At 40.2% G+C, this 144,179-nt stretch overlaps 6 protein-coding genes and 2 long non-coding RNA genes across 13 annotated transcripts; 4 read left to right on the forward strand and 4 right to left on the reverse strand.

The window, feature by feature from the left end:
- Positions 1–644: 644 nt before the first annotated feature.
- Positions 645–7,038, reverse strand: atp6ap2 (ATPase H+ transporting accessory protein 2). Its single transcript, XM_047371574.1, has 9 exons — positions 6,884–7,038; positions 4,262–4,392; positions 4,044–4,172; positions 3,855–3,950; positions 3,622–3,759; positions 3,394–3,447; positions 3,154–3,303; positions 2,946–3,065; positions 645–1,472 (listed from the first exon to the last, which is right to left on the reverse strand). Exons 1-9 carry the CDS (start codon positions 7,014–7,016, stop codon positions 1,278–1,280), a joined length of 1,146 nt encoding a protein of 381 aa, XP_047227530.1. The 5' UTR covers positions 7,017–7,038; the 3' UTR covers positions 645–1,277.
- A 1,754-nt stretch (positions 7,039–8,792) lies between these two features.
- On the reverse strand, positions 8,793–10,675 carry LOC124871941. Its single transcript, XR_007039166.1, has 3 exons — positions 10,424–10,675; positions 10,238–10,321; positions 8,793–10,104 (listed from the first exon to the last, which is right to left on the reverse strand). It is a non-coding gene; the product is annotated as an uncharacterized LOC124871941 (long non-coding RNA).
- Positions 10,676–14,110: 3,435 nt separating this feature from the next.
- Positions 14,111–38,523, forward strand: LOC124870947 (discoidin, CUB and LCCL domain-containing protein 2-like). 2 transcript variants are annotated; one of them, XM_047369819.1, is made up of 13 exons: positions 14,117–14,515; positions 22,242–22,466; positions 27,108–27,245; positions 30,562–30,613; positions 30,700–30,772; positions 33,599–33,732; positions 33,837–33,877; positions 34,084–34,299; positions 34,922–35,046; positions 35,481–35,628; positions 38,017–38,166; positions 38,246–38,339; positions 38,412–38,523. In XM_047369819.1, exons 1-13 carry the CDS (start codon positions 14,428–14,430, stop codon positions 38,506–38,508), a joined length of 1,581 nt encoding a protein of 526 aa, XP_047225775.1. In that variant the 5' UTR covers positions 14,117–14,427; the 3' UTR covers positions 38,509–38,523. The 2 variants fall into 2 exon arrangements, with proteins under 2 accessions (XP_047225776.1, XP_047225775.1); XM_047369820.1 differs by lacking the exons at positions 38,017–38,166; positions 38,246–38,339; positions 38,412–38,523 and adding an exon at positions 35,757–35,785 and having other exon boundaries at positions 14,111–14,515.
- Positions 38,524–38,530: 7 nt separating this feature from the next.
- On the forward strand, positions 38,531–41,273 carry LOC124870948 (discoidin, CUB and LCCL domain-containing protein 2-like). The gene is made up of 2 exons (XM_047369821.1): positions 38,531–38,665; positions 40,501–41,273. Exons 1-2 carry the CDS (start codon positions 38,554–38,556, stop codon positions 40,887–40,889), a joined length of 501 nt encoding a protein of 166 aa, XP_047225777.1. The 5' UTR covers positions 38,531–38,553; the 3' UTR covers positions 40,890–41,273.
- Positions 41,274–43,664: 2,391 nt separating this feature from the next.
- tmem30c (transmembrane protein 30C) lies at positions 43,665–49,743 on the reverse strand. The gene is made up of 7 exons (XM_047370097.1): positions 49,286–49,743; positions 48,956–49,072; positions 48,691–48,798; positions 46,766–46,853; positions 46,539–46,685; positions 46,255–46,467; positions 43,665–44,987 (listed from the first exon to the last, which is right to left on the reverse strand). Exons 1-7 carry the CDS (start codon positions 49,481–49,483, stop codon positions 44,800–44,802), a joined length of 1,059 nt encoding a protein of 352 aa, XP_047226053.1. The 5' UTR covers positions 49,484–49,743; the 3' UTR covers positions 43,665–44,799.
- A 163-nt stretch (positions 49,744–49,906) lies between these two features.
- cmss1 (cms1 ribosomal small subunit homolog) lies at positions 49,907–87,532 on the reverse strand. Of its 4 annotated transcripts, none has more exons than XM_047370098.1 (11): positions 87,387–87,532; positions 87,172–87,305; positions 59,939–60,069; positions 58,049–58,120; positions 57,807–57,945; positions 57,655–57,714; positions 57,447–57,549; positions 54,113–54,173; positions 53,945–54,032; positions 53,778–53,866; positions 49,907–50,675 (listed from the first exon to the last, which is right to left on the reverse strand). In XM_047370098.1, exons 2-11 carry the CDS (start codon positions 87,209–87,211, stop codon positions 50,592–50,594), a joined length of 867 nt encoding a protein of 288 aa, XP_047226054.1. In that variant the 5' UTR covers positions 87,212–87,305; positions 87,387–87,532; the 3' UTR covers positions 49,907–50,591. The 4 variants fall into 4 exon arrangements, with proteins under 4 accessions (XP_047226054.1, XP_047226055.1, XP_047226057.1 ...); XM_047370099.1 differs by having other exon boundaries at positions 87,412–87,429; XM_047370101.1 differs by lacking the exon at positions 87,387–87,532 and adding an exon at positions 65,524–65,606 and having other exon boundaries at positions 87,172–87,189.
- Positions 79,178–86,547, forward strand: LOC124871095 (filamin A-interacting protein 1-like). 2 transcript variants are annotated; one of them, XM_047370095.1, is made up of 2 exons: positions 79,178–79,330; positions 81,801–86,547. In XM_047370095.1, exon 2 carries the CDS (start codon positions 82,060–82,062, stop codon positions 84,253–84,255), a length of 2,196 nt encoding a protein of 731 aa, XP_047226051.1. In that variant the 5' UTR covers positions 79,178–79,330; positions 81,801–82,059; the 3' UTR covers positions 84,256–86,547. The 2 variants fall into 2 exon arrangements, with proteins under 2 accessions (XP_047226051.1, XP_047226050.1); XM_047370094.1 differs by having other exon boundaries at positions 79,201–79,358.
- Positions 87,533–133,711: 46,179 nt separating the features above from the next.
- On the forward strand, positions 133,712–136,820 carry LOC124871579. Its single transcript, XR_007039045.1, has 2 exons — positions 133,712–133,825; positions 136,161–136,820. It is a non-coding gene; the product is annotated as an uncharacterized LOC124871579 (long non-coding RNA).
- The last annotated feature ends 7,359 nt before the right edge of the window (positions 136,821–144,179 follow it).

A 144,179-nucleotide genomic window follows, 5' to 3' on the forward strand; every position in this document is an offset into this window, starting at 1 on the left:
TGATTTGGGAAGGTTTTTTAGCGATGGAATCTACCAATAAATTTTAGAGCACTCCACACACATCAACGTGGTATTGTCGAGGGGAAAATAAGACTCCAGATCCAACATGCAGACGAGCTGAAAGCCACTATTAAAACATCCTGGGCTTCCATACCACCCCAGTAGGGCCACAGGCTGATTGTTTCCCAGTTGCATTAATGAAATAATAAATGTAAAAAGTACCCCAACCAAGTATATTGTACTGTAGATGGACAGAATGTAGACTGCCATTTCTGTATTAAAAAACGGTTATTCAGTCTTATGTGATATTCAAATTTTCTGAGAAACTTATTTGTGTGATGAATCTGAGTTGAATTGGAAACTTTTCAATTAAATTCTAATATACTGACTGACATTGACCTTTATTTCTCTCTAGATGTTGGGTAATCTAAAATATTTCATTTTTCTTAAACAAAATAGTAAGTTAGCACCTAACTTGGGGTAATTTACGATGTCACATCAACAGCAAATGTAAAAATGAAATTTTAGAGCCAATTTATTTTTACTTGTGCCAAAAGGATAGCCTGCTACAATAGAACAGAATATCCTTTTTTTGTCATGGTCACAAGTATGACGAAACTGAAAATAAGTTTACACCAGGGTGATACATGTAATAATTTATTGTTAAGCATTTATTGCAGTTTAGAGCTTTTTTCATACCATTTCCTTTTTAATGGCAAATATCAGGGTCAGGTTTTTATACAATTTAACAAATACCTGCTGTTTGGAGAAGCACACCAAAACCAGACGATAGATTCTCATACATTTCTATATTCAGTATATACACAGACTTTTCTTTAACTTAAACCTTTTACAGCAGCAACAAAGAAACCAGACAAATCTAACTTCATTCATAACACATTTTTTACAATAAAAAAAATACACTTGCAATCACCAAGGAGGAAAATGTTAGAAATTAAAGGAATGATTTGAGCCGTGAAGCTGAAAGGAGGAAGGAAAAATTTGTTCAGTGTACTCTCCAGGGGATATCATTGCTCCAGACCAGCTTAAGGGCCACTAATTTAATGCGGACAAAATGTATTCTGGTATCATTTCATGTCAACATTTTTTGATATCAGTGCTGTACACTCAAAGATTATTCATAGTTGTGCTCTTCCTCTGGTCAAACTGTCACAGACGGGTTTTTATTTTGTCTTTTTTTACTACACAGGACCTCACACAAACAAATATTCACTAGAGAAATCTAAGGAAGCAGCAGGGTGTGGTGACAGCAGAACCTAGTCCATCCTGATCTTCTGATTGGTCATCCTGTAGATGATGCTGTCATATCCTGGGTCCATGTTCCACAGGTTGTAAGAAATGACGATGACGGCCAGGGCCAGAGCGATCATCAACCAGAGCACGATGTTGAAGATCACAGCGTACTGAAAGTTGTACTTGTAGGCCAGGTTGTAAGGACTGCCCGGGTTACTCTGAAAATATTTAACATATATTAATACATTTATTCAAAGCAGTTGGTTATATGGCGGTTACTAGGTAGAGCTACTTAAAAATAATGCAGGCTGACAACACAGTCCTGCAACAAATACTCTATTCATAAAAAACATAATATCCAGTTTGTGTTCAAACTGGAACACTGACAGATAGCAGTCATTCCAACTAAACCAAAACACATACTTGTATATTTACAGTACTGTTCAGTAATCGCTGTTAGAAATGAAATAGTAGGTGGCTAAATGATTAGGGCTGTCACTGAAGGTTAATCCTGACTGGATGTACAAAATGACCACCAAGACCAACCTGGGACATACCCTGTTTGCTTTCTCAGCTAACCAAAACAAACACTCCCATCTGACCACTCTATAACGATAATGAGAAATCGTATTGACAATAAAAACTGCTTGCATATTAACCCATAAGCTCTACAGAAGAATAGAAAGTCACAAAATGCTACAGCAGATATGGTTCTATCATTTATTCCCAATAAATACATTAAAATTGTAGGAATAGGTTTATTTTCAGTTGGGAGCTGCTCACAATAAGCTCCCAAGGCATGACAATACACAGAAGGTTTTCAATATTTTAGAGAAAGTTAGCAATTCCTCTAGTTTTTTTTTTCTCAACAACTGGGTTTTGAATAATCTTAGAGTAGAAATATTAAGCCCAGGTGTGACCAGTATTTATACTGTAGTTCTCATGCTGGTCTCAATTTCACATAGTCCTCATACCAAAGAACTGAAATAATGTTTGTAGAGCTTCTCCAAGCTTCAGTGAATTCAGACCTTAAAAAGACCTATATAATTTCAATGGAAGACGTATTAAAGATTAAAGAGGGATTGTAGTGCTGTCAGAGAGTAACTAACTATCAATCACAGTCAGGATTACAACATACAAAAATAAGTATTATAGAAAATCTGGGCTTTTCAAAGATTTTTTTAAGGCCTAAATATGAGATTAATAAATGTAAGAGTTAGGACCCAGCATAAAGCTGGTTTTGTGTTTTCACAAATAGAAAACAGGTTTTTAAAAACTCATAAAGCAAACAAATGCTACTAATGCTTCCCAATATTTTGTTAAAACTTTTGGACAAACTCATTGAATACACTTTGTGTATTTTTTGTAAGCAAACGTTTTTTTTGTAATTTTAAGCATGACGATAGGTTCTTTTTTGGGGGCACTGGTTGCCTTTTTTTCTAATTGTTTGACAGTAAGCAGATAGGAAAGGGGTTGAGAAAGGGGTAAGACATGCAGCAAAGGTCGCCTTGGTCAGGAGCAGAACCCACAACAGCTGCGTTGAGGACTAAAGTCTCTGAATATGGGTCATGTGTTTTACCCCAGCACCACTTCCGCTCCTGCGTCAGGTTTCTTGGTATAAATGGTTTAACTACCTACTTGTCATTAAATAACTGAATGAGTGTTGGCACTAAGCATCCTTTTAGACTTACAATCTGTTTAGATTCCAGGATTGAACGAGACTTTCTGGTCAAAGGAGCTTCAAATGTTTTGACAGTAACAACCTCCACCATAGCCCTGTTGCCATAGAGTCGATACATGTCCTCTCCAAACTGCAATGAAAGCAAGGGCATGGTTAAAACTGAGGTAAATTAAAGATCATGTCTACATTCGTTTTATTCCTTCAGACCTCCTACTTACCTTCTGGAGCACAGAAGCAAGAATGGCTGTTGCATCGCGGTACTGAGGAGAGTCATTGCCGTAAAGACGACTTAGCTCCTCCAAGCCAGACAGCTCCAGAGAGTACAGGTCAGGGGAGAAGTCCTTGGCCAAATGTCTGTGCCTCTGGAGCTACAAGAGGGGAAGACCAGATTCAAACCTGACTGACTAATTTCATTACTAAGACAGAAGGAGGGATCTATGCTATAAGTGGGAACTTACCAGAGCGGTGATATCATGCAATACTTGAACCTCAGACAGGAAGAGTAAATCAGCCTAGGACACAAAACAAAAGAGTAGAAAATATATGGTGTGAAGTTTGTTTGGAGCAATATAATAGAGAGAAAATCTTTTTCAATTTCAAATCAGTCCTTTAATATTTTGGTTTCACATTTACAATACAATAGGGGCAGATGAAGTGAATATGCACTGTGAATATTAGACACTAACTTCAGAATTTCTGCTAAGAGAGTTGAGGGGAAGAGAAGTCAGCACAGAGCCATCCTGGGACAGGCGAGCACGGATCTGCTGTAAGGTCACTGGAAGGTCCTCAAACACAGCATTGGCCTTGCCAAGCATGTACAGGCGCTGCAAAAGTCAAAACAGCAGTAAATGATATGAAAAATAAGCATATTTCAACGGATTTGTCGTTTCTGTTCTGTGTAAGCTGATTTCTTTTTTACCTCCTCACTTGGAGCCAGTTGTAGCACCACAGGCGTGTACTCAGAAAACAAAGAGTGGACCGTCTCTGCAACACCATCCAGAGTGAAGGGTACTGGCTGAGAGAGGGTAAGCCAACAGCACACTGAGCAGACTTATTCTCATTACGTTGTAGGTTTTAACCCATTTTCTGCAAGACGTGTCTGACTTACATTTTCCAGGGGGTAAGAGGCCACAGCCTGAGGCAGAGACAGGCTGTCGATTCCTCTGACCACCACTAACACATTGGCCCGGGGACGCTGGAACAATGGACCAGCCTGGAGGCCAGGCCACATCAGATCCTGTGCAAACAAAAAGACACCGCATGTTTTAGCTCCATAAACACAAACCCCAACCGATATTTTTTTCTTTATTATAAACAACAAGACACCTCTTGGACAGAGAAGCCCATAGTCAGAGCCACCACATCAGGGACTTTCTCTCCAGAAACTGGCCAGTCGCCTTTCTGAAAAGACACAAACTCCGGAGCCTGAAGGACTGTGAAGCTGTCCCCACTAACACCTGGAGAACACATAGGCTTGTCAACCGAAGCAAAACAAGATGGCTTAATACAAGACTTTTTTTGAGATTTTATTTTGCAGAAATGACCAATGTTTAGTTTAGTACTAATAAGGCAAAACAGCTACAGCTATCCCAACCCAATATGCTACAAAGCTCCAAAAATAGAGTTTAATGCTCCATTTAAAATTATACCCTTGTGTTATAAACATTTTGTGACTGAATTGTCTGCACAGAATTGAGTAAAAATAAATATAAACAGAATGAATAGCATCATGGCAATTTGGAAGGGCTCTGAAATGTGAATTTGTCCTCATTTGTACCTACAGAATAAATACATGTTAGACTGTATCATGAGGCGAACCATGTAACAACTGCATGAATATGTGACTTCTGACAGAACTCATGTTTAAAATTCATTTTCCTGAACTTTAATAGCCGCATATTTCCTAAATATTAATCAGAAATTCAGTTTAAATCAAGGATTCCACTCTTTCTATACGATGGATTTTTGCAGAAGTATTTACATTCAATGAACTTTGACCCGCTGTGTCTCTTCTTTATGACGCAATTTGTTCACAGATGTTCTCGGCATCCAACAGCCGCAGTACTTATTAGGGTTGTCACAATACTAAAAAGAAACTTGATACCATTTTCAAAACAGTGACAAAATCTTCTTCTAGTTAAGATAAAATAAGATTTATTACAGCATGAAAATATTTTTATTGAATATGATGTTGATACAAATACATTTTAATAAAGGATCATTTTATACTAAAACAATCTGAGTTTCAACACAAACATGGATCGGACGCATACAAAACATATTTGTTCTGTGTAACCAAGGGGCACAGTGGTTTGTTTCGTTGCTTCTGTATTTAGTAGCTGACTGAACCAACAGCAACATTTTCCTGCATTAATTCAAACTGCAGTAGAACGGAGCAGAACAGCATCTTGATGGGGGACCTCAGGCCGACAGAAAACCGTCATCGGGCTGTCTGTAAAGCTAATATTTAAACAGAAAGCGTTAGTTTGTGTTGTTTAGGTTTACTACTTCACTGCTGCAGATACAGGAGCTTTACTGACCTTTTTAAGTTGCTCTCAAACATCAATGTCCTAACTTTACCATCACTAGCATGTGGCATCTTCAGCATTATTTTTTTTCTCCTGTCGATCGGCCTTATTGGTAAAGTACCTCCAAACAACGGTTTTGTGTTTGCCTTGTCAGATTGGTTGGATTAGTGTCTATTTGGAGCTATGAATGCAATGGGGGCTGAATACAAATGCAGGCCACAGTTTGAATAATTTTCCTTGCACTTCACAATCAAGCACTACTTTGTGTTAGTCTATCACATAAAGTCCCAATATAAAATATAGGGTTGCACCGATTGAGCAGCTGGCCCATATTTCCTTAATTTTAGGAGATCGGCGATTGGTCGATATTTACATGGGAAACCGATCTTATCCACCAATCATATTAACTTGTCTAACCTAATGTGTAAGTTTTGTTTCTTTTAAAAATGTAAAAAATGAAAGACTAAAGGAACTACAATGCTCTGAACATTTGAGAGCACTGCCTTGTGTACATTTAAAACAAGTTTGCATTGTTTTGCAGGTATTGTTCAATGTTTTTGAATAAAATAAGATCGGCACTTTGAAGGTATGTTGTAACCTTGTAACATCTGTCAGTTAGTTAAAAAAAAAAAAAAAATCGGCAGGCCAGGCTTTTTAAGAGATCCGTAATAGGTGATCGGCCAGAAAATTGAAATCAGTGCACCTCTAATAAAATACATTGAAGTTTGTGGTTGTAATGAAACAAAATGTGAAAAAGTGGAAAACCCTTCCAAGCCATTCAAATAAAAAAGAGAAAGTTTGCACTGAAGAGCACTTTATTAATAAGTAAACCTAAACACATTTTATTATAGTTTTCACAACTTTGCAGGCCAAAGTGAACGTGAAATCTTGGCAACAAAGTTATCATTGCAGCTCCGTGGATGGAGAAATACACTCGTGACATGGAGCAGCAGCAAAGGGAGGAGGAACTAGTAGCTCACAACGATGTGTCACATGACAGCACAGACTAATTATTAATAACCAGAAACTAGACACATTTTTGTAAATCACTTAAAAATGTCCATTAAATATCATTTTAACTTCAATAAACGACACATTCTCAACCTTATCGTTGGCATTGAAATAGTCAAAAGGCAAGAGTTCTGTTTAGCTGTTAGATAAACTAGATGATCCGAAGCTGAATAGTTTGACAAAAGCATTTAGATGGAGTACTTTACACAGCATCGTCCTCACTGACAGAGGAACCCCAACACGGGAATAACAGAAAAAGCTAAATGACGATGCTAACAATGTTTCTGAACGGACTGGCGACCTGTCGGCTGCATACTGAGCCCACACAGGAGGCCGCGACGTTAGAAATAAACTGAGGAAGGTTCGTAAAACTATGAAAAATGAGTATTTATCTTTGGACACTTCCTACCTGCTGAGAAAAGACAGCAGAGAGCAAACCCCAAGGTAAAACCGGCCTTCATCTTTTGGTAGGTCGTCACCGACATCTTCCTCCAGCGAACAGCAAGGGTCAGCTGACCTGACGTCACAACAGAACAAAGCATGATGGGAGAGTTTGTAGTTTGTGGCAGCAAAGACGACCCAGCGAGTGCCAACTGTCGAAAAAACAGTAAGACATAAACATAAGAAAGATATGTACAAAAAGTACATCAGACAGATAATTAATGAATCAACAATTTCCCACAAGACTGTCTAGAGTCTTTGTATTTTTTATACTTACTTATATGATGAGATGTTTATATTTGTTAATTTAGAGGACTGCATTTCCTACAGGCTTATATCTTAGCAGAGACTGCGTTACCCAATATCAAGGGTCAAAGTAAATAAATATTTAGTTGGATACATATTTAGATATGCGATGTTTCCACAAAAATTGTTACAAATACAATGAAGACATATATTCAAATATATTAATGTGTCAACAAATTATTTTGATGATGTCTTAACATTTATTAAAACCTGAATTATGAGTTAAAATTATTATGCAATTACTTCAGTTTACTCATTACCAACTGGAGGTCACTCTTGGTCAAAGAACATTGAACCAGGTAATGTGGTCAAAATGCACAGAATGTACTTTTTATGGTCGCTGAAAATAATTTTAAGTTTAGTTTATCTCCCTTGAGATAAATTACTTGGCTGCAAATGGAAGTTCTAGCTTACTTTTAAAATACTCAAGACTTGTCCAAACAATAAATTTACTTTCAAAGACAAAAAGCATGACACAGAACATTTGAATAAGAGTCTATTAGAATATATTCCTTTACTGTAACAAGTTCTCAGGAATAAAGAGACAGTAAACAGCCAATCTGTTTGAGAATGCAAGACAGCAAATACAGAGATCAGATGATAAAAATAGTAATTGACCCTTTGCAAACAAGTATCATATTCATTGAGTTATCTTTTAAAAGTGTGTAGCATAGTCACAATAAAATCAACTAGGTGGGTCCATTGGATGTGCTACGCTGAAATCCCATCATTCATTTAGCAAGTCAAGCCAAACAACAATCAAAGAACCAGCATAGACCTGCCTTATAGTTTTACATTTCTGTAAATAGGGAAAAAAAAATGGTGATTATGTCATGTACTGCTAAAAATAAATCATGCTACATTTATGGCTAACCTAAATATTAAGCTTTTAATTATATTCAACAAAGAACTTGTTAGTTTAATTTTTTAACAGGCTTTAAAAAATGTTAAGACTTACTCTGTCGTGTATTTTTAAAAATAAGTTACTTCAGTTTGATGACATTTGTCTTCTGAGAATCCAGCCTGCATCACAAATAAGTTATTTTGTCCCCAATGGCATAATAAAATCTTAGCTGCTTCATCAACCTATTTTTTAAAAGAAGTCTCTCCAATCCTTTATTTTACAGCTCCTGCAGTACATCCTGCAGATAAGAGATAAGTATCCAGGGACCATATTCACAAAGAATCGTAAAACCAGAAGTAGCTCTTAGTGACGTCATTCTAAGAAAAATCTTAGAATTTTTCGAATTCTAAGATTTTTCTTAGAATTTTCTCTCAGTAAGATGAAAGTGATTCATGAAGCATCTTAGGCCTTAAGAGATCTCCTTATGTGAGGAAATGTTAAGAGTAGTGAGGAGGACAGTTATTGAGCCTGAGAGTGTCTTAAGCAGGGAAGATAGCGGAAAGACAGAGAAAGAGATATTCTCCGAACAATGAATAACAGCCAATTAATAAAACACTAGAGGCTCAACTGCACAGGGATCTACCCCCTTAATAGTCAAGTAAATGAGCACAAACTTATATGTGACAATCATACAATTATTATTATAGAGAGAAGATAAACTTTACCATCTGGGGCAAAATTTTATTGTTTTAGCAGCAGGACAGATTAACGGTGCACCTCTAATAAGGTAATACTAGGAAGGACAAATAAATAGAATAACCATAAATAAGTGGAAGAATTTACAAACAAAATCATACAGAATTTAAATATTTACAGACAGTAAAATTAGAAAAATTCCAATATATACAAACTCTAGGCAAGATACAGTACACTAATATAAGCATTATATACATAGAAGGAAGATGTTAATGGGGTTAAGTATTTGCTGTCTTGTATATGATGTCAGTTGTCTAAACCTAAATTGTCATCTACAACACTCCCCATCGGTGGAGAAGTTCTCTGGTGTGCTGCAATTTCCTTTCTAGCTTCTGATTGCAGTACCAGCACTGCTCACATTCCAAGCTGTGGCTGAAAGCAGAGGGAACGCCGCATTGATCTGCTCGGGAATGTCTTTTTGTTCACACTGTGATTCCAGGACTAAGTCTACCTTTCAACACTTCTCTTCTCCACCAGCAGGCTCTGCTCCTCTGTCCAGTTTGGTTTTCTCCATCTTTTTCCCTACATTTTGTTTTGGTAATTTTACCAAACAAGAATCTATAACAGTGAAAATACTGAATTTTATTAAAGACATAAATGCAATATAAAAATGGCCAGCACAGCAAGTAAATAAGCAGATCAAAATAATGATTGTGTAAATAAGCTACATTCACTATAAGTTAACATTCTCATACTGTGTGACAATTCAACCTTGCTAAGTTTTATGATTTACAGATTTTTGAATCTAGTCTACATTCCATCATCAGTTAAGTTCTCTCCATTGATTAGTAGGAACACTTCGTTTCTTTAATCAGTCCTTAGAAGACAGTGTCACACCTAGCAACAGGGTCAACGACACCTCGCTAAGATAGGAATTTGTCATCTCCATAGCAGAGTTGCTCTCAACAGTGAACAAAATCACACTTAAGCTCAGAATCCTGGCCAAGAATTTTTAGGCTAAGATAAGAGCTCTTTGAGGGGACAGGGAGAATACGGGCCCAGATCTGTGAAATCAGGGTCCCCCCCCCCCACACAAAAAAAACAAAAAAAAAACGTATTCTGCTTGTGACCCGACTTGTTTTAATCTGTGTTGTGCTTGGAATCTGTTTTAGTACTTCTCCACCCAAGTCTGTAGGTATGAAATCATTGCAATCCAAGTTCTGACGTGTGGTCGGCGTCACTTGACGCGTGGTCGTGGGAGGCGTCGCTTGACACGTTGTGTCCATACCAGGCATACCAATCATGTTTCCCAGCCCCATCCACTTAATTTCTTTCCAGTTGTACTGTACACCACAAAATAGAAGCCCATATTAAGGTCTATGTTACCAAGGCTTGTTAAAGGCAGTCACTATGCAGATCACTTCTCAGCCAGAATGTTGTCCAGATAGAATAATTGACCCTACTCAAAATATTTACCCTTTTCAGCTCATTTCTTCAACATGGAAGTCGTTGACTGGAGATGCACTGTGGTCTTCAAAGAAACATAATTTTCATGTAGGACTATAGGAATCAGAAAGTTCAGTTAAGGATCAAGACAAGACAAGCTTGGGGGAGAAAGGGAAAATAAACAACACATGAAGTCCCATGCTACTCCTTTCCTACCCAATCCTTTACAGGCATGCATCTTCTGCTCTTCATTGTGCGATTGTCCATTTAGCTCCTCCACCAGAAAACACAACCTTGAAGACAGGACAATGTACACACAATGTATTGTTCAATATTGTGCGCTGAACCATAATGATCCCCCAGTAAAAACCTTTGTTGAGCCAGGCAGCCAACACACAAGTACCCAGGAGCCAAACACCTCCCATGACACCAAACACCACCTGACAGAAGAAGCACCTCTGAGGTTTGAATAACTCTATTCACAGGCAACACAGCTGCTCTTCATCAACCCTAATTGTGTCTCTCTTCAGTGTTCAATCAGACCATCACTATCATTTGACCAGCTTGTAGCTTTACTTTAATTTTGTTTTCTTATTTTTATTTTTCACAAGGATGCTTAAGAAAAAGCAAGTTTAAGTGAGTTTAATAGCGAAACACTTTTGGTCAAGAAATCAAATAAATAAAAAATTACTTTTTTAAACATTTAAAGAAATACCCAAGATTAAGACAAATGTATCCACAGCTAAAATAAATCAGCCTGATCCTGGGAAACTAAAGAACAGAGAGAATGTATTCTTTAAATTTAAATACACAATACATTCAGGGGGAGAATATTTCTTAACTATTTCTTAACTTTATTCAAAGAACATCACTGAGATTTGTGTTTTCTATTATTTATGTATTTCAGGATTTTTTTCATCCTAGTGTAAATCCCAGAGCAACATTGTCTTGATTTGATATATCCTATTTGCTATACATCAGAATGAAAATAAATTGATTTGCTTTGCTCTCTTCTTGTTGGATGTACAGGGGTTGGACAATGAAACTGAAACACCTGGTTTTAGACCACAATAATTTATTAGTATGGTGTAGGGCCTCCTTTTGTGGCCAATACAGCGTCAATTTGTCTTGGGAATGACATATACAAGTCCTGCACAGTGGTCGGAGGGATTTTAAGCCATTCTTCTTGCAGGATAGTGGCCAGGTCACTACGTGATACTGGTGGAGGAAAACGTTTCCTGACTCGCTCCTCCAAAATACCCCAAAGTGGCTCAATAATATTTAGATCTGGTGACTGTGCAGGCCATGGGAGATGTTCAACTTCACTTTCATGTTCATCAAACCAATCTTTCACCAGTCTTGCTGTGTGTATTGGTGCATTGTCATCCTGATACACGGCACCGCCTTCAGGATACAATGTTTGAACCATTGGATGCACATGGTCCTCAAGAATGGTTCGGTAGTCCTTGCCAGTGACGCGCCCATCTAGCACAAGTATTGGGCCAAGGGAATGTCATGATATGGCAGCCCAAACCATCACTGATCCACCTCCATGCTTCACTCTGGGCATGCAACAGTCTGGGTGGTACGCTTCTTTGGGGCTTCTCCACACAGTAACTCTCCCAGATGTGGGGAAAACAGTAAAGGTGGACTCATCAGAGAACAATACATGTTTCACATTGTCCACAGCCCAAGATTTGCGCTCCTTGCACCATTGAAACCGACGTTTGGCATTGGCATGAGTGACCAAAGGTTTGGCTATAGCAGCCCGGCCGTGTATATTGACCCTGTGGAGCTCCCGACGGACAGTTCTGGTGGAAACAGGAGAGTTGAGGTGCACATTTAATTCTGCCGTGATTTGGGCAGCCGTGGTTTTATGTTTTTTGGATACAATCCGGGTGAGCACCCGAACATCCCTTTCAGACAGCTTCCTCTTGCGTCCACAGTTAATCCTGTTGGATGTGGTTCGTCCTTCTTGGTGGTATGCTGACATTACCCTTGATACCGTGGCTCTTGATACATCACAAAGACTTGCTGTCTTGGTCACAGATGCGCCAGCAAGACGTGCACCAACAATTTGTCCTCTTTTGAACTCTGGTATGTCACCCATAATGTTGTGTGCATTTCAATATTTTGAGCAAAACTGTGCTCTTACCCTGCTAATTGAACCTTCACACTCTGCTCTTACTGGTGCAATGTGCAATCAATGAAGACTGGCTACCAGGCTGGTCCAATTTAGCCATGAAACCTCCCACACTAAAATGACAGGTGTTTCAGTTTCATTGTCCAACCCCTGTAGATTTTAGGTATGTCTGCATCTGATCCTTCTCTATGAGACTTTTATCTTCTTAAAAATATATTAAATCAATTAGATTGTCAGGTTTCAGATAGTCCTACTTTGCAGAGTGATGCATTGAAGTTTACCATTTGGATACGTAAGTTCAAAACTAGTAATTCTCAAAACAAAGGAACAGATGGACAAACAAACAAGTCAGGACCCTTCTGTGTAAATGTGACACATTTTCTCTTTTCATGTTGTGTCCTCTATATGATTTTTAGGTGCTCAGAGGTGAATGTTGCTCAAAGCTTGGGCTGCTTATGAACATAGCACAATATAATGCCAAATGTTTTGGAGACTGTTTTTACCTTAAAGATTTATCAAAACTCAAACCTTTCAGCTTCATACCCACATTACATTCTATAAAACATGAAGTAGTAATCTAGACCTGAAATATTCTTACAGGTATTTTGCAGTTTCTTACATTACAAGTAGTAAAAAAAAAAAACATTAAATGGATAAATGCATAATCATAATAGATGTAGCAAGGACAATGTGAGAATTTGCGAGATCTTGCAGCTTATCTCACTCTCCCAAACGCAAAAATACAATATAAATATTGTATTTTCACAGCTGTGTTTGTAATGTACATGACACTATGCTTGAACTCCTTTGGGACTCTCAATCAGAGGAGGAATCCACCCTTTTTTGGTTGAGAACGGTGGGCTTGGACTTTGAGGAACTGATTTCAGTTCTGACCACTTTAGACTCAGCTGTGAGTTGTTCCAGTGGACAATGAAGTACATTGCTTGAAAACGCAACAGAACCTCATTGTTGCTGAAAGTGAAGATTAGATCCTTCGACTCCCGCTTCTCTGAGACTACACCAATATTCTTAGATAATCCAGTTATTTAACAACAAACTTTTCTATCATTTGATTGTTTTGTTTTTTTGATTGTCCAACTGTTCAAATCCATCATGTCTAGTTTATTTCATATTTATTTTTTCAGATATAACTGCTATTTAAATAAAACTAAAAAAAAAAAAATTTTTTAGATAAAAAAGCTCGTTAAATGCATTATTTTTCCTTCATTTTAATTATTCCATTAGACAGTACAGCTATTTAAAAGCAAAATATTTTATTTTTTATATTGTTTAAATGCAATACATTTATTTTATTTTAAGTATTTGTAGCGATAATTCAGCTATTTAATGCAACATCTCCCATCATTTTCCAGTATTTTTTAGATAGTCTAGCTATTTAAATACAAAATTCTTTTAATTTTATTTTAATGTATTATTAGATAGTCCAGCCTTTTCTTTAATTTATGGAGTCTAGCTAATTAAATACACAATTTTTTCCAGAATTTCTGTTTTTTGTTTAGATAGTCTTATCTATTGAAATGCATTATTGACATCCATTATTTTTATCCTCAATGTCCCTTGTGGAATAGTCCAGCTATTTAAATGGCATAGTTTTCTTTAATTTCAGCTACATTTTCTTAGATAGTCCAGCTTATCCAGCTATTAAGCAGCAATATTTTATTTTAAATATTGTTTCCTGCAGATAAAATCAGCTGGATGTGGATCCACTTAGCATTGATGTGTGTGTGGGAGATCATTCAGACCACTTGGGGGGACTCTGGTATCCTATTCCCAGGTCCGGAGGAGGAGTCTCTGCGTGGAGGAAGTATCTCCACAGATTGGTTGTGTGTGTGGAGCGGCGACCTCCTCCATAGTGAGCTTGTTGCAAGCCATCGTTAAATTTAAACTAAACCAAAACACGTCCACGGGAGGAAAACGGGCTAATCCGCCTTCGACTAGACACAGTTTTGGTCTTCGTCTTGTGTCCCTTCGTCCAGGCTGAAGCGGTGCAGCAGCAGCCGGGGCCAGAAGCGAGCAGTATGCATTCGGACTGCAGGCTGCTACGGGCAGAGCGGTAATGGTGGGCCGGGGACCGACAGGGGCCAGGGTGCTCGTCCTGTCCGTGCTCATCGTTCTCACCGCGGAGGGCTGTCGAGGGCAGAAAGGTTGGTGCCACACATCTGCGACGATAACCGGTGGGAGGTCTGTGCGACCGCAAATACACGGACACGTCCCGGTTTAAGGCGTTTAAACACTGCTTAGGGGACTTTTAGGACGTCTTTTTGTCCCGCTTACTGAAACCTGCCTTACATGGCCGTGTGTCGGTGTACGTGGGCTCTGCTTCACGCCACGCACTGTGGAGGTTGGTGTTTTGGGTGGAAAACGGCCCAGGGAAAACCAGGCAAACCGGTTCCTGAAACTTGGCGTTTTCGGCTGTTATTTTGTAAATGTGTATTCCGAATGAACAGCAGGCTTGAAAGGATGTGTCTTACCAACAATGTAACCGTATGTTAACGATTTCAGTATCCCAGTAGTCTTATTTACCATTTAAATTTGCCATTTGTTTGGTCTTTTAATATGTTGTTTTACAAAACGACGTCATTAAATAATTTAGGGCAGTTTCTTTGCCATAAATATAACTAAATGATGCATCACATTGGGTTATATGTTGAGCATCTGGAATCAAATGAAACATTCAGTTATTTTTAAGGGTCCAATAATAATCTTGAGTTAGTTGAACTACATTTAGGTGGATTGGGTTATTCTAACCCTTTGGGGGTGGGGTAGCAGTTGAGTGTAAACACGTGGGCCTAGTGTATCATTTCTTTATTGCAGTATCAGTACTTTTATACACTTTTTATACACAAATAGGCACACAACTCTGCAGGTTTTCAGTAACATTTGTGAGTCATTGGCGTGTTTTTGTCCTACTCATCTGGATAATGTCCCCTAGGGGGGGGGGGGGGGGGGGCTCTTGCATAACTCAAGGTTAACAAAATATCCACTTGGCACTATGGATTGTCCCTGCAAAGTTTCATCACAGCTATGAGTCCACAATAGGGATAAAAAAAAGTAATATTGACAACATTTCTTACAGCACAGTTTAAAATGGAATATGACCTAGCCAAAGCGACACAAGTAATCCTCTGCCACTAGTGGCCTATCAGCAAACGTTAATAACATAAGTTTTAGCTGGATGTGAATGCTTTTTACAATGGTCTGGTTTGCTCGTTTTACTTGTTTGTATCTCCTCACATTTTAATATTTTTTGGTTCAATCAGCATTCTACCTGATCATTTGCTTTTACGCAGAAGGATTGGCTAAAAATAGGAGGTGTTTTGGGCTGAAGCAAGATAAGGTTTTAACTATGTCAACCCGTTACCACAACACAGAAACTGAGATGGCATTTCCTGCTAACCTTCACAATACAATGTTTGCTGACTTTTTTTTTTGTCTCTTTAGTGGTTATGATAAAAGTCAGGTAATTTGCTTGTTTGTTTTGAGTGTATAGATAGGTAAAAATATTAAATTACGGCTAAGGTTGGTTTAAAATCATTCTACTCGTCTTCAGATAAACCAAATAGTTTGGTTGGACTAAGAACTATGTTAATAGGGGTAAAGACATATAGAGGAGGTATATTCTGGGTATGTTTACCGTCCGTTAGCCTTGAACATGTTATTATCTAATAACTTAACTCATTAAAATAAAACAAACCCATCTGAACCCATCAGAAACATGTCTCTTTTAAAACAGATGTTGACATTTTAAAACAGTTTTTTGTTTTTGGTCTCTGTGAAAAGAGCTTCACTGCTTTGCGTTTTGTACTGACCCACATTGAGTAATTTCATATCCTGTTAGAAAACCGATGTGGTTATGTGACTCCACTGGAAAATATCTGCTAGCTGGAGGTCTCTCAGAGGTGTTTTGGTTTGATGAGGGGTCATAATCTATATAGTCATATTTAATTTGAGTCAACTAGCCCAAACGTGATCAGAACCACAATCCATGGAAATACAGTGTGATATGAAAGCTTTGGAAAATAATACACATTTAAATTATGAGTGAGATTAAAGAATTTCTATGATTTATTAATCTCGGTTATTTATCAAAATAAATAATTCAGTGACTAAGTAGATGACATTTTGAAAAAGAGGCTAATTGCCCTGGGGCCTTTTTAAAAGGAAAAGCAGTCTTATCATTGGCCACTGCATGATTGGTTGAAGATGCATTTTAATTCTCAGATTTTTGCTCAAGAGTTAACCTTTCTAAGTTTTGAGATGGGAAAATGAACAGGCTTCCTGAAGCTGGACTGCAGCTGGGAAAATCTAACATTTCTCACCAACCCTGATCTCTAAATTCAGTATGGCTGCTATACATGAATAAGTTAGTAACCAATGAATATAATTTACTCAGGTTTTGCAGTTTACTGTCAACCAGTTCTGTTTGCACAAAATCTCTGGACTAATACACACCCAATCTAGTAACAAAAATAATCAATCTAACACTTAGAGTGAAATACAGGTAATGAACTCCTCTCAGTCCTTAAAATGAAAAAATAAAATTATCAGACTGTTCCTCTGTTGTCTTTAGTAAAAAAAACAACAACAAACTAATAGAATAAGTGTTGGCCAGCAAAATGTTGTTTTCATATAGAGCTCTTTGTGTGTGTTCGTGTGTGTGATACATACGAAAGAAAATAAGATGAACGTGGTTTTCCTGACTGAGAATGACCACTAGGAACGATGATGGCGCCTGCACTCCTCCACAGATGCAGGACAACCCCAGCAATCTCCGTCTCGTGTGGTTCGTCAACAATTACAATCGCTAGCAGGAAAACATATTGGCGGACATCAAGAAGTCCGGTGACGTGCAGAATGTAGACAGAGACACACACCTCTTGGTTCCACAGTAGTTCAGAAAGGTTGTACATTTCCCTAGGAACTGCTATAAGCTTCGTTCTAACACAAGGTTAATAACCTCCATCACAGAAATATAATCACATATGAGTAGTTCAGTCAGCATAAGATTTATTTTATCCAAAACGACACATCTTGGACATTGAAAGAAATTAAAATGTGACTTGCAAGTGGTTATTTGAAGTCAAACAGCCCACGGCAAAATGTACATTTGGCCTCCAAAACTTTACCAAATTACGGTCAACCTGGTACATAAAATAATAAGACATACAGATGACATAACATCTTACTTACAGTGCTCACCTAGCATGAATACATATTATCAGGCGTCAGTCAGGTCACGTCCAGAATGTAGACAGGGACACGCGTCGCGGTTCTGCTGCAGTTCTGAAAGCCTGCGATTTCCCCTAGGAACTGCAGTCCTAAAATGACGTTGTGCTTAACACTTAAAGGGACACTACCTACAAAACTGAAACAACACTAGTATGACGGTAAACCCTCAAACAACAGAATAAACAAATACAGGTGCAGCTGGGTTACATTACCACAGTGGAACATTGTATATTTGCAGTATATGTTTGTGCGTTAATAACTTGTATTGCTAGTTGTCGTTAATGTGGTCTAAGTTCTTGGAGCTGAAGCATGATAAAGTTTGCTTTAATATCATTCTCAGACCAAAATTCAGAGTGGGGCTGTTATATTATTGTTGAATACTTGAGGATATCAGTTGTATTTAACCCACATTTTTTCACTCTTTCTTTTACAGATTTACAAAGTCCCTGCCACTCTCTATGAGTCTTAGGATCTAAGTCACTAAAATTCTTTATCAAAGTCCGCATCAAGAGTCTGCATCAAGAGCAGAAAGTCCATCCATCTGACTGGGCGATTTTTGGCACACATTAATGCATCTCATCGAAAATGCAATAGTCTACTAAATAATGCATCAAAGCAGTCCTTTGCAATTGGGGTGTAGGCCACATCGAATATTGCGACAATGGATTCTTGGATTCAATGCATTGTGAAGCTCCACTTCAGATGTAAATGGAGAACCACACAAGTCTGTAACAGAACTTGTTTCCGGTGCCACTACTATCCTCCACAGGCTGTGCATGGAGTTTTAAAAACACCCCCATTTGTTTAAAAAGCATAGATGCAGGCAATTCCTCAGCTGTGTGTGTTGGTGTTCTCAGGCGTTCAGTCATAATCCTGGTGTCTGTGTAGAATAGTGTTGACTCCACGGAGCCCATTCATTCGTCAGATAAAGATTCAGATTAGGTAACTAACAGTCATTATCTGTCTGATTATTTTTAGGTGATGATTTGAAATGGAAACCTTCCAAGTTTTAAAATTTGGAATCAGCTTTTTTTTTTGTATTAAAAGAAATGAATGTTGAAAACTACTACCTAGTTTTGAAGAGTGTAGTAAAAGAAAACAGTTTTTCTGTGCTTCAGCTCTAAGGTATAAATGCTTTTTTCCCATTTTTCCCATTCAGGCAAGGTCTTTTCTAGTAGAATAAACAAGTTTATAAACGAACAGAGAAGGTAGGTTATAAACTTGCATCTCTCCCATACAACTATGCAAACGAATAACAACACATTCCTTTAATCTGGTAATTTCAAACAGTAATTAAATAGGCTCACGTACATAACTGCTAAAACTGCACGAGAGCAGTATTTTCCTGCAACGTTGACTACGTCTCATATGCGCAAGAGCCATATTGAATAATAAACTCAGGTTTGCTAGGGGAGATTCTACTTTCTGTGTTTGAATTTTGACTTTTTTGGCATTTTTATTTGCGTTTTCCCAACTTAGAACTCTGAAGTCTTTTGGATACCAATGGAACTCACTGTGAATTCCTTAGCATATTGGCTGCAATGGGTGTCAAAAACATGCAACATTTATATTTTAGGAAGAAGAAAAGTAGTTTTCTTGTTATTCAAAAGGCAACAATTTTGTATTTGCGCAAATTGCTGTAAATACTTCTTGGAAATTGTTTTGGTTTTTTTTAAAGCTGTGATGGTACACACAGAAGAGTTATGTCCAAAGTACATTTTACAGATTGAAAAAGATAAACGTTTGAGCCCCAGTTTGCTTCATTGGATTCTTGGTAATCAGTGGAACTCTGGGGATGTGTAATTTGTCTAATTTAGCCTCATGAACAGTATTGTTTGTTTGCTCTGTGCAGAAATGTGTAACTCAGACCTTTTGTCTTAAAAGCAAAGTCAAATTGTTGAGCTAGTGCGAGGTGTTAACTCTCAGGGGCTCCAGGCTTCTCCAGGGAGCTGGCTGAGGTTGTTAAGATGTAAATGGATACACAAAACAGTGTTTTCGGAATGCTGCACACACTTAATTTATCAGAAATGTTTTAGAGATTAAAGGGTAAACGAGAAAGCCAAGACGAGTTTGTTTTTCTGGTCTACTTGGTCCTCTAAGAAGCTTGCGAGAAGATTCCTCCAGCTTGAAAGCATCGATGCCCTGAACTTTTTCTAGTCATATGGACCACTTAAAGGGCTTTAACACATTCACCCAGCTGCATGAACCGCTGCGCAGATTGGGAGGCAGCTTTGGGTTAAGTGGAGGAAGCTGGAATCGATCGTGCAACTTTCTGCGGGTTTCTGATTGCAAGATGACTATTTTTCCCACAGTTGCCTCAAATGAAGTTGTCGTTAGACAAATAAGTTACCTGCCATTTGGTTGCCAGTTTTCATTCTGTGCTTCCTGGAAAGCTTTGAGTACAAATTGTCTTTAAGAACTATAAGAAAATATAAAATAAGAATTTAAAGTATTTTCTTTACTGGCCTTCCTGTTGTGAGTCATTAGTTGTTGAAATTGGGAGCAGAGGAGATGTCACACTGTGTGATAGAGCAATCGGTATGAAATTGGGTTTTATTGAATGTAAAAGAAATATAATTTCATGTCATTTTAATCTGTCTAGATTATCTGACAATTAATGAGTGCTGTCAGTGCAACCTGTTGGTGCTAAATTATGTTGTGTTCACCAAACAGAAAGTTTCTGATCAAGTTGTAAATCCTCAGATTTTTGACACCAAACAATTTTTCTGTGCATGTCAAGGTGTACTTATTTTTTGTGGGGGTTGTGACTATTCAACACATATATGGAGCAGACTTATCCTCACAGTAGATTTTGATGGGTGGGAAAAGCGGTCACAAACGCCCCATGAGCAGAACAGTATCTGCTCTGTGCAAGGTTTGGGACTCTGACCTCTTGTTTTGTCGTAAAGAATTGTGAGTTGGTGCAAGTTTTAAAGTCTCCACCTAATTTTACCGCAGCAGAGATCGTGAATTATGGACTCTCCAGACTAATGAGGTTTCAAAATGCCACAAACTTCTAACTTACCAGGAAGGTTCCTGAGATAAATCAGCTAAAGAGGAAATGTGGAAGTTAAGACAAGATTTGGGAGGAGAGGGTAATGCTCCCTGTTTTCCTAACAAAGAAGAAGGTGCTGTGCCACAGAGATGCAACAACAGTTTCTAAATGAAGCAGTCATTACATGTGAATGTTAACCTGACATTTGGTCAAAAAGAGGATCTTGTATTAAGTCAAGGCCAAAACTGTTAAAACTGGCTCAAGTTTTCTCAAGTTTCACAACTTCTGCTGTGTTATATTTTTGTCTGTTTCTGTGTTACGTTGAAGTTTCAATAATAAACATTTCATTCATTCCAAAGGATATTATTAAGAAATACATAAAGTTTATGCCAAGCAATAATGTGTTCTCAATCGGGTTAAAACTGTGGAGTTTCCTGGCCACAAACCCATAATGTGACAATACAACCTTGGTTTTTGTAATTAAGTAAATTTTTATTCATTTTGGAAAAAAAGGCATATAATCTGATTAATCTGAAAAGTAACCTAGACATGATGCAAAGTATCACCATAAAAACTGAAGCAGTAAATTTTATTTAAAAAAAACATTTGGCCACGACTGTTCAGAGCAGAGAGTATATGGGAAAGCCAGAGTCGTATTCAAAGTTAAACTGTGGTTGAGTTAAGGTAAAACAAACCTATTTGGTTATTATTTCCTAAGGTAGCTGAAGACACAAAAAGGTGCAAAGTCTATAATCTGTACAAAAAGGAAATGGAATTTCTCACCTCATTCACTATCTTGTCCCTCTTTGCGCCCTTCCTTCCTTGTGTGCTTCCTTTTTTCCTTCCTAGCCAGACCATAATTTGTCAAATTTTCTTCTTTTTCTCCTTAGTTTGTTCTTCCTTGCTTCCTGGCCTACTTCCCTTCTTTCTATCCTTTCTTGCTTTCCTGATGCCTTTCTACCCTCTCTAACTTTTTCCATCCTTCCCTTTTTTGCCCGCCTTATTTTATTTCTTTTTTATGCATCCTTCCCTGCTTCTGTCCTCCCTTGTGCCCTTCTGTATTCCCTTCTTTTGTCATTATGCCTTCCTTACTTGTGTCTTTCCTTCTTTATGCCGTTGTGTCCAATGCCCATCTTTCCTATCTATTATTTATTCCTTGCTGCCTTTAGTCATTTCTTTCTTTCCTTTATTGTGCCATTCCTCCTCCATATCATAATTCATTTATTTCTTTGTGTCCTACCCCCTTACTTCCTCTCTTTTCTTTCTTTCTTTCTTTCTTTCTTGTTTGCTTGCTTGCTTCCTTCTATTTATTTTCCACTGTAGAAAAGGCTGAACACTGTAGATGTATCGGCCCAGAATAAAATGTGAACTTTAGGTTTTGATATTTCAAAATTAACTTAAATGAGTGAAAACTTTGGTGCTGAAACTATGGACTGACGAGGGGTATTAAGTCTTTGCAAATGTAGTTTAATTAGTTAATGGATTAAAACTAGTATTGTTGAACTCAAAAACAGGGAACTTTAAGACTGTCGGATCATGTATTGGCTGTATTAATGGTTACTCATGTAACATCCTAATAAAATACGTTCTTTTTGGTTTTGCTTTGTAAATATTTTTAAAGTCTGTGTGTTTATGTTGCCCTGCAGGTGATGGATGTGGCCCCAGTGTGCTCGGCCCCAGCAGCGGGACCCTGTCCTCTCTGGGGTATCCCAGGACATCCCCGAACAACGCTGTGTGTGAGTGGGAGATCACGGTACCGCGTGGAAAGAGGATCCAATTTCGATTTGCTCTGCTGGACATACAGGACAGTGACTGCCAGGTCAACTATATCCGCCTCTACGATGGCATCGGACCCGAAAGGAGTGAGATTGGTGAGAGTGAAAAAACAAAGAAAGTGACTGACTGGTTTTCTTTCTGTACCCAGCCCTGCCCAGTCAATACTTAGTAGACACAGTATTTTGTCACAATTACAGCTACATGTCTTTCGGGGTGTGTCTCTTCCAGCTTAGCGCACCTGACGACTGAAATATTTGCCCATTCCTCTTTTGCTCTAGATTTAGCTTTGTTCATTTTCCCATCATCTCAGACCAGCTTCATAATGCCACTACCACCTTGTCTCATTGTTCCGATGGTGTGTTCAGGGTGGTGTGCAGTGTTGGTTTTCTGCCACAGATAGCGTTTTGCAAGTAGGCTGAAGAGTTAAACTTCTGTCTCATCCAACCAGCCTACCTTCTTCCCATTAATATGTCAGCTACATAGATTGTGGCAAATGAGACCTCTTACAGCTTTTCAGCAGTCTTCTTCTTGACATGAAGGTCAGATTTATGCAGTGCAAGACTAACAGGTGTCCTAGACAATAGAGTCTACCACCCGAGCTGTGGATCTCTGTAGCTCCTCCAGAGTTACCATGGGCCTTTTTGGTGCTTTTTTGATGAATGCTGTCCTTGCTTACAGTTCAGGTGGATATTCTTTAATAACCAAACTAGAGCTGCACATTATTTTGCAAGTTTATCTGAAAGTCCATGCGTAGCTATATGTAATGCATTTAGTGAAGAACTGCCAGGTTTTAAGGGGAAAGGGGTGATCCGTCCTTTAGCAGTTTTAATTTAGCAGATATCAGCCAGAAGCAACTTTTTCCATAAACCCTTGTTAGATTGAGATTGAATTTTGTCTTCCAGTAGCTGGATAAGACCACTCAGTATCTGGGACCTCTGTTTACTATGAACCCAGAACAAAAAGACATTAACACTTAAACACAGGGTGTGTTATTATTGCTACGTTTTCAAATATCGCACGGTTTCCTAACCTTGTTTTCAACTTCAGCACAACGTCATCCCTGACTTGTCTGCTCTGTCCTTTGGCCTTGATGACTTTCAGGCAAAGCTGAATTTTCCATGTCTGAGTGTTTTTTTTGAGAGCTTCTACTTTGAGACAACGGACCTCCATCCTCAAGCCCAATGCCAACCCTTTGGCACATGATACTTACATAAGCTAAAGTACATAGAAACATACTGCTGTGCAAGTTGAGTTTGGGAATTCTTGGTGTGGGAGGCAATAAGAGAAGAATTATTCTCAGAATGAATTGGTTTTCCTGGTGTTCTTGACGGTTCCACCAGCAGAACCACAGAAACCCACTGTGTGCGTAAGGCTGGAAGCAGGAGCTGTTTGTGAGGGGATTGTACTGGTCATGGAAACTCGGTCCAAAGGCACGATGTCAGTGACCAAACTATTACCCAGATTTAAATAGTCTGAACTGTAAGGAGTCTGTGTTTGCATTTTTACATTATACTATACAGTCTTAAAGGCAAGGGATTTGATATTTTTGTTATTATGGTGCTCTCTATATAATTTTTATTTATGTTGAGCAACCATCAGACTTGGCACCAGACCAGTCAACTCAGTAGCAAGCTAACAACAATATTAATGGGTGCAAGGCAATAAATGCTCCGCTTGAAATATAGGTCATATTAAGTCCGAACAAATTATTGTTGCAAACAACTTAATAATGTTACATAATGGATTATCCTGTGCCATGTAGTCCCCACTGGTCTTACATTTCATGTTTTATCAAAAGGCTTTTAGAAGTGACATTCCTCTGGGTTAATCCTTTAAAGATGTGAGCAAAGTAACTGGGAAAATATGCTGATCAACCAGAAAATCATGACCAAGGACGGGGAAAGAAACACTACTCATTTTGCTAGAATGCAATGTTTACGTGTCCCATACTAGTACAGGTCCTTCTCAAAATATTAGCATATTGTAATAAAGTTCATTATTTTCTATAATGTCATGATGAAAATTTAACATTCATATATTTTAGATTCATTGCACACTAACTGAAATATTTCAGGTCTTTTATTGTCTTAATACGGATGATTTTGGCATACAGCTCATGAAAACCCAAAATTCCTATCTCACAAAATTAGCATATCATTAAAAGGGTCTCTAAACGAGCTATGAACCTAATCATCTGAATCAACGAGTTAACTCTAAACACCTGCAAAAGATTCCTGAGGCCTTTAAAACTCCCAGCCTGGTTCATCACTCAAAACCCCAATCATGGGTAAGACTGCCGACCTGACTGCTGTCCAGAAGGCCACTATTGACACCCTCAAGCAAGAGGGTAAGACACAGAAAGAAATTTCTGAACGAATAGGCTGTTCCCAGAGTGCTGTATCAAGGCACCTCAGTGGGAAGTCTGTGGGAAGGAAAAAGTGTGGCAGACAACGCTGCACAACGAGAAGAGGTGACCGGACCCTGTGGAAGATTGTGGAGAAGGGCCGATTCCAGACCTTGGGGGACCTGCGGAAGCAGTGGACTGAGTCTGGAGTAGAAACATCCAGAGCCATCGTGCACAGGCGTGTACAGGAAATGGGCTACAGGTGCCGCATTCCCCAGGTCAAGCCACTTTTGAACCAGAAACAGCGGCAGAAGCGCCTGACCTGGGCTACAGAGAAGCAGCAATGGACTGTTGCTCAGTGGTCCAAAGTACTTTTTTCGGATGAAAGCAAATTCTGCATGTCATTCGGAAATCAAGTTGCCAGAGTCTGGAGGAAGACTGGGGAGAAGGAAATACCAAAATGCCAGAAGTCCAGTGTCAAGTACCCACAGTCAGTGATGGTCTGGGGTGCCGTGTCAGCTGCTGGTGTTGGTCCACTGTGTTTTATCAAGGGCAGGGTCAATGCAGCTAGCTATCAGAAGATTGTGGAGCACTTCATGCTTCCATCTGCTGAAAAGCTTTATGGAGATGAAGATTTCCTTTTTCAGCACAACCTGGCACCTGCTCACAGTGCCAAAACCACTGGTAAATGGTTTACTGACCATGGTATCACTGTGCTCAATTGGCCTGCCACCTCTCCTGACCTGAACCCCATAGAGAATATGTGGGATATTGTGAAGAGAACGTTGAGAGACTCAAGACCCAACACTCTGGATGAGCTAAAGGCCGCTATCGAAGCATCCTGGGCCTCCATAAGACCTCAGCAGTGCCACAGGCTGATTGCCTCCATGTCACGCCGCATTGAAGCAGTCATTTCTGCAAAAGGATTCCCGACCAAGTATTGAGTGCATAACTGTACATGATTATTTGAAGGTTGACGTTTTTTGTATTAAAAACACTTTTCTTTTATTGGTCGGATGAAATATGCTAATTTTGTGAGATAGGAATTTTGGGTTTTCATGAGCTGTATGCCAAAATAATCTGTATTAAGACAATAAAAGACCTGAAATATTTCAGTTAGTGTGCAATGAATCTAAAATATATGAATGTTAAATTTTCATCATGACATTATGGAAAATAATGAACTTCATCACAATATGCTAATTGTTTGAGAAGGACCTGTATAAATGCCTCCTACTGCGTGGGGGAGTGTCATGATTTGAGTTGATTTTAAATCTTCAGACTTAGTCATCTTTTAGTCAGCTGCTCCTGAAGGATAACCTGAAGTAGGAGGCGTATAAAGTCCTGCTATGGTTAAACTCAGTTGTGCTTTTGTGAGTACATTGTTTGTGCTGCCTCTATTATTATTTTGGGTCTGGGATTAAACTTGGTTTCAAGTTTGATTTTATTTTTTTTGTGATTAAGGGAAGGCTGGCAGAAATGGTTGTGGGGAAACACCAACAGATTCATGGTTTATGCTGCACACGTTTGTACACAGCCTGCAAAGAGCTACTGATATTTGTGCAGTTCTTGTGAAATTGAAGGCAAGGCATGGGCCTGTTATCGAGGTATACCGAAGTTTCAAAGAGTTAAGCTAATATTTTCCTTCCTACGGTTTAGTGTACCTTGAATGAGACATCAAACCAAAGTCCTGGAGTGACCTGATTTTTCTCAAGCTTTATATAGAGTATGCAGTGCTGCCCTTTCCCCCTATGTTGCTGCACATTGGCAGTCGGCTGGCTGAAAGCAGGCTACCATTCTCTTGCCCCATAAAGAGCAAAACAAAAAGATACAATAATCTGTGCAATAATCAGTATAAAACTACTATTGAACATATTGGGTATCCATTCCATACTTTTTATCAAGTATCTATGAAGCAAAAAAACTAAATGGAAATTATGAATGTTAAAATAATCAATGTTATATTATTTTACCAGCAGTAGGAGTACTGGTGGCTTTCCTTGCTATTTTTAATAAAAAACAATTACGTCATCCTACACATTTTAGTTTCAGGGTTTTGTGTACATTTTCAGGTAGTTTCACTCAAGGCTATTATATTCTGAGAAGCTAGTACAGGTTTATGCCTATTAAGAGGTTTAGAAAGCCATCTACTGTTATAAAAACCTACTTTACTGTGATATGTCACTGCAACTAACTAATCAGAATAGGATGGGTTCTGATTGGGTGCTGATTGGGTGTCTCCAGTCACCCGATTGGACCTCCCTTTCACAATTCCACCAAAGACAATTAGATAATCTTTGTTTTTCCCACCCAAGTCCACATGGAGCCATTTAAACTACTACTGTACATTGTTTCTTCTTCTTCTAGTCACCTAATATCTCTTCCATTACAGTAAAGTACTGCGGTTTGGGTCAGAATGTCGATGAGCTGGTCGAGTCCTCGGGTAACCAGGTGACAGTCCAGTTCATGAGTGGGATGCACCGCACTGGGCGTGGATTCTACCTGTCCTACTCCACTACTGAACACTCAGGTATGCAGGCTGTGTGCTTACTCGGCACTATTCAATTTTTCTGCTCCATTCTACAGCGGCATTCGTTTTAATTACGAGACTCAAGCACTGAGCCTGGTTCTTTTTGTGTTTTGGCCCTGGGGGTAAGAGTTGCTAGGATTGATTGTGTTAGTCACAGATGTTTTCTTTCTGTGGCTCAGCTTTAGTTTTATGGCTATGGAGTAGTTGTACTGTCCTGGAAAAACTCCTACACAAATCTTTTAACATATGGGTTTGTCTAAAAGCTGGCAGCTTGTTGCTGTAACCTTGTCAGATGTACAGTTGAAACCAGATGTATAAAAAAACAACCATTTTTTCTCACTCTGACTTTAAATCAGAATGTTTCCTGTTTCGCATCTGTCAGGATTACCAAAATTATTTCTTTTTGCTAAATTCTCAAACAATAAGTGAGACTTTGTCTTCATATTTACATGCCTTTTCTTAGTATTTGGTAGAATTGCCCATTGAACTTGACATGGGTGACATGGGTCAGATGTTGTGGGTATCCTTTCACAAGCAGAACTGGTGTGACTGGGTCAGGTTTGTAGGCTGGTTTACTTAGACACACCTTTTCAGCTCAGCCCAGAAGTTGTCTATGGGACCGAGATCTGGTCTTGGTGATGGCCACAGCAAAACATTGACTTTATTTTCTTTAAGCCACATTGTAACTTATCTGGCGAGATTCTTAGGGACATTTCTTCACTTGGATGTCCATTCTGGCTGATATCTTGAGATGCTTCTTCAATGTTTCCATGTGATGTTGTTTCCTAATGATGATGTCTATCAGTGTCCACTGCAGCAAAAACATCCCCACAACATGATGCGTGCACCTCCATACTTTGAACTTGGGGTGGTGTTCCCAGTGCTTGACGATCGTTATGGCCAAACATTTTAAATATAGGTTCAGCGGACCGCACAAGATGTCTCTTAAAATTAGATTCTTTGCTACCAAATGCATTAGCAGTCAAGCCAGCATCTTCGCAAGGTCTTTTGCTTTTGTTCTTCGGTTGATTCACACACACAGCAGCAACACATGTTCATCCCTGGGACACAGAACATGTTTCCTTCGTGAACATAATGACACTTGGACCTTCTCACAGTTTTGATACTTGCATAGATGTGTTTGAACAGATGAATGTGGCATCCTCGGGCTTCTGGAAGTTGTACCAAAAAACGAACCAGACTCGTGGAGGTCCCTTCCTGATGTCTTGGCAGGTTTCTTCAGATTTTTCCATGATGTTACACAAGGACGCACTGTGTTTGAGGTTTTTCCTTAAAATACACTCATCGGTGTGCATCCATTTAACCCAAAAGCTGCGAATTAACCTATCAGAGTTTCTATAGCTGTGACATCATTACTACGTTTTTAGCAAATGTAAATCATTTTTGGTAATCCTGATCTACATCTGATCTACAGGGAAAGTTTAGTCTGATTTAATGTCAGTGATCTAAAATAGGTTGTCTTGTTTTATATAGTGTATCTAAATGTCTGCTAGTTAGTAGCTTGAACTACTTTCCTAATGTGGTATTTGTGTTTTTAGAAAGTAAAAAATCTTGCCTTATGTCAGGATGACTCAGGCATCGGTTCACATGTTTGTCAGCACATTACAGAAATATTCTAAGGTTTTAACATAACAGGCAAGGGACGAACTGAAGCCACGTGAGATGGAGCACAGTTACGTGTCCTCAATTATTTAGCTCCAGTGGTCATCTGGGCTTGGCTGAATCACACTGGGTGGCATTTTTTCCCCACCACAAAGCATGGTGCATGTGTTTTCATCCCGTGAAAATGATCACTTAGGTGAGTGTGGGTGGGCAGCTTGAACAATGACGTTATCCGATCACCATGGTGATTTGAGGTGGGTTTTTACTGGCTTAACTTTGTTTTTGACAATATTAACTTGGTCAAGACAGCGAGAGGCTGCAAGTCACCACAAAGTTTACGTGACATTCACAGCAGCCCACATCATCCAGTGAGACGTGACTGGTGTGTTTTATCGTCCATTGTCTTCCCACGGGCTCCCAGATTAATGCAGGGCTACTTTGTTGTTTTCAGAGTTTACACGGAAACATTCAGGACATTGAGTTCAAAATTGAAATTGAAGCTCCTCAGGTTTATAGATTGAGATTCATTTTTCTTTGTGATGACTAAAGGACGTAGTTTGAAGCACAATAAGGACAAATCCAGGACGGTTGAAGTAAGTCAGTTGAACATACTAGGAGCAGTGCCGTGGGAATATTCTGATCTGATCCCAGATATTGTATAGAGGTCACACAGAAATGTCACTGTCTGCTTAACTCATCTTGTACATGCTTCCCTAATTGGCAAAACATTTGACATCGCTCCCACGGTTAGTTGTTGGATGTATAACAAGGGAATTTGATCCTAAATTGAAGCCTTTTGAAAAGCAGAGCAAGATATTGAATCACATACATATTTGTAGTATCAGTGCGTTCAATATCTCTATTGTAAAGGAATGCTTGGATGCAAAGTTTGGTTGGGTATAATATTTAATTCACACTCTGCTCCAGCTGAACGAATTCACACTTTCCTTAATGCCCACACCAGGTGCGTTTCCTTAGTGTTTGAGATGCTAATGCTCGTGACAGGAACTGGTGAAGACAAAGGTCCTGAGGTCAGCAGTCGAACCACTAACTAGACTAATTCTCTTCGTATAGGGGACGCCTGCTCTGCTGCTTACACTCGCACCATGTTGAGCACACTATCTCCACTGTGAAACATGGTGCAGGCAGCATCATGCTATGGGGATACTTTTCTTCAGTATGACAGAGAAGCTATTTGGAGTTGATATTGAGATGGTTGTTCAAGCTTCTAGAGTTCTACCCTAAACCACTGTAGACACGCAGCCAGAGCTACACTGGAATGCTGTAGATCAGGTTAGAAAGTCGCAGTCCAGACAAAAATCCCACAATGTGTGGCAAGCATTGATGTTCACAGAGGTTCTCTTTATCCACGTTTAATTTTGTTGATCAAAGTTGTCGGAATGTGGAAAAGTCTGAGGGGTGTGAAAACCTTTGCAAGGGGCTGATCAAGAATAATTTGATCTGTTCAAATTGTAACCCCATATGGTGGATTTCTGTGCTTTAATAGTATTCCTAAAAGTAGTTCTGGTTTTGTAAAACAATGTCTCCTATATTGAGGACTTGTGGTTTATAATTTATACAACTGATTGCAGGAAACGTTGTGGCTTTTGCTTTTAATAGAGGAGGAGAGAACAGTTGTTTTGCAGCAACATGCAGATAAACCAGTTCTAATGGTGTTTGTTTGCTTTTGCAGATCTAATCACTTGCCTTGACAAAGGATCTGATTTTCCAGAGGCAGAGTTCAGGTGAACAGTGTATGCTTTGTACTGATTAAATGCATTTTATTTTTTTAAAGACTGGCCTGATGTTCATTGTGTCTCTTTCTTCATAGTAAATACTGTCCTGCAGGCTGCTTGACGTCTACAGAGGAGATTTCTGGAACTGTACCAAATGGATACAGAGAGGTGGGTAGCAGTCACTGCCTTTCTCTGTCCTCGGCTGATGACCTCACAGAACCCCTGCCGTGCCTAAGGTCATATTGCTTAATCTCCTGATGATGACCTCATGACTCATATTTGTTTTCATTTTTTTGGGAGCTTTTTTGCTGGCCGATGGAGGGAAGGGTGTTCCTGGCAGATGGGAGGACAGGGAGGAGCGCGGGGGCGTGCTTTGGGGAGCGAGGCACCCCACAGGAACAGAGGAGGGGCAGGGTCACTGGGTGAAAGGGAGGTTAGATAATAGTTAGGCTGAAAATAATAACCCTGTAATCTAGTCCAGCTGCAGGAGAGTGTCGAGCAGAGCTGCTTGTTGAGTGTTTCTGGAGAGGCAAAAACCTGCAGAATGAGTCTGTGTTATTGAAAGGTTAGCGGGACATTTTGTGTGAGTGTGCCGGGATCCTTCATTTGCGTGCGTGCATGCCATTCATTCATATCTTGTTTTCTGGACGGTGTAGGGGTGGTTGTGGATGCATGATTCAACATAAGAGTCGCTCCACCAAGATCACAATCTTGCCGCTTACTTTTTTTCAGTCTGTCTCGTATCTAGTTTCTTGCTTCTGCATCTCATTTTACATGTGTGTTTAAGTGTGTGGTTTTCTTCGTTGGAGGCAGGATGCAGTGACTTTGTCGCAGCGGTTTCTTAAAGCTCTCTCCATGATGCGGCGTATGATTTTTAGGGAGGTTTAGGAGTCACGCTGAAGGTGTTGATGGCTTGCGGGAGCCTTTAACTGCTGCGTTCGTGTGTAAATCCAAGTATGCTGCTCATGCACTCGTCACTCTGTGGGCCACCAGTTTTCCCACAATCTTCTCAGCTGTGAATTCCACTGTGGGTCTTTTTTCCGTAATAAAATTTCACTCCAGCTCGAGCAGCTGCCCAAACGGAGGAGCTGCTCCTCGTAGGGGAATCTGGATTTTTGTCAGCTTCTCTGTGATGTGGAAGCAGGTTTGGACAGGAACGCAGCCGGCAGTGACTCATTCCCATCAGTGGCTCCCACTGTCTTCTGTACAGAGAAGTTGACATCATCCTGACTCATCAGCTTTTATTTGCCCGAGTCTGAAGGTTAAAATGATCGCATTGTAGAGCAGGACGGACACCAGCTCGCTTTCAAATGAATAAAACCAGCAGCGGCGCTGTAGTGGGTCACAAACACCTCTACTTATTGGTCATTGCTTCAACTGTTTCTAATTGCTAATCCAATTAAAGTACAGGAACAGTTTCAATTAGAGTTCATCTCAATAATCCTTGTTTCAAATGTTGTTTTCTTCAGATTGCTAAAAATGGCCAATTTTGGGTTAATCCTAGAACTTTACAACACATTGAATCCCAAAAGCAATATCGTTGTTCGCAAATGACCTCATGGAGGCAATATGTGGTGTGCTGTTATAGTTGTGTTGCCGCCCATTAACGCTCTGCATGCCAGTAACATATCTGGCCAGTAGAATGGACTCTTCCTGCCCTTGGTGTCCACATGTTATAGTGAGTGAAATGGTAACGGCCATGGAGGGTGGTGGGAACTAGGGGATGATGGAGAAGACAGGAATGTGGAAAATAAGGGTAAATCATAACCGATATCCACATAGTACTTTTTTTTCAGCTATACGTTAAATGCATATCTTCCAAATACTATGCAACTCTAGTTGGTTCTTTAACCTTTAAGTGCATAACTACTAGTATTTGTCGGGGTTTTTGGCGGATCTGTTAAGAATCAGCAGTTGTATTATATGCCCATTGTGTCTTTGAACCAGTATTTACTTGTTATATCAAAATTTATGAAGCCATCATGATGGAGAAACTGCAGAACCTCCAATGGTTGAAAGTTGCAAGGCTCCTTCGATGGAAGTCTTGCAATAATTCACTAGCACAGGTCTCAGTAATACATTTAGCACTTCATTTTAGTATTGAGAATAAATCGTAATATCAGAGACATATCCCAGTTCTAATTGATAATAAAAAAAAACTAGCAAGATAAATTTGGAGAGGGTCTGAAGTGTTACCTTGATTGATTGATAGTTGAGCTGTTTTTCCTCGGATTTTAAGCTAAGATGTCCACGCAGTTTTCATACTGACAAAGCTTTTTATTTTCTACATGTCCAAACATTGTTTATCATTTTCCAGAGATACTTTAAATGGTTCTCTTTCCACTGAGAGCTTATCAGGGTGTTTTTAAACGACTGGTACTGGAGCCACTGAGGAATTTCGGCCTATTCCCATTGTTCTACTGGCTGTGACTTCTGCCATACCTCTAGCAAGCTGTGCAGCGGCGTCCAACCTTTAAAAAAGTGTTCACATTGATTGAGAGTAGTCATGAGAGAGTAATCAACTTTTACCATGCTATATTTTTTATAAAATGTAGTGAAAAGGATCAATTATTTTTCTCCAAACTTGTGGACCTTTTACATTATTTTATTATGTTTTGAGAGATGTCGGTGTCATTTCGTAAATGATTTTAAATCTAAATCCCCCAGGGGTATGAATAATTTTGACATGTATGTATGTATGGTGCCTTCACTGATCAGGAATAAACTGTATTTCTGAGTTTCCGGCTGGGTGATCAACCTTTGATTTCTCTGTGCATCTCTGGAAGTTTGAAGATGAATGTTAAGTTGTTCCAGTCATTTGTTCGTTGAATGCCCTTTTTTACCACCAGCTTGAAAACCTATTTGAACTGTAGCTGTAGCTTGCATGTTCTCACAGTTGAGCAGATATGGATCCTGGGATTCTGTGCTGGGCTGTAAAAGTATATAGGAACAATATCTCACTGCAGTCTTCCTTCCCTCTGCTCCTCCCTGCAGTCGTCCCCTGTGTGCGTGGCGGCTGTCCATGCAGGTGTGGTGTCCAATGCTGTGGGAGGGAGGATCCATGTGGTGAGCAGCAAAGGCATTCCTCACTACGAGGGAACACTGGCTAATAATGTCACTTCCACTGGGTGAGGGATGCAGACACTGCAGGGGCACAAAACTGGCCCTAGTTTCTACCTCACTGGGCTCTGTTCGGTCATTTCTTCATGGTTTCTGTTTTATCTTCTTTCAGAGGAACGTTGTCTGACAGTCTTTTCACCTTCAGAACAAATGGTGAGCTCATTTTTCAGTTTTTGTTTCATTCTTGTCAACCCTTCTAGCTCTGTACGGATCAGCTTTTGTACATGTACTTAAATGTAAAGAGTGTATTTTTTCTTATAAAAAAAACCAAAGAAACTAATTTATGTGCAGCCTTGTCCCAACATACATAAAAGCATATATTGTACAAACCCTCCCTCTGTATTATCTGTGCCTCTCAGGCTGCTACGGGACGCTGGGGTTGGAGTCCAGCGGAGTTGCGGACACTCAGCTCAACGCTTCGTCTGTGTGGGACTGGAACACCACCAGCGGTCAGCGCAGCGTGTGGAGGCCATCCGGAGCTCGGCTGAAGAACGCCGGGCTGCCCTGGGCTCCTTCACACAGCGACCGGCAGCAGTGGCTGCAGGTTGATCTCAAGAGGGAGAAGAGAATCACAGGTGTGTTTCTACTGTCCTGAATGTCCAGTTTTCAAAAATCTGCCTCAGCCTATTTCAGTCTGTTGAGCTGTCAAAAAAACGTTTAATTACTCAGCATGTGTTAGTGGACAGTTGTTAACTTCTCGGACAAACACAACCAAAGGCTTAGCGATCGCTCTGTGAAGCATGAAACTAGTTACAGTCCCGGTGTTAAGCATTCAGCCAAACTAAAGAAATGGCAACACAGTGTTGGTCTTCAGGCTGCTAACATATCGTTATTGTACTATTAGTGAGTGCAATATTTACATTGCAAAGGACTTTTTGGAGTGACATACACGTTGGCTAATATATTCCAAGTGTTATGAACTTGCATTTTACATGCTAATGTAATGTTTAGGCAGTTGGACAGAGTCTCAGGGCAGCAGATGCTCCGATCGGACACAAACGACAAAATGCTAAAGGTCACAGAGTGATGGAAGCACAGATAAGAAACGGAGAACGAAGAAAATAGGCATAAATCACATCTGATTTTATCGTCACAATATTTATCAATATTATCGCCATAGCGAGATTTCCTAATATCGTCAGCCTTAATTAGTTTTTATCGGTAATCTGACTGTCTCCTGTTTGTCCGTCCTTGCAGGCATCATCACCACAGGTTCTGGCCTGAGGGAGTACCAGTACTTTGTGTCAGCGTACCGGGTTCAGTACAGCAAAGACGGCAAGGAGTGGCATTTCTACAGGGAAATAAATTCTACACAAGACAAGGTACAAAAAAAGAGAAATCAATAAACTCTCCTTGCTCAACCATTACGTCATTTGCTTTCATGCTTTTTCCCTCCAAATGAGTGTAAATGGTTAAATTCATTCCATAAAGCTGCACTGCAGGAGTGCTCGTCTCCCTAGCAGCTGATATTGACTGAAAGATGTAGATGGCAGGAAATGAGAGGAGGCAGTGGTTGGAGTTAAGTGCTGTGATGGGCGAATTAGGACATTCTGGTATTAATAATGAAAGGATATGGATTGAGTGGCTGAGCCGCTGTCTGTGATGGTTCCCTCTGGGGAATTTTCACACTTCCTCATTGTGTGAAAGAAAGTAGTTGCCAGCTTTGCCAGTGGGGAAACAATTGTTGTTCATTGTTGTGTCACTCCTGACTTCTAGCACTCGTGAATAAGATTTTTTTCTTCTTCTTCTGTGCTAGATTTTCCAAGGTAACATCAACTACCTGCACGAGGTGAGGAATAACTTCATTCCTCCGATCGAGGCTCGTTTAGTGAGGATAAATCCCACCTTGTGGCACCAGAGAATTGCACTTAAGCTAGAGCTGCTCGGCTGCCAAGTTCTTGAAGGTAAAGGAAGTTTGTTCATTAGTAAGGATGCCTTCAGGTCTGGATATAGCACAAAAGTGTTCTTACCCCATTACCCCATTACCTTTTTCACATTTGTTTTATTTTTGTGTATTATTTGGTTTATATAGTCTGATCTCAATGGGACATCCAGGTTAAATGAAGGTAATAATAAAAAAAAACACACATACATTTATTTTATTGTGATTTTTGTTTGTGATAGACCAACACAAAGTAGTGCATAATTCTGAAGTGGAAGGAAAGCTAAATTACTAGATAATACATTTACAGCATAATAGTAAAGGTAAATTGCATCCTACGTGTAGCTGGTCAAGGTGTGATAGCTCAGTTTAGTGCTAGGTTGCAGGGCAGATTGCTGCCACCCAGCTCAGAATCAACTGATCAGCTCACGGTCTTGGCAGACTCCTTTCCAGAATATTATTGCAATAAATGTACTCGTCTTCCGCTTATCCAGAACCGGGTCGCGGGGCAGCAGACTCAGCAGAGACGCCCAGACGTCCCTCTCTCCAGACACCTCCTCCAGCTCCTCCAGGGGGAGCCCAAGGCGTTCCCAGGCCAGCCGAGAGACATAGTCCCTCCAGCGTGTCCTGGGCCGTCCCCTGGGCCTCCTCCCGGTGGGACGTGCCTGGAACACCTCCAGAGGAAGGCGTCCAGGAGGCATCCGGTATAGATGCCCGAGCCACCTCAACTGGCTCCTCTCGATGTGGAGGAGCAGCGGCTCTACTCCGAGCCCCTCCCGGATGGCCGAGCTCCTCACCCTATCTCTAAGGGAGTTCCCGGCCACCCTACGGAGGAAGCTCATTTCAGCCGCTTGTATCCGGGATCTCGTTCTTTCGGTCATGACCCAAAGTTCATGGCCATAGGTGAGGGTAGGAATGTAGACCGACCGGTAATTCGAGAGCTTTGCTTTTCGGCTCAGCTCTCTCTTCACCACAACGGACCAACACATAGTCCCCATTACTGTGGCAGCTGCACCGATCCGTCTGTCGATCTCCCGCTCCATTCTTCCCTCACTCGTGAACAAGACCCCGAGATACTTAAACTCCTCCACTTGAGGCAGGAACTCCCCTCCAACCTGAAGAGGACAAGCCACCCTTTTCCGGTCGAGTACCATGGCCTCGGACTTGGAGGAGCTGATCCTCATCCCAGCCGCTTCACACTCGGCTGCGAACCGCCCCAGTGCATGCTGTAGGTCTTGGCTAGAGGGGGCCAGCAGGACCACGTCATCTGCAAAAAGAATAGAAGAAATCCACTGGTCCCCAAACCAGACCCCCTCCGGCCCTTGGCTGTTCATAAAAGGCAGCCCTGCCGGAGTCCAAGACGCTGGTCTTGACCACCACGCGCAGCACAACCCACAATTATGCAAGCTTTCCCTATAGTTAAATTGAATGGTCTGGAATTTGATTCACTGATGATGCTTAAACAGTGAAAACAGGCTGCAGCTGCCACCCAAGATGGCGGTCGCGAAGTGCGGTCACGTGACCGCGACGTCATGTGAAAACCCCCCATTGTCTACAATGAAGCATGGTGGTGGCAGCATCATGCTGCGGGGATGCTTTTCTTTAGCAGCGATGGCAAAGCTGGTCAGAGTTAATTGGAAGATGGATGGAGCTACCGGACAAACCTGGGAGAATACCTGTTAGAGGCTTGAAAAGAGGTTCAGCTTGGAATGGGCTAGAACAAGATTTGAAAACTCATGTTCTCAGACGCCCTCTGTCTAAGCTTAAGCTATTTTAAGAAGAATGGGCAGAAATCTCTGACTTGCAAGTGTAATATCAGCAAACGGCGGTCTGCGGTTTTAAAGCGAGCATCGACTCAGAGGAGCGATTGCAAACGCATAACGCACTTTTCAGATTTTATTTGGGGAAAAAATAAGTTTGTAAACCATTTTCTTCCACTTTAGTACTGTGTTTTACTTTGTGTTGGTCTATTACATCAATAATCACTTCTTTTAATTAAGGGCTCCCACATTGAACCAAAAACTGTTGTTAGCAGCATGTGGAAAACTCCAGGGTTAAAGCATGTTAAATTTTAAACAAAGACAATTAAAACAACTTTACAATGAATAAAAAGTCAGATTGATTACTGGGCATCCTTTACTAGCTGGCAATGCAGATCCCAACAAAGAGTAACTGTATTTTCTTTTGTTTTGGGAAAACGGGAAGCAGTTTATAAAAGAATGTTTTTTTTGCCCCCAATGTAGCATTTCTCCTGGTTTTCAAAAAATACTTTTTATTGTAAAAGTATTAACTTTTAACTTCTAAGAACATTGAGGTGTAGGAAAGAATTCAATTTTAAACTTTCTTAAAATGCGTAGAAACTCGAGCAAAGGTTTTAACTTACAAAAACAATTTTTTTCTTGTTGGTCAGTGAGGTTGAATACTGTTCCAAAACTGTTCACCACTTCTGGTTCTGGTTCCACTCCACCTCCTGCGAAGACGAAGCATCCGCCTCATCTTATCGAAACCACCCAAACCCCAGACATCAGAAACACGACAATGCCTCCTCACACTGGCAGAGGTAGCTTTCACTGGAATAAAGCCTCTCATCCTTACTGTCGATCTGTGTTTTGTACTTCATGTTGTATTTTCGCTCCCAGATGTGGTGTTGACAGCAGTTCTGGTACCGGTGGCGGTCATGGTCCTGACCGCTCTGATTTTGACGGTGGCTTGTGCTTGCCACTGGAGGAATAAGTACGCATCTTCTCTTCTTATATCTCCTAAACCTACGCTTTTCCCCTCCATGACCATTTGTTCTCTTTATAGGAAAAAGAGTGCAGAGGGAACGTACGATATTCCTTACTGGGATCGCACAGGTACGTCACCGCTCTGTCAGGTAGGTCTGGGTGTGCAGTGGTGTTGAAGCTCTGCAACTCATTATTGATGTCCTGCAGACTGGTGGAAGAGCATGAAGCAGCTGCTGCCGTCCAAGATGGTGGACACAGAGGACTCGGTTCGCTACAGCACGCCTGAGGTCGGGCAGCTGACGGGACGCAGCGCCGTACCCAGACTGCATGCAGGTAACTGTTCACTGTGGTTACTCCAGGATAAATATCAGCTCCCTTTATATGCTACTTACATTGTTTAATCATGTGTTTATTATTAGTTTATTAACATTTCTTAAACTTCCTTAGACTATTATACAAGAATACATTTTTCCAGCCTCAGAATCTGCCCCCTGGTGGCCATTAGATAGAATGCTGGTTTCAAATATGAGGTAATGGGAACTTGACTGTCATTTATCTATGCATCTTTGCACATTACTGATTGACTTTGTGAGAAGGATTGGAAAATATGGTGCCTTTATGCACAGTCCCATACTACTACTGGTGGTTAAATATCTGTTAGTCTCATTTTTTAAATCCAAAACAGTCAGCTGATGATCAGTTTCTGTCCATCAGAGAAGTTCTGATGTCATAGTCCAACAAAGTTGGAAAATTGTTGATTTTCCTTTTAAAACCAGAAATATTCTTAATCAAGTATACACTAATCAAGCATAACATTATGACTACGATGGGTAAAGTGAATACCACTGATTAGTTCTTTATTATAGGACTTGTTAGTGGGTGGGGTATATAGGCAGCAAGTGAACATTTTGTCTTAAAGTTTTATGTTTTAGAAATGGGCAACGATAAGAAGGTAGGTAATAAGGTATGGTAGACTTGGATCTAATTTTGATGGTTCTTTTGGGGTTCCTAGTCTGCAGTGGTCAGAATCCATCAGAAGTGGTTGAAGGAACAGGTGTGAAACGGTAAACGTTTCACGAGCAGCCAAGGATCATAATGCAAATGGGAAAGGAAGACTGGCCTGTGTTGTCTAACAGACGGGTTAATGCTGGTAATCATACGAAGGTGTCAGAACACTATGTGCATCCTAGTTTCATGATTATGGGGCAGCATAGTTGCAGAGCATCCTCAGTGCCCATGCTGTAAGCCTCACCTTAAAACTTCTGGTGCTAACAAGACCTTTAGGTGTCTAATGGGATTTCTATAAATTATAGGTGGGCAACTACAGGGAATGTAGCAATGAAACTGAAACACCTGGTTTTAGACCACAATAATTCATTAGTATGGTGTAGGGCCTCCTTTTGTGGCCAATACAGCATCAATTCGTCTTGGGAATGACATATACAAGTCCTGCACAGTGGTCAGAGGGATTTTAAGCCATTCTTCTTGCAGGATAGTGGCCAGGTCACTACGTGATACTGGTGGAGGAAAACGTTTCCTGACTCGCTCCTCCAAAACACCCCAAAGTGGCTCAATAATATTTAGATCTGGTGACTGTGCAGGCCATGGGAGATGTTGGATGTTAATCCTGTTGGATGTGGTTCGTCCTTCTTGGTGGTATGCTGACATTACCCTGGATACCGTGGCTCTTGATACATCACAAAGACTTGCTGTCTTGGTCACAGATGCGCCAGCAAGACGTGCACCAACAATTTGTCCTCTTTTGAACTCTGGTATGTCACCCATAATGTTGTGTGCATTTCAATATTTTGAGCAAAACTGTGCTCTTACCCTGCTAATTGAACCTTCACACTCTGCTCTTACTGGTGCAATGTGCAATCAATGAAGACTGGCTACCAGGCTGGTCCAATTTAGCCATGAAACCTCCCACACTAAAATGACAGATGTTTCAGTTTCATTGTCCAACCCCTGTGTGTGTACATACGTTTGCTCCTGGGATTTACATGACAGTGCTCAGTAGACTTCTAGGTGTCAGAGTTATCCCAATTATACAGAATTTCACCAAATACCTAAGTTGAGATGTTTTGGTTGTGTAGGGAACTCTGGATTTGAACAAAGAGAATGCACCAAAACTTTGACTTGATCTTCTGTTCTGGTTTTGTTCACAGAATATGCCCAACCACTGGTGAGTGGTGTGGCAACATTAGGTGCACGTTCGACCTTTAAACCAGACGAAGGGCCTGAACCAGGGTACTTGGATCAAGGCCTTTATGACGCACCCATCCCACCGGATGTTTACCACCCCTACGCAGAACCGCTGCCAACATCAGGATCCGAATACGCGACTCCGATCATGGTGGACATGGGCTGCCACCTGCCCTCCGCAGTACCTAATTTTGTGGGCTCTGGGCCTACCTCACTGCTCACATGGACAGACAGCAGCCAGTCTGGCGGGTCGGCGTACGACACACCTAAAAATGCCAATGGACAGACCACACCCATTCCAGATCTGATCTATCAGGTTCCTCAGAGAAAAACTCAAAAGCCAACGGAGTAGAGCTGAAGAATCCAGATGAGCCCAGAGTGGGGGTGAAAAAAAAATCAAGCTGGGAGGGTTTCTGAACTTGGCTTTGAGTGAACACTACCTTTAGCTTTAGATTCAGCTGGAGATGTCTGTATTTCCTGAACTGTTCTGCAAGGCCACAGATTGCTTGTGTGCCGCCTTTAGAGTCCTACCACTGAAACTACGATGAATGTGTTGGTGAAAAGAAAGGAGGGAGCTGACTACTGTTTGATAAAACCTTTGTCCCCGTTTGTGATGTCCATCTGTGCTCTTCTGAAGCTGTGATTTCCACCCTGGACCCTCCCTTTCAGATGTTTTATCCTAATCAATCACTGCATGTTTTATGAAGTCTCTTACATTCAAATCTTCCTCTAAGAATCTCTTGTCATGGTGCGTTATTGGACCATGTAGTCCGTCTATGGTACGTCTTAGATTTTAAAGCATGACTTGAAATTGTTAATAGTTCTTGTAATTTCATCACTGCAATCCATTTAGGTCAAACGATCATATTTATTCTTTATTTTACATCCTGCTGATTACAGATTACAGACCCCTTTTCTACCCTCGCTCTTAGCGGATCAATCTGTTGCACTGCTGTGGCCGACAGAGTTTTTCAGATTACTTCTGTCACATGAAGTACAGGTCCTTCTCAAAATATTAGCATATTGTGATAAAGTTCATTATTTTCCATAATGTCATGATGAAAATTTAACATTCATATATTTTAGATTCATTGCACACTAACTGAAATATTTCAGGTCTTTTATTGTCTTATTACGGATGATTTTGGCATACAGCTCATGAAAACCCAAAATTCCTATCTCACAAAATTAGCATATCATTAAAAGGGTCTCTAAACGAGCTATGAACCTAATCATCTGAATCAACGAGTTAACTCTAAACACCTGCAAAAGATTCCTGAGGCCTTTAAAACTCCCAGCCTGGTTCATCACTCAAAACCCCAATCATGGGTAAGACTGCCGACCTGACTGCTGTCCAGAAGGCCACTATTGACACCCTCAAGCAAGAGGGTAAGACACAGAAAGACATTTCTGAACGAATAGGCTGTTCCCAGAGTGCTGTATCAAGGCACCTCAGTGGGGAGTCTGTGGGAAGGAAAATATGTGGCAGAAAACGCTGCACAACGAGAAGAGGTGACCGGACCCTGAGGAAGATTGTGGAGAAGGGCCGATTCCAGACTTTGGGGGACCTGCGGAAGCAGTGGACTGAGTGTGGAGTAGAAACATCCAGAGCCACCGTGCACAGGCGTGTGCAGGAAATGGGCTACAGGTGCCGCATTCCCCAGACCTGGGCTACAGAGAAGCAGCACTGGACTGTTGCTCAGTGGTCCAAAGTACTATTTTCGGATGAAAGCAAATTCTGCATGTCATTCGGAAATCAAGGTGCCAGAGTCTGGAGGAAGACTGGAGAGAAGGAAATGCCAAAATGCCAGAAGTCCAGTGTCAAGTACCCACAGTCAGTGATGGTCTGGGGTGCCGTGTCAGCTGCTGGTGTTGGTCCACTGTGTTTTATCAAGGGCAGGGTCAATGCAGCTAGCTATCAGGAGATTTTGGAGCACTTCATGCTTCCATCTGCTGAAAAGCTTTATGGAGATGAAGATTTCATTTTTCAGCACGACCTGGCACCTGCTCACAGTGCCAAAACCACTGGTAAATGGTTTACTGACCATGGTATCACTGTGCTCAATTGGCCTGCCAACTCTCCTGACCTGAACCCCATAGAGAATCTGTGGGATATTGTGAAGAGAACGTTGAGAGACTCAAGACCCAACACTCTGGATGAGCTAAAGGCCGCTATCGAAGCATCCTGGGCCTCCATAAGACCTCAGCAGTGCCACAGGCTGATTGTCTCCATGCCACGCCGCATTGAAGCAGTCATTTCTTCAAAAGGATTCCCGACCAAGTATTGAGTGCATAACTGTACATGATTATTTGAAGGTTGACGTTTTTTGTATTAAAAACACTTTTCTTTTATTGGTCGGATGAAATATGCTAATTTTGTGAGATAGGAATTTTGGGTTTTCATGAGCTGTATGCCAAAATCATCCGTATTAAGACAATAAAAGACCTGAAATATTTCAGTTAGTGTGCAATGAATCTAAAATATATGAATGTTAAATTTTCATCATTACATTATGGAAAATAATTAACTTTATCACAATATGCTAATATTTTGAGAAGGACCTGTATTTTACATTTCGGGGGAAATCTATCCAGTAAATTGGAGACCAAATGTTGCCTTCTGTGATCAAAATCTGTGCCAACATCACAAGTTCAGTCAAATAACCATTAAGGAAGTCTTAATTTAGACAGAGCAGTTTAATATTGTTGCAAGAGGTAGTTTGTCCTGATTATTGTGACTGTTTAATTTTCAAGTCTGTGTTACATCTGTGCTGAAGCATTTAGATTGATTGTTGGTGTCTGTGTAATTTTCAGTCTGTGTGTTTTTGTTTTTTTCAACTGTTCGTGGCTCAAACGTGTAAATGTTGCACCAGTAAACTGTATTCCTCTCCTGCACACCTGTGGCACTGATCCGAGCAAACACTAGGTGACAGGAGGGCAGATGGTGGACAAACGTGCATCAAGCTGCTTCATGTGTTCACAGAACAGCCGCCTCAGCTGTGGAAAGGTGTGCTGCTGTCACGCGTTGATTGTGTTTAATAACCATAGAGTGATTTATGGAGTTTAAAGTTCCCTGGTTGCATAGGGTGAGAGTTTATGGCTCACTGATTGGGGGGAAGAATAAAGATTTTTTTTTTTTTTTTTTTTTAAGGAGACGTTTATTTATTTTAGTCCTTCACTTAACAATTGCACTTCAAATTGGGTCATTACAAAGTAATATAAATAACATTACATAAAGTTTGGCTTTCATATTGAACAAAAGCAGAGTTTTAACAAATGGAGACAATTAAACATGTAAAGTGAGCTGATGCTGCATTCAGTGTGGTAGATGAAGGTGGGAAACTTGTTTTCAACTTTAACCCACTGAGAATTATGCTTTTTAAAGATCAAATACTAAAGAGGAGTCACTGTGAAAACAAAGCGTCTTATGCTTAAATTTTGTTTTACAAAGTTACATTTTTTTCTCTAATGTGAACCATTTCAGTGTAGTTTTATTCTAGGGTTGTTTATTTCATAATATAAAAGTAGAAACTTCACTGTGGAATAACAAACAAGTACCTGGTGTACCAGCCTTTATTAAAGAAAAAATGTATTAATGTTTTACCTTTAGAGTACCACAATGTACACAAAATGCCAACAAATTGTTCTCAAAACATTTCACTGTATAAATAAAAAAATACACTACTAAAGTCGAAGTTTAGTGTAGGTTTTGGACAGAAATATTTCCTTCAACAGTGAGGCTAAAAAGGAAAAATATTGGATTTAGGGGTTCCTGACTGCCCGATCCAGCTGAAAATCGGGCCAATTCCAGTCCCAAGCTGATTACTCTCTCTAAAAACTAGTATTTAGCTGTTCAGTTTAATAACAAATATTTTTGGTTTTATTCCTAAAAACCGACCTCTCCCAAATTATTTTATAAAACGAGAAAAAGTGCTTCCATTACTTCATCTCCAATATGGCGTGTCCCTACTGTGAGGTTTGCAGGTATGCAAGATCTTCTGCCATAGCACAGACTACCTTCATACAAAACAGGAATAAAAAGAATTTAAGCTAAGGTTAAAAGGACATGTTTGAATTTCAGCTGAGGTACAGTGAGTGCAGCATGATAACCTTTTAAAACAGCTTGTTTAGAACATTTACTTGAAACCTTTCACATGTGGATCAACTGGTTAAAGTTTTTAACTGCTGATAAATTTCCCTGAATTTTATCCTTCATTTTTTTTTTTCATTATTTCTGTTTTAGCCCTCAGCATCATGACATTTCATTCCTTCATGTTCTTCCCATCCTTTCCGAACTTCCACCAGGCCAAGGTGAGGACGACGGCCATCAGCAGGATCAGGCTGCTGGTTACCAGGTAAGCAATAGGCAGGAAATAGTTCTGGCCTCCGAACCAGGTCAGCGTGGTCAGCACCACTTCCTTTCTGCCCTGGAAGTACTGCACAGGGAAGTCTGAAGAGGCGGAAGGTCAAGGCTTCAGATAATAGATCACATGGAGAAGCTCTGTGGAAGTAGTCTAACAGGTACAATGCAAATAAATTTGGCATTTCTGGTAAAAAGTGTAAAAGTTTTAAAACAAGTTCATGTTTCTTTCACAATGAAGAATAATCCAACCTTTGATTTGAGTACATTAATTTAGCGAGGGGTAAAAAGTTCCTGTAAAGAAACTAAATCAGCAGGGCCACACTTAAACTTATTGGTTCTTTGTACAACACACTTTTGCCTTCTCCAATAACATCTAAAGGGTTGGACCACCTAGAGGAGAGGGCTCAATCAGTCCTCAAAGGCTGGTGTCCTGATAATTTTAAATGCGTCCTACACGCCTGACTTAAATGGCTAAATTACCATCTTAACATGCAGTCGAGCTCTGTTAATATTTGAGTCAGAGGTGTTGAAACACAGAAGTATTTGAAAAGTGCAGGAACCTGGTGCTAGAGGACTGGAACTTGAGATCCCTGATGTAGGTCATCCAGATAGGATTTAGGTCTGGGATGGCCAGGGCAGAAGGTTATTTTGATCTGGACATATTGTTTGGATCATTATCCTGCTCAGTGACAACCCATTTGTAGTTATTTTAGTGGGTAAAGTGTCTTATTTAAAATGTCAATGGAAGCTAAGAAAATTGCTAGAGCCTTCACATCTAGTGATTTTTTTTCTCACATATTTTAACAGTTCCAGGAAAAGTCCAAGTAGAACATGGCAAACTCAACCTGTTTACGTTTGTGAGGGTAGGAGAGAAAATGCATTATCCTGACGTGCCTCCCAAGCAAACGGCTGGTATATAGGTGGTGTCTCACTGTCAATAACAGAGCCACACAATATCAATGTGGGCTTTATTACAAATGTCTGAAATACAGATCTGCCTTACTACACTATATGTTCTCTTGTCTTTGTCATTTTGAAGAGTGGCTTAGAAATACGGAGCTCTGTATCACCTCATAGTAACACTCCATGAAACAGAAGTTGTGGAACATGATTTCTTAATGGAAGACCCACCCCCCCATTAAATTTACTCAAATTATTCAGTCTTTCTCAATATTTAATGTGAGATTATTCAGTGGCAAATAAAGCTGAATTCATTTTAGGTTATTTTACACATTTGTACCTGGGGTTGCAGTACTTAATGTTTAATTGGTTCAGAGCAAACAGAACTTCAAACAAGAATAAGGCGGTAAGTGCCTGCAAGTAGTTTCCAATGAAAACTACAGTGAAAGGATACTGTAGGATATATCGATGGTGTAGTTCCCCTTTGGAAGACCCTTTGTGAAGGAAGCATCTGCTCTGTTTAAAATCCCATAAAGCTTCTTGAAGTTGGGGAACGCTGCCTCCCTCATCCAGATGATCAGATCCTCGTTAATAAAACCACTGTTGGTCGGGTCGTGTGGGTCCAGATCATATACAGGTTTCTGCCAGTACACAGGCTGTCTTGTACCTGCAGAGAAAATGTTACAAGTGAGAGCAACGAAAACACTTCCTGTGATTGAGGTTTACGTCTCTCTCTACCTTCAAACGTCGCAGCCAGAGTTAGATTGTCCGTATTTGGGTTGCGAAACTTGACGTTTTTGTCTGTGTACCATGTGAGGCCCTTCCGTAGCAGAGGAACAGGAATAGTACGACTCCTGGAGGGATGATAGGTCAGCGTGAAGGAGTCTGGAAGGAGACGTGCGAGTTAGTTGTCCAATGTAGACAGTAGTGACGTGTGGTCTGATGAGTGTTGTGAGCATATTTACCATTGAACATACTGTTGGCGACCGCTCCACAGGGAGCGATGGGGACTCCTGCATCTTTTGCAAATGGCTCACAATAAGAACTTGGGTTCTACAGGAGAAGATAGAGAGAATTAGTTCTTCAAGAATGAACCAGATGATTTTAGTCCATTTCATGCTGCAAATCTATGCATCGTTGTGATTTAAAAACCTCCACATTTTCTCAAGTTAAACTAGTTTCTTCTCGGTTTCTCTTCAGAAATTGTGAACTCTCCCCTTCAATGTCGGGAAAGACACATTTAGCAATAATAATTAAATCAATGTCCTTCAGCTGTCATCAATTTTTAGCAATCATTACCTATATACAGGGCGAAACAGGACAAATTACCCAGTTCTCACCATTAGATTTCTGTACATCACATAATATAACATTCATTACACATTGATGTAACTCTTCCAATCAGATCATTGATAAAAAACATGAGGATCAAACAAATCCTGATGATGTAAATCTGTTTATTTCCATTGATTAATCAGGAGCTGTAACATTCCTTAATGCATATCTAAGGTTAAGCCATTTTTAGTCTAGCAGGTTACCATATTACAAGTTATGTACTGAATATGAGTGTAAAATACAGAGTGTTAGCTTTATTTTAAGGGATTTATCAATTGCAGCATTATGTTTCTTTTTGAGGCTAAACTGTTGTTAGAAAATTGGATCCAGAGTTTTCTCTAAATAGATTCGGGCTTTTCTTTCTATTTCCATGTTTTTAAGCCAGTAAAAGATATTACATTAATTAATCTGACTTTGAGCTCTGCATATGGAAGCTGTTAGTGTGAATCCACAGCATGCGGTCATGAAATCTCTTGGTGGAAGTGAAACAGACCATCAGCAAGCCCCGAAGCTTAAAAAAGCCTGGAAAGTATAGCAGTCCAATAAATAAATGCTGAGGATTCGTGGCAAGGTGCACGTAGTTTATCATGAGCTGGTAAGCTTACGTAAGGCTTTAGTATGATCTCAACTGGTCATGACTGGTAAACTGAGATGATCCTCTGCTAGAATATGACAAGTGGAATGTGTGGCGCAAAAGGCTCATCATCATCTGCAAAAAAGGGTTTGCAAACCTTCAGGTGATCGTGGATGGTACGTAGGCATACTCATGTGTCAGAAATCAGTCAGTTACAGCGACTCATCATATCCTTGTCACACTAAAACCTTAACTTTCAAGACATTTGTTTTTTTTTTTTTGTCATAGACCAACACAAAGTAGCATAAATTGTGAAGTGGAAGGAATAACCTATCTTACAAATGCAGTTCGCCTGTCAGCAATTCAACGTTAAGATATTTATAAATGCAGCTGTTCTTTGAAGGCGGCTAACAAGAAGACTGTCAGAGAAAATTAATGAACAACCAGAAAAGCCAAGAACAGAGAACTAACCAATTGTAACATTAAATTGTAGAGTACTTTAAAGCAGGGTTAGGTCACCTGAAAATAGAGTCGGCACAATCAAGACGTGGCATTTCACCTAAACTCACAACCTCAGCAAAGAGAGAGCATTAGAGAAGCAGACAAGACAACCATGGTAACTCTGGAGGAGCTGCAGAGATCCATAGCACTGATAGCTGTTCCATCAACTGATGGATTAGTGCTGCAATCCACAAATCAGACCTTTAGTGAAGAGTGGCATGAACGATATTAAAGTTGGCAAAGGGCCATATGAAACATGTAGAACAAGGTGTTCTGGTCAGAACACCTTGAGCCATATGAAATCGAACGGTTCACCCTGGTAGAGACATACCTCAGTAGACCTGTAGCTGTAATTATAGCCAAAGGTGGTTCTACAAAGTGTTAACGCAGGGGCTGAACACTAATGCAAATCAAATCCCTAAAACACTTTTGCAAGGATACTGCATACCACTTCAGATAAGGTTAAACATAAAGAGATACCTTTAACTTATTCTTCCTGCCCAACATCTGTTCATCATCTCTGGAGTCCATATACCTGCGGAGGTTCTGATGGAAGTTTCTGAGACCATAGTAAAAAAAGACATCTCCCTGGGGAAAATATAAAGCAATGTGATTTAATCTAAGCTGCACACAATAAATAGAAATTAAACACGATACATGTTGGATGCTGATTTTGAAGTTCACTGATGAAAGGGCCTAAAGTTCTGATGTCACAGTATTTCCAGTAAACATACAGGGTTGTTACCTTAAATGCTCTGTCAATGGAAAACTCCACCTTGCAGCTGCAGGTCTGCGCTGCGTAGCTCACATTTTTACGCAATTGAAAACATTGATCACAGCTCCCGAGCTCAGTGTAGTCCAGCTGGAAGGATTTTGAACATTAGTAAATTAGGATTTAATAGCTCATGGACTTCTTCAAACCTTAACCCTGTATCCTGTCTATCTTTGTCACTTTGTTTATTGAACACAGAGGCAATGGAGCCTCTGCTTGCTGTGTCTCTTCAACCTACACATGTTGGTGTATATTCAACTTCTACACATCAAAGTGAGAACTTAAGAGCAGATTTATACTCACCTTTACTTTCTGTGTGCTCTGCACGGTGAGAAGCAGCCACACTCCGAGCAGCATGCAAATCAAAGCCAGGAGGTAGAAGAAAGGCAGCACAGTATTAGCAGTTAGCATCGGTGACCAGGCGGGCAACCGCTGCTGCTTGAAGGCTGAATTGTCAGGCCTCCGAGCCAAGGGTCCAGACTTGTCTTTGGATTTCCCCATGGGTGGGACCGTTGGCTGAGGGCAGAATGAACTTGGCGGAAGCCGGAGGTTGAAAACAGCAACCGAGAAGGCGACAATCTGTCTTCTTTTCCTGTTTTTTATGTTGGTGATATCAGCCTGTATATGCAATCATACACACACAGAGCAGGCTCTGCAGGGTGGGGACACGGTTACAACCCGTTACTCATTAACTACAATTTCTTGCCTAACTACCTCTTTCTGTTAACTTAATTTTTCTTTTTGTGTTTTCTGTTCCTCTAAACCACTTCTTTCCTGTAACAACGTTGTTTTATCAGACCATACAAGATTTCAACCCCTTGTAAGTAAAAACAAAAGCATCGCTTTATTCTAAAGATACGACTAAGGGTGATTTCCTGTTGGGTGAGTAAACCAAGAGTGACTTCCTGTAAGAACAAACAACAGTTTGGAGGTTTTATTCTGAGCCAGTTTATTGCATGCATCACACATACACAGATATTTTACACAATCTAATGGTTCCTTCACCATTTCCACCTAACGTCACAGTTATCCATACTTTCTGCATTTTTAAGCAGGTTTCATAACATTCTAGTTAAAGGAAGTACAGCTTACATGAAACATCACTCTGAGGTTGTCTTCTATTTGATTATTAAATACAGATTTTGTCATGCCTTTTACTTATATTTGAAAAAATAAAACACCAGGATAGATGCTTTGCTTAGTATTACAACCAGACCCAAGGTCCAGTTTAAAACTGATTTAAAGTGGTTGAGAGGCCAAAAGAGGAGTGAATGCCCTTTTTTTGATTTTGAAAGAATATGGGGTCTGTGACCTACTGGAAAAAAAAAAAAAAGACAAACATCAAAATGTGATGGGGCATTTACATGTAAAAAAGGATTTTTTGGGGGTAAATTCAGATTATCTTTTAGAAAACTGAATAAAAAATGTAATCTGGAAACTTAAAACATTTTTTCACATGTTTCCTTTGTGCAATACTAACCCAGACCTGGAAAAAACTCCAAGAAATGTCTGTTTATATTGATAAAAAAAAATGAAGACGATAGGAAACAAACAGTATGAAGCCTCTCTGTGTTCATTTAAAACAATAACACGTCACACGGATGTTCAATTAAAATAGTCCTATTTTAACTTTGTCTTCTTTACAAGCAGTCAGGACTCCACTCTCCAGCAGCTTCATAAAGTCCAGTTTGATCTAAAATGACAAACATGGTGCAAAATATTCAATCATTAATCTGGACAACAATCTAAAACTACTTTTCAAGTTTTCTAAAATAAAATTCAAATTCAAATTATCACAGGTTTTTATTGGCCAGTATCCGATTTTTTATGGTACAAGATAAAAAAAATAGTCAGTCAGTCATTTTCTACCGCTTATTCCATAGTGGGTCACGGGGGAGCTGGTGCCTATCTCCAGCAGTCTATGGGCGAGAGGCGGGGTACACCCTGGACAGGTCGCCAGTCCATCGCAGGGCAACACACAAACAACCAAATACACACTCATTCACACACCTAAGGGCAATTTAGAGTGACCAATTAATCTAACAGGCATGTCTTTGGACTGTGGGAGGAAGCCGGAGTACCCGGTGAGAACACACACATGCACACGGAGAACATGCAAACTCCATGCAGAAAGACCCCCGGCCGGGAATCGAACCCAGGACCTTCTTGCTGCAAGGCAACAGTGCTACCAACTGCACCACCGTGCAGCCTTGATAAAAAAAAATAAAAACGTAAGAAATTATCTGAATCTTTTATTTAAAACAAGAGAAGCGACAATAATTCCTACTGCTGCTAAAATAAAGACACTTTATTAGAGTAATAATGTTTTTTTTATAAAATTTATTTAGCATTTGATTGTGACACAAATACTTTTTTATGTTTGAGTTAAGTGCTTCCTGTACAGAATATATTACATTTTGTTGCAGACATGCTGCCTTTAGGTTGCCACTTGCAGTTTACACTACATTTTTTTGGTGAAAACGGAAGAGTTTCGTTGCGTTGCTACTGTTATTGTACGTGACAACAGCACACGTTTTCTCTGAAGATGGCACAATTTGAGAATTGGTTCCAGAGTGTAACGTTGTGAAAACGTCCTGGTCTCTGCTGCCATGTAGGCGGAGTGTCGTTGAGTCTCAAAGAACATACATGGCGTGGCGGGGGAATTACTCTGTTGTCTACTAGTGTCGTGTGAACGGAGATCGTAGTTAAACCTCGTGTAAATGTGTTGACACACACAGAAAAACAATCCGGTTTTAAATGGATCATTGTCCTGTACACAGGGCCTTAAAATAGTGTAACTTTAACCTGATTTCACCTGATTATGATTTTCATAACCTAATTCCAATCCATCCCCAAACTACAGAATTTGAAGCTGACAGGCTTCTTTCTTCCAGCTGACTGGCAGTGAGCAGCAACTAAGTGGACGAGGATGCCTGAAAATCACGCCACTCTACTCCAGTGATTCCCAACCGGGGGTACTCGTACCTCTAGTGGTACGTGAGCAAATTGCAGGGGGTACGTGGAAACATTTTATATTTTATTCCCGAGATGACAGGTAAATATCATCAGTTAGTAACCAAAAGCGCAAAAAATAAAATAAACTACAGTAAAGCAACTATAGGTGGGAAAGACCAGAGCAGGGGTGTCATTGCTGTTCACCTGCACGACGCTCTGCTAATGATCTATCAAAGCTTATCAAGGACAAGGACAAGCTATCTCAGGTGTCTCATTAAAGCTCAGTTAAATGATGAAAACAATGTCAAACTGATATAGTGAGCCTGAAAGTTATCTTGTTAAGTGTTCTGTTGCTGATTTTTCAGTTTAAATTTCTGTTTATTGGGGACTTATTCAAAAGAGATCCAGTTTTTGTTATAACAAAAGCAGGTTTATTATTTATGTTGATTTTCAATTTATTTAGATTATTTATTCACTTTCACGGCAACAGTTATCTTTATGTTTAATTTGAGCTGATTTTAACTTAATAATCCGTTGTTGTACATTCTATTTTTACTAACACGTTTGACTGAGGGGGAACCCGGGTTGTTGTAATACAACAAGTAACACAAGTCTACTCTATGCTCCACAAAGCTGGAGAAAACTTTGGTCACTCCGTCACTTTCTCTGGTGTCTCATTATTTCGAAGTCTTAACTTTCTGGTATACTTTCATAACAAAAACCAACCCAAGCCTAATCACAGGTGATAAAGGACAAAAGAAGAAAATCTGAATTTCTAGGTATAAACCGGCATGCAGTTTTAGATGAGGTGACAGACCTAAATTGCTATCACAAACCATCTCCATCCTCACTTAATTGAGGGAGAAATACTGGAATATCAGAGGAAATGCTTTTTACATTGCTCTCTCACAATCCCATGGGTGGTTTCAGAGGGGATGCGCAATGCCTTCTCCACACAGATTTTATCAAAATTTGTTTGCCGTGGCAATCCGCAATCAACTGACAACTAATCAGAATCGGCACAATTTCTCTTGATCGACTAAGTTATCAGCAACTCAAATTGTAATTCTCCCACGTTCTTTAAATGCATCCCATTTGAAAACTCCCACTTTGTTCAGTCTGTAAACATTTCAACCAACAGCACCTTCGTTAATGTACTTTCGGATAAAGGCTAGGGACATATGCTTTGAAGAATAAATGTTAACTTGTTATCCTCTATTTTTCTGTTGGATAGGAAACTACTACCTCTCCTAAATGACCAACAGCACATTTTATTTTTCATGGTCAATGTTTGTTACGTATATTTGCTAAATTAAAACAAACTTTACAGATATGAAATAGATAAGAAAATAAGAACTAGCTGGCTGGACATCCAAGAACACAGAAAATTGGTATCGGCTGCCGATCTGGTCTGGGTTAGGGATCCAGGTCTGATCGGTGCATTTCTAGTTTTGCAGATGTATAAAATGGGACAATTACTGGAGTTTTTAAAGCTTGTTTGTAGATTAGCTGAATGCTTTGGGAAAGTAAATGTTATTTGGGTCATTTCTGGGGAAGTGTGCAGCTTACTTCTAGGTACAAGTAGGAGAGCTTCCTGGGAAAATGCTATTGTTCCATAGGACACCCTTCTTTCTTAGAGCACTGAGCCTAATGGCAAAGATTGGCTTTTGATCATATAAGAAGAAAAGAGTCCTAACTCAGATGCTTAATTGATTAAAGCAGACGAGCAATAATCCATAACACATTTTTGAGCCAGCACAGATCTAAAAGTAGCTCCAAACATTAACTCTGCTAATAGTTGTTGTGTATCATGTTTGTCCAGCGGGGGGCAGTAGCTCACCTCAGGAATGTCCAACATCCGCCTAAGCTTCTGGTCCCTCCAGTTCCAATCAACAATCAGGTACTTCAAAGCCTGCAGGTTCAAACCCTCTGGAGAAAAAAGATGAGAGTGAAACACCTTCAGCATCTTTGAGATGGTTTTAAACAAACCATCATGCCCACACCCACCTTTCTCAATGAGAGCACTGATCCTGCCTGGTGTTCCTACGCCAATGTGTGTGATGCCTTTCTGCAGCAGCTTGACCTGCTCCTCTATCTAAACAGAGAAAACACAAAAATAACAGCTCCCTTCATGATTCACAATTCGCATGTTTCCGATACATCTATAGGAGCTACCTTGATGTGCTTTGCGAAAAGTTTCACTGCTTTGGCTTCACCCTTGAAAGCAGTCAGCTGCCTGCAAAGGAAATGATGATCGATAAGAATTTGAACATAAAGTGTCTTGCAAAAGTATTCACACCCCTTTATCTTTCAATCACCTTACAACCACAAACCTCAGATTAAGACGACTGTATGAAATGGACCAAGTGGAAGTACAGCGATACATGGGTTTCAAATATCCTATAAATAAAAATCTGTGAAGTGCAATGTGTGCATGTATTCAGCTACTTTAAATGTAATACCCCTAAATAAAATCCTGGGCAGCCAACTGACTCCAGTCAGGAACTGAGCAGCCAAGTTCCTTAGTAAATAAGAATCCAATGCAGCTTTTCTGTGCAGGCCTCAAAGGTTTGTTAGAGAACAAACAGCATCATGAAGACCAAGTAGGGGAGAACGTTGTGGAGAAGTTTAAAGGAGGTTTATGGTATAAAACAATATGCCAAGCTTTGAACATCTCACAGAGCTCTGGATCATTCTATCATCTAAAGACAGAAAGAGTATGGCACTACTGCAACCCTACTAAGCATGGCCGTCCACCTAAACTGACAGGCCGGAAAAGGAGACCATCAATCAAAGAAATGCAAAAAGCGACAACTCAAGTAAGAATCTGTTCACAACTATAAATCTGGCTTTTATGGAATAGTGACAAAGATAAATCTATTGTTGAAACAAAGCCAGAAGGTCCTATTTTAAGTTTACTATAAGTAATGTAGGGGACACAGCAAACATCTGAAAGAAAGTGCTCTGGTCAGATGGGACCAACACTAACACTGCACATCTCTCTAAACATTGTCTCTCTTTAAAAATGAACTAAAATACAACAAGAAGCATCTCTTCTTGAGAGTAAACCGATACTAATTCAAGACAAAAGTGAAAGATCCAAAGGAAAACAAAAAACACATAATCAAAACCAAAACTGAAACCAGTGGCTGAAACCACAAGAATTAAGTCTTCCCAAATAGAGTACCTTGGCTATAAAAGTCACAAAAATGACTGAAGCGAAGCAAAGCCAAGAGAACCTTAAAACACACAAAAGTCAGCGTAACAAACAGACAACGGCTGAAGGGTAAGGCCAGCTTTTAAATGTCCCCCTCATCCATCTGGTCTCCTCAAAGGCAGCAGTTGCTGGGTGGGCGGTGCTGTCCAAATGTCCTCCAGCCAAGCATATCTGGACAGGTCAACCATGAAGGCCCGGCCAGGAGTCCACCAGTAGAGGGAGGCAGCCAAATAGCAACTGGAGATGTAGTAACAGGAAGAACCTTCCCACATGGAAAAGTATGTGGTCCTTATTTTTGACGTTTTCATATTTTATTGTCTGACCCTCCCAAATCATTCAGTGTATTGAGGAAAGGTCACATGCAAATTATTGTCTTGATATATCATTATTAGAAGATAGCCCAAGCTCCTTGAAAATATAACAAACAGTGCATATAGCCCTGGCTTATCTTATATCATTTGTAACTACGCATAATTATATAAATGTAACAATCCAAATGAAATATTTGACAGAAGAAGATATAAATATTTAATATTTGGACAAAACAGACTAAACAAAAGGTGCCAAGATCCAGTATTCCTGTAACATCAGTCCTAGACATCCGGCTCCAGTGTCACCCGACTCAATATCTAGTTTTGAAATATTATCAAAGCGTGCAAATCATTTTCTCAGTCTTTAATATTCAGTAAATACATTTCATTAACTAGAACATAGTGTACATTGTGCAGTGCACACCATGTTAATGTATTTACCTATAAAACGTCTGTTGAAAAGATGACCACAAAATCAAGAATTATTTGTTGTCTCCTCAGGATGACATATTGGGTAGCAAATTGCTTTCCAAGCAAGCATTTAGTTTCTTCTTGTACCAACATCAAGGGCCTAAAGAGACAATTAGAGCAGCAGCACTAAATGTAAAAAAAGTTGAAGATTCTGGAGAAGAGCCTGAATTTCATTGTGACATAAACAAGGTTCCATTAAAGTGGTGAAGCCATTTGGAGAATGGTAGTCATTGAAGAACGCCAAACGCACATCCAAGACACAAGAAGAAAAGAAGAGATGTTTTGTTCAAACTTTGATGATATCTGAGGTTTTTCACACTTCATGGACAATCCACCATCTATGTGGGGCGACGGTGCATCCGGTAACCAGTGGGCTGCCGGTTCCAACCCCTGCTCCACCTGTCTCAGTCGTTGTGTCCCTGGGCAAGACGCTTCACCCGTCAGTGTATGAATGGGTGGGTGACTGATTGTAGTTTAAAGCGCTTTGGGGTCCTCAGACTTGATGAAGCGCTATACAAGCGTGGGGTGGGGCTCACTGAAGAGTTCAATGGTCGCTGTCGCAGAATACCGGAAAAACTTTCCAGATTTCAGAAAGCACACTGTGCTAAATAAATAAATACCAGCCTGTTTCCAGCAATGTGAAAAATAAACATTGAACATTTGAAGTTCAAACATTCTTTTAGTAAGACTAAGTTACTTACATGCGTATTCATTTGCTCTTGAGACTTAACATAAATTTGTGACGATTTGTAATTTTGCAAAAGTTGATGTTAAAGCACCAAAATCTGTGTAATAATTACAAAACATTTGTACAATTTCTAAAGGTAGCAACAGTTATTATTATAACTAAAAACCTTTGTTTCCATGTTATGTGAACTGTATCAGGTTCATTGTAAGTTTGAGGTACCTCTTAAGGTCAACCAATATTCTTGAAATTTGGCGCGTTCTCACTTTTTATGTGTTGGAACATTTTTAAAAGGTCAGAACTTTATTTATTTATTTATTTTTTTGCCTTATATAAGGACCACAACAACATACAATGCCCACAGTGACATATAACACTAGAACTTCATGCTGTGGGGAGACTTCTTTTCAGCACTGACAAGGAAACTAGTGGAGCTGCAAAACACTTGACACTGGTGCACAGGTTCACCTTCCAGCAAGTCAGGAAGCTTAAACATACAGCCAGAAGGCAAGACTTGAAAACTGTTGCTCCCAGATAATCTGCACCCAACTAACTAACTGGGCTTGAAATATTTTGCAAAGACTGGGCATAAATCTCAGTGATGTCCAGAGCTGGAAGAAACATTTCCCAAAAAGACTTGTAGCAAATGTGGTTCTACAAATTACTGACTCATGTAAGTTTAATACAAATGCAAGCTACTAATCTTAAAAAACATTTTGGGTTGCTGGTTATAACAAAGTAAAAAAAAAAATGAAATGACTTTTACAAGACACTGGAGTTTCACTGTAATTTCTGACAGTCCAACATCACTGGATGTTTACTTACTTAATGAGGTCAATAGTTCGAAGCGCAGAGCTGCAGACAATCAGTATAACCACTGAACTCTTTTCTGTATGCTGCTTTTGGATCTTTGCCCACTTGGGACAAACTGAGAACAAGAAAACAAAAAAGCAATCGAAGTCAAATACATGACTCTAGTTGTAAACATCTGACAACACAAAAAAGTGTCAGAGAAGGTCAGAAAATGGCTCACCTTGTTTCAGATAAGAGGAGAGTGTGTGTGTCAAGTCATTACTGGATAGGAAAGAGGAGTCTGTGGAAGGACACGTGGTGACCTCAGTGACTGAGTGGATCAGCAGATATTGACTGAAGATATAAGTTGAAAAGCAAATAGCCGAGACTCACTTTGCAGTTTGAGATCCTCCAGCTCGATCACTGAGCGCTTGTCTGAGAAGTACTGAGTAACCAGATCCTGCAGGTCGGCCGCACTGCCCGGCTTTGGCTCCGAGGTGGCCAAGATGTCTGTGATGGTCTTCTTTTTTCTCTGAAAATGAACCATATTCAATTGATATTCCCACACCAAGACTATAACTGCCCTGAGCTGCAGTCTGTGAAACAGACCCACCAGCAGGTGTCGCCAGACTCACTTTTCTCTTCCTCCGGTGTTCAGTTGACTGCTCTTCTTCTACCTCTTTCTTATGAGGAACTGTAAACTCTTTCTGTAAAACCAAAACATGAAGAATATATGTTAGGCTAAATACTTACAAACGACTTTAATAAGGTGGTAATTTCATCTAGACTGTGACAAACTTAGTATGTGATACATGACTTTATCAACATGCTGCACAGACATTTATTTGTTAACAGACAGGGTTGGATCTATACCGATCCGTTCAGCAGCCAGAACGTCTAGAACTTTGTATTTACAAAGCATATACAGTGATTTGCAAAGTATTTATACTGAGTTCCACATTTTGTCAATTTGCCACCAAAACTGCAATGTTTCTAGAGGGAATTTTATGTGACAAAGCAACAGAAAGTAGTGCATAGTTGTGAAGTGGAGAAAAATTTATACACCGTTTTCTAAATCTTTACAAATAATCTGAGAGTGTGGTGTGCATTTATATTACACCTGCTTTAGAAAATACTTTGTAGAACCATCTGTCACCGAATTTATAGGTGAAACTGTTTTGGGTTTTGTCTCTGCCAGCTGTGCACATCCACACAGTGAATTGTTTTGCAAATTATCCTTTGCAAAATAGCTCAGGCTCAGTCAGATTAAATGGAGAGCATCTGTGAACATATATTTTCAAGACATTACACAGGTTTTCAATTGGATTTAGAACCAAGACTTTGACTAGGCCATTCTAACCCATAATATATTTTGGTTTAAACCAGTCCATTGCAATTCTGGTTGTACGTCCAACTCAATCTCAAGTCTTTGAAGCGTTTCACAGGTTTTATCCAGTTAACCATTACTCTGACCCGTTTCATGCTGAAGAAAGGCATCCGCCCCAGCATAATGCTGCCACCACCATGTTATACCAAGGGTGTGGTATGTTTACCATGTTGTGCAGTGTTAGTTTTCCGCCACACATAGGGTTTGGCTGTCAGGAGTGCTCTTTGGTTTGATGATGATGTATTTATACAGACATTTAATAACACACGATGGACTCTAACTACTAACTAGGTGACTTCTGAAGAAAAATAGTATCACCTGATTTTATTTATGCGTTCCAGTATAAAAAAAGTAAAAAAAAAAAAGCATGTCACATTTTTCTGATTTTTATAGAATGAAAAATCAAAAACTGTAATTTTTCTTTAACTTTGCTATTATGCATTTCCTTATATTTGTCTATCATCTAAAATGACAATAAACTATAATGAAGTTTGGTTCTATTGTGACTAAACATGAAGGAATTCAAGGAGTTGGACTGTTTTTTGAGGAACTGTATATGAACAGAAAAAGTTCACGACAGATCAGACCATGTTGGTGAATTTTCTGTTGACCTGACATGAGCAAACCTGTGGAACTCTGGTTACTGTGTTATAATCAGCAAGTTTGCTACCTAATTAGTTAGGAGTTCAAACAAACACAAAAACAAATAATCACTGAGACAACAACTGATTTGATATCTCAACAACATGTTTGCACAAAATCACAAAACTCACTTTAAGATTCAAAACTTCTTGTCTGCACTGTCAGCGTTTACTGGAGAAGATATAATTCAGGTTGCACTCTGCACAGGACTTATTTTTCATAAGAAAATGTGTCAATTAAAAGCCTAATCAAAAGTAGCCCTGCTGACATGGGCGCCTGCAGTGCACCTACAATTATTATTTTGAGAATCGGCCTCGTTAAGTAGCAGGCTGATGCTTCTTATCTCAAAAAGCTCATTAAATATCCTGGCTGATGTTCAAGTTGCACACAAATAATTAACCTTTCCTTCATTCTTTTAATTTGTACTTTTATTTAATAAATCTGGTTATATAGTAAGAAAACAGAATGGATAGGGTTTACACAGGAAGGGTATAACCTGATCATTATTTTTCTTCTTCTTGGCTTTAGGGCTTTTCTCAGTCATCCTCTTCCTCTTCTCTGGTTTGGTCTTTGCTTTCTCTGCTGGCTGCTTCTCCTGCTCGGTCTCTTCCTCTGCTTCAGATGCATCTGTAAGACAGTGTAATAAAATCAGGAAGGAGTTTTTTTTATTAAAACCAGCACAATTGATGTGTGCACTCATATTTGGGTCAGCTAAGGGAGGACAGAAAAAAAATAGAAAGACACTGTTGATGGAATGTGAGTAAATTGTGTGATGGCTGCATTTATACATTTGTTTATTCTCTGTTCAGGGGTTAAACTGACGCCGAGAAGAACGACATGTAGACGAAGCTAAATGAAACTTGTTTATTTTGACCCCTAAAATAATTATCTAACAACCATATAACAGATCACAGAAAGCCTGGTCTCCTCATTAATGTTCTCCGGTGCACTATAAAGTCAGAAATAATCAAATATTACCCGAGGTAAAAAAAACAACAACATTGTAGCAGATCTCAAACCAAGCATCTGGTTATATTTAGCCTCCCTGTTGCTAACCCTTCTCACTGCATTCCTCTTATCTAATGCTATGAGGTCACGCTTACACATTTTAAAATAACTGCACACTTGGTCAACAGGTCTTAAAAACAGGCCCTTATGGTGAAATCACTATTTAACACGTAGAAAAAAATGCCAATGTTGCTGAACGAGGTGTGATTTTAATCGCACTATTCCCTTTGCCACGTCCCATTCAGACAGACCAAATGGGTTTTATAACCTGTTAGAAAAAAAAAACATTGAGAAAATAGACAGTTTTGTTTAATGCTTTGTTAACTGAGATTGAGTTGCTGGTGTAACAGGAAGGAAACACCGATATCACCCTCCTCCCTCATTCTGGGTGATCCAAAGGCGTTCCCAGGCCAGAAGGGATTTGTGGTCTCTTCAGAGTGTCCTGGGTTTGTCCTGGGGTCTCCTTTTAAAGAGTTGTGCTCACAAAATCTTGAAAAGGAAGCTCCCAGGAGGCCACCTGATCAGATGCCTGAACCACCAAAGCTGAATCTTTCTGATGCAGAAGATCGGTGGCTTCAAGGAGGAACCTAATCAGCCGCTTGTATCTGGCCTCTTGCCCTTTCCGTCATCATCCACATCATATAATCGAAGGTAAGGGTTGGAATGTAGACAGACCATTGACCAGTGAGGAACTGACTCTAATCCTCATTGATTCACAGTCCTGGCAGAGACCAACCCCTCACTGGGGACAAGCTAACTATCAAAATACCTTAAAGCACAGTCGCAATCCTTCTCCAGATCCACAAAAGACATGTGGACTGAAGAACCAAACTCCTATGACCCTCTCTTTACCTCGGGGAGGGTAAAGAACTGACCCGCTGTTTTATAGCCAGGACAACAGCCATACTATTCCTTCTGAATGTGATGTTTAACATTTGGTTAGAGACTCATTTCCAAAAGCCTACGGTAAACTTTCCCAGGAAGGCTTGGAAGGTGTGATCCCTCTGTAGTTAGAACACTCTCTTAAAAACCTTTGTTCCACACACAAAAAGCTATGGGATGCCCTCTCCACATGCACCACAACCTGCATGGAAGAACATGGAGGTCAGGGACCTGGGAATGATGCGACAGAGCTTTGTCGTATCATAATCAGGCTTTTAGGATGTGGAAAACAAGGTTCCCTCATATGCAAAAAGCAACATAAAGCCTTATGTAGTCTATGCAACATTTGCTTTGATTCATACAACAGTCTTACCCTCTATGGTTTAGTTCCTTCACTGCTGGTGAGTGGGTTTTACTTCAACACCCATCTTTCAAGTCCTATTGATATATGCTTTTGATGAGTAGGGCTCTTTTAAGCCGAAACACAGGAAAGATGCTGCATGTGGCTACATGGGGATTTGTGTAACATGGTTTAGCAAATTGAGCATATCACTGATTTGCAACAGCACATTCCTGCTCCAGGTCAAGAGCATTCTGGGAAAAAAGGCACCCTATAAACCAAAATCAAATGCATATTTTCTGTCTTGTTTTTTGATGTACCATCTCCCAATCAATTTTGCAACTGTGGTTTCCATTTCATCCTTCCTCTACATTTCTTCCCTTGGGAACAATTTCAGTAAGAGAACCATATACATTTAAAGACTAGTATAGCAACGGATGGAAATTTGTATTTCTTTGTGGTCGTGTGAAAAAAATTGGGACACCTCATGAAAGTCAAGCATAATTGGACATATGTACATTTATTATGTATTTTAAAAATATTGAGAAATTCATCAAGTATAAATAATAAAAACTGTAGAAAAGATCTTTTCATAGATTTGTTCAATGAAAAGGGAATAAGTCCTCAATGTGAACAGTTTTTGGGAAAACTGCTAAACACCAAAGAAGTGAGGATGAGTGGAAGTGGATCGTAACCACCGAGGTGAAGAGAACTTCATGGCATGATACTGTTAATGAACAGACCATAATTAGTTTCCACTTCCATACAAGAAATCTTTATTATGAAAGAAATTAAAATAGTGACGGTGACATCAAAGCCTGTTTTTGTTTGAAATAATTAAATTCAGGTATAATCAAAAAAGTAACATTGTTAGCCACATAGCATAAATATGCTATAAATCCAACAATGTTTAGCTTGTGTAATGAAATGCTGCTGATGTTTGACCTTTTCCCTGAGAATCACCCCATCCACAGGAACAAGCTAGGTCAGGGATGTCAAACTCCAGTCCTCGAGGGCCGGTTTCCTCAAATCTTTAGATGTGTCCCTAGTCCAACACACCTGAATATATGGCCGAATTACCTCCTAAGTATGCAGTCAAGTTCTCCAGAATCCTCCTAATGACCTAATTATTAGATTCAGGTGTGCTGAAGCAGAGGCACATCTAAAGGTTGCAGGACACTGGCCCTTGAGGACTAGAGTTTGACACCCCTGAGCTAGGTGCTTGAATTGGCAAAAGGAAGTGAAACCAACTGACTGATGTTCGCTGAGCTGTGAGGCACTTTGCAAAGAGCCTGTAGGCACAGAAGTTACCCAAGTCTTTAAATGAGAAGAAGGTGCATGCACTGCAGTCAGGTTGATTCTTTAAACATACTCTTTATTCAAGCACTGATACACTGGCAAGTGCAATAAAGTTACTAATGAGTGGCTGGTTCAGCATTTATTTTCTGGGTAATAAAAGGAGGGAAGATAAGTTCTATGTTTTTAATTAAAAGTTGTATTCATGTGCCTCAGACTGATTTGTTTTTAGCTAAATTATACACACTGCTCCCCTAACTTATTTCTTTTAATTCAATTTGTTTAGCAGGAAAGCAAATTCAAAAGCTTTTTATCTGAAAAATGAATAAGAACAATACACATCAACACATAGTTTTCTTAACCATTGATTAACTATAGTTTTAAAACCATTTTCATACCTTGTGAAGGCATAAAGAAAAAACTTGCAAATGATCTGTAAGTACTTCCCAACATGTTGCAATGCTCAAAGGGCCTGTCCACACAGAGAAAGGTTTCGGTGTATCCACAATGGTTTTTTGTTGTTTAGAGGGTGCGTCCACACGGATCTGGCATTACGGGAGACCAAAAATGATCATTTTTGAAACCAAGTCCTAGAGTGGAAAGATTTTAAAAAGCCAGTCCAGTGTTTCCGTGTACACGCAAAACGCATCTTTTCTTAAACAATGACGTCGTAACTCCATCACTCTCTACAACCAGCATGCACTTCTTTGTCGACATGTTGCTGTGTTTACCTCGCGGACGTTGTCTACGCATGCCCGGTTGTTTGGTCCACTGTTTTTGGTGTGTTTCTGTGGCATTCTCACAGTGCCACCAATGGGCCTGGCATACATACTACAGCGTTTTCAGCGGTGCTGAATGCACTCGTGTGGACACACATGTCTTCTAAACTCCTTTTGACACGATACCGTTTTTGTCTCCATGTGGACAGGGCCAAAAAAAGTGCTAATAATTTGACAAACTGCATATGCCTGAAATAGGATTAAAAAGTACAGTATAACTAAAATCAGCAACACAGGTATTGTTTATTTAAAAGATCTGCATGGAACGTGGCAGTTAAGTTTGTACTTGATCTTGTGCATACATACATTTTTACAGTGTAAACAAGCATAAGGGTTATTATCTTCAATGCAAAATGTATATATTTATGGTACAGTTTTGGCTTAACTGCAGCTCTGGGTCTGTAGCTCTATTCAGTGAATGATACTCCAGTTAACTATTATTCGATTACTAAATTAGTTGACGACTATTTTAACAATCAATTAATCCGCACTAATTGTTAGAGACTCGATGCCTCTTACTGATAAAGAAAGGGATTTGTATGGGCTGGCTGCTTTGATGAGCCAATGATTATTGCATGTTTCACGTGAAGGTAAGCAACAAATCTCTGACAACTGGTAAAAAAACTGGCTAAATAGAATAAACAGTGTCAGCCTAGCTAGTATAATGGCCATTGACTCCCCTGAGTTTAAAATGTTGGGTGTTGGCAGCAGAAAAACATTATCAGTCGACTTCTACTCTAAATGTATTCTCTCAAGAATGAAAGTGAGCCATTTAAAGGTTAATATCATTAGTCCCTGAACTTTCAATGTCTTCTTTGCCACAGAGGTTCCAGACAGTAGAGTCAGATAGAGGAGGCCTATATGACTTAAGTTCTCACAGGCCAAAGAGGTTACAGCTCAGATAACCACAGGTCAGTGAAAGTCTATGGCTGTGGAGAGAAAACACTCAGCAAAATGGGTAACACCAAATGAGATGGTGTCTGATGATCAGCAGGGTTGGGCATAGAGTCTCAAAAATCGCTAGGAACCAGAACCAAAGCGAGGAATTGGAACCGGAAACGCACAAATTTAAACAATGTCCAACCCTTATGTCCAGAGACCATTGTTTTGATATCCACTGATTTTCATTGCATGAAACGTTACAGCCTGCATCTGATTTATAAAATGATGCTTTAATGCCTTGCCGTTTAAGAACAGTAAGCAGATAGAACAATTCGCATTGCCTTGTCTTTGTGAAAGATTGATCTATGCTGTTTAATCCCCAACCTTAGGTTGGAACACCAGCTTCCACGTGTTTGAGTAAAGCCAATGCTGGCTGGGACAGTGCGATAGGAGGACTGGAAGAGGCTGCACAGCAGGTGCTGATCAGAGATACAACGCTGTGTAAATAACCCAAAGCTTTTAAGCTGTTAGAAGAACTACATGAGGAAAACCATTTATAACCTTGACAACACACTGCAGCCTAGGAACTGTTTCTGGTGTGAGCAAAAATGTGTAGTTCTTAGGTTCATGTTTTATTTAAACCTAAGGCATCAGGTTGTTCAAATGATTTTATGGCATAACTGGTTTGAAAGCTTGTTCTGCTTTATGTTACAAATTGCTCAACACTGATTTAAATTATAAACACTGAAAAAAGGCAATCAATTGGTCTTTTGGCACCCTTCAAACTCGTTGTTCTGAAGGTTTTATTTACCGTTTAAGTTACATTTTTCATTATTACAAATTAATTATAAATCAAAGTGTTTTAGAGAAAATACAAAAACATTTCTACTTCACCTTTTAACGAGTCTCCACATAAAACCATGTGTATATTCATCTTCACTAGAGCTCCATGATGCAATGCACATGTAATCTACCATCTGCAGTTAGAATAAACAAGAGTTTAAAAGTTTAAAATGTACTCATATGAAAAGTGTAATTAATTCAAGCACCTCTTTAGAAAAAAACCCTCCTGCAGGACAACATACATCATTACAAAACCATATAGACCATGTTTCATGACAATACTTGCAACCAAATGTTTGCCATGTTTCTTTCCACAATTATGCTTACAATTTAATTTATAAACTGGTGAATGTAATAAAGGAAAGACCACCAGCAATGCTTAAGCCACACAAAACAAGGATCCAAACAGAGCTATTACAAAAGAAGACTCGCCAAGTCCTAAATATAAACTTACCACACAACATTACATTACCTCATACTATAGATGTGTTTATTTTAGAGCGCTTGTTTTACTGTAGCTAAAGCAACACCAGTATAATATTCCTAAAGACTGAAATTCAGTGTTTACACAATCATGTGCTCATGTAGACACAATGTGAATACTTAAAAAAGGTCTAAGACATGTTTTCTGTGTGGTTGAGCAAAACCAAAATAATTGTGAGGTATTCAGACCCTTATACCACTAGTTAATTAGAACCACAGACCCTTATACCACTAGTTAATTAGAACCAAAGGCAGGAAAGCAGAACTATGTGTCAAAGTTTAAGTACACGCGCTCAAATCACAACAAGATGAAAAGAGGTACAGAAAGGAATGTATTAACTTGTACGTCTAAAGGACATTATCTATAGTCTTACACAATGATTATGTACCTAAGCTCAATAATTCACAACAGTTCTCAATCATGTCTCCATCTGGAGCTAAACATTTTCTGACAAGCTAAATGTCGTCGGTTGGATGGATCTCACCTTTTGGAGAGACTACCACACAAATTGCTGCCATCAAGTGATCAAAAATGCGGCACTGGCGCAGCAGTAGAGCACGCGGCCCATATAAAGATAGGCAATGGCCCATGGTTGGACTTTGAAGCACTGAGCAACGTCCGGTACATTTTCTCTTTAGCCCAGGTAAAATACATCTGACGTCTTCCATTGTCCTGATTGTGGAGGCTCTTGAAGATCTGAATGCAGCTGCAGTCCATGCCTTGTGAATCTCCCCCAAATTCTTGAATGGCCTTTCTGTCGCAATCCTCTCAAGGCTGCATGGGTTTCACTTTTATAAGAGGACACTGTCCTTTAAGTTATATATCGGAATTCTGTTAGCTCATGTAGGTGCTGGTTGCACACATCCTCCTTTCTGCTTGCACTGCTTCTATGCGACATACCCGCACTCACCTTGTTTAAAAGGGGAGATTTCATGCAAAATCCAGTTTTCTAGCTTTTAAACATATTTTGTTGTGTACTTTGGGAGTCTTTAGGAGTGCAGAAAAGTTGAGAGATATCTTTATATTCTGTTTGGGTCATATTTGTCAGTCTGTTCAGTTCTCTATCATCCGTTACGTTTTTCCAACTGTTAAGTCACTGTATTTTCTGCGTAACAGCTAGATAAGGCATGGACTTCTGGCCGATCAATTTCGCATATCCACCATATTTATTTCTTGCTGCAAATTTGTAGCCCAAGCTGAAATATGCCTACGCTGCAAGTAGATACGTTCGGTTCGGTTGTTGGGTGTTTTAACCCGCACAGTTTATTACACTGTCCCCCATCATCAGAAACTCTTCGAAGTTCCTGGTTACATTTTATCTTTCATGGAAATCTACCCACATCGGTGGGGAAATTCCTATTTCCCACACTTCAAGGACGAGTTCAACCTCCACCAGCATCAAGAAGGATTTGCTGAAAGACTTCTTCTGATTAAGGAGTCAGTTCCTTCTATCTGTGGAAACAATGGACGCAGCAAAGCGGTAAGCTACAAATAACGCTAAAATGACAACAAACTTTATTTCAGATATGAATTTATCGTGTGTTCATATGATGTCCTGGCCACTGTTTTGATAGCAGTAGCATCGTGCCTTCTGCTTATGTTAGCACAGTGTGCTCCTTGAGGACAGAACCGTCCTGCATATTTTGAATGTAATATTACATTTTAGCATTGTTTTGCCACTTTTGTCTTGTCACTGTGGCGCTAGACAATTGTTATCAAACTACAAAAATGGCCAAAAGGGTTAAAGTGCAGTGCTCCTTGACCTAGAGGGGGGCGGAGTGTGAAGTGGCTCAGTAGCATTCAGACACCAAAACAAGTTGCTCTCAGAGGCATTTCAGAACATGGGTAAAAGAGGAGGCTGTGGAGCTACAATAACAATGAGTTCAGACCAAAGCATTGCAGTTCCACTTGATACAGACCACAACTGATTGATTTAAAGGTAAAAAGGAAGGATTGAAAAGCATGAAATGTCCCCTTTAAAGAAACTCGGGATGGCTCCTTGGACAAGATGAGAGCAAATAGATGCTACATATCTGCGTGGGCACTTAAGAAATAGAAAAAACTACTCAAAAGCAGAGAGAACCATATTTGCTTTTTATCTGAAAAGTTTTCTAACTGGTAACCCAAAAAAACACTCATAACATGTTGTGAAAGTTTGATGAACAAGGAAGGCACAGCAGGCGGTTAAACAATTGTAGCAGAGCTGAAGAGAAAAAAGATGACATCATCCTTTACTAATATGAATCTGCATGCTTTCTGGGATGAGAACATGAACTAAGAAAGTTGGCAGCTAGACACTGTTTATCTGATTAAATTTGCTTCAACTACACACATACAAGACATGTCATTCTCTCTCACAAACACACACTCTCTCTGTCTTACTATATGTTGTGAGGACCGTGCATCGTCTCTCATCGACTTCTATTGATTTCCATTTATTTTCAACTCTTTCTATGGCCTAATCCTGACCCTACCACTAAATCTAACCATTACCAGTGCATACCTAACCCTAACCTTAACTCAACTTATCTAGCAAAATGGCAAGTGAGGATTATGAAAATGTCCTCACTCTACAACAAACGGTCCTCACTTTGATGGTGATATATGAAAATGGTCCTCATTCAGCTGCAAAAAAAAGGAGCACACACACACACAGTATCCAGCTAATCTGGAATCCTTTATTCCCTTTCTTTCAGACAAATAGTTGTTGCTGCAAATGTGCACAGAGTAAATTAGCCTCGCTCAAGGCCTTCTGACCACTGGTTAGCCCACAAAGGCTTATATAAACAGAATCACTAGCAGAAGTCGCACAGTAACCAACCAATTCATGACTGCATGTAACCTGATTGGTCTCTAGGACACATCCTTCTCATTCCCAAATATTTAACTGCCACTTTTAATAATTCCTCATTTTCCAGGTCATCTAAGGTGACTCCCTTGGTAACAGCAGCAAAATGGGTAATTTTACTTCAATTGATACAAAAAAAATAGATCTCAATGACCTTCTACCTTACCATGCAGGTCCCTAAAATACAAACAAACCATGCAAGGACACAGAGAGAGGTGGTAGAGCAAATGCTTAAGAGAGGATATGTCCTGTGGTGACACAGGTAGGAGGGTTTGCTCATTTTCCCATGCATTCATGGGAAGTTACGTACTCTGACAAAAATCTGAGACTCTAGCAGCTGCCATCAGAAGAAAATGTAATGAAATTCAGTGTGCCCTCGCACCAGGCCAGAGAAGAGATGATTGCTGTTTTGAAATCGAAGAAGACAGTGTTGGTATTCCTGGGGGCTCACTTTGGACTCGTCAGAATGGAGACGGTGCTCCACGCCCTGCAGAGAGACTCGCTCCTGGCCCAGCAGGACCACTTGCAGGATGTACACGAAAAATCAATTGCTGAGGTACCTGCAGCCATAGTGTGAAACAAGGCACCATATGGAGTGAATAATCAAATGTAATGAGATGAATGTATTACAGTTTGACAAAAGAACATCTATTAGTGTTGCACCACTGCACAAATTTGTTTTTGCACTACAGGTGTTTCACACAGTAGATCTCTCTTTAAATCTGTACATTTACAGTACTTATTTGCATGTCTGTCTTATTTCTTTAGAACAAATACAAAAATGTCCCATGGTGAGTGCTTTAGAGGCAGTGTAGTCATGTCAGATTAAATGCATAGACCGCCATGTTGGATAAAAAGAGTTGGAAGAACACACTACGTGTTAGCATACATAGTTATATTTTGTATTTCTTACCCAAAAAACAGCAAGGAGTCAAATGATATTACCAAAGGTTCTTCTAGCTAAACCTGATATCTAAAAGGCCATTTGAGGTATTGATTAGAAACGAACCAATCCGATATTTTGTAGCCAATTTCAGATTAGCGATATTATAAAGCTCTGACCTGCTGATAACTATTTTAGCCAATTTCGGTTTCTCTTTAAGAATTTTAACTAAACAGCAAAATATGAAAATGAAGCGCTAGTAATAAAAATTATTTACACTAAAATAAAAAAGATTTTCCCAAAAACAGCCAAAGCTGCATCACTAGCAAGTAAAGCTACACAAAATACTGAATTGCAATGGTCAACGCAATATGAATATCAATTGCAAAGGGCTGTTTGTATTCAGTGTTTGATGGAAATTATTTTTCACTTTCCATGAATGCACATTCTGCATGCCAACAATATACCTGGCCTGTTGGATGGGATTTCATTCCTCTCAATGCACACACTTGATGTATATTTGTAGTGAACATGATGCTAGCGTTCAAAAAAATGACATTGTTCTTGACATTGTGCAGCCCTACTGAAAATCTATATATACACCAAGATCCACCAGATTTTGGGACAGAGGAATCTACAAATAAAACTCAACTAAAACATGTGACATGTTTACAAGACTTTACAAGAATTCTTAAAATCGTGCTCTGTCCAGAGAGGATACTGCAACATCTTATCACAAATGTTGCCATTTGAAAAGTTTTGACCGAGGGTTAATTTTCCCCTATGAAGGCAAGTTGACGTTCTGCTTGTGTAGGCCTAGCCCAACCAATAAGTTATGTCAAGTAGGTTTAATGTTGAAGAACCTTTGAAATGTGTAGCCAATGTGAGAAGTGTAATATTTACTTGACTTATACATAAAACTTGTTAACTTAAAACCTTCTCTGTTACCAACAAAGCCATGTCAGTGTTCAGACTTCAGCCAGCTCTTCCACATCCAAACACAACAGCATAACAGAGACGGGAGTTTATCAAATATGAATCCGGTTAAAATGAACTCGAGGGGAACCCTAGCTTTGGATCACCCCAAATTCATTTAGCCCTTTATTTAGGTCATTGCTCGGAAAACAATGAAAAGGCAAATTTGGATTTTAGCTCATGATTTTCAGACAGAACTGAACAATTTGGGGGATTTTATCCCCCAAATTGGGGGACTTTATCTGTGAGAGCGACAGCATCACCAGGCTGCTGGAGCAGGACAGACAGAGTGTTTGTGCATCAAATCCTAAGGAATCAAAAATATACCAGAGAAAAGATAATATTTATATCATATGTTTCCCATACTATTTATTGACTTTACTGAGCCAAGGCTTGTAGAAAAATCCATCCATGATTATCAGAATACCACAAAAGTAAGAAGGATTTTCAGTAGGAGAGGATTTAAATCCGAGTTCTGTGATGTACACTTGTTCAGTAAAGATCTTCATGCCTGAGAGACTGAGTAAAGCTTTTAGCTGTGGCCTCTCAGCTAGACAGTGAACGTGACCTCAAGACAGAGCTTACATTTACCCCACTCAGATACAGTCCATTACGTCCTGGACTTGGTTACACTTTGCGGTCAGTCTGGCACGGTTCTCCCTTGTAAACACACAAACATCCACTCGTGCAATTACATGCATAGCCTAAATTGGCACTGTCCTGCGCTGTTTAATACCACACTGTATGCTCCGGCCTTCTTCCAAACTTAGAAAATGGACTGAGGGTTTGTTGGCGAGCAGAAATGATCTGCTTCCTAAATACAGATCATATTTAGATGTGGAGTTAGGAGATGTCCAGGTCCAACATAAATCTGATCACTGGATCTCCTCTGCAAATTTGGGCCAACAACAGAGCCATTTGGTTGAAGATTCTGGTTTGTTTCGGCTCATCTACTGCCCGAGTCTACTCTGTAATCTAGGCATGTAGAGGCTGGACCCGCACTGGGCTTGCAGCCTTGGATGGAGACTAGCTGTCTGCAAGCATGTGCCAAACTGAAAAAGCTTTTCTGATCCACCACAGCCACACATGCAATTGAGGGCCTGAAATAGCCAGGCTTGATGAGTGATTAAACTCACCAGAATTCCGTCTTTTTAAATGGAAAGTGGTAACCTTACATGTACAGCTAAATACTACAAGTGGTTCAGTTTGGCATAATGACAGGTAACACATAAGTAGATAATGTGGTGTGAACATTGTGTAGATCCAGTTTTCCTAAGAGGAAAAATTATGTTTTTATACATCTTGTCACAACCAAAAACATTAATGTATTTTTTAAGGTCTTTATGCGGTATGGGGTACATCTGCACATGCTTTGCACATCAACGATGCGTTTTTCACTGCTGGAACCATTTCAGGTAACATGGTTTTCTGGGGTAGTTTTATGCAATTAAAATATTACATTAGTATTTATAATGTTTAAATGTTATGTAATGACCATATTATGGCCTGCACAATCATGGGAAAGACTGATGACAGAAAATAAAAATTGTTGATAAAGAAGCTAGTTGTTCAGAGTGCTGTATTCAGGCGTATTAATAGAAAGTTGAGTGGAAAGAAAAAGTGTGGTAGGAGAAGGTGCACTAGTTCCATGGATAAGTGCAGCCTTGAGAAGATTGTCAAGCAGAATTAATTCAAGAAGCTTCACAAGGAGTGGACTGAGGCCGTACTCAGTGCCTTAAGAGCCACTACGCAGAGACGAATCCTAAACATGGTATACAAATGTCACATTTGTCGTGTCAAGCCACTCGTGAACCAGCAACAATGTCAGAAACATCTTAGCTGGGTTAAGGATAAAGAACTGGAACCGTCACCTTAACGTGGTGGAGGGGTTTGAGTGCTCAAATGATCCTAGAGGCTATGTTGTCTGGGGCCTAAATGCCCCTGGTAGGGTCTCCCATGGCAAACAGGTTCTAGGTGATGGGTCAGACAAAGAATGGTTCAAGAACCCCTCATGAAGAACACAATATCGAGGCACGTGACGTCGCCCGGTACGGCGGAGCCGGGGTCCCACCCTGGAGCCAGGCCTGGGGTCGGGACTCGTCGGTGAGCGCCTGGTGGCCGGGTTGCTCCCCGCGGGACCCGGCCGGGCCAAGCCCGAACGAGAGACGCGAGGCCATCCTCCAGTGGGCCCACCACCTGCAGGGGGAACCGTGAGGGACCGGTGCAAAGAGGATTGGGTGGCGGACGAAGGTGGAGACCTCAACGGCCCGATCCCGATGCTTAGGCTGGCTCTAGGGACGTGGAATGTCACCTCGCTGGGGGGGAAGGAGTCTGAGCTTGTGCGGGAGGTCGAGAGATATCAACTAGAAATAGTCGGGCTCGCCTCCACGCACAGCGTGGGCTCTGGAACCCATCTCCTTGAGAGGGGTTGGACTCTCTTCTACTCTGGAGTGGCCCACGGGGAGAGGCGGCGGGCTGGTGTGGGTTTGCTTGTTGCCCCCCAGCTCAGCCGTCTCGTGTTGGGGTTTACCCCAGTGGATGAGAGGGTTGTATCCCTGCGCCTTCGGGTTGGGGAGAGGTCTCTGACTATCATTTCAGCCTACGGGCCGAGTGGTAGTGCAGAGTACCCTGCCTTCTTGGCGTCCCTGTCGGGGGTGCTGGATAGTGCCCCTCCCGGGGACTCCATTATTCTGCTGGGGGACTTCAACGCCCACGTGGGGAACGACAGTGACACCTGGAGAGGCGTGATCGGGAGGAATGGCCTCCCCGATCTGAATCCGAGTGGTGTTTTGTTATTGGACTTCTGCGCTAGTCACGGATTGTCCATAACGAACACCATGTTCAAACATAAGGGTGTCCATCAGTGCACTTGGCACCAGGACACCCTAGGCAGGAGGTCGATGATCGACTTTGTTGTCGTATCATCAGACCTTCGGCCGCATGTTTTGGACACTCGGGTGAAGAGAGGGGCTGAGCTGTCCACTGATCATCACCTGGTGGTGAGTTGGATCCGCTGGAGGAGGAGAAAGCCGGACAGACTCGGCAGGCCCAAGCGCATAGTGAGGGTCTGCTGGGAACGCCTGGCGGAGCCCTCGGCCAGGGATGTATTCAACTCCCACCTCCGGGAGAGCTTCGACCAGATCCCGGGGGATGTTGGAGACATAGACTCAGAGTGGACCATGTTCTCTGCATCTATTGTCGATGCTGCTGCCCATAGCTGCGGCCGTAAGGTCTGCGGTGCCTGTCGTGGCGGCAATCCCAGAACCCGGTGGTGGACACCGGCAGTAAGGGATGCTGTTAAGCTGAAGAAGGAGTCCTATCGGCTGTGGTTGGCTTGTGGGACTCCTGAGGCGGCTGACGGGTACCGTGAGGCCAAGCGTGCTGCGGCCCGGGCTGTGGCAGAGGCAAAAACTCGGGCCTGGGAAGAGTTCGGTGAGGCCATGGAGAAGGACTACCGGTTGGCCTCGAAGCGATTCTGGCAAACCGTCCGACGCCTCAGGAGGGGGAAGCAGTGCTCTGCCAACACTGTTTATAGTGGGGGCGGGAGACTGCTGACCTCGACTGAGGACATTATCGGGCGGTGGAAGGAGTACTTCGAGGATCTCCTCAATCCTGCCATCACGCATTCCGTGGTGGAAACAGAGGCTGGGGACTCGGGGTTGGACTCTTTCATCACCCAGGCTGAAGTCACCGAGGTGGTTAAAAAGCTCCGCGGTGGCAAGGCTTCGGGGGTGGATGAGATCCGCCCTGAGTACCTCAAGTCTCTGGATGTTGTAGGGCTGTCATGGTTGACACGCCTCTTCAACATTGCGTGGCGGTCGGGGACAGTGCCTCTGGACTGGCAGACTGGGGTGGTGGTCCCCCTTTATAAGAAGGGGGACCGGAGGGTGTGTTCCAACTACAGGGGGATCACACTCCTCAGCCTCCCTGGTAAGGCCTATGCCAGGGTATTGGAGAGGAGAGTCCGACCGATAGTCAAACCTCGGCTTCAGGAGGAACAGTGTGGTTTTCGTCCCAGCCGTGGAACACTGGACCAGCTCTATACCCTCTACAGGGTGCTCGAGGGTTCATGGGAGTTTGCCCAACCGGTTCACATGTGTTTTGTGGACCTGGAGAAGGCATTCGACTGTGTCCCTCGTGATGCCCTGTGGGGGGTGCTCCAGGAGTATGGAATCGGGGGCCCTTTATTAGGGGCCATCCGGTCCCTGTACGAGCGGAGCAGGAGTTTGGTCCGCATTGCCGGCACTAAGTCGGACCTGTTCCCAGTGCATGTTGGACTCCGGCAGGGCTGCCCTTTGTCGCCGGTCCTGTTCATAACTTTTATGGACAGGATTTCTAGACGCAGCCAAGGGCCGGAGGGGGTCTGGTTTGGGGACCAGTGGATTTCGTCTCTTCTTTTTGCGGATGACGTGGTCCTGCTGGCCCCCTCTAGCCAAGACCTACAGCATGCGCTGTGGCGGTTCGCAGCCGAGTGTGAAGCGGCTGGGATGAGGATCAGCTCCTCCAAGTCCGAGGCCATGGTACTCGACCGGAAAAGGGTGGCTTGTCCTCTTCAGGTTGGAGGGGAGTTCCTGCCTCAAGTGGAGGAGTTTAAGTATCTCGGGGTCTTGTTCACGAGTGAGGGAAGAATGGAGCGGGAGATCGACAGACGGATCGGTGCAGCTGCCACAGTAATGGGGGCGCTGTGCCGGTCCATTGTGGTGAAGAGAGAGCTGAGCCGAAAAGCAAAGCTCTCAATTTACTGGTCGGTCTACGTTCCTACCCTCACCTATGGCCATGAACTTTGGGTCATGACCGAAAGAACGAGATCACGGATACAAGCGGCTGAAATGAGCTTCCTCCGTAGGGTGGCCGGGCACTCCCTTAGAGATAGGGTGAGGAGCTCGGCCATCTGGGAGGGGCTCGGAGTAGAGCCGCTGCTCCTCCACATCGAGAGGAGCCAGTTGAGGTGGCTCGGGCATCTATACCGGATGCCTCCTGGACGCCTTCCTCGGGAGGTGTTCCAGGCACGTCCCACCGGGAGGAGGCCCAGGGGACGGCCCAGGACACGCTGGAGGGACTATGTCTCTCGGCTGGCCTGGGAACGCCTTGGGCTCCCCCTGGAGGAACTGGAGGAGGTGTCTGGAGAGAGGGACGTCTGGGCGTCTCTGCTGAGTCTGCTGCCCCCGCGACCCGGTCCTGGATAAGCGGAAGACGACGAACGAACGAACTGGACTGTTGCTCAAGACTTGAAATAAATCCCTCCATGTGTAATGAATCTAAACAATACGGGTTTTACTTAAATGAGGGATGAAAAAAACAATTGAACTTTTTCACAATATTAAAATTTTCTCACTCCTTCAGGTCATCCTCAACTATCTTACCCATATTCTAAAATGAGTACCTCCCACTTTTTATTTCCCCAAAACACCAGACATGCCTGGTGCCATTTGCAGACTAGATGACCCATTTCAGCTACAATCACTTTATTCTACAGTATGCCTGTTGCGTGTCAAAGGACGATTACATCTGCACATCACAATGACAGTGCAGCGCTGTGGTTTCTCCGGCCTCATCTATCAGAGTCTTCTCTCACCCAGAGTGTTTCTGAGCAATAACCACAAACACATATGTTCAACATGCAAAACACATCCATGCCCTGATCAGTCCATGAATCACAAACTCCTCAGAGACATTATCCAGCACCTGAAGAGCTAATTTAAATCAGTCATGTTTTCACCTTCCTTTTGATGTGGCTTTCTTATCAATGCATCATCTATGCTTGCTACAGACGTAGGAAGTAAATGCATAGATTTCAAAAATATAAAAACCACCAGACCTTTCTCATTCTACAGTAAACTTGACTGTGTTTTCAAAGAGATACACAGCTGTTCTACATATCCCGCACATTAAAGCTCACCCACCGTCTCACTGACCTACAGTAATGTGCCACGAGGAATGTACGTCGTTTTCTGTAAGAGACTGGTAGAGCTTTAAATCCGAGCAGGTCAAAACATATTCATATCATTCACTAGCAATACTAAACATGAGGTCAGTTCACTTATACTGTCAATTTTAAGAAGGTGATGGTCATTTTGACCCTTATTTTTGGTCATCTTACTAACAACTATGCACGGATACATACCTGCAAGGGAGACACTTGGTACCTTCTTTAATAATCAAGATTTAAAGCAAGCTTCTATAATCTGCTGAACTCTGTTGTAAGGAAATGTGGTCCTGCAAATCTGACGAGCATCATTCACAGTGTGGCTGCACAGTATATAGCTCCTTTATCGTTACTCCATCAGAACTGCTTGGACTGCAAAACCTGGATAGCCAACTGTACAAGCAGCATCCATTCAGGTTTTTTTGCCAGTAATATATTTGATATATCAAATATACAAAGGTGCTTGTTCAATACAACCATGTTGTTGAGATGGAAATAATCAATCATGCTTTCCAGTACCTGGATAGACTACTCACTATGAGGTTTGGAGTGAACCCGAACCAAAAAGACATCAACTTTGGTTTGTTAGTATTTGTGTAATTTATCACAAGTCATATTATCGCTACATTCAACAAAATTATTGCGTAACACATATTGTCCTACTGCCATGCAGCCTCAATTCCCACGGACACCCATAGCAAGATAACCTAGGAAAAAAATACCAGTTTCAAGGTTTTTCCACAAAAAACTTCAATGAAAATGTTTGACATCTAACTGCTTTTATTAAAAAAATTCTTACTCCTGACAACATATAGCAGTCTTGCTAGTGCGGTCTATAATATTTAATGAATGTTACCTTGTTACAAATATTTAAGCAGAGTTATAGAATAAACAGCTGCTAAATTTAATAGTAGCTTTCAACTATTTTGGAGCATTTAATCTCTTTTTGTCATTCTGCCCTTTACATAGTAGGAGGTATAGGAAGCGGTAGCTAGCCTGCAGGCAACCGCTTAACAAACTTGCTGCTCGTAGGTTACCAACTGTAGTTTTTAAAAAAGCATTACTTTAATGCGGGTGACTTGTCCTTTTCTAAATGAGGGAAATGTATAGTAACCTTCTTTAAGTCCGCTGACCTGCAGTGTGCGGCCACGGGAGTGGCAGGCGCGGCACTGGATTTCTCTGCTCCATAAAGCCAAAGAAAACCTCAGAACTTTCTCTGGCATCACATTAAAAGAAAAGTATAGAAACTGTAAAAGTGAAAATTTTAGCAATTTTGAAACCATAACTTTTTGAAACGTTGGTATACTTTAATAACAATACTAAGCATGTCCCAAGTAAAAAGTCACGCTTTGTGAAGAAAAAGAAGAAGGGGATTCATCTCTTAAAAGAGGGAGTAGCGGCAAATGTCGTATCGATAGTGTGTGCGACCCATATATGAAACCCTCAGTCCTTGACACAACCATTCTGGGTTCGAGTCCCGACCCGGATATCTCTACCGCATGTCTTCCCCCTTACACTACCCTACTTTCTGTCTGTCTACTTTAAAAAATTTTAAATAAAGGCCACTAATGCCGCAAAATACTTAACACTCTTAAAAAAGTGATGCATAAATGCATGTGAGTTTTGTAAATTAACGATTGCAACATAACTCTGGGACAAACACGGGCCTCTGCCTGTCTCTGCCAAAAAGAAAGTATAGTTCCCAGAGAAATCTGGGACAAATATGTGCCTTCAGATGGAAACATGGTCAGACCAATTATGAAGTGCTTCTCCAACTGTGCTTTCTGGACTCTCCTCTAACATGGGACATTATTAGAAGCCAATTATAATTTTTGGGATTCTTGTTGGGATGAGAGCACTGCAAGTTTGTGGGCATAATGAGGGTTTAATCATTCCCTTTTGCTCCAGAGAGAACACAAGTTTGACTTATAGCACAAAGAAAATCTTTCAACCAACAAACAAACTGCCTTGGAAAAGGCAGGGGAAAAACATATCAAAAACTGGAAGTAACATATTTTGAGATTTCAATACTTTTTCAAGACTTTGCAAAAGGCAAAAAATGAGATGGAAGAAGGAGATGAGAAACACGGAGCTGCAGAAAAGTTTGAGAAAGAGAAGAGAGAGAGAACAAAAAACATATGGATGTAATTGAGGGTTGATGAAGTGCTGATGTCATCTTCCAGTCAGGTTATCAGGCCCAAGGCAAAGCAGCTCAACAACTCAGAAAACATGCCTCTCTTCTTCAAACATATGAGAGTACAGCACAAACGCACAACATGATACAGTCCACATGCTACAACATGAGCCACAGTTGATGCTTAACGCAGCATGCTTTAGGTGTTTACTTTATCTAATCTGTAAACAGAAGGCGCTATACTCTCAAACATTAACTGTGATTAAAGATTTTCTTTGCATGTGCATACACACAAGCCCATTCTGTCCTTCCCATTAGCCTCTTTGGCGTGGCTGTACAATGACCTCATCTGCAATGGGCTGAAGTCCAGAGAAAACACACATGCTCCTAAACACACATACACACACACACAGCACTAGAGCCTGTGCAGTCCCATATAAGGACATGCTGATGATGTAATGGGCGCCATAGACTCTTACTGCGAGTTAGAGTCAGTTTGCAGAGAACTTCTCATAATGTTTGGTATTCCGGATGGAATGTCCACATCACCGGGAACACGACATTTCCGAGGATTTTAAAAAAGGACAAAGAACGACCTCCTTGTGCAGGTATGAAACAAGACACCTTGATGCCACGGTAAGATGCAAACTTTAATCATTTGCAATTGTTCCTTAAAAAACTGCTGGTTGCAGGCTAAGATGGACTGCTGACAAGTAAATAATTACTCTAAGGTTTAGATAAAGGCTCTTTTACAAAGTTAATCAAAGAGTCTAATACAAACCAAATTTTGCAGTTAAAGTTAAGTCGTGACTGAACTATCTTTAGGGAATTTAAATTTTATTTTTGAGCATATTTGCTGCCTACTAACATGCCAAATGTTCAGCTAACTATGCAATCTGCTGATGAAAATGTGCCTAACTTTCTGACCAGCCCTGCATTTCATTTAGCAAACACATTATACCCGTGGATTAAAAAGTCACATAGCACATAGCTGACTTAGATTTTTCCAACCTATATTAAAAAACCTGAAAGCACAGTCTCTGTATAAAAACAGGAAAACATGTAAAACCACATATAAGCACTTTGTTGAGCTTCAGAATGCAACACCAGCAGCAAATGGACCACGCTCACAGAGTATACAAGACTTAAATGCAGGTAAAAGATCACTAAATTGTTCTGTGTGCATTTATTTTTTTCTTTCTACTCCAAGTTCAATTTTGGTCTGCATCCAGGGAAATGTTGAGGACTGACATCTATTGATGAAAAGTAACCAGTTTGTAATTACTTCAAGAACAACGGGGAATTCCTGCCTCTCCAAGGTGCAAGTTTGGTAGTGTTCGAGGTGCACAGAGGGAGGGAGACTGGCTGCAGTGCTGTGGGTACTTCAGAGGAGAAGAACTTCTTAATTAACTAACGTTCCCTACTAAGGGACCGTCTGTCATGCGATTCAAAAGATCCTACAGATTACATGCTCACTAGAGAAATACCCTAAATTAAAGAAACATGCAGAGGTAACTGCATGTTGTGTGTGTTATGGAAAGAAACATCAGGTGTAAAGTTGTTGAGTTTCTGCAGAATTTTCAGCCAACAGCAAACTTTCACAGCATGACTGAACATCCTAGACCAATAAGGGATTTAAAGGCACACAACTGGATGAGTTATTTAAAGAAAATTAAATTAGCCTCACATTAGAGTCTGACAGTATGATGCCGTTAAGTAAATATGCCACGGTACATACACAAAGCATTTAAAACAAAAATGGTTAACGTGATCTAGGTGATTTTATTTAAAAAGAAAAACTGAAACCCAACAATTATTCTTACCCTTGCTAAAAGAAAATACCATAATTATATAACTACTGTTATACTAATATTATATACTATACAATTGATAACATTTGTTTATTTCATATTGCCCTACAACCCTTAACAAAAACACTGAATAAAACTGGAGGATCAGCCATTAACTGGATGAGATGTTTATAACGAAGTAATGATGTGGTTCTGGCTGCGGAAAAGCAAACAGGTTCTTTTACAGAACCAGAACTGTAAGGCCCCTTTTCCATTAGTACCTATTATACTCGACTTGGGTCGGCTCGGCTCTACACAGTTTGGTTCATTTGCCTTTTCGGTGTGGGTGGGTTCGTCAATGGCAAAGCGTCCCCACAGTCCGAAAAAAATAACGTGATGCGATTTGTATGTGAGACAAACACAACAATAGCCTTGACTCAGTCTACGGCTGTTGACAGACGCAGAGTGAAATTGGAGAGCCGGCAAAGGTTGCGGGCCACAAGACGAAGCACTCCAGATAAATACAGGAGAGAGAGGAAATCCATGTACAAGCTAGAGGACATGTAAGGGCAAGCTAACGCTAACTAATTCTAGCTTGCTACAGTGGATATAGTCTTGCAGAAGATGGCCGGCGTACAACGATTTGACTGTTGAAGATATCAGTTATTAAAATATGCTGTGACTAGTGTCGCCGCCCCTTACCCAATGTGGGCCGACTCACTTGTAACCACAAGCAAGCAAGCAAGCAGGTAGTAAAAATAGTACCATAACAGTTACTAAAGAAACAACCTTAAAAGCGAGTAGAGCCGTACCAAACCGTGTTGAGCAGGGACTAGTGGAAAAGGGGCATAAAAGAACTTCCGCTAGCACCAACCCTGCTCAAGCACTGGAACCCCTTTGGTGGTAAAGCCCAATAAGAAGCCAAATCTAGGCTCTCTAAACATAAAGCCCAACTTATTAACCCGCAAATATCACCCATTGAGTTACACTATAAAAGCAGAACAGTAGAAGGATATTCTGGGCAATAAGCACATTAAAAGGTACTAAATTTAACTGATATTTATTCTATATTTTCCAAATATTGTTTCAAGCTTTTATTTCTGAAAAGAAAGCAATTAGATCAGGTCATACATTTTTGTTAAAAATATTTGTGGAAATACCATGATACACTGGTATTTTTACTCAAGGCTTTTATACAATGATCAATTCATACCGGTAGATGCCTTACCTTGATACAGACAACTGGTCTATAAGCCTGTCTGAAATATGTGTATTTGTCCCTCTACAGACTCAAATACCACACAATCAAGAGAGAGAAGAATGAAAGAGAAATATCAACTCTAAGAGCCATTAAACAAGCTAAAAGCTTTTGTACTACTGCTTGCAACAGAGCAACAACATTTAAGTGAGGTGGTGGGAGAAGAGACGTAAAAATCAAGGATTTGACTGCCACCACCATTCAAACTGAGAAGCAGGCGTTACAACCCAGTGTAAAGGAGGAGCTAACATTTCTGCATCTTGAGGCGAAGCCGCTCAACCGAGTTTCCATGACGGCCCCGAGCCTGCTGACAGAGGTGGAGGTGCTGAGGAGGAGGGTGGTAGAAATGGAGGGGAAAGACGAAGAGCTGATACGGATGGCGGACCAGTGTCGAGACCTCGACCACAGACTAGCAAACGAGATCAGGCACTGCCGTGGTTTAAAGTTTGAGGTAGATAAGCTCCACGGCCGAATCTGTGAAATGGAGAGAATGGAGGAGGCTTTGGGCAAAAGCAAACAGGAGTGTAGTATTTTGAAGAACAGCTTGGGGAAAGAGAGAGAGTTCAGCAACATGATGTCTGGGGAGCTTAATGCTCTTAGAATAAGGGTGAGAGAGCTAGAGGCTGTTGAGGGTCGACTAGAAAAGAGTGAAATAATTGTCAGACAAGACCTGGGCAAGCTCCGAGCACTGACTGCAGCTCTGGTGGAGGACAGGAAGAGTATGGCAGAGAAGCTCCGACAGGCAGAGGAAAAAATCAGTAAGAAAGAGAGCAAGAAAAATGAGCATGGTAATTTGGCAATGATGGCAGAGAGGCTGAGAGAGGAAAGGCAGCTGGCACTAAGATCTAAGGAAGATTTAGAAGAGAAGATTAAGGACATAATAATGCAAAAGGATGAGCTCCGAGACAGACTAAAAACCGAGGAGGAGAGGAACAGGGATCTACAGAGTAAAATAACCACAATGAAGAAAAAGTTAAACCTGTTTGAGAACAGGAAAGAAAAAGAAGAGAAGTACACAAGCAACACTGCCAATTTGTGTCAAACGGAGGACAACAAAGTTAAAGAGCTGACTAAGGAGGTTGATGAGCTGCAGAAGAGACTCCAGAATAAGGAGGTCCTGAAGGCAGAACTGCTGAAAGTGGAGGAAGATTTTAGAGCCCTGGAGAGAAGGCTGAACGATGAAAGGAGGAGGTCACAAGCTTTAACAGAAGAGCTAGAGGAGGCAAAGAAGGAGCTTTCCAGCTACAAGCATGGGGAAAAGGAGGAGATCAACCAGGAGCATCTACTTCTTTGCCATCTTCAGAAAGAACAGGTGAAATCCAGACTCCTAACCAGAGAAGTAGATACCCTAAAGGAGAAACTCCAGAAGCTGGTGGGGACAGAGGAGTCAATCTGCAAGGTCCAGATGAATCAGTCAACACTGCAGAAAAAACTGACCCAGCAGGAAGCCAAGAACAAAGAGATGGCCCAGCAGGTGGACAAGCTGACGAGTGAGCTCAACAGTTATAGACAAATCAAGAACTGGACATCTGCTGCCAACAAACACTTCTCAAACCTTCATCAGACCACCAACGAAGTGCAGACTGAACCTGAAGAACACCTTGTTTCAGACCACAACATGCAGAGTAGGAGATTAAATAAAGTAAACACAGACAAGCATCTAAACCACAACACTGATGTCACAAACAGAGAAAGCACTTTTGTCAGCAGCATTGACAGCTTCAACACTGCAAATGACTCCATGAACAACCATTCAGAAGTGGATATGCAAACAGTTAATGGAGAGGTGATGATGCTGACACACACACCAGGGCAGCCCTTGCAGATTAAAGTTACACCACATCATATGATCAGCACAGCCACGCTCGAGATTACCAGCCCTTCTGGAGACACCAGCACTACCGCCACCCCAATGAGTGGGACTTCCTCAAAGCAGAGAATTACCATTATTCAGAGCTCAAGTTCACCTGTGGTTAATTCCAAGAGTCCTTCTTCAAGTTCTGACCGTACTCTCTCCCCAGTCAATGGAACGTCCATCTCGCGGGTGTTGAGTCCAAAATCATCCCGCTCTGTTACACCCGACAACAACAATTCACCCATTCAGATTGTCACAGTCAGGACATGTTCTCCAGAGCCAACAGAAGCTGCAAATCCGGCCATCTTCTGCAAGACTCCCGAGAGGCCACACAGCTGGCAGCATCAAAGGTCTAACAGCAATGACACAAGTCCCAGTATCATCACGACAGAGGACAGTAAGATCCACATCCATCTGGGAAGCCCATATATCCATCCTCTGAATGGTATGACCCAAAGCATCCCACCGCCTGTTGGGCCGTACTACCTTCGGCATGAGCAAAGGACTCAAGTAATCGCCAACGGATGTCACGTGAAAGGTGTTGGCAAGATCACAAGCAGCATCACCATCTCCCCTGCTAATGCTCATGCATCACACTCAAACATCACCGTTAGTGGTCTTTGTGATTAGGAGCAAAGAAATAATTTTATGCTTTTTTTCTCATATAACCATTATAGTCTCTCAGAAGTGCCTTTGGTAAGTCAATTTAATAGTATTTAGAACCTTTAAAAGTATTTTAATTGTAACTTGCACACCTGTCAGTAACCACATATGCAATGCAATTATTGTAACTCCATGTTCCATTGCAAATTATTTTCTTAAAAATGAAATGTTTTTTTCCTATTGGATTAATTTTGTGAGTATTTTCAGAGATATTTGGATAACTTTTGAGTTTAATACAGAACAGTCATTCAAGTTAGTATGGAACAAATAAAAAAGCAAATGAAAGTCTCTTTATTAAATTTACAAGAGCAGAAGAAATGTCTGATGCTGCCAAATGAAATAAATTAATCAATCTAGTTTCTCTGCATTACTGGATTCATTAGGTCTAGTCATGGGTTGGTTACTGGAATCCAGGGAAACCAGGGTTTTGAAAGTTTACAGGTTTTGAAACAACAAATTTATTAAATCGTAATCTCCCTAAAGTTTAAAGCCCATTTAATGAAAAATCAGGGAATACATCATGGTGACAACAGTTATTTTTAGCTATTTCAGGTACAGAGCCCTTCCCCCACCTGTTGCTGTGCACTGCGTGTCAACTGGCTGAAAGACACAAAACCTTTTTATTTTTTTTAAAGACTTTACAACAATTTTCTCTTGAATAGGACAAATATAAATAGGGCCATACTAAAAATAAATCTGGTAGAAACTGCCTGAACAGTTAATATCAGCTTGTTATGTACTTGTTACTCTACTATATGATAGGTTCTACCATTTAGCAGCACTAACAAAAACTGCTGCTCGTCTGTTCCAAATAAAAGCAGTGAGATTGTGTTGTACACTTCCGTTTCAAATATCTGTAAGTACTGGGAAATTGTGATATTTGCACGCAAGGCTACTGTACTGTATGAGTCTCATATAGGCCCATGCCTAATAAAGACAAAAGAAGCAAAAAGAATTGAGACCTACAGCATTTTGCAATCAGACTTACAGCATTTTGTTTCAAAGAGCACTGACAAATGAATATGGGTAAGACAGGATGACAGTCAGCGTAAAGAGTCACAGAAAGCTTATATCTTTAATGATATCTTCCCTCTCCATGTGGTATTATGGGCGTGACGTATGGTCATACCAGGTTCACAAGGAGAAATCAGCTATCCCTTAGCTGAAGTGAAACAATATAAATTCCTTGCATGAAAAACAAAAAGCTTTCAAAAGAAAAGCCGGACAAAAGTCTACCCATGATATTGCTGATCTAAGAAGCTACAAATATATACAAGCATAATTTAGGTAGGTGAATCTAACTGTACATATTCACATGTGTTAATAAATTAAGATGAATTATCCAAAAATGCAATGAAGGATGCATGGCAATGATGTTCTTTTTGCTAATGCTTTTCCAATACAGATTTCCGGTTTTCTTTAAGGTCTGACCTGCCAATTCCAATTTTGACAGATTTAGATTTTTCCCCTTTCTTTCTAAGGAGTGCAACAAATGAAATAGTAACATGTGTTGCAAATTCTGTGATATCGGTAGTAATAGTTTTTAATCCAACAGAGCACAGACAAGCATCTAAACCAAAGCTGCATATAAATCAATGCTTATATTCCTAACCAGTTTTGATTAAATTCCAAAATGTTTTCTTGCAATCAGAACATGTCGATGCGCAAAACAAAGCACGAAATACGTGATAGCAGGTGATGCATTCAACGGCTAAAATTCTGGGTGTTCTTAGTTTTAATTCACCAAATGACATGGAAATAAAAATTTAAAAAATCAGATTTTTCCTTATATGACCTGCCAATCACTGATCAGAAGTGACCAGACCTGGCACCCTTTCAACATTATATAAAAATGTAACAAAAAAGTACAATAGAAATGCTAAACATAAATCTGACAGTAATATTGTTTACCTAGAAAGCTGCGTGTATATTTACTGGCATAATTTATGGAATTACATGGAATCGAATGTATTAAAATATTTAAAAGGTCAATCATAAATAAGGAAATATGGCAAAGATATTCCTGTTCTAAATGGCTGTTTGAGAATATATAGTGTTGTGTTTATATTTATATCTGAATGATAATAAATATACAGACACTTCTTAATATTACATTTACAACATACCTTGACTAACTCAGCGTGAGATTGCCTGTTTTTTGTGTATTAATGCCATTTTGCAGCAATTGTGTTATTTTTGGCGTTTTGTATGTGTGACATCAAATATACTTTATGCATTAAACCACCCTGAATATAAAAACACGTCTCTTTTTTTTGTCTACTCGTCTGGACTCTCATCTTTCTAGAATCTCCTCACAACACAGCATCACTCAGCTGTCCAGCACAATCAGGCCGATCGTCTTTAAACTACATGGCTGCCATCTATTGGTATGCAGCGAGCATGCGAGTGATGCAAGAAGTAGCCGCAGGGAACCTCCTGTGTTTATGTATGAAGTTTAACGTGCAGAGAAGAATCCGAGCACGAAGATCTGCGTGGAATACATCCAACTCTGAAGTTCAAGAGAAGGTGGAGGACACGAGAAACGACATTAAGAGAAACTTGCATAGTTCATGTTAGCCTTAACTGCAAAGACCCAGAGCCAACACGTGTTTACCTCTACTTATAAACACTTGTGCTACCAGCGTTTCTGAGTAGCTTGTCGCTATATTTAGCCACATAAAACGCAACTGTACTCCCTGTTTTCCACGTGTCGCCTACCTACGTTACATGCTGATAAAAACTAGAGTTAGCATTAACTATAAGCTAACGTTAGCCTCTGGATAACAGTTTTCTCTCGACGGCAGGAGCCAGCTGGGACGCCAATTCAGCTTAGACACACCATAAATATAACATACGAATGAATCGACAAGTTTAGATCATTACCTTTATGCTTCCACCAATCGTCGCCCAAATCGTCTCCCATATTGTCGAGTTAAAAATCCTCCCAATCCGAATAGACCGCTAAGAAAGCATGTCAGCGGTATGTTCACTGCAGCTCGGTGAAAACTGTTGACGTGCTGTTGGAAAAAGGAAATCTCACAGTAAAAACATTGTTTGGTAATGTAAGCAATAGATTTAGTAAATTATCAAAGTCATACCATAAAAACTGTCAGAAATTCATACTTAAGATTGGACAGAAACACTGTTAATTAGGCGAACTTGCGGATAGTAAACGTTGCAGGCGTTTTTTCTGTGTAGAAAATCTCTTACGTCACAAAAGTAATTTATCAGAAGTCTATGTAACGGGTAACAGGTAAATTACTTAGAGACCAAGCTTTAAGAAAATCAGGCATTAACTGATGTAAATCTGAATCAAATAAAGTAGTAAGAGTATGATTTATAGAGCTAAAGTGGAACACATTCAAAGCCTTATAGTATGTGAGACAACATAAATAACCTTACCAAGTCTTGTGATCAACATGTACATTTCTGTTTTAAAAAAAAACAAAATACTGATTTTTAAGTTTACCAAATTGTGATTGCAATTTGCAAAAGTATTCCAAACCTTTTTCATATTTTGTGCCAACTACAAACTTCAGTTTATTTCATGGGGATTTTATGTGATACTTCTACACAAAACAGTGCATAATTGTGAAATAAAGGAGATTGATTGAATTTGTTTTTTATTAAATTTGAAAAGTGTGGCTTATCTTTATTTTCAGCTCCCTTTACACTGAGAACCTTAAATAAATCCCGTTGTTCTCTGAAGGCCTCAGATGCTTGTTAGAGAACACTAGAAAACAAACAGTGTCATAAATATAAAGCCCAAGTAACAAACCAGGGAGGTCAGGAATAAGGTTGGGAAACAGTTTAAAGCAGGGTTAAGTAATAAAGCAACATTGTAAGCTTTTAAAATTCAGTCTAGACAAAATATAAAAAGTACACCTTTTAGGTTTTTATTTGATTTGTTAAATAAATAAAATCTTGTATCATTGTTCTTCAACTTCACCTTTAAATACTACTTTGTGTTAGCCTATCACATAAAACACCAATAAAATATTAAAGTTTGTGGTTGTTGTTTGACAAAATGTGAAAAAGTTCAAAGGGTGTGAATACATTTTGCAGAGGACTGTCAATATAACAAAATTTCAAGACTCTATTTTCAACACAAGACAATTGTGTTACCACATGAAGTCCAAATTGTACTTCACGTTACTTTAGAAGATAACAAATATGTAAATGTATGTTTTTCTGTGCAAAAGGTTGAGTCAATTTTAATAACTACTTGGCACAATGTTGCTAAATCATATTCTGATTGTCCAAAAATCTATACTGCAGCATGATGAAATAGACATATAGATAGAAAAATAAACACACAAATCACACTTCTGAAGTGCAAATACTTGCGGCTAGAGGTCAGCTACTATAGTGTCCAATATTTAATGTTATTTGAATTTTGGCTATGTCTTTGCTCTGAGCATATTCAGACAATAACCAAGAAACAGGTTATGTGTGCAGCACAGTGTTCCTGTAGCTATGAAAGCAGTACAAGTTTGAAATAAGTGATATTACAGCCTCACATCAAGGAAATACAGGTCCTTCTCAAAATATTAGCATATTGTGATAAAGTTCATTATTTTCCATAATGTCATGATGAAAATTTAACATTCATATATTTTAGATTCATTGCACACTAACTGAAATATTTCAGGTCTTTTATTGTCTTAATACGGATGATTTTGGCATACAGCTCATGAAAACCCAAAATTCCTATCTCACAAAATTAGCATATCATTAAAAGGGTCTCTAAACGAGCTATGAACCTAATCTTCTGAATCAACGAGTTAACTCTAAACACCTGCAAAAGATTCCTGAGGCCTTTAAAACTCCCAGCCTGGTTCATCACTCAAAACCCCAATCATGGGTAAGACTGCCGACCTGACTGCTGTCCAGAAGGCCACTATTGACACCCTCAAGCAAGAGGGTAAGACACAGAAAGACATTTCTGAACGAATAGGCTGTTCCCAGAGTGCTGTATCAAGGCACCTCAGTGGGAAGTCTGTGGGAAGGAAAAAGTGTGGCAGAAAACGCTGCACAACGAGAAGAGGTGACCGGACCCTGAGGAAGATTGTGGAGAAGGGCCGATTCCAGACCTTGGGGGACCTGCGGAAGCAGTGGACTGAGTCTGGAGTAGAAACATCCAGAGCCACCGTGCACAGGCGTGTGCAGGAAATGGGCTACAGGTACCGCATTCCCCAGACCTGGGCTACAGAGAAGCAGCACTGGACTGTTGCTCAGTGGTCCAAAGTACTTTTTTTGGATGAAAGCAAATTCTGCATGTCATTCGGAAATCAAGGTGCCAGAGTTTGGAGGAAGACTGGGGAGAAGGAAATGCCAAAATGCCAGAAGTCCAGTGTCAAGTACCCACAGTCAGTGATGGTCTGGGGTGCCGTGTCAGCTGCTGGTGTTGGTCCACTGTGTTTTATCAAGGGCAGGGTCAATGCAGCTAGCTATCAGGAGATTTTGGAGCACTTCATGCTTCCATCTGCTGAAAAGCTTTATGGAGATGAAGATTTCATTTTTCAGCACGACCTGGCACCTGCTCACAGTGCCAAAACCACTGGTAAATGGTTTACTGACCATGGTATCAATGTGCTCAATTGGCCTGCCAACTCTCCTGACCTGAACCCCATAGAGAATCTGTGGGATATTGTGAAGAGAACGTTGAGAGACTCAAGACCCAACACTCTGGATGAGCTAAAGGCCGCTATCGAAGCATCCTGGGCCTCCATAAGACCTCAGCAGTGCCACAAGCTGATTGCCTCCATGCCACGCCGCATTGAAGCAGTCATTTCTGCAAAAGGATTCCCGACCAAGTATTGAGTGCATAACTGTACATGATTATTTGAAGGTTGACGTTTTTTGTATTAAAAACACTTTTCTTTTATTGGTCGGATGAAATATGCTAATTTTGTGAGATAGGAATTTGGGGTTTTCATGAGCTGTATGCCAAAATCATCTGTATTAAGACAATAAAAGACCTGAAATATTTCAGTTAGTGTGCAATGAATCTAAAATATATGAATGTTAAATTTTCATCATTACATTATGGAAAATAATGAACTTTATCACAATATGCTAATATTTTGAGAAGGACCTGTAGCTACAGATAGATGTCAGAGGACACTGAGGGGTGCACCAGCCTCTGTGTGCTGATGGAATGACAGCGAGCCAACTCATTGCTTAGTGAACAATGGGATGGGACCATCAGCAGGTCACAGGGCAGGTAGCATCAATGTTCTCATCTGTGGGGAGTCTCTCTCTTCAGTAGGCTGTGTGTGGGGTGGAGAAGATCTGTAAACGCACTGCATATCAGTCACATGACCTCCACCAGAACAAGCTTAGGGCTGCCTGGCACAGTTGTTGTGTCTTGCTGCTAGAAGGTTCAGGGTTCGTACCCTGGCTTGGGGTCTTTCTCTATGGAGTTTGCAGGTTCATCTTGTGCATCCGTGGGTTCTCTCCGAGTGTGTGTGTGTGCATGGTTGTTTATCATGTATGTCCCTTTTTTTAAGCATCATTTTTTCCAATGCTTATAACTGCAAGAAGTGTGTGGCATCTATTCATTTGCAAATCCACCTTCTTGATGTTACCAAGCTGGTGAGTGAGGGGCAGACTGGGACTGTCCACTCTAGGCATGTTGAAAGGTCTTCATACTTTTAGCCAAAAGCCATAGACAGGTGAACAGTGCCAGAGAGCATGGAGGTAGTCATCAGGTAAATCAGATGAGAAAAAGTCACACAGGTTTTGAGGTCATGGGGACAGTGGTGACAACGAGGTAGAGTTAGAGTGCATGGCATCACTGACTGTAAAATACCAGAAACTCTTAAAGAAAAATCTATTGGTCTTTCCTCGGAAGCTGAAAATTGGCCACAATTAGAGATTTCACCAAAATAATCATCCAAAAACAAAAGGCCAAATGAACACATACATGGTTCACAAAACCAATATTCTCCCTTAACAATTTCAGTCCTCCCAGCTAAATCACCCAAAAAGCCTGTGGGGTGAGCTGACAAGAGAAAAAGACTGGAAAGTTAGTCAAAGATTCCTCTCTGTTTGCTCCAACTTTGTAAAAAAGGTAAAGGAGAAGCTCTCAGTGTTACTTATGTGGCCTTTGTGTTGGTGAACAGAGCAGTAAAGATGCTTGTTATAGTTTGTAGAATGTGTCCAATTTGAAGCAAATCTTTACATCCTCTCTCATTAAGGTTTCTGCTGGAAGCTCCTTTTTCCAACGCAGAGGTATGGGAGAAGAAAGGAGGAAGATTTGTTTGGAAGACTGCCCTCCATTCTGCAGCTGTAGCGAGGAGGGACAGATCCCTTGGGTGTAATTGCACGTTTTTTTGTTTTTCTGTCGGAATAACACATTTCTGGTTGAAAGAGGGCATACGATGTTTGATTAAAGCTTTATTGTGAAAAAAGAGAACAGAATGATTACTGTGGAAATTACAAAGGGCTCAAAATGCTTCTTCTGCTAGTGTTGCCATGAAAATGGGAGGGAAAAAACAAAAGAAGGAGAGAAAAGAAGGATGTATTTAACACAATGTGCTATGGTCTGCAAACTTTCAGTAAGGACAATGGACTCTAAATGGCAGCTTTGTTTGTAATTAAGAATAATTCCTGTAAAACTCTGGGCTCTGACTCATTTGTCATGTTCTCCTTCCATTGTTCGTCTATGTTTTCTGAGGACAAAAAGTGCTCCAATCAGCACAATGTTTTTAACAGTCTGTAGGAAAACCTTAAATGTAAAACTTTAATATTTTGGGTTTTGTGTAAAAAAGATGAAGTCAATTTTTAAGTTAACTTGCTCAATATTAATAGTTATCTGTCCAAAACGTTATCCAGTCATCTAGAACAGTGGCTAACCATTAGACATAAAATTTTCATTCCTTTTGCTTCTGAACACATAAACTCCTGGTATTTCTTGGATCTTCAAGTAGTTTAGTAGCTGCAGTTGTGGTGCTCATTAATTATTGCTTTAACAGGAAAATTAAAGTAGAACATTGGTATTGCTTGTGATTGTTGTCAGTTGTTTATGTTCAGTTTACTTTAATAACACAAGTAATCATTAGTGAGTAGACATTAGTCAATTAATTGACTTAATTCTTAATTTTACTGGTGATTAGCTCTTCACAATATTTATATTTTCTGAAATGTTAATTTTGGCTTACTTTTTAATGAATTCAGAAGCCTCAGGAACATAAGTGATGCCTTCCTTCTTTGATGTGTGAAACAGATAGCTCCCTGAAAAATAAGTATTAATCCTTCAAAATGATTTGAGAAGTTATGAGAATTTCTGTAACAAAGTTGAATGAATGTACAGAAAGAAAAGGAATGCCACAAAGAGAACTGAAAACCATTAGCCTAAATACACGAAGTAATAAACTGGAGGTAGCTTTTATGCAAACAGAAACCTGTTGTGAGTTTGAAACAGATCTGAAACAAAGTCTTACAGATCATGACACTGACTGATTTGTGATCATTAATATAATTCATGTAGCTGGACTTCACTACACCACACAACACTGACCACTAAATAAATAAAAGTGATTTTACCTCAGTTTTGGTCCCAGTTTTATTTGGGACGGATTGCAAAGTGGAAACTTAGTTGCTGTGTTCGGTCTGACTCACATTCAAAACTTGGATGTGGAAAAGACACCAGAATTGAGATGTGCAAACTGATAGATGTTAAAGGGAAAACATGCAGGATTTTCTAATGTTGTGGTGCTAACCACAATTGAAAATGCAAGCCAACAACAAAATTCTGTTATTATTTTATTATTATTTTATTATTATTTTAGGTATTCCAACACTATAGTAATATGTTTACAAATTTGCCTCAGTTTTGTTGTGCCCCAGCCATGGGATAAAACCTGGACTAAAATTCACACAATCAGAGGCAACCTCTGATTAACCTACCTTTTGGTCCAGCCCAAGAAGGAGGACTCACAGCTGGAATCCCCCATGATGTCATGGAGCCACTAACAAAACATTTCTCAAAGCCAAAACTCTTCCTCATTGACATATCAGGGGCACAGCGTGCAAAACTGCAGGTCTTTGAAACTGGCTGTCAAGGAAGACTCTAGCATTCAAAGAACCCTTGTATCCAAAGTTGACTGTTGGCTCACTTGACCGCAGTGAACTGTGCTGGGTGACACAGAAAACATAACAGCAATAACCCCAATGGTTATACCAGACACCCCTAAAGTCTTGAGTGCTGTGCTCTGCATTTTCCAAGTGCTTTATGGCTCTTAGGGTATCCACAATGGCGTTGTTGATGCTAACATTCTGGAGAGCAATTATCATGCCCATCATTTGAAAGATGTCATCAAAACAACTCAAAATGGCATCATATGATGAATCATTCCCCTCTGCTAAGGTAACCAGAGCTGAATGAAGTCAAAGAAACTCCACTATCCTTCCTAAACCTTGAGCTGGCCAGTAGCTGTGCAGGGAGCAGGTACCCAGGAAACTAAACACGATGCAAGGCTCAGCCAACGAGGATGCAGGTCCAGCCCATTGACACGGATTCATTCACTTGTAAAGTGACATTATGAAATGAGTAGACCATGGGGAAAAAAATCACCCTTATAAAATGAAAGCTGGCTTTTTGAAATAAAAGCTGACCTTTAAAAAATGACATTTTGAAATAAAAACAAACTGTTGGAATTACATAAAAATAGCCTCAAGAATAATTTCAATTATTGGGTAAACATTTAATATGAAAATTCATTAATAAAAATTGCTGCACAGTGGTGCAGTTGGTAGTACTGTTGCCTTACAGCAAGAAGGTCCTGGGTTCGATTCCCGGCCGGGGCTCTTTCTGCATGGAGTTTTCATGTTCTCCCGTGCATGCGTGGGTTCTCACCGGGTACTCTGGCTTCCTCCCCCAGTCCAAAGACATGCCTGTTAGTTTAATTGGTAACTCTAAATTGCCCTTAGGTGAATGAGTGTGTGCTTGGTTGTTTGTGTGTTGCCCTGCAATGGACTAGCGACCTGTCCAGGGTGTACCCTGCCTCTCGCCCATAGACTGCTGGAGATAGGCACCAGCTTCCCCATGACCCACTATGGAATAAGTGGTAGAAAATGACTGACTAATTAAAATTATAAAGCTGATTTTTAATGGAAAATGAAATATATTTCATAATAATGAGCTAAGAATTTAATATGCATGTAATTATTTCACAATTTCATTGTCACATTAAGTCATTATCTATTATTTATTGATGTAGATACTTTTTTCAAAATGTTTCATTTATTTATTTAATTTTGAACACTTTGGCGTTCCATAATACAGTGGACAGCTTGTTTACAACAGAGCTTGCTTTGTATAATGCACCGTCTGTGCTCGTATACACATTAATACTTGTGTTAATGGTACTTTAAGCACATGAAAACTAAAAGGGTTGTTTAATAAGCTATGTTCCTTTGTAAGCCAAAACTACTAACTACTAATGTTAGCACCAGGAAGGTCAGATATTTACATCCAGTTCATTGCCATCTTGCGAGATTCCATACACCTTCCTCTCCGCCATTTTAGTAGTGCATTTCTCTATGATGATTAATTAAAAATAACATTAAGATCAATTGTCCAAAGGATTATTGATTCATAATAATATTTCCTTAAATATATTTTTTTACTAAAATAATGGTGGCTGATTAAAACAACATCAAGAATCAATTGACTAAAAAGGTTATTGACCTCAAATTTGGCAAACCATTGTTTAAAATGTTATTTTATTTAAATAATGTTTTCCTTACCTTCTGATTTTGCATCGTGACTGGTTGTTTGAAGACATACCAATTGTTGCTCTTGATTAGTTTAAAACCTGTTTCACCTCATTTAAGAATTCTTCAAGATAAACCTTGGTTCTTAAACCAATCTATCATCACATTATTTATTGGTCCCCTTGTTCCTTTATTTGTGCATAGTTCATTTGTTTTTTAGATTCCTTCATTTTGCTTTGTTGTGACTATGAATCTGAATATATTATTTAATATTAATACCTTAATATTTGATCAAATAATATTTCGGTCTGTTAAAGGTTGTCCTGTGAATACCAGCTCAGTAAGGCGGTGGTATTAGGACAAAATCAAAAATGGTGAGCCAAACTCTGACATTATTGAACAGCAAAACTCTGCGTACACATGGAATGAATTCACACAATTTCTTAAAATACAACAATTTCTTAACAAAAATAAGTCAACTCAAAGTCAAATTTCAATCAACAAACTCTTTACTATGCTAAAACAATCGAACTAAACTACCAAGCAGAATTAAAGAATAAGGAAGATTATGGGCTATGTACAATATAAACCAGTTGATTAAAGATGGTTGAAACCATGACCGAAAAAGTGATGCAACATTACCATGCAATGTTTATGTTTGAGAACCAAGGATTATCTTGAGGAATCTGGAAGTGAAGTTAAGTCAGTCTTAGAACCAACTTAGGCAATAATCAGCATACCTTTAGACAACAATTCACAATGCAAGATCAGATAAAATATTTTAATAAGATAATGTTTTAAAGAATGATCTGCTGAATAAAACCAACCTTCTGGATGACTAATTCTCAACGGTGTCTCATTAACTGCCTTTGCCAAATCTTTCTGGAGAAATGGGGCGTAATGGTGTTTACTTAGTTATCAAGTTTAGTAAAATAATGTTAGGGAAATATTATTTACTGGATTGAAAACTAACAACCTTTCTGGGTAGATGATCTTTAGTAGCAAGCACGTGTTCTTACCTGTTAGCAGTTAAAGTTAACAAAAGAAGCTGATAGCTTAGCACCAGAATCAAACACACACCTTTAAAATACCGTTAATAAAAGGGTTAAAATGCATAAGCGCGGACAGCGCGTTATGATCAATCTTCTGTGTTTAAAATCACCCTTTAAATAAAGTTTGTCTTAACTTTCAAAACACACAAACACAGAACACAAAATTGAGCACGTGGTGAGTAGATAGCCTGCTAGCAATAAGCTGAGTTCAACACAAGCAAAACCAAACTTCATAAATGAAAAACGTTTAGATTATTTCATTCTAAATCACTTCTATCACTCTGCCCACACCCTAACCTCATATGTGAACCGTGCTGAGGAAAAGTTGTCCGGGCGACGACGAAGTTTGAAGAAAGCTCTGTGAACAAAGGGTTAGCTTCAGCTAACCTCCGCAGCTGTGGGTGAAGGACTGCTCGTTCTGTCGGCCGGCCAACTGCACAGTTACTGTAACCACGGTGATGCGGTCCCTGTTGTCCTCCTTTCAAACCGGGAAACTGCTTCACTCGGCATCGTAGAGACAGCGTTTCTGCTGGGAATTCTCTGGAACACAGTTTGCTTCTGCAGGCCTCAGAGAGAAAGTCAAGCAACGCTTGTACCTTAATTATCCCGTTTATGAATGAATATACTGGATACACAAACAGTAATTCATTCGTACTTAACTTAGTGCATATGACTGATGATCGTATGACACTCTTGGATCCAATTTGAAGAGTTCATGTCTGTTTGCCATCAAAGAGACATTAGCGTGCTGTGTCCCTCCTGTCCTGGTCATCACTGGCGTGGAAGAGATCGATTCCTTTGAAAGGGGGTGCTTTTATACAGATAGTGGCATCATGGGAAGTACCCCTTTCCCTGGCTGTGCCGGAAGTAGGTTAATGCAATTTATTTTGAAAGATCCAGAAAAGTCTGTGCCGGACTTCATGTTGTAACCGTGGCTGTGGTCCCAACATCTTGATGTTTTAGCTGAGTTGTCCTAGCCCAGTAAAGAGTTTGTTAGTTGAAATATTTTAACTTGGAGTTAAATTGTTTTATTTAGAAATTCTTATATTTTAGAGAGAAGTTGTTGTAAATTTATTCCATATGTATGCAGAGTTTGCTGTTTGGAGAATGCCAGAGCTGGAATCAATCTTTCATCTATTGTTCTAATACCACCGCCATATTGGGTTGATATTCACAGGACAATACTTGATACAATACTTGACAGACCAAAAATGATTTAATTAGATATTAAATAACCTAAGCATATTATTGCACAACAATTTGCACAGTATTCTGTGTATTATTTGTTTAAATTGATACTTACCAGAAGTGCACAGTTAGTTGTTGCAGTTTTGTCCTTGCTTTATTCAGTCATGTTGGATGTTGAAGTTAGGGATCTCCAGTTTTCCAACCTGGAATTTCTACTCCAGGGGCATTCAATTTTACCAATTTGTAATTTAGAAATTTTGACCTTCACGTACAAATCAAATGCATCCCGAGGCTACAGGTAAGCTACACTATTAATGCCAGAACCTGCGGTCATTCCTGCACAAGAAATCTTAGACTAAGAAAAAAGTAAGGAATCAGCAAGGGGGTAGGTGTACGTATATTCACACATATGTTAAGTCAGGGACAGGAGAGAATTGTCAGTAGCAGGATTTGAGATAAACCATCAACACCTACCACAAGTCTTCATTCCAACCGCAGTGAATCCCTAGTCTTACACCTGAAAAAAGTTATTTAGAATAGTCAAGAATCATAAAGCTCTTGCCACCACCATGTTTAGTGAGATAATTATGTTAAATTAATGTTCATAAGCACTGTCTTCTCTTGGATTTCATTAGATTTGAGTGATATAATAATGTAAAGAAACAGAGGGAAAAACAGCAATATGCAACAAAAATTAAAAAACAGAAGAGAAAAGCTGAACAAAAGAATAGTGCAAGAGAAGATGAGTATTACTGTAATTAAAAACAGGCAGCTGCCTTGTCAAGCATCTGTGATTGCGCGCTGTAGAGCAATGGTGTTAATGTGTTTATTTTCTTGTAAGCAGCTGTTCCTCCACTTTCTCATTTTAATGATCACAAGAAGTTGTGTTATTTTTGGTTCCTTTCTTCCTCTATTTCACTGAGAGATTTTCATCTGCAGGGCATTGAGAAGAAAAGGACAGGCAGACTAAGAGAGAACGGACACAGTCTTTAAAATGTTCAGTGCTAATTACAATATATTCACAATGGTGTCTATTTTCTGCCTGTTCTTGTATGGTTCCGCTGAGAAAAATAAATCCAATCTGCTTTAACAAGGAAAAGACTCTGAGTTTGCCGTGCTTTGAGTTTTCTTTTCTTTGCGGCACTAGGTTTTTTCGGCACTGGAGGCCTTTACTTTTCAACAGTGGGCAGACAGCAAAGAGGGGCAGAGAGAGAGGGAGACATTTGGCAAATGTCGCTGGGTTTGGGACTCGAACTTGATATGGCAGCAAAGAGGACTATGGCCTCTATATATGGTTGCATGTTTAACCCCTACACCACCAGCACCATGACATTATTTTATTTATTAAAAGTAGGCAGAGAGAAAATGGGGTTGAGAAAGATGGAAGACATGCAGTACATGTCTTCAGGGTTATGACTCGAACCCAGGACAACTGCATCAAGGACTGTGGCCTCCACAGATGAGAGGCTATCCCACATATCGCATCCCTTGAGTGTTCATTTTAAGCACTGAAAACGTCTCAGTTTTAATTGATCTACTTGGTTGTTTAGAAAATTGTGGGATGTTTAAGCATTTTAATCACTGCTGTCTAAAAATTCCAAGAGGACCCATGTTAAGTTAATACCAGATACCATTTTCAAGGCAGAAAAAGATGAGTCAAATGAATATAATTATTACTGTGCAGTACATGTCAGCACAGAAGCATTTGAACAACAGAGTCAGCAGTAGTTGGATTTGAGAAAAAAGTATGTTGCCAAGAACAAACAAACAGCAAATAACCTTGAGCTTTCCAAGACGTCAGCAGACGTAACCCACACAGGTCTCCAAGATACAACTGTATTCATGAGCATCTGGCTGATCCTGACTCAGATGAGATGTGCTGCATTCTAAACAATCGGCAAATATTAATTTATTGCTGATGCTCTTGGTTGTGTTTGTGTGTGTTTATATCTTCATATGGTCTTGACAGGACAGCAGTTTATGAGGACATTCTGGAATTGTAGAAATAAACTACAATCCCCATAGTAATGAAGTAAAGTTGCCCTCACACTGTTTCCCATCTAGTCATACTGGTGTATTGCAAAAAGTGTCATGCAGGTTTATATGTGAAGAAATGTAGGGTATTTTGTGGAACATCAAGTCCCTCCATGTCTTTAAAGAATGCATTGCATTTGATGCACTCCAAGTTCAATTAGTGCATATACATTGGGATCAAGAATACCGAATTTACAGTGTTCAGCTGTGTCGGAAATGGGTACTTACTTTTCCCCACGATGGCACCTTCTTCTTTTATTGGTTTATTTTATTTTATGTTAAAGTTTTAACTGACCATCTGAGTTTGAAATTTTAATCTTCAATGAGTGGTCAGAAAACTACTGGCTGAATTAATCAGAAAACAGATCAAGAGATCAAGAGACTGCAACTTTTGATTTAAACTTGACTTGATTTATTTCGCGATTATAGTAAAACATATTTGCACTCTTAAACAGGTCTTGTATTTCAATATATTGCAAGTTGAGAAAACATTTTGTTTTTACTTGTTTTTCCCTTTTTATTTGTAATCCATAATCTCCCACAATGCCTAAGGGCATTGTATTTATTTTATGGCAGTTTGTGAAAACAGATGTCATTAGTTATTCATTTTAATTTGCTCTGTTTGTATTGAAGCAGGTGCTATTTTAGAAGCTGGATTACTATGGTGATAGTTATAGAATATATAGAAATATTTTTTCCATACTAAAATGTGTGAAATGAATGAATGAATGAATGAATGAATGAATAACTAAAATGAATAACTAAAATGTTTATGTGTATGTTGAAGATTTGTGTTTGCAGGCTTTCAGTGAATAAAACCCACACTTTTGTACAGGAGGACAATAAACACAACAAAATATACGTTTATATTAGTGAACTCAATGTATAATGCCATGCAGGTATTTTTTTTTACAGGAGATCTGTCAAGGTTTCATCATGTTTACTTCCGTCTGTGGTCACAGATGGGACAACCAAGTGAATACTCTCCTGTAGATGTGTCAGGGGGTTAGAGGTAAGACAGAAGGTATCTCAGCACAGACATCGTTATCACAAAGGTTCCAGTTACTGTCAGCCTCACCAACTGTCACACCACATGGATCAGGCTGCACCTGATAGAAGCTTTAAGGGCACACACTGCAAAGTGTACTGAGGAGGAAACAAGAGCTTAGAGGTTACAGCATGACATGTTTTCCTATTGAATCCTCAGATGACATGCTGACAATTTAAAGCCCCACAGGATCAGTGAGGTTACCTTGAACGAAGAGTTATACTTCTTTTAAAGCATGTAATGCTTGCGATGATGCATTGCGCTTGAGCTTGTGATTCAGAAGTTACTTCCAGTGCAGTTCTGATCACATTACAACCTCAAACCAGACATTGGTTGAACACCATTGAAATGCAAATCAATAAAAGAAAAAGAAATAGAGCACATTCCAAAAAAGCTGGGATTGGAAAAGTTCAGGTCTTTTGAGGAGGTGTTTAATATCATTCTTTAGTATAAAATGATTTTATTAGAGGTTGAGAAGCAACATTTGTTTTTGTAGGATGACATATTTCTCTGAAATGTCAGTGCATTTTTATAGCACATTGTAAAAGCGCATTCTGCAAACATTGTTAATAGTGCCATGCAATAGAATTTATAGACCGTATACCCTTATTTATTGACTGACATTTTGTCATTTTACAATCACCAATTTAAAAAAGTTGTATTGAGCATTTATGTGATTGACTAATATAATTATAAAGTTGTAGGAAAATATTTCATGATATTCCAATAAAAAAATATATGTAATCCGAAAAGTGTGGTTTGCATTTTCACTTTTAGTTTGCCCCACACTATGTAGGGGACACAGCAAACATTTGACGAAGGTTATTTGGTCAGATGAGACCAAGACTCAATTTTTTTATTAACATGCAAAATGACATTTAAGGTGGAAAGCTAACACTGCACTTCAACCTTAATCCACTTCCCCCCTAGAGAAACATTTGGGTGGCAGATACATGGAAGCTGGTCAGACGTAATAGGAAGCTGGATGGAGCTAAATACAGGGTAACTTTGGAAGGAAACTTGGAAGGGAAGACTTGAGTCTAGGATCTAGGTTCACCTTCCAGGAGCACAACAACCCTAAAGATACAGCCAGAGGTAAGATGGAATTGTTTAGAAACAGAGCATAATGTGTTGGAATGGTCCAGTCAAAGCCCAAACCTATATGTAGTTGAGTGTCTGTCGCAAGATATGAAAAAAGCTGACGTTCACATATGCTCTCCACCTAATCTGATGGAGCTTGATCTGTTTCGCAAGGCACTGTATTCTACACCCTGTGTTTAGATGTGTAAAAACAATAAAAGAACACTACAGTTGTGAGGGGCCGAGTTGAAAAGCAGGAAGAGAGAGAAAAATTGTTAAAATTTTAACTTAAAAAAGTTCTAATTACAAAAATAACAACTGAAAAAAGGCTAAATTTAACTCAGGCAAAAATGTGGACAATCCAACTGATGGCATAAACATAATGGAGCGGTTGATACACAAGGCTATATACACTGATCAAAAGAATAAAGGGAACACTCAAATAACACATCCTAGATCTGAATGAATGAAATATTCTCATTGAATACTTTGTTCTGTACAAAGCTGAATGTGTTGACAACAAAATCACACAAAAATCATCAATGGAAATCAAATTTATTAACCAATGGAGGCCTGGATTTGGAGTCACGCACAAAATTAAAGTGGAAAAACACACTACAGGCTGTTCCAACTTTGATGTAAGGTCCTTAAAACATGTCAAAATGAGGCTCAGTATTGTGTGTGACCTCCATGTGTCTGTATGACCTCCCTACAACACCTGGACATGCTCCTGATGAGACGGTGGATGGTCTCCTGAGGGATCTCCTCCCAGACCTGGACTAAAGCATCCGCCAACTCCTGGTCAGTCTGTGGTGCAACGTGACGTTGGTGGATGGAGCGAGACATGATGTCCCAGATGTGCTCAATCGGATTCAGGTCTGGGGAACGGGCGGGCCAGTCCATAGCTTCAATGTCTTCATCTTGCAGGAACTGCTGAGGTCTAGCATTGTCCTGCATTAGGAGGAACCCATGGCCAACTGCACCAGAATATGGTCTTACAAGGGGTCTGAGGATCTCATCTCGGTACCTAATGGCAGTCAGGCTACTTCTGGTGAGCACATGGAGGGCTAGACGGCCCTCCAAAGAAATGCCACCCCACACCATTACTGACCCAGTGTCAAACCGGTCATGCTGAAGGATGTTGCAGGCAGCAGATCGCTCTCCACGGTGTCTCCAGACTCTGTCACGTCTGTCACATGTTCTCAGTGTGAACCTGCTTTCATCTGTGAAGACCACAGGGCGCCAGTGGCGAATTTGCCAATCCTGGTGTTCTCTGGCAAATGCCAAGCGTCCTGCACGGTGTTGGGCTGTGAGCACAACCCCCAATTGTGGACATCGGGCCCTCATACCATCCTCATGGAGTTGGTTTCTAACTGTTTGTGCAGACACATGCACATTTGTGACCTGCTGGAGGTCATTTTGCAGGGCTCTGGCAGTGCTCCTCCTGTTCCTCCTTGCACAAAGGCAGAGGTAGCGGTGCTGATGCTGGGTTGTTGCCCTCCTACGGCCTCCTCCATGTCTCCTGGTGTACTGGCCTGACTCCTGGTAGCGCCTCCAGACTCTGGACACTACGCTGACAGACACAGCAAACCTTCTTGCCACAGCTCGCATTGATGTGCCATCCTGGATGAGCTGCACTACCTGAGCCACTTGTGTGGGTTGTAGAGTCCGTCTCATGCTACCACGAGTGTGAAAGCACCACCAACATTCAAAAGTGACCAAAATATCAGCCAGAAAGCATAGATACTGAGAAGTGGTCTGTGGTCCCCACCTGCAGAACCACTCCTTTATTGAGTGTGTCTTGCTAATCGCCAAAGATTTCCCCCTGTTGTCTATTCCATTTGCACAACAGCTGTGAAATTGGTAGTCAATCAGTGTTGCTTCCAAAGTGGACAGTTTGATTTTACAGAAGTTTGATTTACTTGGAGTTATATTGTGTTGTTTAAGTGTTGCCTTTATTTTTCTGAGCAGTGTATATTGGTTGATTAGACCATTACAACACAATAGGGGAAAGTAAAGAATACAAACATTAACTCCAAGATAACAGCACAGTGCAGTTAAGTTTGTTGCTAAATTAATCACTAAAGAAGAAAGTGAAAACCACTAAACTTTGAATACAAATCTGTAGTTAACCCCCCCCCCTTACTGGAGTGCGGCCATGGATTTGGCCTTCACAGTAGTAATAACATCTAGGATGAATCCAACCTTTGATTAGAGAAAATTTGTACAATGGAAAAAACGCTACTCAAATACATTTTGTTTTCTTTTTATTGACCAATTTCCTGGGGCCACACTTGTTTGCAATAACTTATTCTACAGAATAAAATTAATTAAAGCTTTTTTTTTTTCAAATGTATGCTTATACTGATAAGTCTTTCGCTATATTTAGTAATACTATTAATCATAAAACGTATAAAGGAAATCCAATGGCAGAAGTGAAAGAAATCTTCCAGCAGAACTTTTTTTGGGATGTTTTGCAGGAGTGAATCTGTGAAAAGTAATTTACTTTATGTCAAACATGCACTTGCGCTGTCTCTAAATCCTTTCACCTTGTGGTTCAGACTAACATCTTGTAACATTCCCAGTGTGTGTCTTGTTTTTTGTAAACCTCGATGATTATTTCACAGTAATTATATTGTGATAACATTTAAATTATTTTGGTTGAAATGCTTAAATCATAAACTCATTTAATAGCAGTCAGTGTAAAAATAATATTTTACCACTTCCTGACTAATTTCACTCTTACACCATTAAGGTAGAGGCCTTTTTGAGGGTAATTAGTGAGACATAATAGGTTAAAGTTTGAAAATAAATCTTAAACTAATTGTTCTTGAAAGAAAAGCAATCCATTTACTAATCTTAGCAGTATTTGCATAATTAGCCTAAATTCTCAAATGAACACGTCTTGCTTCAAAGCGTAATTATAGTTAATCATAATAAAAACATATACTTGCCAATGCTCTCAGTATTGCCTCTCCACCTCCACACTGCCCTATATGCTTTATGCAAATAAGTAATCAGTCATAAGCTAAATGCATGAGCGGAGTGAGATATCATACATGGTTTGATTAAAGGTTGAAAAATGCAATAGGGAGAATGCAGCAAAGAAAAAGGAAGAGGAGGAGGGAGTGTGACTTGGGGCTGAGTAGTCAGGATGTCCCTTAGGTCGTAAATAAAAAATTAAAAGAATATTTTGGGGTTGTTCTCCGCCTTTTATAAAATGTCACAGTGCAGGTATCAAAGAGATTAGCAACACAGAATCGCATCTCCTTTTTGTTTAGATTTGCATTTTTCACTCCACATACAGTGCCTTGAAAAAGTATTCATACTTTGAACTTTTTCAAATTTTGTTATGTTACAACCATGAACATTAATTGCATTTCAATGGGACTTTATGTGATAGAGCAACACAAAGTTCTATATAATTGTGAAGTGAAAAGAAAATGATTTCAAAATTTTCTTCCCTATAAAACCTGAAAAGTGTGGAACCCCCTTTTGCTGCAGGTAGAGCTGGATGTCTGGGCTATCTCTCTACCAGCTTTGCACATCTACAGACAGAAAAATTTGCCCATTCTTCTTTGCAGAATAGCTTGGGTAAAGTCAAACTGGATGGAGAGCAACTCTAAACATTGGTTTTCAAATCCTGCCACAGATTCTCAACTGGATTTGGGCCTATACTTTGACTAGGCCCAATAACACCTGAATATACTCTTATCTAAACTACTCCGTAGTAGCTCTTTCTGTATGTTTGTGGTCTTTGCAACCTCTAACAACTTTTCTTCCAGGATTGCCATGTATTCAAGTCCATCCATCTTACCATCTACTCTGACCAGCTACCTAGTCCTTCCCGAGAAGTAATTTTGAAATGTAGTTTTGAAACGTGGTACAGTTGGTAGCACTGTTGCCTTGCAGCAAGAAGGTCCTGGGTTCAATTCCCAGCCAGGGGTCTTTCTGCATGGAGTTTGCATGTTCTCCCTGTGCATGTGTGGGTTCTCACTGGGTACTCCAGCTTCCTCCCACAATCCAAAGACATGCCTGTTAGGTTAATTGGTCACTCTAAATTGCCCTTAGGTTTATGAATGAGTGTGTGCTTGGTTGTTTGTGTGTTGCCCTGTGAGGGACTGGTGACTTGTCCAGGGTGTACCCTGCCTTCCACCCATAGACTGCTGGAGATAGGCACCAGCTTCCCTGTGACCCACTATGGAATAAGTGGTAGAAAATGACTGACAGTTTTGGAAAGTAGTTTAAAAATGTAATTTTGGTTTCATCTGATCAGAACATGCCCTTCCACCCGTTTGCACTGTCCCCTATATGACTTGTGGTAAACTCCAAGCAGGACTTTCTAATTACTTTACTTTAACAAAGCTTTTCTTCTTGCGTTTGGTTTAAAGAAGCAAATGCTGGGGAGTACACAGCTAATATTTGTCCTTCCCCTTGGCTGCTTCTCTGATTATTGCTCTCCTTGCCTGTCCTGTGAGTTTAGGTTAACGGCCATGTCTTGGTAGTTTTGCAGGTGTGCCATTCCCTTGCATTTTTCAGAGGGGGGTTGAACAGTTCTCTGTGAGATGTTCAAAGCTTGGGATAAAGTTTCATAACTAATCCTGCTCTAAACATCTCCACAAAATCCTTACTAGCTGACTTCTGTACGTGATTGCTTGCACTGGAAGATATTAATGGGCATTAGAGTAAAGGGGGCGGAATACAAAGGCATTCCATAATTTCTTTAGATATTTTGTAAAAAATTGTAAAAACCACGTTTTATTTTCTATCCACTTTACCATAATGCCCAAATTACTTTAGATATCATCTAATGAGAAGCTATCAGGCCTTTTTTGCCTTTATTTGTAACTTTATGCAGTGCCAGGGTGGTATGTTATCAAGAAAGTCTTGGTCTCTTAACAAAGATACCTCCATTCAGATACCTCCATTCACAACAAAATATCTGACCAGTATGAACAACACTGTGGGGACTTGGGTAGGTTCAAGGTAGGTAGTTGTTTGGAAAAAAATGGGTTACTATTCTTTGTTCAGTAATAGCACTGATGACAGCTGGGAGTCCCTCAGTATTTAAGTCACCTGTTGTCATTGCTCCCTGCCAAAACATGCTCGGTTTGCGTCTGGGTCCTCCTCCGCAACCACACGTTATGACAATGAGGACATTTGCCTTTGATTGATTAGTTCTTTGTTGTAGCAGCGCGTCTTTGCTATCAAGTTTATTCCAGTGGAAAGTCACTTTTGAAAGAAAAATATAATTAGGATTGAGCAGCAGAGTTGAGAATGTGTGTTGTGCCCATGAAAAACAAAATCCTCTCTGCCAATACCCAGCAGCTTATTCTGCTACTGACTGTAGCTTGGTTTTGTTTATAAAATTGGTTGGTTGAAGTTGAAAATGACAAGAGACAGGACTGTCCATTTCAGAATTTATCAATTCAACAAGCGTGTGGGAGAACCATAAACAACCATGTCAGCCTGGCGCCTCCTTTTCCTTCTCCTGGTCACGAGGTTGGTCACACACTGATGTAGGAAGGCATCCCACTCTTCAACCAGCATTTGTTGCAATACAGCCAAAGTCTGTTGTTCACTCTACCATGAACAGCACACTCAAGTTGATTCCAGAAATGTTAAATGGGGTTGAGGTCAGGCAGGCTATTCCATCCTCTCCACTCACAACCTCCACTCTGGAGCTGGTCTCAAAAACCTAAACCTCGCTGTGGGGGCAAGCATTGATATCTTTGAGGATGAATTCAGTCCCTAAGAGTGGAAATATGGAATTGCAGTTGGTTGGAGAATCTTACCTTAATATCGCTCTGCATACAGATTGCCTCCAATGCTGAAGAGCCTGAGGTGCCTTTTCACACCATTACACTGCCTCCACAAAAAGCAAAGACACATGAATTTTCCTTACAAATGTGGCACACCACTAAGAGGACACAGCTTTCCAATAGGATTACAGGAGCACTGTTAAAGCAAAGAAGTAATAGACCGATCACAAATTTCCTTACTATTTGTGCCAAGTTTGCAAAAATCTAGTCTTTAATTTTTGTATGTTTATTCTGTGACAAAAATATTTGGGAGGTAGTCCTAATGCCATCACAAATGCAAACATGTGGAATATGCTGAATGCTGACATACTTAATCAAACAGTTTACTTTGGCTAAAAGAACCTAAGATAAAGCATTTTGGTTAGAAACACTTCTGCTGCGTCAGGCATGAAATAAATGATGAATATGCAGAAAAACACCTGTTAAGCACGGTGGAGGATCTGTGATGCTGTGGGCCTATTTTACTCCGAGACTAAGCGCAGTTCTTTTGGAAAGAGTGGGTTATACCAAGTATTATAACTGTACCGCCAGTGGTTTTATATGAAACTATCTGAATTTTTTTCCACACTGAATACATGATTTTATGGTATTGCTGTTAGATGGCTTTTACCACATTTTGTATCATGGGTTCCAATAATTGTGAAGGGTGCTGTACATAATTTTAAATTAACTATAACAGTTTGTTCAGTGCCTGTAAAATAGAAGAAAACCTAAACAACGCCAACCTAGGGTTTCAGTGATTTTTTTTTTTAAATAGACAACAAAACTAATTTATTTTCTCTGCAATTTTGGGGTTTCAGCCTTTTCTTAAGAGTCTTTTCATCAAAACCACCTTCTTCCCTTTTGACGGATGATAAAAGATAGTGTACCGCTGCAGTGGCAAACTGTAACTAATCAAGTCAGATTAGTTTCTTGGCTTAAAGGAGGTGTTAAATGGAAAGAAAGGCAGGATTGGCAGAGAGGATAGAAGAAAAAAAAAACGATTTTAAGGAACTGATTTGTTTATTTGCCTTCAGACACTGTGCAGCAGCTTGATAACAAAGCCACCAGCAGATGGTGCTGAGATCCTCTTAGTGCTCTCTGCCAAAAGTGTATGAGTGTGGGTGTGAGTGTACACTTCTGCATCCTGTCTAGGATTGTGGACATCTTTCAAGGTTTTTGTAGACATTTTGATCTCAGAGTGTATTTCCTTGTTGAGTTTTTCTAAAGGGAAGCTTGTCACACCAGATAATGTTTGATCTTTGAGGTTGTTAGTTTGGTTGATGGCCAGATATAGACAGGGCCTTCAAGTACATCTACAACACCCCAAAGTAACACTTGCAAACTTGGATTCGAAAAGTAAGTTTGAACAGTGAAATCAGAAGTACACAGCGCCTGTTTTTCTTTGACTCATCTTCTCTCTTCATCCCTCATCCATGTCTCCTCCTTGCTCTCTGTGTCCCTTTTAAGTTTGCCCTCTGGCCTTGAGGAGCATCTGCACCCTCCTCTTTGCCCATATGCCCTGCGCCTTTAAGCCTGGCCTTCAAGGCTGAAACAGATTACTTATTCATCAGCAGCATGAATTACCAATAGTACATTTTCCATCACACCATCAACTTACTGGGTTATGTCACTCCAGACCTGCTTCTGTTTGTTTTCTCTACATCATGCCAATATACTGAAGGCACAAAGACGAGTGTTAACACCTCAACTGTGCCTGTTTTATTTTTATCTAATAAAAAGGTTTTAGGATGTCAGTCATTTTCTACCGCTTATTCCATAGTGGGTCGCAGGGGAGCTGGTGCCTATTTCCAGCAGTCTATGGGCAAGAGGCAGGGTACACCCTGGACAGGTTGCCAGTCCATCACAGGGCAACACACAAACAACCATGCACACACTCATTCATACACCTAAGGGCAATTTAGAGTTACCAATTAACCTAACAGGCACATCTTTGGACTGTGGGAGGAAGCCAGAGTACCCGGTGAGAACACATGCATGCATGGGGAGAACATGCAAACTCCATGAAGAAAGACCCCAGGCCAGGAATTGAACCCAGGACCTTCTTGCTGCAAGGCAACAGTGCTACCAACTGCGCCACCGTGCAGGCCCGGTTTTAGGATGTACTTTTTTCAAATCAGAAAAGAAAACACATTTTTCAGTTTATTGTAAAGACTCTACCTTATTATGTTAGATCATATAGGCAATTGTAACTCTTGAAGTACAACAAGAACTATATCGAATTTGTCTGGAATTTGGTAAAACTAACTTGAAAAAGTCTCTCGTCTTCTTATGCTCTCTTACCTGCAGCTCACCTCCACATGTTCCCTATAGGACTTAAGTCTAGGGACTGACATGGCCAAGCAAGAAGTTTAACTTTTATGGGGAACCATTTCTGTGTTGATTTTCCTGTCTATTTTGGATCACTGTCCTGCTGAATTAACCAGTGATGACCAATTTTCAGTTTACTGGTAGAAGCCAGCAGGTTTGTATTTAAAATATGTTGATATTTTAAACAGTTCAGAATGCCAACACAGGTTTCTAAACTCGAAACTAGCAGAATAAACAGAATAATAAACAGCTTTTTGATCATAACACTTTCGGATCTTCAGCATTGCATGTTTTAACAATCCCCAGAACATCAATTGCATGATAAAATATTATTACAGCTCAGTCCAAAGTAACAAGGCTTTCTCAAAGGTCTTGTCCAGGAGTGAAATTTGAGTGAAAAGTCCAAATCTGAGTGGTTCATGTTGTTACAGTAGCATTAAAAAAAACTACCCTTTGAAATGTCTTTTTTTCTCTCCTCCCAAACCACTTGGCTGACATGTAGATAGCAGCTGATGGTTGCTCTGGAGACTTGGTAACCCAACCTTTGGAGATTTATTTTATTGTCCTCTCCATCATTGTGGTCACTGTGTGTTGGTGTGAGATAAATTCAAGAAATTGGCCCCTGGTCACACCAAATTTATAACCTCAAACTATTGATTTTTTAAAGTTCTTAGACACTGATCAACTCATATCTGCTATTTTTTAATTCACTAGTTTAATAAAAAATAAATACTTAAAATTAAGAAGCTTTTGGACAAACGTAATCACATAAAAGTTGTTTCCTTTTAAATTGACTGGGATTTCTATAAAAAAAACTTTGCAGTGTTTCTAATGCTTCACAGTTGAAAATCAACAGTGAAGCTACTCAACAAATGTGAAACAAAGTAGCTGAAAATACAAACCAACTTTTGACACAGAAAAGTGACAGCTAATTGGCTTACTGGGGTTTCTGTACCATGGTGCCAGTGCTGCAGGAGGTAGGTGCCCATTTGATGGCAAGATCCTTGTTATTTGTCTTCCTGTTAACTACCTTAGCAGAAAGTTGTGTAGGTTTAACAATGTTGACATGTTGACTATCTGTCTGTCTTAATACATGCTGTTTGTAAGTGGGTGATTAAAGGAAGTGAATGCCTTTCTACGTGGCAGTCGAAGGACGCGGTTCAAAGCTTTGCTGGGTGTCAATCGAGCTCTTTGAAGCCTCTTGTCTCAGCCCTTTGAAAGGGTAGATTTAGTAGAATATGTGGAGCTACTCTAGCATCAGTGTCTGCACAGTTTGCTATCCTCTGAGCAGTTAGAAGAGGAAATGCTCCCTTTGTGTGCATTATCTGCATACACCTATTCTCTAAACGTTTGCTCCTCAGCCCCAGAAGACCTGTTTTTTAGCCTCCCTGAACATCTCCCCTCCAAGAAACACAGCATAGCAGTATTTTAAGGCCAGGCTAGTGTTGCTTACAGCCACATTAACATGGCAAACTCGGCGTGACAGCAGTTTTGCTACACTGCTGTTGTGATGGAGGGAATATGCTCACAGTTTGGGCTGCTCTGGGGGAGGGAAGCGGTTCCCTCCAAAGTGTGTTATTGCGTGGCCTCTAGAGAAGCTCCAGGGAAGCAGGGGGAGTCATGAGATAGGGAGGAGGGATGGGATGGGGGAGAGGAAATAGTGCTGAGAGGCAGAGGCTGGAGGTGAGCTAAATTCAAAAGTTCAAAGCCTCCAAATGTGACTGAGTGGAAAGTAGGAGGAGCTGTGATGTAGACAGCACAGGGAGGTTGGATGCTGTGTGTGTTGGGGTAAATGGGCCTTGGCGGGTTGACAGTCACTCCGCACATATGTTTGACTGAGAGAGGCAGCAGCAGAGCTGGGCTTATTGGAGAAGACAGGGAGAGCACTGCAATCAGCTCTTCCCTCCTGTGAGAGGAGGGGGGTTGAGGTGCAGAGTTACATGAATTAAACTGAGAACAGAGCAAGTGTTGCCTTTGTGGTGAGCATCTAAACCTGATATATAATACCTGTTGTATCATTTAAGCCCTCTTTGGTTCAAATTATAATGAACTACGTCTTTTCGCTGAAAAAAAACAATCTCAAATAGAAACGTAAAGATGACCAAGAATGAACAGTGGACTAGACAAAGCCCTTTAGTACAACAGACATACAGTCGATCTAAAATTTGTACACACTCCTATTAAAACGGCAGGTTATTTAGATGTAGGAAAAAGGAGAATATGAAAAATCATTCTAAAACTTTTACTAGCCTTAATATGGCAAACATCCTGTGTATCACAACTGAAAACACAAAGGAAATCTGGTAAAAGAAGAAAAGATAAAATAATCTGGCTGCAGGGTTAGTGTGCACAACCATTTACAACCTTTAAGCTATAGTTTACAAAGAGTATCTATCGGTCAGGAGAGCAGTACAAAAAAAAATAATAGCTACAGCAACATTAAAAAATAGCTACAGCAACATTAAGAAGGAAGAATATGAAAAGATCAAGAAATACAAAGAGCTGAAAAAGGAAATTGAGAAATTGAGATCCAAGGCCTTTTTGGTGCCAGTGGTCATTCCTGCACTCTGGACTGTGACCCTCAAAATAGGGGAGTGGCAGCAGCAGATCAGGCACACTCTCAAAAATCTCTGTTTAGGAGAATGATACAACAAAGATGTCCCAAGCTTTTGACAGAGAACCTGAGGATCTGCTCAGGAGGACAAATGGTAAGTTGCAAGGACCTAAAGATTAGGGTGATGGCAAGATGCCCTCCAACCTCATCACCAATGATAAATTGTTAAAATACCAATAGAAACATAAAGCTGCTTAGCAATTGTAAGCATGCTAACTCAGCTGTATTTTACATGGAACTGGAAAGGTTTTTTTGTTCCTATAGAAATATAATGGCAGCATTTTTTAAAAACTTGTGCTGGAAGTTAAAGCATATCCACAAGCTAATATGCTAGGTTAATATGAGGTTCATGTTGTCACCTTATTGCCTCCATGACCTCAAAGCTTAATTTAAACCATGTAGTTCTTTTATGTGTTTTCAGTTTCTCCCTTGGCTTACAGATAGCATTCATTTACTATTCCCATTTTTCTTTGAGTACTTATTGCCTCAATAGAAAAGCTGAAAAGCATGAATAAAGAAACATCTTTACACAGATGGAAACAAACAAAACACAAGAATGGAAGACACATTTGATAAACTGTCTGATCAATTTCATTACAGCCTGAGGGAGATTTTTATTAATCTAGCTGCTAAATACAACTATAGCACAGCTGCAGTCTTTTTTTCCCCTCCTTTATTATTATAGCAACAAGCCAAGAGCCAGGTGTTCATTTTGGCAGGGAACAGAAGTGCAAGTTGTCATAGAGAATAATTACTAGCAGCTCCACTTAACTTCAAAGTCCTCTCTGTGTCATTAAAAACAGGTAGCACAACCTGTTTCTAATATTCCATAATACCCATCCGAGGGTGAAGAATGTTCAATGTGTGGATATAACAAAGCACATTCAGTCCTGGTTTTCATACGGTCATAGAAATTAATTTAGGGAAAATAACTTTGTTTATACATATTTTTCAGCACAGGCTTATAGAAGATTTATATGCCCTGCTGTATAGCAGGAGAAAAAGGTCTGTCCATTTATTATGGCCATCAGCGCCATATAAATGTTGGTGTTGTATTGATTTATTTGAACTGTTGTTTTTCCATGCAGTTGGCTACACAAGTTTCAGTTTAACTTGGATTTTCTCTAATCCATACAAACAAGCTTTATTACATACCTACATTAGTCTAAGTCTTTTAATAAGTCAGTTACAAAAATGCTTGACAAGGCCAAGGCCATTTTTGTTTGTGAGTGTAATTTAGTAAAGATGGCAATTTCCTTTTTCCAGCATAAAAAACTATTTATTTTTTGAAAGCACTCTTTATTATTACATATATCCAGAACAACAAGAAAGTCCAAAGAACTCAATATTGACCAAAGGAGAATCATAGATTTACTTAAGCTGGGAAAATCTTTCAGTGTCATTTCTTAACAAATAAAGATAATCAGTTCAAACGATCGTACCAAGTTAGATGAGTCACCACGTTTCCAAGATGTGAAAGAAGACAAACTGTTACCCCAAATTGAAGGAAAATGTGTTCTGGAAGATGCCATTGTTACCATCACTGAGGCCAGTTTACCTCATTACAGAATGGTTGGGTGCAGGTGAAGAAATAACCATCTGATCCAAAATCAGAACTTTCAAACTAAGTTTTGCAGAGGCCTGAATGAACCAGCCAAAATGTGTTGTGTAAATTTTATGGTCAGACTTTAACTATCCTACCGCCATACGAAAAGTGCATTTAGAGGAATATGATGTCCCTTTTCCATGGGTTTTGCTTCACTCCACTTAGCTTGTTTTCAGGTGTTTCCATTACTGGCTTTTCTGGTAATTTATTGCTAAATTATAAAAAAAATGATTTACCTTACCTGCCTTCCTTCTGAGAAATGTTCTTATGATGACAGACACAATTCTCTTTGAGGATAAACAAGAAGCTGCCAAAATATGCTCCTACAAATTTGGTGTCTTTTAAAAGTCTAAATAACATCTACAGAGAACTGAAGGAGTAAGCTCAGTAGTTTGTAAGAGGTGTCAGATATTCTGTTTACAAATTTCCACTATAGTGAACAAATCTGAATTACAGGTCATCCACGTGGAAGGATAGGGCATAAGATTAGTATTTTATTTGAAAACTTACTTGCTCATTTTCTTCCTGTTTCAGTTTTTAACTGAAAATTATTGTTTTTATAGCTGTCAGGTGCAAGCAAGACAATGAAAATGTAGACTTCCCTCTCTTTTTCACACCTTATGCTGTTCAGCAATTCCTTACTGCTGGGAAATCTGTTCCCCAAAGCTTGTTTGTTTTTCTGCCTAATTCATAAGATAAAGGCATGTTAATTTGGCAAGCTTTGTTCACTCACTCAGGCCTAGTTTCACTGTGCCGTTAAAATGACTTCTGCTGGTTTCGTGTTTGGTAATCCTCTCAGAAAGATGCTGGAGATCAGTAACGTGTGTTTTTGATTGGATGCCACTGCACAGAAAATAGGCAAAAATAAGAAAAGAAATCAAAAATTCTTAAACAAGCCTGCAATTAGACATGTTCTAAGAGAGAGCTGTAGCATAATAGATGATAATTCTGGTTCATTCGAAAGAGAAAACCTTGTTAATGTGGGTTATAAACTGATAAGGTAGGATGAATATTTTAATGATTTGGTCACACTTCAAGATGTAATGATAGGAAGAAGAATAGATAGAATTTGCAAAAATGAAGGTAAAAGATAAGGATCCTCTAGGGTAAAATGGAGAAGATGTCGTATCCAGGCAGTGTCTGTGTTTTGAGTTTGTGTTTTTGTTTATTTTACCCGGTTCGGTCCTTGTTTTCTTCTGTTTACTGCAGCCTATAGCTCGCACCTGTTTCTTGTTTCCCCTAATTACCTGGTCTTGTTTTTCAGTGGTTCTCCCTGCATTTCCTGTTTATATTTAAGTTCCTTAGTTGCCTTTGTGTAGGGCTGTGTCCTGGTCATACTCATCTTTGTTCCTGGTCGTACCTGGTCGTGCATCCTATGTTCTGGCCTGGTTCTGGTTTCCTAGCCTCGTCCATGAGTGAGAACAATAAATCTCGGACTTACCCTTATTCCTTTGACTCCTGGCGTCTCCTTCTCTGCACTTTGGTCCTACCCACAACCACACATCATGACTGTAGGACACAGCCAACAGGACCAAGCAGAAGGTGGGGAGATAATAACTCTGTGGGAGTATCTCCGGCGTACTGCAGAGAGCTGCGCACGCCAGGCTGAAGTGGCGGAGAAGCAGGAAGTGGCGAGGGAGCAGCCATCGACATTCTGGGGTTCAAGGCTGGCCCACTGCGCTACGCCTCTCTCTTAGCCTCTTCCTCACACCGCAAACGGCATCGCAGGCGCGATGCTTCAACTTCAGCCTCCGCAGAGGGTCGGCGCAAAGCTTGGCTCTTGACTTCCCTGAAGGATGACGCGACGCCGCAGCTCCTGCCTCCGGGAGCTGATTACCTCTTCTATCTGATCCTGTTCCTGAGCGGTTCGAGTATGAACTGCTGCCTGATCCTGTTCCTGCTCCGGAGGAGCTCGAGGACCAGTTGCCTCCATTCCTGATTCCTGTTCCAGAGGGGTTCGAGGATGAGCCGCCTCTCCTTCCTGTTCCAGAGGGGTTTGAGGACAATCCGCCCATCCTTCCAGTTGCAGAGGGGTTCGAGAACGAACTGCCTCCTTTCGGTCCCGGAGGGGTTCAGGGACGAGTTGCTTCTCATTCTGGTTCCTGTCCCAGAGGGGCTCGAGGATGGATTGGTGGCCTGTCCAGGGTGTACCCCCCTTCTCGCCCGTCGGCTGCTGGAGATAGGCACCAGCTCCCCCGTGGCCCACTATGGAAGAAGGGGTATAGAAGAAGAACGAATGAATGAAGTCCTGATCCGTTCCCTGAAATTCAATGTAATGTACAGTACAGACCAAAAGTTTGGACACACCTTCTAATTCAAAGAGTTGTCTTTATTTTCATGACTATGAATATTGTAGCTTCACACTGAAGGCATCAAAACTATGAATTAACACATGTGGAATTATATACTGAATAAAAAAGTGTGAAACAACTGAAAATATGTCTTATATTCTAGGTTCTTCAAAGTAGCCACCTTTTGCTTTGATTACTGCTCCATACACTCTTGGCATTCTGTTGATGAGCTTCAAGAGGTAGTCACCTGAAATGGTTTTCACTTCACAGGTGTGCCCTGTCAGGTTTAATAAATGGGATTTCAAGCCTCATAAATGGGGTTGGGACCATCAGTTGTGTTGTGCAGGAGGTGGATACAGTACACAGCTGATAGTCCTACTGAATAGACTGTCAGAATTTGTATTGTTGCAAGAAAAAGCAGCTAAGTAAAGAAAAACGAGTGGCCATCATTACTTTAAGAAATTAAGGTCAGTCGGTCCGAACAATTGGGAAAACTTTGAAAGTGTCCCCAAGTGCCGTCACAAAAACCATCAAGTGCTACAAAGAAACTGGCTCACATGAGGACCGCCCCAGGAAATGAAGACCAAGAGTCACCTCTGCTGCGGACGATAAGTTCATCCGAGTCACCACCCTCAGAAATCGCAGGCTAACAGCAGCTCAGATTAGAGAACAGGTCAGTGCCACACAGAGTTCTAGCAGCAGACACATCTCTAGAACAACTGTTAAGAGGAGACTGTGTGAATCAGGCCTTCGTGGTAAAATAGCTGCTAGGAAACCACTGCTGAGGACAGGCAACAAGCAGAAGATACTTGTTTGGGCTAAAGAACTCAAGGAATGGACATTAGACCAGTGGAAATCTGTGCTTTGGTCTGATGAGTCCAAGTGTGAGATCTTTGGTTCCAACCACCGTGTCTTTGTGCGGCGCAGAAGAGGTGAACGGAGGGGTTCAGGGACTCTACATGCCTGGTTCCCACCGTGAAGCATGGAGGAGGAGGTGTGATGGTGTGGGGTTGCTTTGCTGGTGACACTGTTGGGGATTTATTCAAAATTGAAGGCATACTGAACCAGCATGGCTACCACAGCATCTTGCAGCAGCATGCTATTCCATCCGGTTTGCGTTTAGTTGGACCATCATTTATTTTTCAACAGGACAATGACCTCAAACACACCTCCAGGCTGTGTAAGGACTATTTGACCAAGAAGGAGAGTGATGGGGTGCTGCGCCAGATGACCTGGCCTCCACAGTCACCGGACCTGAACCCAATCGAGATGGTTTGGGGTAAGCTGGATCGCAGAGTGAAGGCAAAAGGGCCAACAAGTGCTAAGCATCTCTGGGAACTCCTTCAAGACTGTTGGAAAACCATTTCAGGTGACTACCTCTTGAAGCTCATCAACAGAATGCCAAGAGTGTGCGGAGCAGTAATCAAACCCTGGGACTTTAACTGGAACAGTTGGCTTTGATTAGAGGAGAAAAAGATTGAGCTTCTTAACATCGCTTCAGGTGGGTTTGGCAAAAGGATAAACGGGTTCGAGTGTATGCAGTCACGAACTGTTTGAAATACAAGGACATTTTAAATAAAAATCAGGTGGAATTCACATGTAGAGTAGAAATGAATCATCATTGGGTATTTAAGCAGGGGAATGATCCAAAACAGATGGTCAAATCTGCACAGAAAGGGTTAAAACCTTTTTTCACTTCCATCTAAGACCCCAGACCTAAATCCTAAAGAAAACCCATGGGGCAAGCTGAAAAAAAATAAAATGCAAAACAGAGAAATCTAGATGATTCAGAGAGGAATGGTTAAAATGGTTAAAAGATCTCTCTGTGTGCTCAGACCTTGTGAAATGTTAAAGTTAACTAAGGGGTGTCTTGCTGGAAAAAAATGGTTTGTACGACATACTGTCAGCAGGAATGCCAATTTAAAAAGTGGCCATCAGGGGATCCTTTATTCAAATTCAATTCAATTCAAAGATACTTTATTGATCCCCGAGGGGAAATTAGAATTCCAGTACAACCCATCCAAACATACATCATGACACAAGACAATGGGGGATGGGTCACCGAGGCTTTGCTGCCCACTCACAGGCGCTGCCCTTGCTAGATGAGAAAAGAGGCCACATTAGGTAAGTAGAGGGAAAAAAATCATATTTCACACTTTATCCTTAGCAGGATACAGTTTGAGATTGCAAAAAACCTCAGCACAAAGAAGCAACAAGTTTACAAAACAACATCATGCTGGGAACGGTGAAGGTGGTGTGAGGGGGTGCATATGTTTATCTTGAGCATGTGTGTGTGTGCAAGTAAGTCCATGAAGCACTGTCACAGAGGCCATTGTCCTTGATGGTACGTTGGAATGTTCATCAACCGGCCACAAAGTTCTGAGCAGGTCCACAGATGTCCTCAGGGAAGGGAGGGGGGCAGAGGGAGCAGAGCGTCATGTTTACATAACTTCCAGGAGAAGTTGAAGATGGGGAGCCAGATTCAGAAAAACAATAATTATTTGGGTTAGGCTGACTCTTAATTTTCCGTCAGCCTTGAGAGTCTCGCTGGTGCTTCTCAAAGGCGAATCCAAACAGCTAAATTCCTGGTCTTTCGCCAGATCCGAGCGAACAACTTTCTCCAAGATTTATCCCATTTCACCCCTGAGTCCAGGAACCGCAACCTGCCTGCGATCCTAAGGATCACATCCAGTCTGCGATTCAGCTCACGTAACATCTCAGTCTGAGTGTTGATCCCTCTGAAGATCCTATCATACATGCCAGGCAGCCTCACAATGGCCAGAACAGCTGCTGACATTCTCCGAATTTCTCGAAATGCCAGGTAACCGCTGACTCCAAAAAGCAGAAATCCTGATATCAAACATCCAATTATATACACATCTTCCACATCCTCGACTGACATTATCGACAAACACACAATCCTCCACTTCTGTCAGGAGTCCATTGTGTATCTAGAGAAAAACGTCCAGTCCGGACAAGTTGGGCTCTCCTTCACCCTGTCTTCTCCTCGAGAAAATTTGATCAATTGCATTGAGAGACCAGCTGACCAAATCCATAACTAAGAATTTGGAAGATATGCAAAAAGAGGCTCCAAAGACAAGACACAGAGCTGAAGCAGGGCAGATATGGGAGGGGGTGGGAGACAGAGAAAAAGCGTCCTCCTCCACCGAGAGCAGAAACCTTCCTTCAAAATATCTTGATTATTAATGGCTCTCAACATAAAAAAGAAAATCAAGCCATAAAAATACCAGACACACAGATGGACAGAAATATAAAGTTAGAATTGGCACAAATCTGGGAATTCAAAGTGCTTTCTTTTTCTTTCACTACCTTTAATGAGGCCTTATCAGATGGGAACAAGCAGTGAGACTCGTGTTATTAAAGCACAGCCGCTAAAAGCCCCCTGTGGACCCACATAACAAAGTGTGTCATTAAAAATTTACTTTGGTTGGAGGAGACTTTGTCACAGAGGAGAGAAGAGGCAGCAGATCATCCAGGCCTGAAGTTCTCAGGCCATGGTACTGACCACAGAGGGGCAGCAAATGCACTCTGGGGTCTTTTGTGATCCAAAGATTAACCACAATGCAGAGACAAATGAAGAAGTTGTACAAGAAGGGGCTTATTATGACTAAAGAAACACATCCCATTTGTACCTAATAAAGTAGCAACTGATTGCAACAACAGTGATGTCATTTTTTCATCTGTCTTGTCAAATGTCCTTGAAAGCTTCAGATGGTCTGGTACATTACTAGAATATTGCCTTCGTTGGCTTGTTAGGTCATCCTAGAAACAGACCCAGCTTGTTTCACAGCCCAAATTATTTCTCGTGTTTTTTTAAGCTTCTTGTTGTGCAGTAATATGCTTAAGTTATTTAATATTTAATGAAATAACTTTTGGTCTGTTAAGTATTGTCCTATGAATACCACCCCAAATGGCGGTGGCATGAGAACAGCAGATGAAAGAGGGATTCAAGCTCGCATTCTCAAAACAGCAATTCTGCATACATATGGAATAAATTCATTTAACATTTTTTACAATATTATTGTGTGTACGAGCACTGATGGTGCATTATCTAATAATCATGGATATCGTGTGGCATAAGCAGAGCTATTAGCCTCTAGCTGAGACAACATGTGGCACATTTTAAACAATTTTCAAACCTATTTTTAGCAGGTTAGTTAAAGAAAAAACACAGATAAAATGGAGCAAACTCCCATTACTGGACCATCCTTGTTTAAAACATCTCACTGAAGAAAATGTGTGTCTTAACTTTAAAACACAAAACAGAACAGATAGAATAGCTTAAAGGCTTAGAGGTCGGTTAGCATTAATTTCACCAGTTAGCTGTTTTACCACCACAAACAAATCAAAACACCATGAAACAATTTTTATATTGTTCCATCCTAAACTAATTTCCTCTGCCCAAACACCACCTCTTGCATGAACAGTTCTGAGGAACAGGAGGACGGGAGGACTGATGGGTGATGAGTTGCCATGGCGGTTGCTCTCAGTGGCAGCTGGGGTAGCTCCTGCTACCCGGACAGGAAGGAGTGCGATGCTATGTCGTCCACTCTCAAGCAGGGAAGGGAAACTGCTTCACTCAACATGATTAGGGGTACGTCAATTCTGGCTCAGAGCCCTTTTCTGCCTTTTTGAGGCTGTTAGAAGCTGAGCCAAACAGACTGTAAAATATGTTATGGAATAAATCTGCCTGGCTTTATTTCCATCTGAGGTTTTTCCAGTATGTTACTTTAGACAGTCCTTGCAGCTTCAGCCATCCAGCCTACAATAGGTGTTTTCTGATTCTGTTTAAATATTTTTTTATTTCACTGTAGACCTGAACAAAAAACACTGCTTTCATCTAGAATGCTGTGAAAAAAAACATTGCCACCCCCCTACAGATTTCTTCTGTATTTGCTTTTTTGTCACACATGTGTCAGATCATGAAATACTTTTCAACATCAGGCAAAGAAAGCCTGAGTAAATACAAAAAGCAGTTTTCAAATGATGACTTCATTTACTAATGCAAAAAACTTTTCAAACCAAGTTAGCTCTATTTGGCAATATAACTTCCCCTCTCGTTAAACCATGTAAAACGTTTATTTACCACATTGTTTGGTTCAGTTTAATTTGCTAAGCATGATTACTGTCAGATCTGTACAACCACTATTAACATAGAACCTGCCTAAAAGAATGAAGTAGGCAAAAATACCTCACAAGGCAGCACCTTACCCTGAAAAATTCAATTAACAAATAAAGCCTTTGACATCCATCAGTCTGAAAATGGTTGTCATCTCTAGGGCTTTGAAACTTGCTCAAACCACAATGAGAGTCATTATTTACAAGTAGGGAAAACATGGGAAACTGTGGTGAACCATCTTAGGAGAGGTTGTTCTAACACAGTTACTCTAATGTCTAATAAACAACTTATCCAGGAGGCCACAAAGTCCCCAGAAAAACATCTAAAGCACTGCAGACCACACCTGCCTCAGTTAGGGCTAGTGTTGGTGAATCAATAATAAAAAAAGAGACCAGGTAAAAATTACATCCATGGGAGAGTTCCAATAAAACAAAAACTACTGCTCATCTTAAAGAACATGAAGGCCTGTTTCAAATGTCTCATCAAACATCTTGATGATCCAAAAGTACTTTGGAAAATGAATTTGTGGACAAAATTAACTTCTTGTAAGGAGTGCATCCTGTTATCTGGCATAAAATTAACACATCATTTCGGAAAAAGAACATGAACTGATAAATGAGCAACATTCCATCATTCTTAAATAATGGGGATTTGCTATTTATAATAAAAAGTAAACATCAATATTAGTCAATAGTAATGCTATTAAATAAGATAATTGACACAGTTTTGTCAGGGTTTGACAGCCAGTGGATTTTTAAATGCAATTAGAAAGGAAGGTCAAACTGTTCAGATTTCTTTGAATTCAATATTTAGTAATATCTTACCATTCTTCACTGATGAATTTCAGGTTAGGACACAAAAATCCAGACAGATAAAATAAAAAAAAGGCTTTAAAGAAATTTGTTCACTTTGAACACAAAGATTAATTTTCAGAGTCCAACAATGCTGGGGATGATAATGATGAAAACAGGATTGTGGCTTGATTAACTGAACACAGTTGTGGCACAAAACAAGGCCAGAAAGCAAAACTACCCAGAGTTCACAAAGACAGGAATATTTCAAAATAAAAGACATGCAAATGTGAAGTTTACTGAGGGAAACATGTGGCAATGCGTAGCTGCATATTTAGGCCCGATGTACCACATGGTTCTAACACTGTAATTTCATGTTTAAATAATGAACTGGCTTGATAAAGCTACTGGAGTCAGGTCAGTGGAAAACAAGGTATTTGTGTCATGCCTGACACATCAATTCTTGCATTGATGAACACTGTCTGCAATTGCAGTCCATTGGATTATTCTGCTACAGTAAAAGATACTATTGTTACTTTTTCTTTTTTACTAATTGATCTTTATATACTTTAGTTAATGTCAGCTTTTGGTTGGTCTTTGTGAAAAACGTACGATTGATTAGGGCAGAAAATAACTGGTTTATGAAATATGAGTTAGTTAGCCCAGTGCAAGTAAAAAAACACAATACATGCCAATTTATTTATTACTTTTTAGGGATGGGATGTTGCCATCCTAACTGGTTTGGTTGAATTAAGTTGCCTCAGTGCAAACTAAAAAATATGGTATATTATGGTGAGTTCTGCATTTCATTTCAGGGAAGACATTTCCTACTAAGTATATAGAGAATGTGTTTACTTTTTGTTAGTCTGACATTTTAAGATGTAGAAGAAAATTGGTTTGTGAACCAAATCAGATAATTTTCTGCTTTTATGTTTCTGAAGGGTAACCAAAAGATCTGATCATTTTCTGGTCAGTGAACAGACCATACTGTGGCACTATTAGGCTGCCTTTAAATTATTGCTGACAAAAGAAAACTTAATGCTAGCTGTTTTCTTGATCATTAAGTTGTTTAAAATGTGGTCATAGCACAGATGCACAGACATTTATGAAAATATCCCAAAGAACAATATTTTTATGGAGGCAGAGGCAAGGCCTCTTCAGAAAACAAAGGCTGAACGTTTTACAGCAAAGTTGCTCTGTTTTATCTCTTTGAGCATTTAACTTCTGTCTAATGGATCATGCTGGGTTTTGAAATATCGGCACATTTAGGAAATCACAGAGTTAAAGTAAGGATCTTTCTCTAGGGAATACACATTAAGTCTGATGTTTGCAGCCAATACCAGTAACCATAATAATCATGAATATAAAATGCTTAGGACAATTTAAAACATCAGCTCCATAATCATTTCATCCTTATTTTAAATTGACATCAAAATCCCTCTTTTACAGTCACTCCTCTCTCGCTCTCTCTTGCGCTCTCTCACACGCACACATTTTTAATATTCATTTCTATGGCCTGACCCTGAACCTGACACTAACCCTAAACCTAAACTTAATCCATACACTAGTCCCAACCCTAACCATTAACACAACAACAGCAAAATTGGACAATAGAAGATTGGAAAAACGTTGCCTGGTCTGATGAGTCTCTATTTCTGCTGCAACATTTGGATGGTCAGAATTTGGTGTCAACAACATGAAAGCATGGGTCAATCCTGCCTTGTATCAACGGTTTAAGCTGGTGGTGTAATGGTGTGGAGGATATTTTCTTGGCACACTTTGGGCCCCTTAGTACCAATTGAGCATCGTGTCAACGCCACAGCCTACCTGAGTATTGCTGCTGACCATGTTGATCCCTTTATGACCACAGTGTACCCATGTTCTGATGGTTACTTCCAGCAGGAGGACGTGCCATGTCATAAAGCACGAATCATCTCAGACTGGTTTCTTGAACATGACAATGAGTTCACTGTACTGAAATGGCCTCCACAGTCACCAGATCTCAATCCAATAGAGCACCTTTGGGATGTGGTGGAACGGGAGATTCGCATCATGGATGTGCAGCCAACAAATCTGCAGCATCTGTGTGATGATATCATGTCAATATGGACCAAACTCTCTGAGGAATGTTTCCAGTACCTTGTTGAATCTATGCCACAAAGGATTAAAGCAGTTCACAAGGCAAAAGGGGGTCCAACATATAGACTTGAGATCATAAATCAGCCACAAAACTTTGATCTGTGCAGTTCTAATTGTTAATGCCGTTTGTAAGTCTTATAGTCAATTATGCAGATTTCTGCTTTCATGTTAGTTGTTACCTAGTAATGTTTAAATACTAATTCTTAACTATTGAGGCCCATCCACAGAGAGCACATAGGCTTAGCCGGCTATCTCTCCTTGCCTTCCCCAACCAGTGAGCTAAGCTTTCTCACTCTGTCATTGAAGACAGACCTCGAATGACTGGAGAGGACAAGAAAAGGACCGCTCCGCTCGATTGAGGCCACGCCGAGGTAAAGGATGAGTATATTCTGCTTGCTCTCTTTGCTGTCATCTCCCAGCATTTCTCTTCCCCACAATGACCATGAGGAGAATGGGTTAGAACACCCGTCACCCTGATGTCTCCCTGTCATATCATGAAGAACTCATAAAGATCCACTTTCTTCACTTGAAATAGGCCAATCTTTGTGTCACCCACAAGAGGGAAAGGCATGCAGCATATACACTAAGTGCCAGACTCATGGGTCGATCACGCAAACGGAATCAGTTTATTTCACTTCTAAAAAAACTTTCACTGTGATGACTTAAAATTATGCTGCCAGGGGGCATTTTTCAAGCCTGATTACATGCATATTCATTAAGATTATATGGATTTTTACTCTTCTCTCCTTAAATGCCATCTGAGCGGGATAAAGTGAGTAAGCTGCAGGATGCAGTTATTTGATTTTCTTAACAAATTTATATGATGGGTCACATTACTCCTGTTCTCTGTGGTTGTAATCAAGAGCTAAAAGGTCATTCTTTGAACAAAATCTGTAATCCTGTAAAATATACTTTTAAGAAAACTGTCTGTTGCATAACACTTGCTTTCTGCAATTATCCAATTTGTCAATATTAATTGTTAGGAGTTTTTTGCAATACAATAATCATATTAATAATACTCAGGCCCACCTGAGTAAGCAAACAGTAAACCATCAGGACCCCCTTCAGTTTGCTTATCGCTGTGGAGTTGGAGTTGAAGATGCCATCATACACCTGCTTCAACAAACCCACTGTCACCTGGACAAAGCCAGCAGCACTGTGAGGATCATGTTCTTTGATTTCTCCAGTGCATTTAATACAATCCAACCTGATTTGCTTTGTCAGAAACTCCAGAAGACTCAGGTGGAGGCCTCAACAATCTCCTGAATCAAAGACTGCCTGACAAACACACCACAGTTTGTGAGACTGAAGGGTTGTGAGTCTAACCAGGTAGTCAGCAGCACAGGAGCACCACAGGGGACTGTACTCTCACCAGTCCTTTTCACTCTGTACACCTCAGACTTTCAGTACAAGACAGACTCCTGTCATCTGCAGAAATACTCGGATGATTCTGCAGTCGTGGGGTGGATCAGAGATGGACAAGAAGCTGAGTACAGGAAGGTGGTGGACCGCTTTGTGGCATGGTGTGGAAACAATCATCTCATTTTGAACGTGACGAAAACAAAGGAGATTATTGTAGATTTTAAGAGAATCAGGAATAAGTCAAAAACTATTTCTATCATGGGAGAAGAGGTGGAGGTAGTGGAGGAGTATAAATACCTCGGTGTTCACCTGGACAATAGACTAGAGTGGAGATGCAACTGTGAAGCCACCTACAAGAAGGGACAGAGCAGACTGTACTTCTTGAGGAAGCTTAGGTCCTTTGGTGTTTGCAGCAAGATGCTGCATATTTTCTATAAGTCTGTTGTGGAGAGTGTGATCTCTTCTGCAATCATCTGCTGGGGAAGCAGCATCAGAGCCAGGGACTTAAAAAAACTCAACAAGCTGATAAAAAGGCTGGCTCTGTTCTGGGGACTCCTCTGGAACCTCTGGAGATCATTGTGGAAAGATGGATTCTTCATAAAATGAAGAACATTATGGAGAACCCTGAGCATCCTCTTCATGAGACTGTCCTACAACAACACAGTGTCTTCAGTCAGAGGGTTCTTCAGATGTGCTGTAAGACAGACTTCTACAATATATCCTTCCTGCCCACAGCCATCAGCATCTACAATGGTTCTTTGAAGAAACCTTCATAATGAGACACAACAACATTTAATTTCCCTTTGGGATTAATAAAGAATTTTTGAATTGAATTGAATACTAAGCACTGTTACATAACAATGTAACTGAGCAACAGTACAAAAATCATCATGACATCATTACATATAACATGTTCAGGAGCAGTGGGAGTATGCTCAGGCTTATCGAGTTCCATCACGTCTCTACAATTTACACACGATACATTTTATTATGACTACATGTTAAGGTAATCACGTTTAAGGTCAGAGAGGTTGTCAGAGAGCTACAAGTGAAGAGTTGTAGCGAAAAGAGTCTACACAGAATGGTGGTGGTCAAGCTTGACCCACCACCATTATGCCTCTGACCCACCTTCAGACGTCATCACAGAACTGTAATAACCCTGAGATTAAAAGGTGAGAAGGGATCTCGGAACAGGTCGGAAGTAGTGATATGATACAAAGAAAAGACGGAAGAAGCACAGTTTTTTTCTTTATGTTCCTCCAGTAATTATATAATCAGAGAAACAGGTCAATCTGAACAAACTGATACAGATAACAGCTGAATGTTTTGAAAGCACACAGAGCACCGTGATCTTGCAGGACCACACTTGTATGTACTTGAATGCTAAAATGATTCATAAAGGCGGGATAGGGGATGAAGTTGTCAGGATTAATGTTTCTGGACTGTTTTGACGTCATACCATGACCATTTCTGTAAATGGTTTTCCATTTTTCACTGCACTCCTTACCCATGACTACTCAATCACTTAATCATGATTACATGGCATGTGTCTTTACTTGTGCTCTCCAAGATAAAAGCTCCTTCCAGCCACAACACAGGTGCCCAATTATTTGAAGACGAAATCCAGCCTTTTTCAGTCAAGAGAAGTCATTGAGACCACGACTCTGTTTCTGCCATCTGATCCCCTGCTCTTTGCCTGCCCATGCCTCATTATTCTTGTGGACTCTGATTTAATGGTTTTGACCCCGCCTGACTGCTGCCACCTCTCTGCCTGCTGGATTTGTGAACCTGTCAAGCAGTGGACCTCATGTAAACTGAACCTGGACCCTTTGTTCAACCATGCTTCCCCTGTTGCTGTATGGTGAGAAGTTTTAACCAGCTCTGTTTCTCTCTATCCAGTGTACGCCGCCTGAGTTCAGCTCGTGAAGATCATTTGCTCATGGTTCTGTCCAGGGGTTTTCCCTTCTCTTCAGGAATAACCTCCATTGGTTGGTCAATTGCGATCTGAACACAATTGTGCTCATCTGCCTTATCTCACTCACCTCTCTCTGCTCAAGATCTGCACGTGGTTCCTGCAATCCTGTATCTGATGCCGCCATATTCCTGTTTAAAAAATAAAGACAGTTAATCATTCCGTTTATTGATTGGATATTTGTGTCTTAAGAATCCCTAACTATTAGAGTTGTAGCCTGTTTACTGCAGAACAATCATATGAAAGGGGATACAGAATAAGATTAGGTCAAAGCATTAAACCAGGGCAGAACATTGGGATCTCACAAGGTGAATAAACAAAAGTCAAGATAAGCAAAATACTCAGGAACTGAGTAACAACAGACTAACAAAAGTAGAAAGAATGAAGACAATGAGACAAATACTATAGAAGTTCCATAAAAGCAAGGTATTGTGTATTTGGGTTTTGGTCACCTGTGATGTGGATTGAACAAAGGATTTCATATCAGCCAGTCCCATATAAAAATTACAGATCAATGCATTGATTGGGGGGGAGACAATTGTAGAAGCCTCTCTTTATAGGCCTGACTTGGCTATATTACAAAAGACTTGCGACTTGACTTTGACTTGAATACTAATAACTGATGATTTGAATAGAATTTGAGAGTCTTTACTTGAAATGTCTTGATGCTCTAAAGTCAAAAATTAACTATGCAAAATAATAAAAACAAACCTTTCCACGTTTGTTTGCTCACAATAACGTTTTCGGCATCACTGAATGCCTGATGCTTTCTAGCAGCGTTGAAACATGTTTTTCTTTTGTGTTTAGAGATTTAAAGAATAGTTCTATACATAAAAATGTTGCTCCATTGATTAGAAGTTTGATAAAAATAAAAGATTGGAAAAAATATACCAGGAAGGAATTTCCTTGTAAGGCAGTTGGGTTAGGGAGTCTATCCCAGCTGCCAACAAGCAAAAAGTAGGATACACCTTGAACGGATTGCAGCAAGTTGCCAGTCCATTGCAGAGCTGAAAGCCTTCAAGAAAGAAGTTAAACATTTATGGAAAGCATTGGCTCAGATGCTTTGTTACATTTAAGCAAACACCTTTTTTAGTTTTTCTTTGTGTGTATATCTTTCTGGGATAGCTCATTACGACCTGCTAATGACTTGAAATTTACAACATAGGAATTAAACTTGACTTTGAACTTGTTAGCCTTGACTTGAGACTTGACTACAAAGACTTGAGACTTACTTGTCTCTCACACACACACGCACACACACACACACACACACACACACACACACACACTCTTGTTTTGCTATATGTAGTGAGGACCATGTGTTGACTCCCATTGACGTCCATTGATTTTCAGTCATTTTCAACCCTTTCTATGCCCTAACCCTGACAATAACCCTAAACCTAACCATTACCAGTGCATGCTAACCTAACCTAAACTCAATTCACATCTTAGTCCTAAACCTAACCGTTAGCAAAATAGGTCGTGAGGACCAGCAAAATGTCCTCACTTTGGTACAAATGAGCCTCAATTTGATGGTGATATCGGAAAATTGGTTCTCACTGTGATGCCAAGACAGGAACACACACACACACACACACACACACACACACACACACACACACACACACACACACACACACCTTCCCCGTATTTGGCTTTGTTACCTCTAAGCATACAACTCCAACTATAAACACCATCTCCTCTACAGATACACACACTTTCCAAACTTGGCTTTATTAGCTTGTAGCTTCTGACTGTCTTTAAGCATATTAAGGCATCCATACCTAGCTGTTTTTGGTCACTCTCAGCATATGGCTTTGGCTGAGAAATGTGCTCCAAGCCTAATCTGAGGCCTCAACACCTAAGATATTATCAGACACCTACAGTATGCATTCAAATCAATAACAAAAAAACTAACTGAAAGCAGATTGGCTCTGATGCTATTGCTTCAACAGACAGCTTTAGACAAAACACCACTGTTTAGTGAAACAGAGGTGATGTCTTAAAAATCTTTCTTAATCTTCATAGACAGCAATCTCCAAAATCCTTTGATAAAGGTGGTTTTAGTCCAACTGGCAGTCCATGTGAAGATCCAGTCTTTGTAGTGCTCCAACATGTTCACCTTCTATCCCAAGAAACAGAGGGCGATCCCACTCTTCTGAAAATGACAATTATCTCCCTTTTCTTGTTCATTATTAAGATGAAGTGAGGTTTTCCCTCACACTAGGCAACACCTGTGGTTATCCTTCTTTTCACCACTGATAGTCTTCACATCTCCAGAGTAATCTCAGTGTTGGCAGGTACCAGGCCTCCAACTAGCTACTATAAATATATTAGACATTTTCCAGAATCTTTCACCAGGATCTATTCTGTTTTATCTTTAATATTACAGGCAAGCACTGCATTTGCCGGTCACAGCCACATGATGTGTTCAGAGGCAGAAAAAGAGGCTATTTGGATCCTCATTAAATTTTCAAAAGTCCTGATGGTCCTCTGAAAATTGAACGAACTGTTCCAACCCAGCCTTAATTTTATGCTACAGTAAGTGCAAATTAGTTTCACAAAAAATATTTTTAATCACAGTCTGCCTAGTTAATTTGCTGTGTGGTAATTTTCTGTGGTGCCTTTCAGAATCACACTCGGTCATGAACCGTGATGACTTGTGTGATCTGCGCTTAAACACAGGCCTTCCCCTGACAGTCTGCATTACAGATCATCACAAAAAGAATTTGCCTGCATTCATCTTCCTCGCACTGTAGCAAAAATTCAAACCACAATTTATTTAAATCATAAAACTATAAGCTTGTTTCCAGTCAGCAAGCTTTTTCACTGTAAATGTTTAACTCAATTATTGTTCAGCATCTTCTCTTCACTCAAATGATAAATGTACTACTTCATCTTGAGTAATTGTTGATTTACCAAGAAAATCCTCTTACAAAGTCCTGTTACATTTATGAGGCATCTCATTTCACCTGACCATCTTAGGACAAACGTTCAGTACTATGCACAATGTGCCCCAGAATGCTCAAATAAATCTGGGATGAATTAAGCAGAAAACACAGGCAAGCCTGTTGCCATGTGAAATGATGTACAGTTAGTGAATATTTGTCAGTGCCGACAGTGTATGCATAACTTAACATAAGATTAAGTAATGCTATTATAAAAAAAATCGTATCTAGAGATCACGGCACATATGCTGAAGTAAGCATAAAAAGAAGCATAAAAAGATCATACCCCAACATTATTACTTAATGCTTGGTGCAACAATGAAGAGCTGATCATCAACATCAGCGGTGTCAACAAAGATTAAAATCTATTGATATGAAATTTTATTGTTATTGTAAATACCTAAAAGTACAATTAACTACAGGAATTTGTGGACAAAGTATTCTTTCGCAGTCTCTTCCAGTTCTGTTGTCCACTAGCAGGTTTAATGCAGAAGGTGCGAAGCAGAGCTCTCCTTTAGTAGAGGCCAAACTGCAATACATGTGAGCCAACACCCAATGGTGAAGTGCAGCAAAAAAGAACTAATCAATGGACGATTAGTGCTAAATTAGCGGTCGAACTTGGACTGAATAATTTTACAGGTACATCTAAAAAAATTTGAATATCATGAAAATGTTATTCTTTGGTAATTTGTTTTAAAAGGTGAAACTTATATCTTATTTCATCAAACACAGAGTGAAATATTTCAAGCCTTCATTTCTTATAATTTTGATAGTTATGGCTTACAGATAATGGAAACCCAAAATTTTATGTCTCAGAAAATTATAATATTGGTAAAAAATTTGATTTTGAAAACTCACAGTGTCACATCTTAATCAGATAATTAAGTCAACGCACCTGCAAAGGTTTCCTGCACCTCTAAATTGTCTCTCTATATGGTTCAGTAGGCCACACAATCATGGAAAGACTACTGACTTAACAGATGTCCAGAAGACAGTCATTGGCACCTTCCACAAAAGGAGGGTAAGCCACAAAAGGTCAATGCTAACCAACATTGTTGTTCCCAGACTGCTGTATCCAAACATATTCGAAGAATATTAAGTGGAATGACAAAGTGGTAGAAAAACGTGCACCAACAACAATGATAACCCTAGCCTTGAGAGGACTATCAAGCAAATGCCATTCAAGAAGCTTCAAAAGGAGTGGATAAGGCCGGAGTCAGCTCATCAAGATCCACTTTGCACAGATTGATTCTATCCTGAACCAGAGACAGCTTCAGCAGCATCTTTCCTGAACTAAAGAGGAAAAGAAATGGATTGTTGCTCAGTGGTCCAAAGTAATTTTTTCAGGTGAAAGAAAACTTTGCATTTCATTTGGAAATCAAGGTCCCAGAGTCTGGAAGAAGAGGGGAGAGGCACAGAATCCACATTGCTCGAAATCCAGTGTTAAGTTTTCACAGTCAGTGATGGTTTGGAGTGCCATGTCATCTGCTGGTGTTGGTCCACTGGGTTTTCTGAAGTCCACAATCAATGTAGCCATCTACCGGGAAATTGTAGAGCACTTCATGCATCCTCTTGCTGATAAACTTTATGAAGACTCTGATTTCATTTTCCAGCAGGACTTGGTACCTGTCCACACTGCCAAAGGTACCAAAAACTGGTTCACTGACCATAGTTTTACTCTGCTAGATTGGTCAACAAACTTGCCTGACCTGAATCCCTTCGAGAACATACGGGATATTGTCAAGAGGATGAGCGACACCAGACCCAGCAGTGCAGATGACCTGAAGGCTGCTATCAAAGCAACCTGGGCTTCTATTACACCTCAGCAGAACCACAGACTGATTGTATTAGGGTTTGCGAGAGGACCCCGGAATGCAGACTAGTAGGCAGCATGACGGTAAGTGCAAAAGATTTAATAACAAAAAACTCACTCACTAGGAGGCAGAAACCAAAACAATAAACGCACAGGCAAAAACTGACATGGGCAGGCTGGCAAGACAGGCTTGAACAGCAGGACATGAGCATGAATTGAAAACAAGACTTGAGCATGAAAAATGTTTCTGCGATGTGTAACTGAACAGGTGTGTATTTATGGAGTGTGAACCAGGTGAAGCAAGACAGATTAACTAAGTGCAGGTGAACCGAATAAACTTAATTGACAGGAGAGGACAAATGTGACTGGAGCAAAACAGGAATTCAAGAATACAGACTAATAGAAACAGAACTAGAAAAACATGAAACGGAAGCATAACCAGATCCAAAAACCAAACTTGACAAAACATGAACAAGACTAAAACATGACCAGAAAAATAAACAGAAACATGATTCAAAACTTTAACTGTGAAACAGACCAACAAAACCCAAAAACACCCACAAATCATAACAGATTGCCTCCATGCCACACCGCATTGATGCAGTAATTCATGCCAAAGGAGCCCCAACCAAGTAGTGAATGCATTGAAATGAACAAACTATTCAGAAGCCTGACATTTCTGTCTAAAATATCAACATTTAATTGATCTTAACCCTCCCGCAGTTGTGACTAAGCGCTAGTACAGAGGGAGGCAGATTTCAGGGGAGGCACCAGAAATAACTCTACGAGGGGTTGCTCTGACCCCTGCAGGATCAAAATTCTAGGGCAGTAGTCGGAAATGTGATATGGAGGGCTCCCTGCAGCCAGGCGTGTGGGAAAACCACGAAAGAGACAGAGGAAAACTCACGTAGCGCACACGGGGTCCGTGCGACCCCTATAGGACTGCGGGAGGGTTAAGTAATATTCTAAGTTGCTGAGACACGGTATTTGGGTTTACATTATCTGTAACGCATAACCATCAAAATTACAAGACAAAAAGGCTTGAAATATTTTTCTCTATGTATCATGAATCTATATAGTTAATGAGTTTAAGTGGCTAAATTTAGTGACACAAATGGTTAAACTTTTTATTATTATATATTTTTTTTAGATCTACCTGTACACTAAACAAATATAATTTAAAACACATTTTGAGATTTGTAAAAACAGTATGACCAATATTTTTCCATCTTCTGTACATGGCTGTCGTGATCTGTTGTATTTTGAGTTTAAATGTATTCCTAGGTTTACATTGTGTTGGTGTTTGCTAAGTTTTGATAGTACCTGATTCACTCAGCATCTTCCTATTTAGTGTTTTTCCACTGAAAGAACTCTCATTCTTGGACTGGTTTGGATCGTGTGCCCTCGACCTTTGGTGCTTTGTTGAGCAAACCAAGCATGAGTCATCAACAGTGGGCGTTACACAGCGTGGGAGGGGGGGAGCATGGTAGTGACACAGTGGACCTGGCTGAGCTGTGTGCAGTGTTCCTTTTAAGGCAAAATGAGAGCATTCATAAACTACAGTTAATACGGAAAAGGAGATGGTGACTCTGTGCAAGAACAATGGTATGTATGATGTTTTCATTTGCATATGTTCAGCATCTCCAAGTGCAACAGAAACAAGTAGTTTTACAGTGCATGTTTAGTATGTTTTTACGAACATAAACAATGTTTATATGGTACGTTCTTCCTCTTCGCTGCCATACTTGCTGCTTTTATTGTCTGCATCTTCGACCTGCCCTTGGAGACGTTCACGCAGAACAACCAAGTATTCTGCGGTGCCAGAGTTGAACCAGAGTTCACGCTTTTGAACCTCTTTTCAGTGGTGGAAACATGCGTCACCGGTTCGAAATCATGTTCGGGAACTGGAACGGACTCTGAACCACGTTAGTTGAAAAGGGGTATTAGTGTCTCATCTCTCTATTGCCCAGCTGTCTCTCACCCGCTCATTAACTCACCTTTCTCCATTCTAGTAATCCAGTGGTAAATGTCAAATGGACTAAATTTATATATCGCTGTTCCAGTCATACCGACCACTCAAAGTGCTTTGCACATTCATACACCGATATGCAGATTGGTAGGCAACTATTTTCAAATTTCAATCCACAAATCACTCTTTCTGATTACTGTGAGATTTATAATGTTGAGGCCTGCACGCCTATGCAAGCCTGAAAACGTGTGGTTAAAACTGTACTGCTACTTAGATAAGAAGCTGAGAAGAATTACAATAACTGTTTACAAGCAACTATTTGAGAAAAAATATTAACAGACGACGACCAAGATAAATATTAGTGGCATGTGGTACTAAGCTTTAAATTGCTACAAAATGTTACATATAGTAATGGCTCACTGCTGAAAGATGCAATGCTATGGATATTTGGTTATTCTTCTTAATGTGTAGGAATATATTAAAATGACTGTCAACGTTTCAAATTTAAGCTTTAAAAAATCGTATGTATATAGCTTTTAAACTGCACAATTTGCAAGTTGCTCTTTCACATGAGCTCATGTTACCCAAGGATGAAATTTTAAAGATGGATTTATTATTTTATGGGACAAAAATTTCATCTTGTTCCCGCTTTATTAGAGAAACCTTTTTAAGGAAATTAGTAAGTAGTATCAATCCTCCCATTAACAGCAATACAAGATAATGTGGGGGAAGAAAAATAAATCAAACTGGCAGAGTATGCGCTCACTTCATGTGAAATTGCTCATTTTTTTTACATCAACTTTGACTCAACAACTTAGAGCCTCACAAAAAGAAAAAAAAAAAATATTAAGCAAGGTTTAGCTTAAGTTGTGCAAAGCGCCTGAAACATCTCAGGTTTTCCCAGGGCATAATTTCTCTTCTGGTTCTTACACAATACATTTGCAAAAACTTTATCTAGAGTTCTTAAAACTGCATAAAGTGCATTTTATTTGTTTATTTGTTTTCCTCGTTGCACTGATTATGGTCCAGATGTAAACATAACTTCAAGATATTTAATGTTATCATAAAAATAGAAATATTGAAGAAGCATGCTGCCAAGAGGGATTGTAACATTGTTATGAGAGTGGTTCTTTGCATGAATTAGACAAACAACCAAACAAAAAGAAAAATGCCTTTTTGTCATGATGTTTATGCAAAACATACACATTATGCAGTTTTTAGATCTGTTCCATCTCCAACAAAGATGACTGAAATAGTTGAATTTGTTACTCAGCATGTGGTCATGTTCTGTAGGAACCTGTTAAAGACCAAGGTATGCTGATCCGGGGAATACTCTGAAATATGCAGGGAACATGCCAGACCTGGCTTAATAAACATTTATCTAGCCTGCTAAACGAAATAACCATGTTGTTTATCAATACAAAATAAAGAACAGTGTTCTTCAGTGGCATGCAGGTGCATCAGTCACCAGAAAATGCTGAGTAATTATGCTCAGCTTTGCATAAACTTTAGCTCATGCAGTGCAGAAATTTTAGTTACTAATCAGCACTGCATTATATTTATCGTGTTTGAAACACATTAACTCCAGAAACCTGAAGCAACTGTGCATGAACTTCTCCTGAAGAGACGTGGAAATGTTTTTGAAAAAACACTGAACATGTTAAACATTTATATCCACTCTTTCTTTTGCACAAACCTTAAATGCCTGAACAAGCGCTGTAGGCGTTTATACTTCTCGCTGATGTTGCTGCAGTATTCTTTGAAAACAAAGGGGGCAGTATGCTAGATAACCAGTGGACATGTAGTAAAATAGAACGCTTCACGTGACACCAAAAACTGTACAACTAAAACTGTACCTGGATACATTTTCTCACTCTGAACAAAAAAGAGGCATAGAAACTTTACACACTGTTGATGCATATAATCTAACTTTGTATCTCTTACTTTTTTTTGTTTGTTGTTTTTCTGTAGAGTTAAGCCCGGCCCTCCAGGCCTGCCCCTTGGCGCCGGGTCTGGAACAAGCCCTTGTGAAAACTATTGTACCCCACTGCTTTAGATCCTTCTTCATCATTGTCAAAAGTCAAAAAGTCCTATTTTCTCCATTGTAGTGTTTTACAAATGACCAAATCGTCCATGCAGATCAGTAGGATATGGGATGGGATTCTTTGGGAAAATTTCTGTCATAGTAAAAAGATATGCACTATGAAGATATTTGTTAGTTGTTCACAACTGCCTCATCTTGATGTAACCGTTTTCTGTTTGATGTGCGTCTCACTCCAAGGTACCTATGTCCAGTGGCAAGACAGGCCCAAACCAACAACCCTCTAACACTGTGCTTGATAGTTGGTATGAGATATTCAAACTGTGCTTGGTTTTCACTAAACACGCAGTGGTGTAAAATTTCAAAATATTTTATTGAGGTGACGACCAAGAGCGGAGAGGCTTTCTTTTGGCAACCTTTCCAAACATGTTATACTGCCAGTCTTTTTTAATTGTACTATTGTGAACTTTAATATTTAATAAACTAACAAAAGCCTTTAGAGTCACAGATGTACCTCTTGTATTGTTTTTCTACTTCAAATTATTTTAATGTTCTGTGGTTTGACCTTCAATAAATTTGTATGATGTCCACTCCTGGGATGATTGGTTACTCCTTTAAATGTTTTGCACTTTGAGTAATCTTTCTGTCTGTCCAATGGTGGACACTTAGTAGTAGAAAATTGCATTTTTTAGCCTTTAAACATGGATGGGCAGCAACTCTTCCTTGTTTAAAGTAACTGCTGAGGCCTTTTCACCTTGGCATTGGTATAACACACATTTGTATATTTCAGAGCAGCAAACTGCAATAACCCTTGATTTTATAGAGGGAGCCAATTGGCAGTAATCAGTTAATCAAGTTGGTGATATACTTTACTTCACTGTTGGATATTTATTTGTCATTAAACCTGCTCCAGTAATTATTATAGGATTTTTACAGATTTTCAGCTTGGAATACGTCATAGTAACTTTAGGTTGTAGCTGGTTTTTCTGATGATTTAAACTGAGAAGACCTCAGTGGGGTGTTTTATGACGTTTTTCTCTTTTACAGAGTCCGAGAATTAGGAAAATGTCATATGCAAGTACTTCAAAATTCAAAATTAATCAACTGAAGCCAGTCAAACATAAATAACGGAGCTTATTGCAATCAGCTGTCATTAAACAATTTCATCAGCCTTCTAACAGCATGTTTAATAACTCAGCATTATAACTGCAATAATACAATGATCCGCTCTCCCTTGATTGGTGTCTTTTCAGGAAATATAGCATTATTATATAAGATTCTTTTTGTGAAGAAAGTTTCCAAAAGAAGGCGAAACTAAACATAAAGAAAGCCCAGGAAAATCCACAACTAGTTTGATTGTAATTTTGTTTTTTTAAGGCCATAGACATTATTATTATTCTCAGAGGTTGTTAAAGTGAAATATCATATGAAGTAATTAGCTTTCAGCCCCATCCTGTAAAGGCTAACCACTTGTACAATGTTCACATAGGTTGAAAAGAGAGGCCTCATATGCTGACAGGCAGTAACTTAACCATTAACTGCTTCCTGTGTGTTGTAGCATGTCAGTTTAAAGTATAAGCTTGTGTGTCCTTGTGGGCTCTGAGTTAGGTATGTGGGGCAGTGAATCAAAGCCTGCATGTCCATCGAGACAAACGGTCCAACAGAACAATAAATAAGCCACTTGGGAAGCATGCCAGATCTCAAAGTTGGCCCACGTGCAAAATTTTGCACTTCCCCCCTTGAAGCAGCACATATGTTCCCCGGGGCAGGATGAACAGCTCTGCCTGGGAGTAGGAAGAGAAGAGGAGGAGGAGGAGGAAAGATGAGAGTCTCCATCTGTTTGTGGATCTTGGGGGCTGACAGACCGTTACATCTCCCTCTGAATAAGAAGCTTGGGTAGAGACAATCAAACATGGACTTGGTTTGGACTCCATGGCATTCATGTCACAACCAGTGCCTGCCAAGGATGGGCCAGATGACAAAAGTGCATATGGTCTTAAAAAAAACACATATGGCTAACATATCTTTGTGCTTTTTGGTTGCAGATTTTTTCCGTACTTTTGACTCAGATTATATGGTGGCTCATACAAGCTTACATGGACACTTTTATGTGCATTTTGCCTTTAGCATTGTGTCTTTTGTGAAATAAAATACTTTAAAGCAAGGAAAATAAATCACTGTACTACTCACAAATACCTAAGATTTGACATTTCTTTTACTTTAACTGTTTTTTTACTGCAGGTGGTGTCCAGCAATAACCTTGCTCATTGTTATTGTACCTTCTGTTTATATAAGCGATGATAACATTTTTTAACGTTTCTTCACAGAAAAAACAAACAAACTATAACTTCAGTTTATACAGCTTATACAAATGAACTTATTTAGCAGATTTAAAAATTCTGAAATTGTTTTAAAAAATCCATGATTAATTCATGATTAGTTGAAGCTTGAAATACTGATCAAGGTGGTAAACCTTGAATAGGAACCTGTCTTTGTTTAGATGCTTTTGAAAAGTACTCATGTGGGGACAACCTATGTCCTGTGTTATGTCTAGGGTGATAAATTGTTGACATCTTGGTCTCTCTCAGCCTAAACAATGTGATTTCGAAAAAATAACAGGATTAGCCTTTTTTACCTCTCCTGTTATATCAAGTCTGACTCTGATTGGTTGATGAGTGCTGTTTGACGTCTCCAACCCCAGAAGCTTGGCCTCCCAGCAAGCTGAGTCCAAAGACTCAGTAAGACAGATCCAGAGAACCCATCAAGAAGTCCTGCCCCATCAACTCAAATAAGACTGATCCCCCTTTCAAAATCAGTGAAATTGTGATCATATACTGAATCTATTTTTGTGTAAAGCTATCCAAGAATACAATGTTTCCTCCAAACACCTGGGATATATCCACATAAGTAAGCTAGCAGTCACCTTCAGACCACAATAAGACACTCATTTGTTTTCTTTAGTGGTGGTTGCTGAAAGCTGACAGAGTCAGGTGATTTAAAGACTTGGGAGTCCTGTTCCTTTTTTTCTTTTCTGTTTTAGATTACAATTAGATTAAACTCTAGCTCAGAAATATGAAAAACTTTCTTCTGGCTCATGATAGACAGATAAACTGTTAGAAAATTCCATTTTTTTGATCAGTTTAATTACTATTTTGAACAATCTAATTGGTAATCATAAAACGCCCCCTTTAATTAGTGTGTACAAAAGAATTAGTGGAGTATATTTTTTTTGTAAATTTCTTCTGTGTAATAAAATCATAAGTAGATCTTGAATAATAATTAAAATGATTCCTAATAACATTGTTTACTTCTTGCTGTTTCATCTTATAATCCTAGAATTATATGTTGGTCGATCATTTTGATGAATAGAAATAAAATTCTGATTCTGAGAAATGGGCAGAAATCTCCTTACTTCTTTTATATAAGATTTGTGAATGAAGAGGAACAAAAAACAGCCTTTAGCTTGATTTTGATATTTAGTAAGGTTTTTGATATACCATGACTCTAATTGACTTTTAAACATTTATGCAGTTTAATCGTGCTACAGCACTTCACATGTTTAATGTGAGTTTCTGCTTAAGTGGCATGTTTGAACATGAGGGATTGGCCCTCTCCCTGACAGACAGTGGCCATCTGGCTGAGGTGTTTGGAGACAGACATTGTCTGTTAAGCCTTTCGACCTATAAATTTGTGCCATGTCTCTGATGCCCCTGCCTCTCTCCCAGGTTTCCTTTTCACACCGGAGCAGGCTGTGAGATAGATGAGAGACAGCAGATGGGATGCCTGACACGAAGAGGACTATGCAGAAAGTGCAATAGTAGAGTTGAACAAAATAACTGTTGTCAGCTGGCCAAAGAAAGCAACTATTCTGTCATCCTATTTAATAAGGATCCCAATCAATATGTTGTCACAGACGAAGTTTGCAGGTTAATGTATCGTGTTTTTCTGTTATCATGAGTCATTATAAAAGAGATTCGCATTATTTAGATTTGTGTTATGCTGCAGTCAAAGCAGAGCAGGAAACATGGGCAAGCATGCACACACTGCCCCAAAATTTGGCGCAGTTTGCTGAGAGGCTGAGAAGTTGTTAATTTGTCCATCTGCAGACTTGAATTCAGGATGCATCATGTCAGCGTGTCGGATGCAAGAACTGGCTTTTACTGTTGAGGAGGTAGAGGAAGAAAAAAGCACCATCCAGAGGGTTGAATTATAAGAGTACTGCATCCCCAAGAGGGATTGACTCAAACTGAAATTTGCCCGATATTCTCTGGATAGAGTGCGGCATACTTACAGGGCTCTATGGCCAAGTAGGCATGAAAGACTTACCAAGGAACTAAATGCTCATCAATCCAAACTGCAAAATAGTTTCATCGTAACGTTTTTATAGTGCTAAGTTCTTTTAATGAAAGGCCAGGGCAAGTTTTGTGGCTGTTGGAGTTTTTCTGTGACTATATGAAGCACAGTGATGAGTGTGGACTGCTGCTTGAATAGAGTCTTTGACTATGCAGCAGTCCCTCATTCTGAGTAAGCATGTGGCAACAGAAGAAAGAAACAACTTCCTTTTAGCTGTTAAAAACCTGCAGCAGAACCAGACTTGGTGTGAGCAGCCATCTGCTGCAACCAACCCAGGGTTTGAGAGAACAGAGCAGACGCACAAAAAAATAAAAAATGAGCACTAGTGCAGGAGTATCTTCTATTTTGAGAAAAAGTACACAGAGTTAATGGCTGCAGTAGCTCTGTTGATGTCTTCATCGAAACATAGCTAAATAGATAAGATTTGAACCAGCAGTTCAATCTGTATGACAAATAAGAGTACAGGTCCTTCTCAAGAAATTAGCATATTGTGATAAAGTTCATTATTTTCCATAATGTCACGATGAAAATTTAACATTCATATATTTTAGATTCATTGCACACTAACTGAAATATTTCAGGTCTTTTATTGTCTTAATACGGATGATTTTGGCATACAGCTCATGAAAACCCAAAATTCCTATCTCACAAAATTAGCATATCATTAAAAGGGTCTCTAAACGAGCTATGAACCTAATCATCTGAATCAACGAGTTAACTCTAAACACCTGCAAAAGATTCCTGAGGCCTTTAAAACTCCCAGCCTGGTTCATCACTCAAAACCCCAATCATGGGTAAGACTGCCGACCTGACTGCTGTCCAGAAGGCCACTATTGACACCCTCAAGCAAGAGGGTAAGACACAGAAAGAAATTTCTGAACGAATAGGCTGTTCCCAGAGTGCTGTATCAAGGCACTTCAGTGGGAAGTCTGTGGGAAGGAAAAAGTGTGGCAGAAAACGCTGCACAACGAGAAGAGGTGATCGGACCCTGAGGAAGATTGTGGAGAAGGGCCAATTCCAGACCTTGGGGGACCTGCGGAAGCAGTGGACTGAGTCTGGAGTAGAAACATCCAGAGCCGCGGTGCACAGGCGTGTGCAGGAAATGGGCTACAGGTGCCGCATTCCCCAGGTCAAGCCACTTTTGAACCAGAAACAGTGGCAGAAGCGCCTGACATGGGCTACAGAGAAGCAGCACTGGACTGTTGCTCAGTGGTCCAAAGTACTTTTTTCGGATGAAAGCAAATTCTGCATGTCATTCGGAAATCAAGGTGCCAGAGTCTGGAGGAAGACTGGGGAGAAGAAAATGCCAAAATGCCAGAAGTCCAGTGTCAAGTACCCACAGTCAGTGATGGTCTGGGGTGCCGTGTCAGCTGCTGGTGTTGGTCCACTGTGTTTTATCAAGGGCAGGGTCAATGCAGCTAGCTATCAGGAGATTTTGGAGCACTTCATGCTTCCATCTGCTGAAAAGCTTTATGGAGATGAAGATTTCATTTTTCAGCACGACCTGGCACCTGCTCACAGTGCCAAAACCACTGGTAAATGGTTTACTGACCATGGTATCACTGTGCTCAATTGACCTGCCAACTCTCCTGACCTGAACCACATAGAGAATCTGTGGGATATTGTGAAGAGAACGTTGAGAGACTCAAGACCCAACACTCTGGATGAGCTAAAGGCCGCTATCGAAGCATCCTGGGCCTCCATAAGACCTCAGCAGTGCCACAGGCTGATTTCCTCCATGCCACGCCGCATTGAAGCAGTCATTTCTGCAAAAGGATTCCCGACCAAGTATTGAGTGCATAACTGTACATGATTATTTAAAGGTTGACGTTTTTTGTATTAAAAATACTTTTCTTTTATTGGTCGGATGAAATATGCTAATTTTGTGAGATAGGAATTTTGGGTTTTCATGAGCTGTATGCCAAAATCATCCGTATTAAGACAATAAAATACCTTAAATATTTCAGTTAGTGTGCAATGAATCTAAAATATATGAATGTAAAATTTTCATCATTACAGTATGGAAAATAATGAACTTTATCACAATATGCTAATATTTTGAGAAGGACCTGTATATCCAGTGATTGGGAGCACAAGATCCTTCAGTGGCTTTGTCCAGGAGAAGACAGAACAATATGGCAAAGTAAATAAATAAAATAAAAATCATTGAAACCTGTTATACATTTTTGTTCTAAATATTTATGGAAATGCCTTGTCATGTACAGGGAAACTGTTGTTGTTCAACTCAAAGCTGTCATTTATTAAGAGTCTCATACTGGCTTATGTCTACACCCAGGTAAAAAAGATTTGAACCTTTGCACCAGTGTCCACATGATGAACTCCACTGCACTCAGCTCAGTGAAGCACAGATCTGCATTTGGCCAACAGATCAATGGGTTCAAAAGCGAAGTGCAGTCCTATGTGACACATCATTGAGGATATAGGTTGGTACCATGATAATGGTTCATCTCAGGCTTTCATGTTTGAGTCAGCTTTGTTCCGCATAGATAAGAGGCTTCTTGTCTTTTATCTTGTTGTTGTTTCTCTTTGTGGTTGTGGTAGAGTAGCCCAAGCTGAAGAGATTAAAATGACATACATCTCATGGAAATAATGCAACTAGTGATAAATATAGCCACTGATTGAATGTACAATTACACTTTTTGTTAAAAGCAATCACTTTTTATCTGCTTTCTAAATTTGACAAACCAAACAATATGTTCTGTCATATATATATATTTTCTTTCCTCGCTCTTTCGTGGAGAGGCGGCAAGCTGGGGTGGGTTTTGTTTGTTGCCCCCCAGCTCAGCCGTCTCGTGTTGGAGTTTACCCCAGTGAATGAGAGGGTTGCATCCCTGTGCCTTCGGGTCAAGGACAGGCTCGGGTCGAGGTCGATGATCGACTTTGTTGTCGTATCATCAGATCTTTGGCCGCATGTTTTGGGCACTCGGGTGAAGAGAGGTGCTGAGCTGTCCACTGATCACTACTTGGTGGTGAGTTGGATCCGTTGGAAGAGGAGAAAGCTGGACAGACTTGGCAGGCCCAAGCATATAGTGAGGGTCTGCTGGGAACGTCTGCCGGAGCCCTCGGCCAGGGATGTATTCAACTCACACTTCTGGGAGAGCTTTGACCAGATTCTGGAGGAGGTTGGAGACATAGAGTCAGAGTGGACCATGTTCTCCGCCTCTAATGTTGATGCTGCTGCCTCTAGCTGTGGCCATAAGGTCTGCAGTGCCTGTCACAGTGGCATTCCCCGAACCCAGTGGTGGACACCGGCAGTAAGGGATGCCTCATGGGTACCATGAGGCCAAGCGTGCCACGCCCCAGGCTGTGGCAGAGGCAAAATCTCAGGCCTGGGAGGAGTTCGGTGAGGTCATGGAAAAGGACAACTGGTTGGCCTCGAAGCAATTCTGGCAAACTATCCGGCGCCTCAGGAAGGAGAAGCAGTGCTTCGCCAACACTGTTTACAGTTGGGGGTGGGGAGCTGCTGACTGGGGACATTATCGGGCGGTGGAAGGAGTACTTCGAGGATCTCCTCAATTCTGCTGTCACGCATTCCCTGGTGGAAACAGAGGCTGGGGACTCGGGGTTGGACTCTT

Source organism: Girardinichthys multiradiatus, chromosome 7 (genome assembly GCF_021462225.1).
Source record: "Girardinichthys multiradiatus isolate DD_20200921_A chromosome 7, DD_fGirMul_XY1, whole genome shotgun sequence".
NCBI lineage: Eukaryota > Metazoa > Chordata > Actinopteri > Cyprinodontiformes > Goodeidae > Girardinichthys > Girardinichthys multiradiatus.

Bases quoted from the DNA above. Each gene is read 5' to 3' on its own strand.
- atp6ap2 (XM_047371574.1), bottom strand. From the start codon at position 7,016: ATGCTTTGTTCTGTTGTGACGTCAGGTCAGCTGACCCTTGCTGTTCGC. The intron at 3,304-3,393 runs GTAAGTTCCCAC...CCCCTCTTGTAG, and splicing joins TGCATGATATCACCGCTCTG to CTCCAGAGGCACAGACATTT. The intron at 1,473-2,945 runs GTAAGTCTAAAA...AAATATTTTCAG, and splicing joins TCCTGGAATCTAAACAGATT to AGTAACCCGGGCAGTCCTTA.
- LOC124870947 (XM_047369819.1), top strand. From the start codon at position 14,428: ATGGTGGGCCGGGGACCGACAGGGGCCAGGGTGCTCGTCCTGTCCGTG. The intron at 33,878-34,083 runs GTGAGCTCATTT...TGTGCCTCTCAG, and splicing joins TTTCACCTTCAGAACAAATG to GCTGCTACGGGACGCTGGGG. The intron at 38,167-38,245 runs GTAGCTTTCACT...TTTCGCTCCCAG, and splicing joins GCCTCCTCACACTGGCAGAG to ATGTGGTGTTGACAGCAGTT.
- LOC124870948 (XM_047369821.1), top strand. From the start codon at position 38,554: ATGAAGCAGCTGCTGCCGTCCAAGATGGTGGACACAGAGGACTCGGTT. The intron at 38,666-40,500 runs GTAACTGTTCAC...TTTTGTTCACAG, and splicing joins CGTACCCAGACTGCATGCAG to AATATGCCCAACCACTGGTG.
- tmem30c (XM_047370097.1), bottom strand. From the start codon at position 49,483: ATGGGGAAATCCAAAGACAAGTCTGGACCCTTGGCTCGGAGGCCTGAC. The intron at 48,799-48,955 runs GTAACAACCCTG...TATTTTCCCCAG, and splicing joins CCATTGACAGAGCATTTAAG to GGAGATGTCTTTTTTTACTA. The intron at 44,988-46,254 runs GTATCCTTTCAC...CCGCCTCTTCAG, and splicing joins CACCATCGATATATCCTACA to ACTTCCCTGTGCAGTACTTC.
- LOC124871095 (XM_047370095.1), top strand. From the start codon at position 82,060: ATGACGGCCCCGAGCCTGCTGACAGAGGTGGAGGTGCTGAGGAGGAGG.
- cmss1 (XM_047370098.1), bottom strand. From the start codon at position 87,211: ATGGGAGACGATTTGGGCGACGATTGGTGGAAGCATAAAG. The intron at 54,033-54,112 runs GTAGCTCCTATA...TTCTCTGTTTAG, and splicing joins TTTTCGCAAAGCACATCAAG to ATAGAGGAGCAGGTCAAGCT. The intron at 53,867-53,944 runs GTGGGTGTGGGC...TTTTTTCTCCAG, and splicing joins CAGTGCTCTCATTGAGAAAG to AGGGTTTGAACCTGCAGGCT.